Here is a 144,179-nt window from a genome sequence, read left to right on the forward strand (position 1 = left end):
CAGAATCACGGAACCATTAGGGTTGGCAAAGCCCTCCAAGTTACCTGCTCCAACCATCCCCTACCACCACCACCCCCCACTAACCCACGTCCCCGAGCACCACGCCCAGCCTTTCCTTGCACACCCCCAGGGACGGTGCCCCCACCACTCCCTGGGCAGCCCATCCCAGTGCCTGCCCGCTCTTTCTGAGGAGAAAAGAGCTTCTGGCACGCAGCCCCCGTCCCCCCCATGGCGGTGCCGGTGCCGGGCGGAGCTCCCCGCGGCGGGGCGGGCCCGGCCGGGCCGGGGCGTGTCGGGGCGTTCCCGGCCGCCGCTTCCGTCCTTGTCGGGGCCCGGCTGAGCCCGGCCCGGCCCGGCCCTGCGGGCAGCATGCTGAGCCCCCGGCAGCGCGGCGGGGACCTGGCCCGCTTCTACACCGTGACCGAGCCGCGGCGGCACCCCCGCGGCCACACCGTCTACAAGGTCACGGCGCGGGTGAGTCAGCCCCGGCCGCCACCGCCACCACCGCCACCCTTCCCCTCGTCCTCCTCCTCCTCCTCCTCCGGGTCCTGCTTCCCTCCTTCCCGTGCTGCCTCTGCCTTGGCCGTTCCTTCTTCTTCTTTTTTTTTTTAATTTTTAATTATTCAATCTGCGGTTGCGTGAGGGTTGCAGCGCTTGGCAGGGCTGCGGGCTGGGCGAGGTGTGGGGGGAGGCAGCAGGGGGGCTTCAGCAGCCCCACATGGCTCGTGGTGCCCCCAGACACGCCTTGGAGTCAATTCCCTTTCCTGTGCATTGCTTAAAAAGAAGCGACTCTTTCCTTCTTTCCTTCTTTTATTTTATTTTATTTTTCTCCCCAAGATCTCCTCGGAGAGGTGGCAGCCGAATGGCTCTGCCTCGCTGTCAGCTCCTGAGGAGAAATCAGCGAGCAGCCAACATGCACCCAGCGCACCCACGCTGGGCACAGGGACATCGGGACAGCCCCGTCCTGCGGGTGCCTGGTCTCTGCTCTTCAGCCCCATTTGGGTGGAAGAGGGTCTGGGGGAATGGGAGAGGCCTGGTGGGAGGAGGAGGAAAGCTGAAGCAAATAGCGGGGTGTTGGGAGAGCTGGCGGCGTGCTCCTTCTGCCAAAGGCGCCTTCTGTGCCTTTGGGGAAGCTTCTTGCCTGGCTTTCTCCTCCATTTCCCTACTTGAGCCAAAAAGGGAGGGGATGGTAGTGGATATGCAGAGATAGCGGCAGAAGAAGTGGGAGTTCAGGTCACAGGCTTGGTGGGATATGCTGAGAGCATCAGAAAGGCTTCACTTAAATGACCTGAGATCCTGTAGTTACTGCAGCCGCAGGCGTTCTGCCTGCAAGATCAGTGTATTCATGTGTATCCCTTCCCTCAACTCAGTTTTTCACTTTGTGAAATTAAAAATCAATTTGTTTTTACCCTTTTTTTTCCCGAACATTTACAAGCCCACCAAACACAAACATGGCACACATTGCAAACATTCTTTTTAGTCAAAAGAACTGTAGTTTGTGTGAAGAGCCGAAAAAGGGTTGTTTTTTTTCCCTGTGAGATTTTAATCTAAAAGGGAGGGATTAGACTGTTCAGCCCTTGCAGTTAGGGATGATGCAGTGGAGAGCCTCTGGATGAGGATTATGGGGATGGATAGCAAAGCAGATGTTGTGGGTGTCTGCTGTTGGCTGCCCACTCAGGATGATAGCATGGATGAGCTGTTCCCTGGGCAATTAGGGGAAATCTTGGGGTCGGTTACCCTGTCCTTACAGGAGACTTTGACTTCCCAGACACAAACTGGGAATATCATGCTGCTGTGACACGCAAATCTGGGGAATTCCTAGAGCATGTTGCCAGCAGTGTCCTGTCCCAGGTACTGAGCAAGCTAACTAGGAGAGGTGCCCTCCTAGGCTGACTAGCAGCAGCCGCCAGCGCTACACCCGTCTGCAAACTGGGCATGAGAGAAGACCCAGGAAGCCACAGAGCTGCCAGTCCAACCGACTGAGAGAGAAACGTGTTCAGACTTGGCTGGGCGATGAACTGGCTCGACGGTGGAGCTCTGAAGGTTGCAGTGACTGGGGCTGCATCTGGCAGGGAGGTGCTGGGCGCTGCTCCTGGGAAATGATGGCAGGATCCACGGGAACGGCACGGAGCTGGGCTGGGGCAGGTCAGACTGGGCATGAGGAAACATTTCTTCATCCTCAGGGTGGTCAGACACTGGGACAGGCTTCCTAGAGAGGTGGTTGATGCCCCACGCCTGTCAGTGTTTAAGAGGCAGTGGGACAACGCTCTCAGTAACATGCTTCAACTTTTGGGCAGCCTTGAGGTGGCTGGGCACTTGGACTTGATGTCCTTGAAGGACCCTTCCAACTGAGCAGTTCCAATTCCAATATTGAAAAGATTTTCCTGAGGTAAAGACGAGAGAAACAGTGCCTTCAGGTGTTTCTGCAGCAGGTCGCGATGGGCTGCGTGCGGGTTTTGTTTCTTTTTAATGTTGGTTTCTCTTAGTGCAACAGGGAGTAATAGGAATGAGCCGAGACTCCTGCTTATTTTACTCTAATGACTTTGTTCTTGTTGGCCAAAGATAGTTGAGATGCTCTGTGATATTTTGGTACCTGTGGAGCTGTTCAGGAGCAAGTTGTGGCATGCAACGTGAGGATTCGGCGTGTTAGAAACCAAACGGAAAGATTCACAAACAATTCAATGAACATACCTGCTGCCCTCCCCTTTCCCCCCCTCCTGGTCCTCCCTCCTGTTTCTGCTGCGATCTGGCTGCACGGTCGGTAGCACAGCACTACAGCTGCATTGGCTCAATGGATGCGCAGTGACTTTGGGGGGATCGCCAGGAAAAAAGTGAGGTGGATCTTCCCCTTGCACCGAATACCCTTTGGATGGAGACCTAGGGTACTCGGCATGTGCTGGTGGAGATTTCTGGTTCCTTTCGGGGGCATGCAGTTGAAGCCTTTGTGAAACTGCAGTAAGATGTAGGAGCTTTCTGTTCCAATGGGTTAATTATGAAAAAGAAAACTACTTGTGCCCATCACTTAGGATACACTAAACAGTCACCAATGCTACGGGGACAGAGAGGTTCCTTAGGGATCCTGGGCAGGAGGAGGATGCTACTAAGCTGTCGTTCTAATTGTGAGCTTCATTATTTCACAGGGTTTTATGACCAGCGTAGCTTAAGGTTCCTTGGTGTTTGTTCTCATCACCCGGGACCTTCAAGGGTGGTGAGGAGCAGAAAAGAGGGGCTGATACACGACCAGCTTGCCTACAGATGATGGCCATTTACTTTACAAAATGGCACTGGTTATGCTAACCACGTTACCAGGTGTTAGGAGCAGGGGATACTGGTCACGGCTACCCGTGCAGTCCCTTCTGAGTGCTAAGGTCTACCCTTACTGCAGATTTTTCTAAAAGCTTTCTGTTTAGGAGACTACTTTAATTAAAAAAAAAATAAAAATCAGTTCTTTAGTTTTTGCAAGGCATGTATTCTGTAGAAACTGCATGTGCAGAAGTATTTCTAGAGAATATGTATTTTATTTACTTGTAAGCAGTGAAATAATTGAATGCAGACAAGATTAAATGAAAATCAGCCTTTTTATATCCATTCCCAAAGGCTAAAGAGCAAAAAGAGAAGTCAGCAAGTCCTGGCACCAAGAGTATTGTTTGAATGATACCTGAAAATGTAGACTACTAATAGAAGTTCAGATAATTTGGAGGATTACAATTATTAATGATAATTAAAATTGTAATGAGTTACATTTGGCTGTCTGCAGGAGTAGGATAACCTGAAATACTCTGCTTGGTGGTGGGGTATGAGATCCATTCTTGTGAAAACAGAGATCCTACATCATAATGCAGTAGTTTTGTTCATTGGTAGGTATCCTAATGACATTTTTTAAATAGATGAAAGTTGCTTGCAGTAGAGATTTGCAGGAGCTGATCGCATTGATCCTTTTGGGAGGACTGAAAAAGTGCACTGAAAACCTGGGGGATAGTGAGATGTTTGCCAAACCTGTAGGTTGGGTGTAGGCTGGATTGGAGGGGAAGACCTCTTTTGGGGTTGACCTTCAGGAAAGGATATGAAGAACAAAGTAGGACAACACATAAATTATTACATACTGACTTAAAGTTGGCATGGCTGGTAGGTATAGAAGGCAATGTAACATTAGAACAAGTGTGAAACAGGGCCTCTGGGTTTTATTCCAGATTCTTACTAACTGGCTGGGTAATTACTCATCTCTCTGGGTCTCCTTCTGCCCATCTGGTAACTTACCTAGCTGCCAAAGCTGTTGTAAGGCTTTAACTAAAGGTGAACTGCAAAGCAGAACAGTTGGTGTGTGCCCTTTGGTTTTCTTTTGTGAGGTGTAGCCTTGCCTGTGCTGTCTTCTTTCTCCAGCTCTACAGGTCTGCTACATCGGATGCAGCAGCCCCTGGAAAAGAAGGGTCGAAGTATTTCACAAACTGTACACGTGAACTGGCTGGTAGGGAGGGAGGGAGCAACAGCCCCAAGGTTAACGTTCGGTAAAGTTGCCAAATGTGAGGTTACTCACAGATTTCCTCAGGGTGAGGAAAAGTTGAGGGAGGTTTTGACATTGTAGGCTGTGTTAGAAGAAGAGGACTTACTGTGCAGTGGGGGGGGGAGAAAAAAAATTAAAAGCGTGAAGGAAAAAGCCTTAGGTCTTTTGGGACCTTCTCTTTTCCATCTTGGCTCCTCTGAAATGTGTGGAAGCTTACAGTGGTCTGTGTACCAAGTTGGTTTTATGCAATCTGGGAGGCTTCAGCAAGGATTCTTGAAAAATGGAAGGGGGGGAGTGAGCAGGGCGTTGTTGTTGTTTAGCAAGGAGTAGGTGAAGCTTCACTGACCATCTGGGACCAGGAGCTGAGTGATGCTTGAGGTCCAGTGGGGTGGGATTTTAGCCTGTGGGGTGCGAGTCATGCAAACTCCTTGCACTTGCTTATCTGTGTCACCCATTCACCATCCTACTCATTTTGGGGGGTGCGAGTGTGTGGATAGTCTTAGTTTGGATCGAGAGTGCCCTATTTAGCCAACAGTAGGCTAATTATTTTGTTAAACAGCTTCGGTAGAATTATAGTGAAGGATGCACTGACTTACCCAAGGTAATTGCAGTTATGAATTAAAGATGTCTGGTTGTGATTGATTGTGTGGATATGCTCTTACTGCTGCTTATAAACCCAATACAGAACTTGGATTACAAAGGCTTTTGTGATCGATATTTATTTAAAGAAAAAAATATCTCAACAATATACTTCTTTTAATTTTTTTTTTTTATTGTACGTAGCTAAGCCTTGTTTTTGCTGCAATTTCCCTCCAGACAAAGTCATTTATAATTAATTAGGCAAAGAGTGTTTAAGTAGAAACAAACACACAAGGACGAGGCCGTCTCGTGCGCACGTTGATGGCAGTAAGTAAAGTGAAAATCCTGTCTTAATAAATTCAAAGCCTTACACCTCACAACGAGGCTGTGCATAACGTGTATTAAGCCAGGAATAGCCTTGATTAACTCTGCTTATTGGGAGTAATGTGACCCTAATGTGAATTAACAGGGAAAGGCTGGAGAGGTGCCGGGGGTGTGTGGCTTTGTTCTGTGGGATGCCTTCTCTGCCATTTTGCCTAGCACGTGCGTCTGTATTTCTGGTAACAGCAACTGTTTCTGCTGCTGGAGCTCCTTACCCTGCTGTATTTGGGTATCAAACTTCCCTGAAACTAAACGAAAACGCTTCTGAGTGCAAGGAGGAATATGCAACTGTTTGCCTTCTTGCCAGATTTTTTCTCCTCAGCAGCAAATCATTGCACGATTTAGTTTGGGATAGTAAATCCAAGCACTTAACGGGTTTTGTTTTGCCTTTCAGATTGTTTCAAGAAAAAATCCAGAGGATGTCCAGGAGGTAACAGTTTAAACTTGTGCAAATGTCTGTTTGTGTATTGCATTATGCCTTTTGAAGTGTCTTTGATACAATTTAGCAATTTCCATGTATTTTGTCATCCTAATTGAGCATACTTTTTTTTTTTTTTTTTTTGTATGTTTCCATCTGTCTTTTGCTTTCATAGTTGCAAACAGTAGTGAGTGTAACATGTTGCAATTCTGCCCTTGGTGATGAATCCGGACTTGAAACAAAGTCTTAGCGAGTAAAGTGTCTTTTGATGACAAACTGGCTTTGATAACTTTGCAAGCTCGTTTCTCGGGGCTGGAATTGGCAAATTGATGGCTATTTAACTCCTACCCATACAATTAGAGATCAGTCTGCAATCCAAGTCTTAGGTCTCAGCTGTAGGTATTATTCCTCTCTTTAACCAATATTTTACGGAAAAGCCTACATCATTACTGTCTATTAGTGAACAGGGAAATTGGAGGAGCATAGGAGCAGTTGAGAGAGGTCAGACTGCAAATCGTGTATTAGTCCTGCCTCTTTGAGGCTCCTTAAGTATTTTCCGATGATGTACTTTGATAAAACTTTAGAATTGCTTGCTCTTTGCCTCTTCCAAGAAGGCTCTGAATAAGGGTCTGCTGTATTCTCGTGCCTCTTTAAAGCCTCAAAAGACTGCTAGGAGCCATTTTTTTGAGACAAAAAATGCATCATGCTTTTCTTTCTTGGTTATTTTCAGATTAAAAATCCTTTTTTTTTTTTTTTTTTTTCTGGCTTGATTTCTTCTGGACTAATGACTTGACATTGTTCGTACTATATTATACTATGTACATGTGATATCTTCCTTCAAAAGCGCAACCTTTTGGCTTTTCAGACATTAAGTAACATATGCATATGTTGAATTTCTGGTGCAGTCTCGTACCTCAGTTGAGGAGAACCTGGATAGTTGATGAAAGAAGAGCCCATAAGTGAATTCAGTGCATCTCTGTATGGTCAAACATGAGTTACTGATTAGTGGCTTGGCAGAGGTGAGAATTGCCTACTACACCTAATACCCCCTTTGTTGCATCCTTCTTTGAAATCTTGAGGATCAGACAAGCATGAATGTTCATGCTTTTGCCACTATTTTTTTTAATCTATAGAAGATTAAAGTAGTTTATCCGAATCAGACATAATCATGGACCTAGTTTTAGACCTGCATTATTGTAGCTTGTAGCTTGATGTTCACCTTTTCCAGGGAGACTCCTGAATTGAGCCCACCCATGAACACACTCTGCCATTACCTTAATTTTCATTTGTGGGAAAAGCACTTTATAGCAGCTGTTGATGAGCCGTTCCTCAGAAAAAATATATTGTAAGTGTCTTTCAGCTAGTGTATTGCATGAATATATGTTAAACAGTTCTGAAAAAATAGCAGACCAGTATCCTTTAGTCCTTGCTTTAGCTTGTAGATGTAGGTTAGCCTTGCAGGATTCCACATACTCTAGTCATCAAGGAAACGTAAATGTGCCGTGAACTTGTTGATGAATGTCCTTTTTCCACACTTACTGCATTCAAATTAATTATTTTGCATGTGATAGCATGGTAGCTATGGTGTGATCCTGTTATAAGCAAACAACTGAACAGCAATACCCTTCTGAACAGCAATACCCTAGGCAGTAGTTTCTGTGAGGATGAATTATAATAAGAAAACAACATACATTGGGAGCTTTTCTGCTACGCTTGCTTCCTATGACAGCAAAAGAATTGTGGGCAGTCTCTGAGAGAAAAAGGGTATGCTCCTAATCTGCTCCCCAGAAAATAAATTGTCCTCAGTTTTCCAAAACTGCTCAATGAGAAATTCAACAGACAAACTTCTGTACGCGCACCAACCCTCTTGCTTTATGACCTGTCTCGTGCAAGCCCTTCCCCTAGCCGTACAGACCCACGTGGCTGTGCCTGCCTGCTCGTGCAGAAGCCAATTTCATGGCACTGCTGCGATGCTACTACACGCGTTGCGGATGTGCAGCTGTCCGTAAGGCTGTGTACTCTAACCTCAGCTCTACTCACCAGTTTTCTGTCACGTCTGTTAACTGCACTTCAGAAGACAGTCCTTTAATACACGATCTCTCCCGCTACAGTGAATTACAATTCAAGATACCCCCAACTGTTCTTGCTGGGACAGGAAGGAAGATAACCTTGTAAGGGCTTTCTTCTCAAAAGGACGAAGTTAACGTGAAGTTGTGTGTGGAGGAGTTAATAGATACCAAAAGGCTAGTGGCCTTCATTTCAATTTCCTTGCTTCTGGGCGTTGATGGTGGCAACATGGCATGCGAGGCAATTGTAGCTAGGGCAATCGTATTTTTTTTCCCCCTCCCCTATACTCATTCACAGAGGAGAAAGGTTGTTCATTGTGGAACACAGGAATTGGACGAGTTAAGAGAGATCTACTGGCTCTAGCTATGACAAGCACCTCACTGTGCTGCAATTCTAGCATATGTTTTATGATATACTTGCTGTGCTTTGTTGGGCCTCGAAGTATAATGTGTCCTTCCTCCAAATCTGACTTCTGATGAGTATGTTAGAGCGGGAGCTTTGCTATCTTTGCTCAGCTGCATGCATGCAAAGGCATGATCTCCGTGAGCTTGTGAAAGGTTTCAGGATGACCTTCACTCCTTTGCTTTGTAAGCTGCTTGTGGGTATGTTTTCTCCTCTTGGCTACTGGGAGATCGCTTGCAGCAGCAGACAAATAATACTTTTTAGTGGAACAGAATCTCACGCGCTTAGTTTTTGGCAGCTTTTCACATTGTCTCCAGGTACTGACAATACAGTAACTTGATGTTTCGCGACTTTGCTGTTTAAACCAATTTTATGTTCTATACGCACACTGTTTAAGAAGTACTAATCATCTACTTTCTGGATATTGGCATAGATGGAAGTACAGTATTAGAAAATTATTGTTTCTGAAATCAAAATCACTGGTTGGCCTTTTTGGGAGATTTTGGTCTTTCTTACCTTGCCTGTGGAACTCCATCAAACTCCATACTAGTTGTAACTAGTCCTAGGTGTGTGTGCGTGGTAGGTGGGGCTGAGTCAGGGCTGCTACTGTCTGCATAGCTGAGTTGGTAAGTTGGATGGGGTGTTGCCATATTAAAGCTCTCAATATCCTCTCTGACAGTCCTGTTACCTTATATCTGCATCCCTCTGTAGATAGGGCTTGCATCCATTGACAATTGGAAGGCCTCTGAGCAAAGTGCTAACAAAACCAACCAACCAAAAAAAAAATTAAAATGAAATCTTTTGCTTATCTCTAAGTCTGATTAAAAAAGTAGTTCTACAATTATGATCGCTCATGAGAATGCAACTGGTTAAATCATTCAGTGAAGCATTTGAAATATTTTGTATGGTATTTGGTTGTATTAATGTAGTTGAGACATTTGACTGATGAAATCAACTTTTGAATTTGTTACAATCCTTTCTTTTTTTCCCATTTCTACACTAATCAGTGTACATTAGTGTTGAATGTTGTTATGATGGCTTAGTGGGTCTAATCAACAATGAAACCAAGATATAAAATGCCTTTGTATTTTTTTTTTTTTTTTTTTTTTTTTTTTAATCCTGATAGCAAACCTGTTAGCAGTCAAGTGTAGATTTTGTTGCTCAGTTCTTTTCCTGGCCTGATTTTCTTGCCGGTTTCTTCTTTCTCAAATGGAAGGATACAAAGAAAGGGATGGAAGAAGGATAAGGTAGATACTTAACTGGGAGGAACCTGCCTGGGAGATAATTACTTCTTTCTGAAAAGGATAAATCAGGAAAATCTGGTGTAATGAATGCTCTCCTTGCGGTTCTGAAGTCAGAGATTTTGTCTAGATTACAAAAGGGAACGCATTCAATTTTTGATGAGAATTATTATTAATAAACAATTTTACACGGGGGCTTGCATTTGCACATGATCGGCAGTTTACATAGGCACATAATTACGAGCTATTTTTCAGTTCTAGGTGCTTCGTGCTCTGCCTGTGAGAATTCCTCTGAGGCTCCATGCAAATCCTTTACCTGTACTGATTTCCCTTTCCTCTTTTTCTCTTCTGCTGTTGTGTCTCTCCCCCGTACCTGCAGCTGCGCCAGGCACAGCATGCTGTTGAGTGCTGGATAGTGAAATGCTCCTACTCGGCTCTTTTCCCCCTCTCTTACTGGTTCCCTGTGTAGCTCTGGATTGCATTGTGGCTGAAACAATGCTGCTTTTGCCCTCTGAAATTCCTTCATTCAGCTTTTACTTGATATTTTGTCTGTACACTGTAGTCTTGTTAGTCCAAAGGAGGGTTGGGGATGGATAATGAACCAATGTAAATTTTTTTTATGGTTATTACACTTGGCAGTTCAGATCGCATATTTTTGTTGAACGTATAAACTATGAAGGTAGCAGTCTGATTTGCTTAAAAACATATTTGTGATGTGAACAATGAACATATGTGAGCATATTTGTCATGACCCTCACTAATACTCCCCCCTCTCTCTCTGCTTCAGATAGTCGTTTGGAAGAGATACAGTGACTTTAAGAAACTGCACAAAGATCTCTGGCAAATTCATAAAAACCTATTCAGACACACAGAACTCTTTCCACCTTTTGCCAAAGCCATAGTATTTGGTAAGCATGGTTTCCTCCTGAATTGCTGAAATTCGTTGACAACTCAATATCCATAAGTACATCCTGTTCTGAGGCTGCATGGAGAAATATTTTCGATGTGCTTTTTAGTGCTCAACTTTTTGCCTTGTTGTGAATGTCTTACCAGTAGGTATGCTGGTGTCACAGCTTGATGTTTTTATTAATTGTTTATCAGGATGTTCTTGCTGCTTCCAGGTTAGAAATGTAAGCTCAAACATTTATTGATGTATATGTTCGGTATCTGTAAAACATACATTCCCTGTTTTCAGGAACATATTGTCTGTATTAGCTTTGTGAACAATGCTTGAACAATGAACAAAGATTTTCATATATAAGCTGTCTACTTATCAATGAGTTATAGTAAAGTGCCAAGTAGTTGTTAAAGAAAATTTTTTATTTTAGGAATTTGATTATAATTATCAATTGTATCTAGCTACGCTTTTGGGATCAGTTTTACTTACAGCCATTAGTTGTTTCACAAAAAGCAGCATGTAAGATGCTTGTGACTCTACGTGAGAAGTATATGCCAAAAAATAATTAGCCAAAAAATCCTCTTATTTTATCCTGAAATATGTTGTCGTGAATAGATGCGGGTGGATTTTCAGCAAAGTGGTATGATTATATAAAAAACACCTCCTGAATATTCATAAAGCATAAAAGAAAATTAAAATTTAATATCACTTACATAACATTGTTTGCGTTTTGGACCTTATGTTAGTATTACTAGGTAAGTAATATCTTGAGCTATGCAGAGCTCTGAAGTACATTGAGAACAGTCCCTACAAATGTGAAATTGACATCTTCTCAAAAAGTCAGTGTGTGTTTTTGTTTGTTTGTTTTCAGTGTCCTTCCTTAGGTCATTTTTTTTGTTTTAAGCATGTGCCTTTCATTGATTTTTATGCCTTTTTTGTGTGTGTGTGTGTTATGAGTTGTGTGTTTAACATTCTTTTTATTCATCCAGTGTGCATTTTGCACTTTTCTTGGTGTTTTTCATGTTCCCCCCCCCCCCAGCATTTAATGTGTGTGTGTTGAGTGTTTGTTTTTCAATTTTTTTTGTATGCACCTAGTGTACTGCTTTCTTCCTGTGTACAATTTAACATTTTTGGCATCTGTCTAGCATGTCTTTCTGTGTATTTTTGCTTGTATAGCATTTCTCAGTTGGGTGCGCTCTTTTTTTTTTTTTCTTTTCTGATGTGTGTTTCTTGGCACTTTAACAGCTTTTTAAGCAGCCAGCATGCAAGTGTGGCATGTTTCCACGTTTTCCAAGGGCAGTGTTTTTAGGCGTGCATCTAGCACATGCTTTTGCATGCTTTTTCCATGTCACGAGTTATTGTGTTTCAGCATCCAGCATGCATTTGGCATTTTTGGCATGAATATAGTCCATGTTTTTTTCCAGTTTTCCAGATGTAGCATGTTTTGATGTGCATCTAGTGTGTTTTCTGTGTGTTTTTTTTAGATATGTAGTATTTTTTGCATGCATTTAACACATGCTTTTTTGCATTTTTTCTTAATTGTTAGTTCTTCTTGTATTGTGTGCTTTTTTATGCTTTTTCAGTAAATATCAAACAAACAAAAATACCCCACAAGCCTCTGTTACTTTGAGATAGTCAGGCCTGTCAGTTTGCAAAGCTCCCAAACTGAGGTTGTTTTGTCCCACCATTTTGTGTGACAGCACTGTGGTACTGCCCTCGTTATGGCACTGTAGTGGTGTTTCCTGGCAGCCCTCCTTTGCCTCAAGTGCTAGAGAAGCAGTGTGAAAATCCCCTTGAAGCAAAACCTCAGCCTGGAAAGCACACTATTTCCCTTAGTTTCAGGATTTCAAATTCTGCCAGACTTCTAGTTTTTGCTATGTAGTGGTACTGTGTTTTTGATGACTGCTGCATGTGGGCATGGCATTGAGATCTTTTAAAGAATATACTGACATAGTCATGAATTTAGCTTATAACCCAGGTCCAAGCTGCTCTAACAGCTTTGGGGGGTCCTTGGACTCAACCTGTTGTTTGAAATGGCTGAGTGAAACGTAAGGATGCTGAACTCTGGTGTAGACTTCATGGTTCTCTGTGCAGAGCTGTGTAAAATTCTTAAATTAAATTGCCTTCCATGTCACTTATGTTGTAACCAGCTATTATGAAGTTCTGCTTTTGCTCATTTATTCAGTTAGAAGTGCTATGTCAGAACTTGCACACTAATGGTTAAATAGAGACCGTATTATTTCATCTTAAGCTGATTTTAAGTCTGATGTACAAACTAGAGTGCTCATTGGACAAGTTATTTACAAGCCAATATTTATTTGCAAAGTGTAACTTATTTTCAGGTAGAAGATATGGTAGCTGGTCATATGGGGGAGAAAGAAAGGGGGACAAAAATAAGAAAATTGGGGTTCAAGAGAGTACATACTTCTAACGTCTTAATTTTAAATTGTCAGAAATGCAAACTTGTACACTGTTAGTGTATTACCTCTGTAAGTCAGGGAAAAATTGAGTGAAATCCCCTTTAAAAGATGTTCTTTTGGATGGGATGAACAAAAGTGACTGCAATGTATATTGTAAGAGAAGGAAATCTACAGAAAAGTTCAATGTAGTTACTGACGAAAAGTTCTTTGAAGTTAAATAACATACTAAACATCTTACTACATCTGAATGAAGAATACCAGAAAAAGAAAGTAATGTTTTTTAAAAAAAACAAAACAAAAAACAAAAAAGGTTTATACGTAGTGGAAAGGAACAAATGTCTGACTCTTCAATTTAAGAAGAGTTATTTTAAATTTAATTTGAGTAGATTATTTAAATCATCTTTATTTAAAGAATAAAATGTTCTTGTTGATTCTTACATCTCACTTCTACACATAACAGGTGCTGTCTTATTTCCATCTAAAGCATTTATCGTCAGTTCTAATACTTCTTGTGCTAGAGGAAAAATAGAAACTTAGATTCTGATTTTTTGACAAACTTGTTTTTAGTTTTGTTCAGTTAATGGTGGGCTGCAAGGTCTACCTCTGTTAGGATCTTGCTTTTTCAAGGTGCTTTAATGAAACATTTCTGCAGTGTTTCTTCCCTGTGGTGATGTTAAATTTGTTCCTGCTTTTAAACAAGTTACTTATTAGCATTACAAGTAGTTGCTGTCAACATAATTCTATTTTTTTAAGTGTATGTGCTTTAAATTATGTATAAATATCATTTTGTGGACAGTATACAAGCGAGCACTATTAGTTCTGACAGCTGAATTTGTACTAAAAGTGTGAAACCTGAGCAGAATCAGAAGTTGCAGCATTCAGAGTTTCAGGAGATGGCGTGGAGAACCGAGAAATATTTTGAAAACAAATATGTTGTGCTGCTCTATTTGGTACAAGCAAGGATGTGCCACATCTGCAGAACTGAGTTGTCTTGCATGTTTTACACCACAGTTTTTGAAGATTATAGTGTGCAAATGCACGTATTCTTGTGCTGTTATAATAGAGCTGCTTACATCAAAGCAGGAAGCTTGTTACGAGTGGGGAAAACCAAATAGATCTACTTTTTCTGCGCTTCTCTTGAACCTTTTCTACCCATCTTATGGAGGAGACATAATGACCTTGAGCATGGGAATCTCAAACAGATCTGGCTGCTGAAACTTCTAATTGTTATGCTATTATGATACATATTTGTGAGGAGGGATTACTCTCATTCCCCAATGCGCATCATAAGAATTTCTTCAGTATTTTCAAACTACTTTTTTTGTTGGCAACTTTAAGTATGTCCATATGTTGGCTGTATGTGGCATTTTACCAAAATACTGGTAAGTCCGTACTTAGTGTTTCTTGTATAACAACTGCACAGATGTGCTTGAATATTAAAATAAATAAATTACTCCTCTCCTTTCTGAATTTATTTGACAAAAAGAAGTAAAAAAAACACAAATGCTGGTAATGTTTGTTAGCAGTGAGCCAGAAAGATCATTTAGGTTATAGTAAACTCAAGTAATGACCTTTTTGGGCTTGAAAACACCAAATGAAGGAGGAGGGTATTTAAGAATGAGGTGTGGTGTGCAGTTGGAAGTCTTGTGAGAAACTGAAATGTGAACACAAGCTGTGCTAGGTGTTTTGTGTTTCAGATCTGCTCCAGAAACAATGGTGGATTCTCTTTCCAGGAATTTGCATTTGTTTTCTGTGTGTGGAAGAAATTCTGGATGGATCATTGCTGGAGCTGTAGCCTAATTGTGCTTAGTGTTTGTGGTATGCTGAGGCTGTGCTGAGATTTCCTAATGCTCTGTGAAGACGTGATCCCTCTAATGAAGTCTTCATTTGTCTGAGAGATGTGAATAGTGGAAGTAATGTTGATTTAGATGTAGGAGGACTTCATGGTTGAAATGCTCATCAAGTCAGATGGGTTTCTAAGTACCTTTGAAAATCTGGACAAGAAGGGGGAGATTAATCCAAATGTTGAGCAACAGAAGATTGCTTGGGGGTAGGAGAAAGGGGAGGGGAAGGAGTTAGGCAGGGGTGGCTGGGAATAAAACTGCCACAGATTACAATCCGTGAACAAACCAGTGCTGAGTAGTACTGTCCCTTCCTGTAGTTCTGTAACTGGTGGTCCTCTTAGTGGATCATGATGCTGATGAGCTGGAAAATGTGACAGTGAATAATATTTCAATAGCTCTGTCCAAACATTTAATTTTTTTCTTATTTGTGTAAGCTCAGTTTACTGTCAGAAAGTCAAATGTCTTGCTCATGTGGCTAGCATCAGCTCCATTTGGGAGGGAAGGTGGCTGCAAACATAATTATATTTCTGCAAAGTATGTGAAACAGAAGATGAGGAAGAAGAAAAATTTATTATTGCTTTCAATGAAGGAGTAGAAGGGAGAGAGGAGAGATCCCTGGGAAGCCAGGAACAATATCTTGTATACAACCTGTGCAAGGCATTCATTCTGTAAGTTTCTGACCTTGTTAGCTGCTTGTTTCTTTGTAATAGATTTTCTGTTGCCTTACATCAGTGCTGGTGTTATTTTGTAGTTGAATTTAACTGCTCTGTGTTGTGCTTTATTGAGGAAAGTTGTTTCTTCATGCTGTCTTGTTCTGCCTGCAATGAAGTGAAGGCCAAAAAGCGCCTGCAGTGTTGCTGTGAAGATACGTGAAGCAAAATGAGCAGTTTAATACAGCCAGATTTCGGTATTGCCACTGAGCGTGGTAGCATTGCCTCTTCCTCCTTTCTGCTTGCTTGTTGCCCACTCTTTTGTATGTCTGCTAAGGTTTGTACAGCTGAATGGCCAGGGTGAGCAAACCACGGAGCTGATCCAGCTGAAAATTAGCCCAGCAATGTCTTTCCTTTCCTTTCATGGAAAAATAACCCTAAAAAGCTTTGTTTGTGATCTTCTGAGTATGTATGTGTCTTTCTAGTTTTATTTTATTTTTTTCTGTTACCACATGGGCAGGAGCTATTTACTTGAAGATTTTCTGCTTTGATATTTTCTTCTGGGACAATTTTTTTTGCTTGCTCTGAGTATAAATGACTTTTTTGCTTCTGTATTCATTGTACCTTTTTGTCCTCTTCAAAGGTGAATGCCATGGTGCTGTTACAGGTGGTTCTTATTTTTCTGGTCATGCTGTTACAGCAATGCATTTTCTTAAACTTGTCTTCCCAGTCCTTTTTTTCCCCTCTTTATAGCTGTTTCAACTATCTGTTCTATTCTCCTCCAATTATTACGGTTAACCTCTGTCCTTTTCCTTTTGTAAACTTGTAACTGTTTCAACAACAAAGTGATGTTGATATGAAAAGCTAAAAGAAGTTGTGTGCAATTGTGAAGAATGTGGTTTTAAGGTAGCAATGCAAGGGTTCTTTCTCCTGAGAAGCAATTCTCTGAGGTGAGCTGTGGGATTGTTTTTTAAATACACATATAATTTCTAATTGGCATGTCTTGGGTGCTGGGTAAGGAAAAGGAAAGGACCATACATTGCAGTTAGTGCAGCCTCCCAGCCCTGATTACCTCCCGAATCCAGGGGGAGATGAGACCCTGTCTGCGTGGAGCTACTTCAGAGGGAAGTTTCAGTGCCTGGTGGCTTCACCGTCTCCCCTGCGACTTGTCTCCGTAAATGGGGCCTTGGGATTGATCATCTCCTTGGGGGCTCTTAGCAACACTTCTACTTTCTGCTCACGTCGTGCATTGTTCTTGAGAATCCGTGAAGAATGCTCAGCGCCTGACAGGATTTGGGCCGTAATCAAGGCTGACACTGACTGGCGTATTGTCAAATTGTGCACGTATCATTGCTTGTTAGATAACACTGGACATCCGTTAGTGTCTCTTGGCTAATCAAGAGTGTTGCCTCACATATTCTTACGATGAGAGGGTGAAAGATTCTTGTCGTAGCTGCCAGCTTTCATCATCTGAGTGGATTGCAGAAGATGGTACTCTAGGGACAATTGAGAATAGGAAGTTTGAAGATTTGCTATGTTCTCCTGAAGCGTTGGAATGACTTTCATAGACTCAGGGAATTGTCTCCAGAAGGTTGCTTTTGTCTCTTTAATTTATTTATTCGTTGTTGGTGGTGATTATTGCTAGTTATTTCTAAAGCTGTCAATCCATGTGTCTGTTTCAGGGCGATTTGATGAAACTGTGATTGAAGAAAGAAGGCAATGTGCTGAAGATCTGCTGCAGTTTTCTGCTAATATCCCTGCTCTCTATAATAGCAAACAGCTTGAAGAGTTTTTTAAGGTTTGTTAGTGTTTGTAGGAGTATTTGCTTCTTATTGATGTGAATAAAGTAGAGTGCTGATTCTGCTTTACTTTATAAGCTACAGAGTGACAACAAGCTGATCTGATGTGCTTTGTGAAGTGACTGGGAGTTTTCCATTCACTCTAGAAATCTAACTTAAAAAAAAAAAAAAGAGGCATATCACACCTATGAGTTGGGAAGTTTTGCAGGAACTTTGGGTGAAGGGATTTGGAATTTTTGCTTATTGAATGACGAGCAAAACCAGTGATGTTAAATACAGATGGTCTGGGGAAGTAATAAAAATATTGTTACTATTTCTGTGTTTTATGCAGTTGTTTATAGTTTCAAACTAAAGAAAGGAAGGCTGAGTAGACTCTTCTCTTGGCCTGTTAGGGACTGAGGTCCGTTACAACAAATTTGGTATATGGCTTGTCAAACATGCTGCTGATACAGAGATGTGAGAACCATTCGCCAGAATATGGTTTGGAGCAATAAGTTGATTGACTTCCTTTCCATTACATCTGAAGGAGTTTGTTTTCAATAGTTCCTTCAGACCTCTCTATTTTCAGCGTGCTCTGACATTCTGCAAACACGTAAGCATAAATTTACTTGTAAGCACCATAATAACTCCCTGAAATTAAGGAAGTGCTCATCTGTTTGAGACTGGGATGTGAGTGTATTGATGTGTTTAGTGTATTTAAATGGTAAATGTGAAAGCAATATTACAGAAAAGCATACAAATTCTCACTTGTTTTCATGATACAGTTATAGCAGAACCCTTTAAAATGCTTAAGATAACTTTCATTAAGCTTTGGCAGCAACAATGAATAGGAGACTGAAGTAGAATATTTTACTCTTCAGTTTGTTTGCATGTGTGCTTTTTTGGTTCTTGGGAAATATTTCTGTTTTGTGCTTTTTGGGCACTTTGTTCAGAGGTTGCCATCCTTTGCTTAACAAAAGTATTAGTTTTAGCCTTCCACTGGACCTTTTCTGGCTTTGTAAGGCAATAAACAAACCTAGAAAGGCATTCATTGTTACAGGAGAAAATCTACAAGGGAAATTATGCAAGTGTAATAACTTAAGCTCACGTGCTAGTTGATGATGTGTCATTTTCCTGTAAGAATGCCTTAGGTGTTGATCAGTTACCAGCCCAGCCAGGGTCCTTCAGCTCTGCTGAGGAGTGGTTTTGTTCCATTTCAGATTTCTGTGTGAGTAGCCATGGGGAGGTGGAGTTGGACAATGAAGTCTTAGAGACAGCTGAAGGGGATGCTGTGTGCATCTATGGGCTAGCTAACATGAGAATGTGCTGGGCTAGTTCAAGACTGATTAGAAATGCCTGCTTATAACTCTGCCTTGGAAATGGTGCAGTTCCTAATGAAATTGCATGGAAGGTATGTTACTGAGAAGTGAAGCAGAAACTAAACGAGCAATGACAACAACAACAAATATTCAGGTGTTTTTTTCTGAAATTAATTGTTCTTACTCTATTTACCTCTAAAGTCTTTTAGGCTAATACCACCCTTGTATGCTAGCTCTGGTCTTCTCGTCCTTGTTTGTCCTCTCTGGACAATAACTGAACTCACCATGCTGGGTGGGCCATTGATCTAATCCACCAACGATCCTGCACGAAGGACCTGTTGACTTGGGGAACACCATGGAAGGGCACAGACTCAGTCACAAGAGGGCAGGAGCATCACTGCTCACTCCATGAAAGCTCTGGGCTTTGCAGGCAGACATGCTGCAGCCTGTGTGGTTCAGGACTCTTGTTACTTGCCACAGAAGCTGCAGTAGGCTGACTGTTTTGATAGCTAAATAGTCAGTGGCAAGCAAACATGGCCTGAAAAAGAGCTCTTGTTTTGCTTTGGTTCTTTACAGGGAGTGCATTGTGAATTTCATGGCTTAAAATGTACGGGGTTTGGCTGGGAGGATTTGGTCAGGCTTAGTTTCACTCCTTGAAATCTGTGAGAAGTTATACCAGCTCTTTGTGTAGTTGTCAAATTGGGTAGAGTAGCACTGGGATTAAACCCCAGGCTAATTGTGCAGGTATGTATGGTTTAATTAAATGCTCCATTACTTTATAGTTAATGCATTTACCAATTAGGGAAGTTAATTTTGAGTATCGCCGCCATATAACGAGACGTTCCATAGAGCAGAGTAGCTCAATAATTCCTTTCCTTCTTTCTTTTCAGGGGGGAGAGGTTCATGATGGGTCTGAACTGATTGGTCCTGTTGAGCCTGCGTCCGACTCTCTGACTGACAACCTGTCTGACTGCAGCTCTGAAGGTTTGCTTTCTTCTGTCATGTAGCCTTACACCATAATCTGTTTTAAAGCAGCACATAAATGACAAATGCATGTCTGTAGGAGTACTGACATCTAATTTGTTTGCCTGTTATGACACAAATGCCAGAACTGGGATTAAAAAAAAAAAAAAAAAGAAGCTGAGCTCAGCAGAGCTCTGTCTGCCCTGCTAGAAGTTCGCTTCTAACAGGAAAATTTCTGGGAGTTTGTCTAGTCCATTTTGGAAGTTCTAGTGCTCTGTTGCTCAAAAAGAACTGCTTTTTGGTGCTAGTGGGAACTGAATGAGTCCAGAGGAGGGCCATGAGGCTGATCAGGGAGCTGGAGCACCTCTCCTATGAGGACAGTCTGAGGGAATTGGGGTTGTTCAGCCTGGAGAAAAGAGGGTTCTGGGGACACCTTACAGTGGCTGTCTAGGACCTGAAGGGGGTCTGCAGGAAAGCTGGGGAGGGACTCTTGGTCATGGAGTGGAGTGATAGGACAAGGAGTAATTGTTTTAAACTAAAAGTTGGGAGATTTAGGTTAGATATTTGGAAGAAATTCTTCACTTAGAGGGTGGTGAGGCATTGGCACTGGTTGCCCAGAGAAGCTGTGGATGTCCCATCCCTGGAAGGGTTCAAGGCCAGGTTGGATGGGGCTTTAGGCAACTTGATCTAGTAGGAGGCATCCCTGCGCATGGCAGGAGTTTGGAACTAGGTGATCTTTAAGGTCCCTTCCAACCCAAGCCTTTCTGTGATTCTAGGAATCCTTTTGATTAAATGTGTGTGCGCCTGCCTGCTTCCAAAAGGTTGAATAAACAGTCTGGTAGCGTTCATGACTAATCATGCCTCAAGTCTCTGGCTGTAAAAGTTTGCAGGGAATTTTAAAGTCATTATGAAATTGATCAATAAGTGCAAAGATGACAGTTTGAATTTGCCCAGAACATGAAAATTGGGTCTAAGATTTGCTAACTACTGCATTCATTAGAGAGGGTTCTCGTTCAGCCATTCATGCTCTGGATGTTGCTAGGCTTTCACTGCTTATAAGAATCCAGAAGAGATGTAGTACTGTATTTTAAAAAATTAAGTATATCTTCTGGATTGACATATGTTAATGGAGAATGCTAAAACCTACTGTAGGGCTTGGGGTGGTAAGCAAGTTGTTTAAGTCTCTTATAAAAGCTGCAAGCATTTTTTTTTCTCTTGCTGTAAAGAACTCCCTGTTCTTGAAAGTCTGAGACATTGTGTATTAGAACCAGTGTGGGCTATGTTCATTTGAAAACTTAAAATCCTTCCTTTAGATTGGTAGTGTTTTCTGGCTGTGTTAATAAGCCAATTTCATTTGTCTCTTTTTCTGAGATTGCATTTACTTAGCACATCGTAGAGATACACATGCTGGCTTGGATGCCAGATGTAATTTTAGTGGAACTTCACTCTTGCTAAAAAAAAGTGTAGCCATAAGGTAGGGTCAGTCAGCCCAAATAAACAGCATGTTAGGGCTTCCTTGCCTGCCTCTGGAGTCTGAGCTAGCCTGAGTGTCTCTGCATATAATCAACTGCAAGAACCATGCAAACTTTTAGATGTTTCTGTATGCCTGAATTATCTTTGGGGTCCTTATGAATTCTAAGAAGTTCTTTTGCAGCCTAATGGATTTTTCTTTGGAACTGTTTTACACTGAAGTATAAATATGCAATATTATACAAACACTTCTAAAGATTATTTGAGAGGGTTTTCTGGCTTAAGTACTACAGTTCTATCTTCTTTCTGGCATAGAGCTTGCTTTGGTAAAATTCTGCTTGAGTAACAAGAGCTGCTTGATTTTCCTAGTAGTGGTTTGGTTTTTTATTGCCAGAAGACTCCAGGCTGTGTGACTTGCCACTGGAATCTCTCAATGCCAATAATTATGCACTTAGTTATGTGATACTCTATGTGTGCAGGGAGTTTTGCCTTCTGTTTTGTAGCATATTCTCTTAGTTAATGAACTAATGCACCTGCAATACTTTGTTCTGTGAGGGAAAAGTATAGAGCTGTTTAATTACAGGAGGTTGTTATCATACGTACAGGTAACTAGTTTTAAAATGACACTATTCCTGTGAAACATCAGTCCGTTTTTGACAATGCACCCATTTTACCCTCTGTCTTATAAAAGAAAAACTGCTCTGAAAATGTTTAATGTGAATGTTTCTATTCTTTATTCAGAAGAGCCTCATTTGTAGCAGAAGAAAAACGCTTCCTTTAAATGGGAACACTTTTTCTTCTTTTCAATATTTTTATAAAGTAGAAAAATACTTTGACAGACATCCTCTGAATTGGCTGGAGTGCTTTAGGGGGTACTCACAACAGCTATGAGCGCAGGGCTTCCAGGTGCAGAATGTGACTTTGTGGAGTTTTCTAAAAACCCGTATGCCTTGCAATCCATATTTCCTTGCTTTCTAAACTAATTTTTGGCAAGGGGAGATAGAGAGAGAAAGTAACAGCTGTCATTAAGGCCTCTAGATGGCAGTGGCAATACTCGTCTCAGTCCTCTGCCCTCCTCAAGGCATCCTGCCTGCATCTAATTTTTCCAAGTCTGATTATCATTAACTGTGACTAGTTCTGTTAGTTTTTGTGGGCCTATGAGGGCGTCCATGTGGGCACTGTTCCTCCAGGCTGTTGTACTGAGGAGGGGCAGGTGTTTGCTTAGCAGAGGCTGGTGTTTGCTCACAAGGGTCTGTTGTGTTTTCTCACTTTTACCTGTTCTTTCCAGGCAAAGTTCACTCTGCAGAAGGCATGCACATTAATGGTAGAAGCAGCAAATTGATGGTAGAGGAAATATTTTTGTACCAAAATAAGCAATAAATATCTTGGTTCTAAAGCAGTTTTGTAGTTACTGCTTTTACAGGAATGTGCGCTCCTCAAGAGGCCAGATCACCCAGGCTTTCCACCAGTTTTGGGAAACTGCATTTACTCCCAATATACCTGCAAAATTGCATGAGGCAGAGACAAGTACAGGAGTTTATGCTGAATTTTAGCATCATGATACTCATCTAATCTTCCTGACAAACAGTTGTCTTCCTTTCTGTATACTTAGGATAATGTTCATACGTCAACTTCTTCTCCAAAATTTTTCTGTACCAGTTACCACGTTCTTTAGAGAAATTCCCTGGGAAGCTCTTCGTTTTCTTTTTTCTTTTCCTTTTGTTTTACCATGTTTTCTTTTCAGAAATGAGCAGATACGGTTCAGACTTTCCCTATTCCTCAGGCTGATTGGAAGCCCTGTGACTGTGCCTTGTGTGGTGCCAGACCTGGGCTTTAAACCCTGCCCCTAAGCAAAGTTTATTAGCTCAGGCTCTGTGCCATGCTCACTGTGTTCATACAGCTTCTGGTCAAGTTGGCTGTAGGAGCAGAACAAATGTGATTTTGTTTGGGCTGTAGGGAGGGGAACTTGGGTCTGCCTGAAATCTGCTGTGTAGATGTGTTCTGATTCATATAGCCCGGGTGGCCAGCACAGCCTCCCCACAAATGCCCAGCTTTCATGTTCATTCGCTCCATCTGCAGCCTTTGTCCATCAGGCAGCTCTGCTTGCACCTCTGTATTCCCTAGCTGGTGATTTGTCTTCACTGGAGAAAAACATTCAAATCCTCTAAATGTTATTTCATAAATTCAGAGTCCTCAGCATCCAAATTTGATATTGCTCTCCATAAATTGGGCAGGTGAACACCTAGTTATTCATACTCGAATTAATCTTGTCTTCCTCTGACCATTCTGTTGTGAGGTTGCCTTCTTTATTACAACTCCTGGGACTACATAGGCAGTTTTCTCTACATGGACACTTTGCTTTATGTTCCTCCCCTGAAAAGATCAGGAACATTATCTTCTGTGTACTTTCTCCCCTACTCTCAAGTAGTCTTGAGACTTCACTGAGTCTCTGAGTGTCATTGTGCCTTGATCTTCAGACAAAGTGAAAGACTGGTAACATGTTCTTCTTCCTGCCCTTTTTCCTCTCACTCAAGCTAAAGGAACGCTTAGCTTTAGAAAAACAAGGTTTCTACAGTGCTTGACAAAATGTGTGCTGTTATTGTACTCTTCTATAAATTGTAACTCCTTCCTCTAACTCTAGAGTTGCAAAATTAAAATAAAAGTTTGAGCTGTTTGCCTTTGAGTCAGCGCCTTGCTGCTACGCATTCTTCTTGAAGATGCCAGAATACTTTACCTCACTATGTGCTTAAACTTCTGACTCTATTGATAATAGAGAAGAAAACAAGACACCAGGTTTTAGTTCAGAATTTACTTTCACTGTGTGTACAAACAGCTAAATGCCTTGACCTTGTTGCCTGTTTTATTGCTTCAGTGTGTACGTGTGCCAAGGTGATAAAACAAACTGCTACTTGATATCCAGGTGGCACTGCCAAATTCATGGCTCACTCCATATGTCTCATGCAGAGTACTATTCTGAAATGACATTTTTTGAGACTGAAACCTGGCTTTTTTTTTTTGTCTTGGTGAGTAGGTGTAGGTCCCAGCTTTGAAGGCTCTTCTGTTATGTCTTGTTAGCTGTAAATCATCATAACAGCGAGAGGTAGGGATTAAAGTGCTACTGCTGTTGAAATTAGGTGAGTTGGAGTGCTGAGGTTTGAATTAGCCATCCTAAGCAAACACCTGTGTTCTGTTTTTAACCTCAGAGGCAACCAGGAATGGCAAGTCTAATACTGCTGTCAGTTTCAATAGTGTTACCAAATAGATATCCCTGATAGCCAGTCCAAGAGCAGTTTTACATTATGTACTTTTACCTGTAGTAGGGTCATATCCTTTCATTTTGATGGCAAGTGGACATCTAATCCCTTGAGCAAAAGGATATCAAACATTTTTGTCGTTCTTGTCCTTTTCAGTTCGGAAGGATTTAAGTGGGCTCGATGATGTGACGCTTACAAGCCAATCGGAATGTGGAGGTGAGATCTGGAAGTTGTTTCCATTACATTTGTGGAATTTAAATTATTAAAAAGTCGTGGTTATTTATGAATGAACACTCTGTGGATGATGATTCATACAGAGAGATGATGTACATGTAAAATATACGTGCAATTTATTCGCAAATATCCCTGCTAAGTTTCTGTAGGTTGAAATTACTTCCTGCAAGCTGACCTTCAGTATATTTGCTCTTAGCTTATGGCAAATGTAAAATAAAATCTGCTAGCTTACATTTCAATGAAAGAGGTGTAAACCAATTTGTTTTACCACATTAGCAATGAAAAAATAGTATACGTGGTATCCATGAATTTGAGTGCTGCATGATGCATAAACTGAGAGTAACTCTGTGTGAATTCAAGCTTCTAATTGAATAATTTTGGGATGCTTCATCTTACTGATTTAAAAGAGTATGTTGGGATATCTTGCAGCAGTAATCTGGCTCCCGCTGATTGACTTTTCTAATAGCACTCACACAGGGAGGTTTAGTTTTGTAATTTCCTGGAGCCCAGCAGTGAGCAGGCTTTGAAGGTTTAAGTTGGGTGTTAGATGTTTGTCTCTTCATTCCCAGTATTAAAATGAAGAAGAGTTGCTCTGCAGAGTTTGTGGATAACTTTAAAAAAACATGCTTCTTTGGGTATTTAAAAACCATTTTTAACACAGCTGTACATATGGAGAATTTCTGTGCTCAAAGTCTTAGAAATCTGGCTAAGTGAAAAGACAGCTAATATCTTTGGATGAGATAAAGAATTTTGGAGGTTCCTGTGTCATATAAGAAATGCAAAGTAATGAATGTCTTTCTGACCATGCTTTCAGGCTTCTCCAGTGACAGTGACCTGATCTCTCTGACAGTTGATGTAGACTCTCTTGCTGAGTTAGATGATGGAATGGCATCCAACCAAAGTTCTCCCAGTAGAGCTGTTGGCTCTTGCCTTACTTCTGAGCCCCCAGTACAAAGCACGGTGGCATCTGAGCAGGAGTGGACCAAACCCGAAGGAGAGAAGGAAAGCCATAGTCTGTTTCCTGGAAGCTTAAAACCCAAGTCTGGCAAACAAGATTACTTGGAGAAAGCAGGCGAGTTGATAAAGCTGGCCTTGAAGAAAGAGGAGGAGGAAGATTATGAATCTGCCTTCAGCTTTTATAGGAAGGGTGTTGATCTGCTTCTGGAAGGTGTACAAGGTATGGATCTTCCCATTAAATGCCCCTAACCAAAAGTAAGGCAACTTGATTATGGAATTTCCTTGGTGACATCTGCTTACTGTGTTGCAAAGAGGTGATATGAAATGCAGACCCATGTGTGCGTGGCTTTCATGCTGCTGTGCATCCAAGAGAGAAGTCTTTCTCTTTAAGACTAGATGCTAATTTAGGGTCTCATCTTCCATGTGCCGCATATCTCCTCTTCCAAAATTACAGCACAACCTCCGACTTGCAGGTAAGTAACAAAGTGCTCCACTTTTGCCTCTTTCCTTTTTATTACCTAGGCATTAATTAATACGTGGCACTTGCAGCACTGTTGAAACATTATTTAATTTACATGGTTAAGTGAGGATTAATTATCCCCATTTTACGCATGGGGAGAGGCTGACTCAGGTTAACTTTCCAATCACAACAGGATTAGAACTATTCTTGGCTTACAGTCTCCTGCTTCTTCCACTTAACTGTTCTCCTTTTTCTAGGTAAAAGATGCATAAAAACTTGCATGCCTACCCTGCTGGAGGAGAGCAGGAGTTTTTTCAAGACACTCTGGTGTGTCAATATGACTGCAAAACCTGTTGTTAACTGACCAATTGCAACACCTAGTAGATTTCTATGGCTACTTCTTGTACCTTGTCAGTCAGAAAACATTTTTTTTCCCTTCCCATCTATAGTTTTTGAGAATCTAGAGTGATAACCTCATATATTTGCATTTTGTCCATCAACAGCTTAAAACTATTAAGCACAGGAGAAGAATTGTTCTTTCCTGGAGTGAATTCAGGGTCTGTGTATTGTGCTTCTGTCCCACCCAGATGAAATGAGTGAGATTAGAATGGTGGCTTTGTTTAACAGCATACAGCACATAAACATTCTGCTGCTTCAGAGCTGAACGTAGATGCTAATGTACCAAAACACATGCAAGTAGAAGCCTTTGCTGCATCTCAGTATGATGCACAGCAGTGGTCCAGATCCTGTGAACGGTTCTAGGAATGGAAATTACCTACTGAGCTGCTTTAATGAAAAATACTCGATAGGTTACTGAGGTGTGGGCCAGGATTAGTGCATAGCCTTTGCTTAAAGTGTCTTTTTCCTTTTTGGCAAAAGTAAATCCGCCTCTGTCTTATGTCCCAGTGATGTCAGTCGAGCTGCTGCTTTGCTGCTTGTTGTGGCTTTTCAATAGCATTCTATTTTGCCTTGTCTGTGTTATCAAAATGTTTTCCATTTTTGATGTTGAACGTGCCAGCAGTCCTTCGCTGGAGAGCCTTAGCTACTCTTTCGTTACTAACGCCCTTTTTCTACAGACCCGTGTGCCATTCAGTTGTGGTCTTCTGAAGAATATTCTGTTTTGTCATAACCACTTCTGCCGTCCAGCTGTGATGCACGGCTGCCACGATGCAGTTTCAAACCTTTGGTTTGAACTGCAGCTTCAGAAGGCTTCATTAAACTGTTGCAAACTGTTAGGGCGCAAGTACGAGTCAGGCTATTGCACGTAGGCTGGGCTGTAGTAACTGTGCCCACGCACTTGAGTTGTGGCAGTGGTTAGATGCGTTGGCTTTGAATCCATGATAATCCTTAGAGCAATGTTGACGTTTAAGTTGTAAAAGTCTATACCTGCATGCATTGTAGGTAACTTGCTCAGCTGAGTGTAGTAACTCGATAAAATACAGCATTGCATCAGTACAGCACAGGGGAGAGAGTAACGGGAGTGAATTGCATTTCAGCGTGCATCTTATCCCTTGGGAACAGAAATGTGCCCAGGCTGGTTCCTAGTGGTATTCTCATCTTTCTCCTTTCTCTGTGTTACCCTGCACGGCTGTTGAAGTGGAAAGGAAACGAGTGGTCATCCTCTGCTGAGTGCTCACCCCAGGTTTGAGTAGATCCAGCTCATCCCGTGTGCTGTTCTCTTTGGAGCTCCTGCAAACTGACAGGGAAACCCTCATGTCTTTATAATGACAGGACTGATTCAAACGGTGTTCCTAAAAACACGTGCCTTCTAAGCACATAGGAAGACAGTTTAAAAAACAAACACAACAAAAAACAACCAGCCAAAAACCCCAGGAGTATTTATCTGTATCACACTTCTTAATTTGAGGGTGGTATGTTTAACATTAATATGTTCACTGGATGTTGCAATAAAAAAGCACCATACCCTTGTCATTTCAGCTACTTAAACACTTCTGGTTACGTATTTCACACGAATAATAACATAACATGCTTGTTTCAAAGATAAGGATGGTGCAGTTGTTTCCAAATGCCAATGGTTTTCTGCCATTGAATATTTTCAGCCTTCTTTAAATAAATTAGCCTTTGTGACTCCTGAAAGTGAAACACAACATTCATATATGCTTAGACACCGCTCTTTACCTTTCATGGTAGAGCCATTGCCAGAGTAGCCATTCTTTAGAATGGGCTGAAAGTGGCTTTTGCATGTAAAATGGCAATACATATTTTTGCCACGTGGTGGCACCAAGAAAATAGAAATTGACACGTAAAAAATTAGAACTTGGAAATGTAACTGATGTACCAGGGAGGAATAAAATAACACTTTGTCCATCCTCTGCCTGAAACTTCTCTGAGAATTACCTTGGAAGTGTAATGCCTCCATAGGCTGGCCGGGCATATCTGAAAGATAAGGATCTCTCTGTTGCCAGCCGCTCCTTTGGGCTTGGTACAAGAAGACCTACTTACTTCTTAAAGGCTGCCTTATCAAAACCATGTATGAGTAATTTATTGCTGCAAGTTCATAGACTTGTGTTGTTTAGTTTGGAGTAGCTGGCTTCCATAAGGGAAGCTGGGGCACACCTGAGTGGTATGAACCTGACGACTTCAGCTCTGAGTTGGTGCGCTAAATGCTGGACGAGGCAAGGTGTTGCCCAGGCTTACACCAAAGAAATGTTCATCTTGACTTCGTTTGCAGCTGTGCATGTGTACTCACAGCAGTACGATGCTGTTATGCTGTGCAAGTAGCGTTTATATTGTCTTCTGCTAGTCTCTTGTGGAGGTTTAGTACTAAACCTTTTAATGTCCTGTTTACAGTCCTGCCAAGAGGCTGGATGCACGTCACTTGGGGAATGTGCTCTGAGAGTCTGCTGTGTGACTTGGACTCTGGACATCTGCTCTACAAATGCCTTGGGCCTGGTTGTACTCTGTATATGCATTCAATGCTAATCGTGTTTAAAGAAGGAAAGCAAGTTCTTGGAATGGCAGCAGAGCCCTCAGCCTGCCACAGAACTACCTGTGCCTCTTGTACCTGCCCGTTTCATTTCTGCCACAGCTCCCTCACGTCCAGTGAGGGGGAATGGCTGCCATCGTTTCCTTTTTCCTGTAAATTCTGATGCCCCTTCTGTGTTTTCTGGCTGTCGCAGTGTGCAGGATTTTGGTGCTTTTGAAAAGCAGGTCTGTGAAGGCTATGTAAGTTGATTAAGCGATTCTCCAGAAGCTGAAACCTTCAGGAACTCTTTAATTCTAAAAAGATTCTTCATTCTTTTTAACTGTCCTAGAAGATAAATATAGTAATTGGTAGAAACTTTAGTTCACAACTCTAGCTGTTCCTTTGTTTGGTTAGCATGTCAGAGCACTTTGAGGTCAATGCATTGCTTCGGGCCTGGTGATGGAAAAAATGCACTAATCGATAGCAAGCCACCTCCTTCTAGGCTGGAAGTCAGCTGTGTTTTATGCAAAGTTAGTGCTTTCTCTGACTTTAATGTAGAACAGTTTATGTTAAGAAAAAATTGATTAGGAGGCTGAAATTATGGAAAGGGGTTTTTGTAGTAAAGGAGGGACTCCTGCTTGTGTAAACTGCTCTTCTTTCTCCAACCACTCTCAAGTTGTATCCATTAAGGAACTTGGCAGTCTGAGCCATGTGATAAAAACATATTTAATGCTACTGCATGTTGCTGCTTCATTTCAGCCACTTCAAGCTCATGATGAAGCACGAACACTTCAGACTGTGCACAGGAGCACTCTGACAATGTGGTCTGTCCCATTTGTATAGAAAAGTACAGAATCTGTTCCATGTGGATCAGAAAACGAATGTTAATTCCCAGTCTGTTACATGCAAGGCTCTGTGTTAGGTAGTAACACCTGAAGGCAGATGATCCCTTTACTCCCATAGATTTGGGGTGTTTGTATTCACATGTGTAGCAGTTGTGGCTGGGCACAGTGTATAATTATTTATTTTAGGGGCTGGTTCAGGTAGGCAATGTGGACCTTGTTGCACGACGTATGTGGTGCCTAAAATCAGCTTTGCAGCCACGAGTGTGTTTTGTGTTGGGTGTCTCTAGCTTCTAGATAAGCTGGTGGTGTCTTTGAAAGCAGGCTGTGGATGTTCATTTCACACTGCTCTGTGCTGTTTTAATGTTTATCCAGTAAACAGAGCTGAAACAAAAATTACACAAATTACTGAAACCTTGATACAATGACTTTGACTTTTAACCCAGAAATACATATACAATGAAATACTGGGAATACTTTGGACAACTAGATGATATTTCTGGATATACTGAAAACAAACCAACTTGTGTCTAATTACTGGGATTATGATGGGCTATCATTTGAGCCTGTGATGGAGCCAGGGATGCAAACAGGAGCATGCTTGAGAGAATGCCAAAGAGACACTGCTTTATGAAAAGGGGAAGAAGAGCCATGGCTGCTCCACGAGCGTGCTTCTGGCTTCCAGGCTGCAAGCACCTCTGCTCGTTTGTTGAATGGTACTTGGGGAGCCAAATTCTGTGAGAACACCGTCGCTGTGTGATATTCCTTTCCCCTGTCAAGGCCTTTGAGAGTAACGATCTCCATGCAGTTTTTGAGCTATGTGGTGGCTGTGCCAGGTCCGAGCAGTGTCTCTGGGGAAACAATAGACCTGGTTTCTAAGAGGCATCAGGGTGTGTTGGTTGGGCATCAGGCAAATTAAAATCAGGATCTTGGTGCTTGAGGGTTCAAGACCCTGTTGGAGAGATCAAGAACAGTCTGTTTCTACAAGACAAAGAGGCCTGGAGGTAATGACACATCAGGATAAATTGGGGTGTGAGCTGAAGTCTTCAGGGAAATGCTTAGAGTTGTGCCGGGCCCTGCACCTTGGGTTCTTGTCAGCATTACACAACTGGAATTCTCCCCCAGCTGATCATAGACCTCTGTGCTCGTATGGTCTATCATCACTGTCACCTTATTCCTTGTTGTAACTTCACACTTTCGTTGAACCAGTCAAGACAAAGACTTCCCCCTGCAGTTCCTTCCAGAGGAGCTGGAAACCATCTCTGTTTCCTGCTATTGGGCTGTGAGGGTGCTACAGGACCATTTGGATTCATACCCGTGACGTGTGTGCTTGACATCCCAGCTTCTGTTTTGGAAGGTCAGTTGTTTGTAGTAGGACGTGTCACCTGACAAGCAGCTAGATTAAGAAGGAATATTGAAAATATTGTGGTTTGCTTTTTAAAAAAATAAAAATCGAATGACACTATGCTTACAGTGATGCTGAAATCCTTGCAAATATGGGCCATGAGGTATTCACAACTGCCACGTGCTGGCTTCCAAGCCTGTTGCAGACCGTACAGAGCTTCAGAGCAGATCAGTGCTATAGGATCTGTAACTGTGGAGTGGATGTTGGATAAATCATCCTGAGTGAAATCATTCCACATGCAGAAATACCGGGGTTAGACACCTCATCGTGGCTAAGCAGTAAAATATGGCATCTGCTGGTAAAGTATGGTGAAGTCCAGTAATGTACTATTACAGCCAGGTTCAGCTGTGTAAAGGAATGCTCGAGGCAAAGGTCCATTCAAACTGCAGGACTTCTCAGCACAAAAAGCTGAAAAAGGTCTGGGGTTTTGTGACTTCTGCAGGCCTCAGAGCCTTACAGGACGTGTGCAGGGGAATCATGGCACGAACTGTAAGCCAATGTGTAGGACATGATAAAGAGACGACCTCAAATGCAATTGCTTAGCACTGCATTGTTAAAGAGCGAATAAATCCGTGAAAAGGTGGAATGTAAAAATCTGTTCTTTCTTCCCTCTTTTGGGGGGACAGCTAGCAGCGTTGGCTTGATGCTGAGCTGACCTTTCCAAGATTTCTGAGTCTGTCCTCATAGCAGCTCCTTGCCAGGTTGCTGCTTGTGCCCAGCCTCTTTGACAGACATCTCTCCCTGCCCACACAGCCTTTTATCTCGGCTGTTGTTAGCCAGCACTTAGCTGCAGCTATGTGCATTAATCTTTTTTTGACTCATGCTGTGTGGGGTTTTTTACCTCCCATCAGAAGACCTGGTAGGGTTGCCACGCTTCCTCCAGCACACAGTGTAGACAAAACAGACTGATCTAGGTTACAGTACTGCTTCTGTCCAGGTGGGAAAGCTGAAGTCTCTGACTGCAGAATTAAAAGTCTCTGGCCATGGAGGTGAATTAAGGCAATTTACTAACTGGAATTGAATAATCAGTTAGGTACATCTGAGGGCATGATGCTGCATGATAATCAGGCTCTATTTTTTTTTTTTCCCAAAGAGTTCTTGTATATTCAGCTTCTGTTTCTTCATATCTTCTTTTCCTCCTGTCCTCTTTTCCCTTCCAGTATCTTAAAATAGCCCATCTAGCTTCAGAGCTGTGCAGAAGGACTGGTATAAGTTTGATCTCTACAGGGCTCACTGCTGGCTCTTATGTTTTAGAGATTCAGGCTGTCAGTGATCTCTCAAGGATAGGTACTATTTCCCATAGTACTATATAAAAGCACACACAAATTACTTTTAATCCATATTAAAGTACTATTAGACTGCCAGGATTGATGAATCTTATAGTTGTGCATTCACCTGGCTTCTTCCCCTTCTTTCTGCAATACTTTATTCCTCAAACTGTGCTAACTTATGACTTGAAGGGGTAGGTGTCTGCATGCCCAGGCTTCCTCTGCTCTGAGGCAGAGAGTGTTTGTGATTGCTAATGCAAAGTTGGGCCAGGTCTTTTATTTAGGAAGGAAGAGCATAGAGAAGTTTGAAAATCTTTTCCTCTCCTCTGCGGTGCTGGCCTGTGTGCTTCCTTTCGCTGCTCTGACCGTCAGAGTGCTCTCCTATTTCGGTGCTCCTTGTGTGGGAGGACCGGCTGCTGCTGTCACCATTTTGTTTCCCCCTCCGTGCTAGGATGCCGTTCCTTGCCCTTCTGTCTTGCACCAGTCACAGTTTTGTGTTTTTTTTTTTTTTTTTTTTTCCTTATTCTCATGCACTTTTACAGAAAAGTCTTGAAGGGTATTCCTCGCATTGTGAAGTCTTACTTTGGTGAAATGCGTTACATTTGAAGTCTGAAAGTTTTAGCAGGTGGATGGGGAATGCATTTTATTTTTTTTCCAGTTAGTCACACATGCATGTGAAAAGCTACAATCTTGTGTGTTTAACGGGAGATTTTCTGGATAAACAGATGTTTGTTGATTAGCATTTCTGCAAAGTTACTCTTTTATGATGAGCGTTACCGACTCTTGGTTACTGATCACTCAAGCAGATTTCATCTGCACCATTATTCTATGTAATCTTAATGTTTGCACATATGCCAACATTTTCTTTCCAGAAGTGTATTTACCTAGACGTTTCCATCACTGGTCTGTAACCTTAGGTTTGCTACAGGGAATGGAAATGGTAACTTCACGGGGAGTGAAGATCTCTGTGTCTTGAGCAATGTGCATTAAAGGAGTCATACAAAATACAGACATAATAGTTATGAGCATGCCAGAAAATTGGAAGAAAGATTCTTGGTGTTCACACATTGTCAAGCAGATGTGCTTTAGCATTGTGAGGTTTTATTTTCAAGTTGCTTTTCTTCTTGATTGCCAGCGTACAGTACTGTCCAGAATTTTCAGAAAGCAAGAAAGAATAGCTCTGATAAGTAAGATGCATCCTAACCATCTCTACCAAAATGTTTGGGAAAATGAAGATAAAATCGCTTCAGTCTATTTTACCATAATGGGTTTAGTCTTGGTCTTATTATTATTTTTAATTTTTACAGTCTTTTTTTTTTTTCAGCAGCAGAATTTGGCCACCACCCCAAAGTAACTCACCATGAACATCATATATAGCATATTAGAAATTATGAGCCAGTGGGCTTATTTCATCATTCCAAATTGCCACCTGCAGCTAAAATCTCGAGCATCTTTTTTGATGCTGAAGTGACCCTCTACCCCAGCACCGGCCACGTTTCTCTTAAGTAACTACTTGAAAATTAAAGGTTACCTTGTCTCCTCTGAAAGTTTGGAGACTTGTTCCCAAGTCAGCAGCTCTTCCTGTTCCTGAAATAAATTTCGGGGTTTTAAACTGTGTCCAAAGTGGTCACAAATCTGTGCTGGATTATGAGTCGCATTGTCACTTACAGTGTGCCTGAGCTTTTGTTTGGCTAATATGGACAAAGGAGTCTGCTTCACATGATGTAAGAAGTGTTTGCCCTAAGAAGAACAGAGGTCCTCTTGAACCAATTAGGCAAAAATAACAGCTGGGCTACCCACTAATAAGGAAGGTGCTGCTAAACCTCTTTTCATTGTGAGAAGAAATAAATCTTTTAAGGCTTACTCCCTTGCATTTTTATAGAGAGCAATTCTTTGAAAAATCCAGCGATCCAGCTGGGTGATATGTGCAGGAAGACTGTGAAGAAGATAAAGAAACTTTTAAAAATAAAAAATGGTATTATAGCTATTAGATTTGGCAATTATAAATGTTTCATTGAAGATTTCACTATTTAGAGAAAGTTTTACTGTTTAAATTGTTAAGTACGTGGAGTTTGGGGTTAGCACAACAGGCAGTCTCCCACAAGTTCCTTGTAGCCTGTTCTGCAAGAGGACATTCCTTCCTGGAGCAAATCGCTTCTGATACCTTCTTAAACAAAGGCAGCCCGCGTATATTTTTAGTAAGTCTGAGAAAAAAGCAGCAAGATTTGGAATATGGAGGTAACAGAAGATTGGGACAGGTAATGCGAACTTTTTAGTCCTACCTCTTCTGTGGAAATGGGCAGCTCCTGGTCTAGCAGCTAGTTAGATTGGGAATGCGCTGGGGTTTTCCTGCTGGATCAGCTCTTTCTGAGAAAATCTGTAATGCTTGGTGGGGGATGATATGGAGGAGGTCAGACACGAAGGCAGGAATATCTAGAACTCCTGAGTGGGTATTATATACTGTGACTTACTGAATGTGTGATATTGTATACGTTAATGGCAAATGATGTGTAGGGCTGTTCTGTTTGCTACCATCCGGTAAGATAAGCATCTTCCCCAGGACTTAATTCCATCCTGGATCTGTGGAGAAGACTAGCTAATGACCAGAACAAGCTTGAGAGCACTTCTATGCATCTGCAATAGAAGTACCTGAGATTATTTGGGGGAAAAGGACAGGTTTCTCTGTGGTCCTTATCTCTCAGTTTTTTTTTTTTTTTTAAACTTTGAGTTTATGGGTTATAACCCCATTTCCACAGCTTTTTGCTATTAACACCTAAACATAAGTCACTTACCTTTATGCCAGAATCACAGAAGATCTGATACCCAAGTAAAGAGTGAGCTCAGCTGAACGCTTAACCAACACTTCAACATTAACCAGTCTTTCAAAGGTATATATTCTTCTGAGGAGCCATGAGGTATGGGCAAGAACACCGTCTGCAATGTTGCTGGTTTCCCAGCTGCAGCTGCTCTGTCCATATTCTGTGGAAATGGTGCTTCTCTGTATTTTGCATTCAAATCAACGGCTACGGGGAAAATAAGCCTGCAAGTCGCAGCTGAACTCAGTGGCACAATTATTCTGATATCTGTGGTTTTCCTCTATCAAACCCTCAAGATCATTTGAATGTTGTTAGGAGCGTCTGTTTTTGTAAATATATTGTAGCTGAGCTGTCCTTAGAAATAAAAATTAAAGAACAAATTTTAAATCATTGGCTGCTGTCCTAATGTCCTGGCTACTGTTAGTTTGGTCAGCGGGTGGCCTGGTCAGCCTTTCCAAAGCCAATTTTCATTTTAAGATATTTTTATTTCTTTGAAATAGGCAAAGCCTTTGGAAAATGAGGGAGCAGGCTGCTTGTGCTTGTGTAGATGAAGACTTATATGTGCGACAAAGTAGCTGTAGAGTTTTTATATTCTGTTTGCAGTAATAGTAAACAGAGCATCTAAAATAACCACTTGCACATTGCAACAAACACATCATCATTTGCTTAAAAAGAGTTATAATTACAGTTGACGAAGCATGGACACCATAAAAAATGCATTAGTTTGGCTTGACACATTAATTACCTGTTTTTGCAGATGTTTTTATATATTGTTGTGTGAACAGTTTACAAAATAATTACAGGAAAGTCATATGGAAAATAAACTAAGTGGGTGGTTTCTCGCCTTAATATTTTCATTCATGTGAATCTGTGTGAGGCACAGCTGCTCCGTAGCAAATGCAGAGGGAGAGAGAGGGGGAGCGATGAGGAATCTTGAGGGGTTTTTATTCTAAGGTCTCTATGATCAGCGTTGCTGCACTTTCATATCGTGCTTTAGCAGCGTAGTTTTTAAACATGTAAAATGACATTGCTGATTTAATCCCAGTGATCAGGAGGGGGTAAAAGCTTTGATCCTGATCAGATGAAACATAAATCTTCTAGTATCTAGGAAAATAAATGAAAAATCAATATTATTTTAAGCAGGATGATCTTTTATGAGCAGTTGTAAAGATTCATCAAAGGCTTTGACACAGTTTAAACATTTCCTGTTTGCTGCCATTTAAAGAAAAATGCCTTTCAAGTTATAAATTGTAATTAAAGAGAGATACCTCTTTAGGTTATTGTGGGATAACCGCAGAATGAAAATAGGAGCTCAGTCTGCTCACGCAATGTTGAAATCAAAAGGTCTTCCCTTGAAATACATTTACTCGTCCTTTTAAGAATACACATTCTGTGTAACTTTAAAAATTGCATCTCACAATAAAATACAATATTGCATTTATGAAAAAAATAAGCATAGTCTGTATCAGGTGTAACATCAAGTATAAGGATTTGTTCTAGCAATGATTTAATTTTAAACGAAGAGTTCTATGACTTGAAATTTGGCATACATGCTGAAGATTATTTTTAATTTAACGAGATTTTTATTATTGTTAATCACCTGGTGTTTAAGACTTCTAAAGTAACATTCATTATATATATTTTAGATTTATATTCTGTATTTCTTTACACTTTTTTTGTGAGGTATTAGCTGTTTAAATGGGGAACTGTACTGGAATCTAACTTTTTATTTTCTTAACATTTATTGGTTAAACTAATATTAAAACAAAAAATCTGAATTCTGTAAATCCAGTTCACCTACTCTCACTGAAACATCCACCTTGTTGCAGTATGCAGAGGTGGAACTGATAATGATCTTACTCCTGACCGAGGTACAAGAACTTGAGTGATTGTTGTGTTGTGAATCCGCACCCTCTTTTATGGCTGAAGATTTTAATGACCGAACAGTTTGTAAATTTTTTAACAAATTATTCAGGAAGGAAAACTAGAAGGAAAACTGAAATTAATGTCTTGTGAAAGTAGGGAGAACAAAGACAGCTCTAAGGGGACATCCTATCTTGTTTGCGTTAATTACTGTAAAATTACTGAAGCATTGAAAAAAGGCAATAAACATCCAAACTAAATACACATAACTAACAATTAAGCAGTAAGCCTGACTTTTATGATAGCCTTAGACATTAGCCTAGCAGTTTTCTACCAGTTTGCTTGAAGAAAATGCTGGCTGAAGAGTTTAATGTTGCTGTGCAGATGATTTTTCCCTGAGCAACAACCACTTTGTGTGTCTTAGAGAATGTGGGCGATTACCAGTGATTGCAAGAAAGCTTTATGGTGCCATAAGATTAAATGTAAAGATGAAAGCAAGAGTGTTAGTCATCTTTCAAGAAACTGCAACACGAGTTATTTAGAAAACAAACAAAGCCCTGTGCATCTATTTCCCTCTTGCTAAAGCCAAACCCAAGTTCTAACAATTAATTTTTTTTTTTTTTTTCTCAATAGTAGTAATACTGGTAGTCTGATCTAGGGGAATTTCACCAGATGTGTCCAGCAATTGTGGAGGCTGATGTAAGAGGTGCTGGACCCAATTAAAAAAAAAAATTAAAAAGTCTGCTCTCTCTTTAAGGTGAGAGGAATGTCTCAGAAATTGGTGCATAAGCTGAAAGTGCACTGAATTTGTGACTGTCCAGCTTCCTCCCAAACCAAGTGTAGTCTGAAGTATTTATGGAGAAAGGCTCTGTATCTCTGTCTAAGGAGGTAACAATCCCTTTTCTGTCCTGCTGGGAGATGGATAATAAGATTTACTTTTAATAAGATCGCTTTCAGCAGAACTTGGAGTAGATCAGAAGTCCCTTCTACTCTGCTATTGATAATCCGTGTGGCAGTTCTGTGGTAGTCGGTGATCATGGCATGAAAATGAGGGGGAGTCTTTATTTTAACAGGGTCAAAATGACTGACAAAGCAAGAGCAATGTGGAAAAGAGCCTTTGCCTTGCTCTAAGGATTGTTTAAAGCAAGAGCAATGATTCCACTTGGAGTACAGCGTTCATCTTTGTGGCCTCCAGTGTAAGAAGGAGATTGACCTTGTCCAGAGGAGGGCCATGAAGATGATCAGGGAGCTAGAGCTTGTCTCCTATGAAGGCAGGCTGAGCGAGTTGGGATTATTTAGCCTAGAGAAGAGCAGGCTCAAGGGAGAACTTGTAGTGGCCTTCCAGTACCTAAATGAGGCCTACGGGAAAGCTGGGGAGGGACTTCAGCAGGGAGTGGAGTGATAGGACAGGGTGTAATGGTTTTAAACTAAAAAATAAGGTAGGTTTAGATTAGATGTTTGGAAGAAGTTCTGTATTATGAAGGATCAGAGAGATTTCCTCCTGCCATGGCCTGCCGGAGATCAGTGGCAGCAGCTCACCTCTTATTTGGGTCCTACCTGCAGCGAGGCTGCGTGCCACTTTCTGAGGCTCACGCATGCATCCTCTGTAAGGATGTGGCTCACCACAGACAGATGGGCGCAGGCAGAGGACGTTGCCATTGCAGACACCTGCATAACCACAGATGATGTGACCAGATGGCTTTCTTTTCAGCTACTGCTGTTCAGGAGAAGACCCACTGGGCAGGTCTCACTGGTAGCTGGTCCCAGGCCCATGGTCCTTCTCTCAGGCATTTTTTTCCAGCTTGCTTGCTAGTCTTGTCTGAAGATTGGTTGTACAATGGATGTGCAGAGAGTAACAAACACACATATGTAGAAAATGGGGAGGAATAGAGTTCAGTAAGAAGGCAGGGCAGACAGTGATGGCCTCAGCCAGACGAGCTTGCTAACCAGCAGCCTGCTTACACAGGCAGCCAATGTAATTCCTATCTCCGCTTGTCATGCTTGTCCCCTCCACACCTGCCTTGTCCCTCACCTTTAGTCCTGACCCGTAACATCTCACAATGAGTCTTACACATTCCCAAAATCCCCCCCCATAAAACATTCCACGTTAAGTTCTGTGTACAAGCCTTTACACAGTAAGTTCGTCTTCAGTCCCTCTCAGACATCCCATAATAAGTTCACTCTTTTATAAGGCTAGTTCTTAATAGCCCACAATAATCCAGTTCCTTTCTTATCAGTCACCAAGTTTGTGGTTGAACTTCTTCAAGGTTACGCTCGGTGGTTCTGCAATGGCCCATTGATCGGTGTCTTGTGAGTTCTGGTCTTTGTTACGGTCTCTGTTATCTGCTGTTTGTTAGGGTTTGTGTGTTTGCATGTTTCATTTATTACCTCTCCTGTTTCTTGCCTTGTCTTTTATGTTGAGTAGCTGTTAGTCAGATATCCTTGCAGTTCCTTACCCTGTTTGAGGGTCAGTTGGTGAAAGGTGCTGATTTGCACCTTGGGGTTCAGGAGCCTGTCAGAACCAAGGCTGTGTTTTTGTAGGTCTTGGACAGCCTCAGTTATTTCCATTTTTTTTGGCAATTGACTTTTTTTTCCCATTAAAAATTGAGTCTCTTATAGCAGTATCCTGCTCTTGATGAGAATGCCTGAACATAAACTGTAAGATTTAGAGTGAACATAAGTTTTGTGCAGTACCATGGGATTTTTCCCTCATGCAAAAGTTTGAGTAGTTTAAACAACCCAATGGATGCTCAGCTATCTGGGAAGTGAAGTAGTTGGGGTAAGTGGTTCTTCCTTTGCGCCTGTGCCACCCCAAGCCAACAGCAAAGGAGCAGCTAGCATCAGAAAGTTGTGAGCAAGAGTTCTTCATGTCTCTTGTGTTGCCTTCTTGCTATTATAGCATTTGTCTTCCCTTTATACTTAAATGCCATATTAGATACATTGGGCAAAAACCCCCAGCCCAGCAAGTTTCTTTGTAAATTCCTTATGATGTTTTGTGTAATTGATTTTTTTTAGGGTACAACGTGGAGATCAGTGGTTTGTTTCAGTTCACTCGTATGTTACACTAGGAACATATTACTAGATCACATGAAAATGAGTTTTTTCTTTTTTTAAATTAACTTAGTCTGTTACAAGGTTTAAATTGTTATTTTTGTAGAACTCTGAGATCATAGTGCTTGCGTTCTGGGAGATGCATATTTGTAGTTTTGATTATGAATAACCTGAAGTAAATCAAAAAGGTAGAATCAAAGCAGTCATATGCTTTGATTACTTAGTACCTCTCTCTGTAGAAAAAATAACTTTTTTTTTTTTTTTCCATTGAGGTGAATCAAGTCCAACTCGTCGAGAAGCAGTGAAAAGGAAGACAGCAGAATACCTTATGCGTGCTGAAAAAATCTCCAGTCTCTACCATAAACCCTCTGAAGATACGTCTGTTTCTATGGTAGGCTTTAATTTCTTGTTTTATGAACCAGAATTTGGTATAATTGTTCTGTCTTTTAGCAAAGCACATTCAAGCTGGAGGTTCAAAAACTATTTGTAATATCTCTGTTTCAGGAGGCCTGAGAAGTATTTTGATGTTACGCTTCTGTTAAGTTGCCATTATTTTCTGGTTCTTGTTGGTTTCATTTCACAGCATTATGGTTCTTGACTTAATCTAGACCTGTTTCTTTTAGCACTCTTTCCTTCTAGCCCATAATTGATGATGTGAATACTTTAATTACGCTAAAGAAAATAAAGGTTTAAAAACAAACAAACAAACAAAAACCCCAACAACTCTAAACCATTTCTAGAATATAACGTTTATTTTTACTTTCTCATGGTAATATTGCTCACTCCTGGAGGGAGCAGAAGGGCTGTAAGTTTCTTTAGCCTGACACATAATGGTGTATCAGAACTGAGTTTAAGTTCATGGAGGTTGTGGGGGCAGGGATGAGAAATAAGTACTTAATTGGGCAAAGGTTCTTCCTGATTCCTTCAAATGTCTCCTGGTTGTGCTTCAGTGATCAGTAGCTTCTTTATTTGTGTGGGGTTTCAGGAGTAATTCCTACCGTCTTAAGCAGAAACACCCTTATCTGTACTCGTACTAAAGATAAACAAAGCTTGTTTCAAGACACCCTCAATAAATTTCTACTTTGCCCTTCCCCAACCAGTTCCATCAGGACTTATCTTTCTTACTTTAGATCTTTACTGCAGTCATGCTAAACTGTGTGCCATTGTTAGTTGACTGCCTTATTGTAGTAAATATAAAAGTTACCAACTTCCCATCTCTCTACATTTTTATCAATTAGGGACAAAAGGCCCAGAAAATCATTGCTCCTTAGGCTGCACAGATCCAAAAAGGCTTTAAGGAGACCACAGCTACTCAAGTGTGAAGCCTTATAAAATCCAACTGTCTAATAAATAAGTTAAAAAAGCAAAATCACTGATTTTGAAGGGTAGCTTTCTCTGTGTTGAGAGGCCACAAGGACTTTTTTTTTTTGAGGATGTACCAAATGAGATATATTTTGTGAGATTTGGAGTCTTGCTGCTGCTGTGAATTGTACTTTGAACAATTTAGTATTTTGGACTGATATGAACTCCTACCAGGTAGTCTTTCTTTGGGTCAAACACTCCTGAAAGTGGGGAAGAATCTATACTGTATGAAAACCTCAGTATGTTTGGAAACTGTAGAACAAGGAAAAAAAAAATCCAAAGCACAACCTATTTTTACCTTTTCATAAGTTAAAAAACTAATTGCAGTTGGAGAGGAGGAAGAAATAGGTTGCATTTCTGTATGTGGGCTTGAGAGGTACTTCTTTTCGTATGCTGTAGTGAATAAGCTAAATGCCTTCTTTGCAGATCCAAAGAAAAGCAGAATTAATTGGGATAAGACAAAAGAAGAAAAAAAAAGTGATGAGACTTTCTTCCATGTTGAAACTTCAAATTGACAAGTTAGGGCAAATCTGACTTTGCACATGCAAAATGTAACGACCGTCTTACTCTCCTTTTTACAATAAAAACCATGGGCCTTTGTTTCTGTCATGGGCCTTTGTTTTCCCTGTGGCTGTAGATGTATTTTAGTTTCATTTATTTGCTGCTCTTCATAACACAGAAACTTGAATTCTGGTGGTGGAGAACAGCTTGTCTCTGAGTTTATAGCTAAAAATTAATTGTAAGAAGGACTTACCTCCCAAAGTTTCTGTAAGGGTCATGATAGGAGCCACTAGGAACTGGCATGTTTTATGCTTTGGCTTTCAGGAAAGGAAAGTGTCTTAAGGAAAGTGAGGAATGTGACTCTTTCTGCAAGGTGTTTACAGATCAAACTGGAATTATTGCACCTTATTTGCTGCTTATCCTTTATAACCCCCAAGATAGTTTGTTTTGGTTTTAATGTGAATTATTCCATCCCTTGCAGGCAGTGATAAGTGCACTGATATGACCTGCATCTACAGGCAGTGTGATTCTTGGAAGATACTACGAGAAAAAGCAAATATTTGGTGTACATCTCCTAAAAAAAAAAATAAGTCTATAGTGTTAACTACTAGTGCTTGTGCTTCTTGCAACTTCACACCAGCTTGGTGTTTTTCTAACTGCCATTTGCATGCCTTTGGTCATGCTAGGGCAAGGCTGGTCTGTTACTGGTAGCACCTCCTGCTGTTCTAAGTCGTGTTGACTGGCACAACCTCTTGTTCAAATGCTGGTGCTTGGGCAGGGCACCTGTGCAGATGTACAAAGCCTTCTTTGCCCACTTGGATCTGAAAAGAGGTCTCTCATCACTTCGTCCTTGTTGGAGCGATATTGAAGTCTTTGAGAAGAACAACTGCGTTAGTACATACACGAAGACTTTATTAGAAGTGTGGCCAGTTTGAACTGTACCACTGGAAGAGGTTTGTAAGAAGATGATGGACAAATTGTATCCTGGCAGTGCCTGTGCTATGATGGGCAGAGTGTGATTTTGTTTTCGGAAGCGTGGTTCAGTGCTGGTAACTTCATGGGATGTGAGGGTGCTGAAACTGGCTGCACCTCGGAGGAAGAGGTCTGGCTAGTAAGCAAGAGTAAACATTTAAGCCAGTGTTGTTATTCATGACTATTCATATTCATGATTTGGAGCTAGATGATCTTTAAGGTCCCTTCCAACTCAAGCTGTTCTGTGATTCTGTGACCTGATGTTACAACGCAGAACCACTTTGTCACCCATGGCTGGTGTGGAAAGCTTTGTGTTTCCTATTGTGCCCTTACAAGGAACAATCGCAGTGATTGGCATCACCTAGGCTCACCTTGCTTTCTTAGACGTGACGTTTGACTTCTTTCTCATCAACCAGACCAGAGAAACATCCACCAAGGAAAGAGGTAAGCTTGCAAGTGTAGGTTAATTATTGCCTTGCACCTCTCAGCTTCTCATAACTCCCAAAAGCTTTGTGCACTGGTCATGTGCTTTACCATATGAGGCAATCTCAAAAGACTATGTATGAAGAACATACCCCAAGCCACCTATTTTCCATCTGAACACCAAGTGGCAGTGAAGCAAAAGGTGCTTCTCTCCAGGCCTTGTGCAGAAGGAAGCAAGGTATTCCGCCGTGGCCTGAAATACCAGGCTCTTGCTTCTTTGAAGATGAGATTTCACTAGAGGCAAAGGCCCGGCATTTCAGAACTGCAAAGAAAAAATTAACTTTGATGCCATGGAAACCAAACAAAGAACAATAATAGTTTGCTACTTTTCTTGCCTCAGCAAAAAGCCAACAGTGTAGCCCTCAAGGATAGCATCCTTAGCAACCACCCTGCTGCTGTCAAGTCTGAGTGGTGAAGGGAGAAACGTAAGAGGACGGGTTTGAAGAACTCTTGGCACTGTTAAATAAAAGGTTATGGGCAGAGGGCATAAGGATGGGTGGAAGATTTCTTAAGGCTGAGAAGCAGTACAGGAAACTGACGCAACCGTGTCTGACCATGAACTGGGAACTCACTTGATGAGGTTTTGTAAACATTGAGAAAAAGCCTTGCTGTGACCTGAAGGAGTGGGAGATGTGGAGGCAGCTTCTGGAGATTGTAAACAGGCACGCGGGCCTTATGGAAAAACAAGCTGCTGTGAAGGCTCTTCCTCCTCTGGCACAGCACTGCAGCCTGAAGGGCCTTCTTGATGACAAATACTCAAGAATGTTGCGTGATGGCTGCAGCAGGCCATTTTGCAGATTCTCAAGCTGTATTTTTCTCCTCTGCTCCCTGATGATTAGCAGCTCTGAGGGGAGCCACCTCCAAGCCTGAGTGAGAGAGAGTTTGCTGCAACAGCCTTTGGGTCACGTTGGGTTGACCATCAGAAAGCTTCAGCCTAGTGTAGCTGTCAGCTGCGAGGTCCAGCATGGAGCCTGTGCATAGCTTATGGGTCTGTTTCAACCTTGTTGGTATATCTTCCCTACTCTTTGAAATGATTTCTAGTTCCACTTATGCCCAACTTTTTATATTTGGAATTGTCTCTCTTTGCCCTGTTACAAAAGTTGTTGTTTTTTAATGTGTCAAATGTTTTCATTTTTCAAAGCGGTTTAGTTAAGAGAGTAACATGCAAGCCTGACGCCTAAACAGGAAAAGCAGTCTTCATCCTTCAGAGTTTTCATATGATATTGTATTTCCTAAAAGTCTCATTAAATGTGCATGAAAATTGCATAAAGTGTAAAGAAGATACACTGCTGTAGTTCTGTGAGATGCACGTTTAACGTAAAATGGAAATTCAGTCTTGAGGCTTTCCAGATCATGCTGCATTCCTACCAGCTGCTGATTCCAGATGTGTGCGACCCCAGCTGTGTCTCAGCTTCATGGAAGATACAGTCCCAGACTGGTGGTCACTGGGGACCTCCTGAAGCACACCATAACCCAGTCTCTGTTCAGATGCATGCAGAAATGCAACTTGTTTTTCACCTGGTAGAGTTGGGATGTTCTGCCAGCCCAGGAGAGCTGGAAGCTCTTACACACTCATCACGTGGAGCCTCGCACCTCAGGCCAGCAGTGTCTGCTTCAAAACAAAGAATCTCCTTGCTGAAGTCAAGGCTGTGGCCATGCCACAGGGGATAGTTACTGAAGGCATCAGGCACTGACCTCTGCGTGGTGAGAGGAGATCTCATTTTGATGCGCAGCTCAGAGCTGGGCTTTATACTGATGTTCATGAAAGTGCTCTTTTTTTATCCTGAAATTCTGTGCTGACTGCTGTCAAAGGTGGAGGGATCAGTGGTAGAATTGTTTCAAATGGTGTTTCTGGCACCAGGCTAGGGATAGTGCTTTTGCCTTCTCTGAGGTTGATGTGAGAGGCTCTTCCTCCTGTTTGCCTGGCTGGCGGTGCACTCCTCTCTCCCCCTGCTCTTGTATCTGTCCGCAGTGATGCCAAAGTTGAGGCAAGAGCTGTTGCTTTGCTTCATTGTGTAGCTTCCAAAAATAGAGCCTTTTGAAGGCAAGTGATGGCCACAAATTGCTGTGTCCTTGCAATGGCCAGCATCAAAACCAGCATCATCCTTTGCCATTTAAAATTAGTGCAGGCTTACCAAAAGGTGGCGTTGGGAAAAGGACTGTAGGAATTGGTGGCATAGATCCCGAGTCAGGTAACTCCAGGTGGCTTCTGCTGTGCAGCTCGGAGCGTAGTCTGGAAATAGTTTCAAAACGCACAGGGCTTTGTAGCAGGAGAGAAGATCCTGGAATACGTGAGCAGCATGCTGAGAGTTTGGGCAGGTTGCTGAAAGTGGGCTTCCTGTCCTTCTGCAGGTGTAAGTAGTCTGACACTTTCTTTAGAACAAAAGCGCCTTATTCCTAAAGGCAAATTAAGCCTTTGACTTTTGTTAGCCTCCTTCCTATATGTTTTCTTTATTCCTTTGGTTTTGACAAACAAGCTGTCCTTTAGTTATTTTTCTTATCGCTGTCTACATGCTGAGCTTGGGTTTTTCACTTGTTCAGAGGGGCAGACGGATTCATGTAACGCTTAATTACTGTAGGTCTGCAAATTGGGTATTTTGAGTTTGCTTCCAGCCTGCTTCAAGACACAATGTGATGCCTCTCCATCACTGGGGTCAGCTGTTAGACTTTGCAACAGCAAAACCAACGTATTCTAAAGAGCAAAAACTAACCCCAAACTGTTGGAGAAACTACTGGGAACCATGGAGATGTGGACGTGATTGTTAATTATTTCAAGGTGAGAAGGAACTCTAGAGTGCATACAAGAAGAAAAACACTGTGTGCATTATTTACTGACCATCATTGGTGACATTTTAGACAAAGACCCAAAATACATAGTGTTTTAATTCAGGGTCTACAGGCATGATGGGTGTGGAAGTCTGATTCTATAGCATAATTAGACAAGGATTAACTTCTGTAAAGATGTGTGAACTTAATTCATGGTTAAAATGTTATGCTTAAGAGAAAACTTTAGAAGCATGATTATTGAGGACTGTTAAAAAAAGTAAGAGCATGCAGATAGAAGGGAAAATCTTTTATAGTAGTCTAGAGGATTTGAGAATATTCTCTTTCATTAAACACGTTCCTTAGAATGCTTTTGAAATCTTGTCATGAATAAACTCTGAGTTAGCACAATTCTTTGTTTCAAAGCAAATATTTCGCTAATGCAGAAAAATTGCATACTTAAAATACAATCCAACAAAAGGACACCCCCCCCCACCCCATTGTCTAGTAGCTCACTGGTATGTGGGACCTAAATTAAGTCTGATGAAAACACTTGATGCAGAATTATTTTCCTCTTCATGCTAAAAGCTTTAGTGATTTGTAGAAACCGGGCTGTTTTCTCTTAACTGATGTCGGTACTCTTATTCAGCAGTGTCTATGTGACAAAAAATAAAAATAAATTTATAAGACCTGGTCAGATAGATTAAGATTAATACTAAACTCTTTTAAACATAGAGCCCAGCAGGTGAACAAAAAGAAAAGCACACTTTGCTCCATACTTTTTGAACGTGTTTTTCACCCTCTCTATTGAATTTCACAGGCGGTGCTAAAATAAGAGCTGATTTAGGGAAAGAATTTGGAAGGAGAGAAGATGGCCAACTGACAACTTGAAGGGGCCTGGCTTAGGGAGAACTTTGGGGAAGTGCTCTGGACTCTGAAGATAGTGCAGTGGAGATATTGGAGGGAAACCTTCAGTTTTTCTGCAAGTTTTGTATCATTTTGAGGATTTTTTTTACTTTTCCCCCCACGATTAAGCATTTTATCCACAATGTAGTTCCTTACCAGCAGTTTCCCTTTATGATATGTTTGTTAATGAGGTCTCAGGCTGCTGATAAATTAGATAAAAAAGAAAATGAGATAAACAGCTATTGATTTTTAGGAAAAGAAAAAAATAGAGTTTCACTTTCCTCTTCTTCCTTCTTTGTTCATAAGAAGGGGACTTGAGGAGGCCAGGTTCTGCTTAAAAAGAGTTTGGTGATCAACAGCGTTGCAAATGAAGTTACCTTATTTGTGAGGAAGGGATTCTGGTCTGTCATTCTGGTAGAAGCTGCGTGATGAATTTTTGGAGGAGGATCTAATGAATTCTCTCAGTTTGCACCTAGGAACTTCTGAAAATGTTTGTTAACATGCCAGAGGTAAATGTGATGCTTAGAAAGCTGATCGTTGTCCCAGAAGATATCCAGTTGAACTACTGTTCCCTCTGACATGCAAACTGAGTTTGCCCTGAGAAATTAGAAAACATAGCATGGACAAAGATTTATGCATATTAACGACTTCAACAGTTAGCTCCTGCCAATTCTCTTGCCATCGTGTTAATTTCTAGACTAATAGTATGTAGCTATCTACCTCTTTCTAAGGCAATTTCAGGAATCATTTTTGTTGTGCACCTTGCTATTAAGAGGATTTTATAAAGCTCACCAGAGAACAAGAGAATCCTGTTTATAATTCTGTATTTTATGTTCTTCAAACTTAAAAAGCCTCTAATTTGCTTTCTCCTCTTCAGTGATCTCTGAATTATTTTGTATCCAGAATACCTATGAGGCTTTGATTGATTATTGGGATGGGCTAAGAATTCAGCAATCGATTGCTAGGTTCCATTAAGCATAGAAAGTATAAAAACTCATTATTTTTTCTTTTTAAAAATTTTGTTTTCAATGTTATCTCAGTTTTATTTACTTGCAAGTTGTTTTTTTCCTCACTAAGGACAAACAGAAAACTTCTCCTTTCATCTTCACTCTCTCTGATTTATGATAAATTTAGTTTCCTTCGGCCTGGCATTTGCTTCAGCAGGCAGTCTTCCTTCAAGTACCACCCTGATTGATGTATAATCTTTGATATCTTCCATTAGCCTCCAGGATCACTAAGTTCAAGGCCCTCTTGGAACCTAAGGAGCCCTGCCGAGGAACTGAAGGCCTTCAGAGTCCTTGGGGTGATTGACAAGGTAATTCTTCAGTGTCTCTTCAAGAGTTCAGTCATAAATCGACTGCATGCTGACATTTTGTCTTTGAAGCTGTGGATCTTAAGGATATGAAACAAAAGGGGAAAATGACTCAAATGCATCTGCACTTTAAAATAACAAAAGTAGAAGAAAAAAGGCTTTTATCTAAGCAATTCATGTAAGGTCATGCAAAATATATTTGAGCTAAAGGATAAGGTACATGTTTGGTGGCATTCGATAGGATGAAGTCATGGTTACAATGCTGGGGTAAGGATGAGTGGATGTGTTTTCAGTTGAATAAACTGGTGGGTATTTGAAATACGGAAAGGTAAGAATTCTCACTTTTGAACTATCACTTGAAATGGGGCTGGAAGGATGACAACTGTTTGTTCTCCTTCTCTGAGAATTTGGAATTGAAATCCCTAGCCAAGACACAGATTCAGCAACGAAGCCATGATTCTTTTTGATTCATGCAAATAATCTCCCAAGATCCCAGGGTACTAGCCCTCTGTAAACAGTAAAGAACCATACAGATTTTTTTGCAAGCCTAATTAAGAGACCAGAAGAATTGCTGCATTGTTTTGATAATGCTGATTAGTTCTCACCTTACCAAATTCTTCTGAGGTGATGCATTATTCAGCAGCGTGGCAGTAGCTAATGGAGACTGTTAAGGCTCAGTTTCTTCTTCCTCTGCCAATTCCCTTGTGCCTTTTGATAGTTCCTCATGTAGTCCCTGGTTTGTGCATGGTGTACTGATGCTTGGTCCATTTATGCATTTGTAACTTGCATCAGAAAAATTAGATCTCCTAAGGTCTGCATTTCTCCTCATTAGACTGAACCTAGCTATTGGGACTGTTTTTTGTTTCTCTTTGCCTGTTTTGTTGCAATTATGTAGATAAGTCGATAACTTCTCTTCAGAGAGCTATATGCAGTAGGCATTGGGGTTGTTTTCGTAGCACACAAGGATTTCTCAGCCTTGACTTCATATTCGTTGTATCTTCTTTCCTCTGTTTTGAGTACAGAATTTAGCCTGTTTTGCTCTATATATGTGTCAAAGAGACTGGTTTGAAAAGAACTCCGATCTGCTTGATTAGTGGCCACCAACTAATTGGCCATGGTAGGCATGAACTTTGTGAATTAGTCTGACAAGGCGAGGCTGCAGAAGGTGTTGGAAATGAACTGAGAAAGACCTTTTCAGTACCTTCATTCTCATATAGATACAACGAGCAGCAACTGGAGAAGATGCTTGATTAGAGTCAAGGTTTTGGACTCCCTGGCATTATCAGATCTCCTACATCCCTCTCAGCACAGTTCTAATAAGTGTCTCAGGTGTGAGTTGAATGTACCCAGACCTGTGTGGCAGTGCTGGGAAGAACCGGGGTTCTGTCGTTGACAGAAATACAAGATCTTCGTGTTGGAGATGTGTGCAAGGAGTGGTGTGCGAGAACAGGGCTGTGTATACAGCTGGTATGCCTGTGTGTAAACAGTATTTTAGGGGTCCGAGTTAATGTGTAATTTCTGTGTGGAAAAAGCAGCAGTATTCCCTCAGGTGTCTTTGTGCTCTGCATACCTGCTTCCAGATTATCCTTATTACACACTTAGTCTTGTCTTTTATCTTACTTGTTTCTAAGCGTTCATCAAGTAGTGACGCAAATGAAAAGGTGCTGTAAGTACAAATGTTCTGTGTGTGAACATGAAGCACAGGTGCACACGCATATCCGTGTGACAGAGATGATGCCCCTGCCTCTGGTTTAAAACACCATCTCGGTTTCTTCTTCACCGTCACTTTTTTTGCCTCCATCTCTGCTTATATATATATACTGTGTAAAGCTCATGTCATGGAGAAATCCAAACTGGTGGGTAAGTTTCTGATGCCGGTATCTGTGATGGGCCCAAGGGTGTGGCCTGGAGTGTTTATTCTTGAAAATGGATTCTGATTTTCAGAGCCAGAGTTGAAGGTGTCGCGCTTTCTGCTTTTGGGCCCAGGTCTATAACTGACTCAGCATCACGCAGAGTTTGGCCTGGAAATAGTCTTCTCCTGTCCTAACCCTGAGGCATCTTTGGTTTCAGTAGAACGTGAGTGTGTGGATAGTAAGGAGCCACTGCCATTTTACTGCTGTCTTGCCTGGTCCTGTCCAAGACTGGCCCAAACACAGGGAACCGTAAGCGGTGGTGGCTGGTTCGCAGTCGTTCTCCCACTGCCACTTGAGGCCCAGGCTGGTGTCTGCCTCTGGCAGTGCTGACTTGAGAAAACCAGCTGTTAACCTTCACTCCATCAAATGCTGAAAGGTTCAGTGCCTTGCCTCGGAGTAATGTCAGTCTTCGTTCTTCTTTTGAAGCCACTTGAAGTATTTTGAATTGGTTTCCTGTTCACAGATAAAATGCTTGTTGTTACCTGAAAGGTTGGATTTTCCAAACTCTTTTAGACTAGGCAAAATTATTAGACATTTAATTTTAGTCTGGTTTATTGCTGATGAACCATCTTGGTTTCTCAATCTGCCTTTCCACCTTCCTTGTCACCTGAATATTTTTTTTTCCTAGGTTGGCCCTTTTCCTGCTGAAGCTGAGAGAATTAGAGATCTTAGCATTACTAAACTCTGAAAAGTGTTGTGAGAATTCATAGCAGAGCTCCCATATCAGTGCTTTGCCTCTCACCCTTTGCTTCTACTCTTGTACAAAGGCTGTGGTACAAATCCAACTGCTTTAATAGACCCAAGAGGCTGTACATCAGCGCTTGAGGAAACCAGGTTCCTTAAATGCTGCTGTGTTTGCTCACTTCATGGTGTCAGCGGTTAACTAGATGGTGTTTGCAGGTATTTTGTGTGTTTATTATGGGAAGGGTCTACCTGTGGATAGGTTTCTTAAAGTTAGAGGGTTAATTAATTCCGAATGTGGCTTTTGTCCTGCAGATGTTGTGGGCTTTAAGCTCTGTTGCTGGTTGGCAAGCATAGCTGTCATTAATATTAGCAGAGGTACCATGCTGAAAACAGGCTGATATCTAAATATTTTAGCTATCGTTAGCAGCAACCAAGAATGATCAATTATTTTATCAGTTCATGTGCCTTAAAGTAGAAAGCTTCCTTTTTTTTTTTTTTTTGAATACCAAAGATTTTTGCTTTCAAAATTTGTCTAATTAAAAAGCCAGGTTGCAGATTCTGTGCTGAGTTTCTGCCCTAGGCAAATCTTTCCTTTGAAGCTACAACTGGCCCCCGAAGAAACTACTTTGTTATGGTGCTGCTGGATACCTTAACAATGCTGTTTCAAGCCCAATTTCTTATTCTTTAGAACCTTCTGTTATTTAGATTCATTCAATTTAAAGATTCATCTTGAAAGCTGAGTACATTAAGTAATAACTATGCCTCTGTAACCAATGACTGTCTTTTATGTCTTTTCTGTCTCCTCCCCTGGACCCCCATCAAGCCACATTGTCTGTATTGGCACCGATGTGACTGTGATCAGTCTTCCACAGATGTCTGTACATTTGAGCTTGTTGTTCAATACACTGTTTGTTAAGCTCCATTATACAACCGAAACCTGGCAAAAATAAAATACTCTCATTGGGCCTTCGCTAGCATTATTTTGGGAGTTTCTGAGGGGGATTCTATAAGTAAATAACTTTTTTTTTCTTCTGAAGAGCTGGAAGCATTTCTGTTAGTCTTCACTATAGGTTTTTCTTCCTTTGCTATTATGCTATTGTGAGGAGTCATAACTAATGTTAATACACTAAGATTAACTGACCTTAGAAATACGCAGAACAACCAAATCAGTGTTATTAATGATTTAGGAAGTGTGGTTACTGCTTGTCTGCTCGACCAGTGAACATGCAAAAAGCAGAACTATAAAGAATCTGTGGAGTTCATATGCATGATCTGAAGACTCATAGTTGAATCAAACAGTTTATGGTTAGTTTTAATAGAGCTTAATCAGAGAGTAGGAGAAACGGACTCTTTTTAAGGCAGTGGGTGCTGTGCATGAATATTTTATATTGTGGTAGCTGTGTCCTTTTAGTGTTTAAAAATGTAAATGGTCAGCATTTTATTTTGAGGTGAGTTTAAAGAGTGGTGCAGTTGTGAAATGGAGTTGACCATAGCAGATGGTTTCTCTCACCTGGCTCTCACATGCACGTTGCCAAGCTTCTTTAGGTCGTCTTAGGGATTTGAATGAGAGGCTGTGTGTACATAAGAGGAGTGGGGGGGAAAGGAGCTGTAATAAACAGCATGATCGAGTGCAGATATTCAGTCTTTTTTCATTATTATGCTTAGAAAAAGAGAAACTGGCTGAAAAATGTTATAATGAATTCAACTGACTAGCAAGTTTTCTTCATCCAAACACCTCATAATGGAAAATAGCAATGGCAAAAATGGTTAAAAATTTGAAACTAGTAATAGTAACTATTAATACAAATAAAGAAACTTCCAGGGGCTTGTTTTAGGTTATGTTAACCCTTTAATTTCCTAAGTAAATTGCTAAATCCTACAAAACCAAACCAACTACAGAATTATCATCAAAAATGATTTCTTGATTTCTCACCACCCTTTTCCTATTGCTGGAGGATTACTCCTAAGCTACAGTAAGGCTTTTAAACCCCAAGTAAACAGGCTTGCTCAACTCTAAAGCTGAATGAATGAACAAATAAATAAATAATTGCAGGCTGAACTATATGTATCTTCTGATTTTCAGAAACAAATCATTTATAGAGGTATTTTCTTCTAAATTAAATAAGTTTGTCTTCTAAACTAAAATTAAAAAACTTTGTCTTCCTAAGTGTTACCAAGTTTGCTTGGTTCATAACAGGTGCCAGGCATTACTCTGATGCTGAGGGGCATTTCATATTGTAAACTGTATTCTCTGCTGTAACATGCCAGATATGTTCTTTAGCTTAATATTTCACCATTTGTCATTTCTTGACCAGGTTTTAGTTTGCCATAAGATAGTGAGCTTTCCTTTCTGTTACAACCAACTGAAAGTACTTAAAAACTTGAATTTGAATGTATGCTGCTTCCTGAGTATTTGCATTATTTAAAGCTGCACCATTTGTCTTTTAAGTACGCTATTATTGCAAGTCATAGAATATACAAACCCTAAGTTCCTTAGCATAATGGTTTGAAAGGAGGAATAATTGCAAACTGAAGATAATTCATATTGCACAGGTACAAGGATAAGCAATAATCACATTTTTCATACATATTAGCCAAATGTAATCTCTTTTTATAACGACAGAGGGAGACGAGCTCGAGTCCGGGTGGTGTAATCTGAAAACTGACAAGAATAAATCTGTGTTAAGTAGATCTTTTAATCCTGGTAACCTTGACAGCCAGCACAGCCGAAGAGAGCAGGGGGAATTGCACGCCTGCTTCTGCCTCATCACCACAAGTGTGCCCTGAGCATGGCAGTCAGCTGTGTGCCTGCCCCAGCTAAGGGGGCAGTTCCTCCCTTGTGAAGTCCCAAGTACTCGTTCTAGGATCAGGCCACCAACTTGTCTCATTCCTGGTGGTCTATCACTACCTGCAATAGGGATTTTCCTTCCAGCTGGTGCAAGGACAATACGGTGGGTGGTCATCTGATCCCTCTGAGTTTTTAGGATTTTTGTTAGAGAATCTACCTTAAGATGAGATTGAATTTGTTTAAGAAGTAAGGACCAGAATCAATAAATGACCCACTGACACTACACGATGAGTCTTCAGTGGAGAACAGCAATTCAATAACAAAACAGAGCTATTCTTTCAAAATCATCTCTCAGCCGTGGCACATCTTCAAAACCCTGAAGGTGTCTGGTACTGTAGTAAGGGATAGTAACTTACTGCAGTAAGTTCCATTTTATTTCATCAGGCACAAGCTATTCTTCAACCTGCATTAGTGAACCTACAGCCCCACTTTTGTAAGCGATTATGTTTTGAGGTGTTTATTTTGATCAGTGTTAATTGTTGCTCAGGTACACAGAGCAGCACAGCCATGTTCTGTGCCGTGTCCTGCAAGTGTGGAAAAACATCAGTGTTAGATACTGGCTGGGGTGGAAGGGGAAAAAACAGAAAAGAAAGGGGGACTGGGAAAGCAAATGACTGCAGTGTGTTCGAGCACTGCATTTATATGAAAGCCACCTGCAGGAGAGCGGCACATTTTGAGCCGTCCTCAGTTCTTGCAGTAGTGTCCCCTGCGACCTTGGTTGGGTGCTCGGTAGGGTGACTGATGGTTCACCACGCTCTTTTTTCCTGGTGACTTGCCTGTTGCCTGCCTCTGGGTTTGTGATTCCCCTTATGCTGACTTCTGCAGTATTCCTTCAGTCTCTTATCTCAGGGCTTTGATGCATATGTTCTGAAGGTGGCCACCGTGACTTTGGGTGGCAGCAGATGGTAAACCTTCAGGCTGCCACCGGCTATACTGGTGTTAAGTTGGAGACTTAACGTTTGATGAAGAATCAGTAGTGCATATGAAAGAGCTTTTACTGCAGAAATATCTTTTAATTAAAAAAAATTAGCATACTGAAACATTTGCTAATTTCTGTGCATTTAAAGGATCCTAAAATGAACTGTTTTCTTAAAGCTAGTCTGTCGTTATTTACCAGGCAGGTTTTATTTTATTTTTCTCCAATTAATTGTACCTACTGTATTGAATTGAATTTAATTTATTTTCCACTAAGCTGTTGGATGCACTGTAAATCAAATCTAAGAAGCTAATTTTTTTAAGTAGCTGCTGTCAGCATCAGAATTAACCCTTGACTTAACCTCCCCCCCCCCCAAAAAAAAAACAAACACAAAACAAACAAACAAAAAAAACACAAACAAAACCAAAAAAAACCCAAACCCCAAGTAGAAAATTGCATTTGGCATCGCAGAGGGATATTGCTATCTGCCAGTTGACTGAGATGCTGCCATGCAACATTGTTGTGTTCACCTGTGTTTTAGGTTGTGCCTGAGAGCTGATTGCTTGTACAAAATAGGGATAAGTGGTGAAGACTCTTATTCACACTGTATATTTGTGACAAGCCTTAACTGCCTGTCAGTATTTTTGGCCACTTTGATCTTGTCATCAGCACACAACAATAGGGAAAAATGAATAAGCAACAGTGGTGCTGCAGAAGCCAGTGTGATACGTAGACTGTTACCGTGTTTGTACATTAGTACGACAAATAGGATTTTGTTTTGTCTCCTTTTGTGTCACAGCCCAGTTGCTCAGTGCCCAGGAATGCCCTGCTGTGCGTTTTTCTACCTCCCCTCTGAGAGAGGATGCTGAATGTTGCAGTTGACAGCTCATTGTTTTGAGGTATTAAATATTACAAGTTACACAGTAGTCGTCACCAACAAAACAGGCTCCATCAGCTTATTGCAAGCCAGGAGCAGCCCGCTCTAACACAAGCATCTCTGTCTGATTTGCTCTGGGGAGGGATAGAGTTACGCAGCGGGGAACATTATGTGGAGTTCTGTTTTGTCCTGGTATGTAGCTCTGGTAGAGGTTTGTCACTTTGCATTTTAAAAAGGAACTTTAGGAAAAGAATTGAAAAACTTGCAAGTGCTTCCTTCTGCAGCGAGAGAGAGGTGTGAAGGTGCATAGACAGCAAAGACTTGTTTGGGTAGCCTGACTGTCCAGAACCTGGCTGGAAAGTGTGAGGTGAGGAGAATGAATTGGTGTTTGGGTCACTAGCAGAGTCACCGTTGTGCACTTCTGCACAACCTGGGTAACGTGTCCAAGAGCTGCTCACCTTCCTTTGCTCTGTTCGTGTGACAGAAATTCAAGCAAATATGTTTGTGACAGCCTCTTAGCTTCTTTCCTGGTCTTACCCCTTCCTGAAATGTTCTGATCAGGGATTTATTCAGCTGTGTATTCCTTTAATTATTTGTGTGAGTCTCGTTAGACCACCTTTTTGTAATATACATGCAGGCTGCCTCTCCTACAAATAGATTTTGGGTTTAGTGGACCCTTGCAAAGTCCACAGTCTGCCAGGGTCAAATAGCAGCGAAAAGTGCTTTTTGTGGTTCTTCCTGGCCTGCTTGAAATCCCCTGTGAAGGAAACAGTCTTGTGGAAAAGTAGGTATTGAATCAGCTAAGAAACAATTTTCCATTGAATGAACCGGAGCTGTGGCTTTTCGTCACTGGGGGAAAGTTACGATGCTCGACGGGGAAGCTGGTTAGTAGGGCTGGTTAGTCCACCTAGGTAGTTAACCTCAAAGGCACACAAATATTGTTTGTTATTACTGCCGTTATAAAACGGTAGCTGCTACTTTCATTTCGATGCAGTAACGCAACAACAGATGAAGGCAGCCCTAAAGGGACTCGTTGTCTGCTTTATTCCCGTTCGTGGTAGTCATTCTATATGTCATCGTGTAGGGCTTGGGCTCGGTAAGCTGCTCTGTTACACCATATGCTAATACCGTGCTGATAAGCAAGTGTGAAAAATGAAAGGGAGGAATACATTAATTGTATTTGTGCAATAAGGTATGCTATCAAAGGTAATTATTTCATGACAGTTTTAGTTATAGCAGTTGTTTTATCATGAAATAAAAGATGGCTGTAGGAGCCTTTTAGTGGAAAGACAATTGTATCAAATTAGTACCAAATTAGATTTTTGTCTTTATAAAGGTGAGCAAACCCATGAGCAGTTTTTAAATTGGTGTCTTCTACTCTACAAATGAACAAATCCTGTTTGAGGGTTAAAGAAGCTATTATTCCGTCCTTTATGCTGACAGCTTCATTACTGATTGGCCTACTGTTGGTATTAAAAAAATGTTTGGCTCCTTATGATCTTTGTGCATGCAACTATAATATTAATACAGACCACGGAACTGTTCATTAAGAAATGACTTTAAACGAGGTTGATGCTTGTAAATCTGGAGAGATACAGATGTTAAATGCTGTCATTCCTTTTCCTGTAGAGCCGTATGGCTAATAATTTCCAAGTGGCTAAAGCTCTTGTTAGCAAGAGTGCTGGTGTGTTAAGAATGGCCCTATAAATAACTTTAAGAACTGAAGTTGAAGGTGCTTCTTTTAAAGACTATTGTTAACTAAACATTATTGCCAAACAGATGGAAAGCATTCACCAGCCTGATGTTTTTAGGTCTAATTATATTATCGCCAGTCCTGGTACGGCTCAGTTGAAGAGGTGTATCCAGAGGCCAATTTATAATCATTTAGCCAACACCTGTTTGGGAGATATTGACAGTCAAAGGGCACATTTAAAAAAAAAATCACATATGTTCTTGTATTTATTGCCTCAATGTGAACAGTGTCTAGTTACAAACAAACTTGGGACAAGAAGAAAGTGACTGTAAACACATAATTGTTTTGAACCATTTTTATCTGTCTTCTTTTGGCACCTCTTGCAAAGTGGCTTTTATTTTTCCTCTTTTGGTTTTCTTTATTGTTTGTATATTTTCTTTATTGACATGCCTTTTTGGTTAAGCAAGGATAACAAAAGAAAATTCGTGGTTATCATTTATTCAGCTTGTTTCTACTGTTTTTGGAAGACCCAAGTAAGAGACCTGAAGAATTGTTTAGAGAAACTCAGTTTACGCCATTGGCATGGAAACTGCTTGTCGTTTCTTGCTCAAAAACCATCAGCAATTGCATCTTCTGGTAATATTTGTTCACTAGAAGGTAGAGAATGGCTTTTATAATAGTGGGTGCAACCCTACTTGAAGAGGAAGTCTTTGAGATGGAGAAATAGCTCTCGCTCTTATTTCTTTTGGTGAAATTTGGCAAGAGCAACGATGAGAAAAAACTCCGACTCGCTTCCTTTTGCTTGAGATGCTCAGAAGTGCAATGGGGAGAGAACAAGGACAGCATTTTGAATGTGGCCATCCCAAAGAGCAGTGCTCAGTGTAGTAACCCCAGTGCTGCATTTTCAATCCTTCAGGTGCTTGATTTTGCAGCCTAAATATTTTGTTATAACTGACTCTGACTGTTTGTACTCGGAGCTTATGAGGTCTGTTGTAAATAAACAGTGGGTGCAGATCTTGTTCTTGCTCCTCCAGGAGGATTGGTCTTGTGCTTGAGCTTGTTTTTGTGGCTGTCTTGCAGCTGGTGCTTTTCAAGCACATCTGTGTTCTTGGAGTTTACAAACAATCCTAAGCACAGTGATTTGAAGACAGAGATGCAGAGAGTTCCAGCTCCCTGAAGATGTAGTTTCCCAAATATATATACATATATAATTTTTGTTTGTTTTGTTTTCAGCACATAAACAAACAGAGCTTGCTAAGAGGCAAGACATTACTTAGTGCTCCTGTCATCACTGTGCTGTGCTTACAGTGCTTTCAGCGGAGGCAATGTGCTCCTGGCAGAGATGTTCTCTGCAGCTGTAGGTGTTTTCTTTTCTGCAGCGAACCTGTCCACTCTTTTCTCCCAAAATGAAGCCTTGTTTTTGCTGTCACCTTAATACTGCTTTACAGACCGGAAAGGAACTTCTTTGCAGCTGTTTCTGTTGTGGCTTCTAAATGTTGCAAAACAAAGGGCAGTCGGGGAATGAGACTGCAGTGGCTGTATATAGTTGGTAAAACATTTTCATGTGGCTTGGGTGTGTGCCTTGCCAGCTTTTAGATTAGCTTCCTGGAAAGAAGGTATGTAGCTCCACTCTCAAAAAAAAAAAAAAAAAAAAAAAAAAAGAAAAAGGCAAAGAAAACCTAAAACCTTTGGTAACCAGCTAGAAAGGAAAACCTTAGGTGGATAGAAAGCCTAATGGGGGAAAATACAGAAGGTAGGTACAGTGAGTTGGAAAATGGTAAATAAATTGGGATTTAAATGAAATAACGTAGGAAACTAATACTATGTGAAGGTTACTCTTTGTGCTTTATTTTCCTGTTACCATTGTATTTCTGTAATTTGGGTTCTGGTTATGAAGTACTCTTCTTGGTTTAGGATTCATTCTTTAAGTTAGCTGATTGGGAATCAGGTGACAGTCTGGTAGTTCCATAGAGATCTATATCCTCTATTTCCTCCATCGTATTATTTTCCTTTAAAAGAAAAAAACTTGTTAACAAATGTATGCTGCAGGGCTTTAATTATTATTATTATTTTTTAAATCACAACTTACATCACATCCTTTGCAAGGCTATTCAACATTAAGAATCATACATGTATATTGTTATCTTACTCACAAATTTTAAATGTTTTTCTGAATGCTTTTTCCTTAGGTTTTGCTTGTAATGGACACGAGAACACAGCAGACTTTTATACTGAAGGTGAGTAAAGTCTTATTACTTCTCTTAACAGTTTGGCCTCCTAATTTACACCACCACACAAAGATCACTGCATCTAATGTGCAGAGTTATCTCTGTGGTATATTACTATGTTAATGTGTAGATCCCTCTTAAGGGCACTGGAGTTCTTTTTCTCATTATCCAGTTGCTTTCCATTCTTTTCTTTGTGTAACTTCTCTAGTGCTCATATGTGCTGGTTTACTCACTTGAGTCGCTGCTGGTAATTGAAGGTGGTACCTCAGCAGGCTTTGAAGAATCACAGTTTCAATGTGGTCCTTAAAAAATCTCTAAAATCCCGCCAACTCGGAGCATATACATGCTGCTGATTAAAGAAGTTAAAATAAAAATTCTTCTTAGCCCCAGTACATCCAAATCTTCATCATGCCTGGGCTTCCCTTAGTTGAAGAATATGATATTGACCAAAGGAGATTCCAGATGAGATGGATGACTGTTCTTATCCAAAATTGCTATTCTATGGTTTACGTCAATTGGCTCTGAAAAATGACTGTAATGCTACGAAACTATTAACCTAATGAATCGTTAATTGTTTGTAATAATTTTTTTCACATTACTCTTTCTTGTTTCAGAAAATGCTCAGATCAAGATCCCAACATGCTTGGAGCATCTGTGATGCTGAGAATTAGTTTAGTCTGAGTCTTGTTACTGGGGCTATTGAAACGAATGACTGTTGATAGGAGGAAGGGCTAAAAAAAAACGATGTCCCAGACACGGAGCTATAATTTTTTGTTAATATTTTGCAACTTTGCTTAAGGTCTGGCTTACAACCCTGCCTTAACTTTGTGCATTTGGCCTCTGAAATGATTTGTCTTAAGTATCTGTAGGGTACAGAAAACCTGTTTATTCCTCAGAAAGGATTATTTGTGAATATTGTATCTTGGAACCTCGCTTTATCTGCTGACAGATAGGGTAACATTGAATTTCCCATTTAACTGCTTATGTTTATCAATATTGTAATAGGTCACGCTATTGACATAATTTTTTTTTCCTTTCTTTCTCGCCTCCCTTTCTCCCTCCCACATCAATTTTTTCACTTCTGGCAACTTCATCTCTGTGCTACCTCCCAGAAATCATTACCTCTCAAGGAGACTAATCCCTTCCTTTCCTTTTTGTTGTGGTTGTTGTTGTTGCTGCCTTTACTAAAGTACAATGGAAATGTGAGGATTACCTGTAAGTCTAGGGCATTCTTTTGTCTTTAGAACTTGAATTGAATTTTTTAATAGTGTCTTTTGGTCACACACAAAAATAAATTTTTTAAAAAAGGTCACAGGGAAATAACTGAGTGTCATCCTGATGACTTAGTTTGAGAGAGATTCTAATAAAAACATTGACCCATGTAATTGATTTTAATGGCAGCTTTGTGCCATCTTCTGTTCTCTGGAAATGCGCCAGATGCCATCAGCACAGCCTCGGGGGACCGAGGGGCATAGAGCAGCAGATGAGTGGTTTCTCTGAAGCCCAGAGTAACTCGGATAGATTAGTTTGGTTGATAAACACAGAGCACAGCAGGCTCCAAAGGCAACTGAGGGTACAACTGACCTTTTTGTTCTCTGTCAGGGTCTAAGGAAAAGTAGTGAGTACAGCAGGAGCAGAACGACCATCATCCCCCGCTGTGTGCCCAACATGGTGTGTCTGCACAAGTACATCATCTCCGAGGAGTCTGTCTTTCTCGTGTTACAGCATGCAGAAGGTTTGTCTCTTGTTTAAGTATATTGCTGAAGAGTCAAAGGTTTAGGTTTTTAATCAATGGTACATTTCAGTGTCAAATTAATCTCTTATATCTCTAATTAAAATATTTTTACTATGCCTAAGAGATGTCATGTAAGACACCCAGTACCCTCCCTCCTCCTTTTCCTCCTCATTTTGTGGTGGATTTGATTCCTGTTTCAAATAGCCTCAAATCTTGATGGGTTACTTAAATTGTAGTGATAATGAAAGCTTCCAACTGTTTATTTTCTACAGGAGAGTGAGTGCTTTGACTGCAATAAATATCTATAGTGTGTACAGTCATCTCTGAGAAACAAAGTCTTTGGCTAAGTCTTTTGTGAACTTTGGTTAGTAAAGCGTTTAGTATCTTATAGTTAAAATGACAAGTATTCCCACAAGAGTTTAATAGCTCTGCTTAAAAAAAAAAAAAAAGAGCATTTGCCTATTGGTTAATACCACGTAGTTATTCTGATCTGGGTTTTTAAGAAAATAGCTAGTGGCATCACATAGGAGTTCAAAGCAGAACCACAGAGTTGTGCCTTCAAACTATTTATGAAATTCCTGTTAAATGTTAAAACAGGGAACAGGTGGCAAAAAATAATTATGTCTTGATTTTTTCCTCTAACACCTGGATTTAAATATTCCCCAAATGTAATTACCCATATTTATTTAGAGTGAGTGCAGAATATAAATTTGGGGTTTGCTAATAGTTCTCTTTTTAGGAAATGTTAATAATTCAGTCGGAACGGATTATTGGCAGGAACTAAGCTAACTGATAGAGAAGATGATTTTATTACATTGAATATTATTTCTTTTATTCCTAATAACTTAGATTTTGCCTTTTTCATGAACAATTTATGTCATGTGAGGCCAGTTAACTTTAACTATACAACACAAATGATTTTTTTCTGCTGTGTGTGACATGGTGTTGCCATGGGCAGTGATGCATGAAGAAAGGCCTCACATTGCAGTGCTGTCTGATGGTGATCTCGAAGGGTTACAGTGCAGCTCTGTACAATGCTACTTTTCTTGAGGTGTGTTTAATTCAGGCAAATAAATTAGAAGCTATCACCTGAACTGTAATCTCCACTTAAACTGGTATGGTTTGTTTTGAGAAGTAATAGTTAAACAGAAAACAGCCCCTTGTCTGGTACCAACAGATCTTAAGGCTAACATGATCAAAGAATTGGAGACCAGATACAATAGAAATTACAAAATGGTCCTGATATTTCTACAATGTCTGAAGACCTGGAGTTTTTTGCTCTTCTCTTTGAGAAGAATGTCCCTTCTCAAGACAGATGGAAAACTGGGTACAGTAGTAGCAAAATGTGGTGATGTTGTGGTCAGATGGAGAGAACAGAAATTTTAAGAAAGGCTTAGTTTGACTGGTTGCATGATGCCCTTTGAGCCCTTCCATTTAAGAACAGAAACCTCAGCTTAATATTTGGGATGGATGGGGTGTTCTCTTTGAGAAGGAATGACTCTCTTCTAATCATCTTTGACGTGGTCACAAATCTAGTGAGAAGTGCTTGGCTTAAATCTCCTGCTCTTACCAACCCTGGCTATAAAAAATGTTTTGAATTCTGTCGGGAAGGATCTTAGATTTACCAAGTGCCTGGTAAATCAGGTTCGTATAACTTAGAGCCTTGTGCAAAACCCAATGACATTTTTTTGATCTGCCAGCAGCAGAGGTGGTGTCCTTGAAGCATTCTCATGTTGGCTGGCCAGTCAGCAAACACATCCTTGGAGACAACCACAGCTCAGGTTGCCTTTCTCCCAGCTGTGGGACAAACGCATGCAAGCAGGAGATGTGGGAGGGAGGTGGGTTATTCTGAGGTGGAGCTGGGAGAGGGGGCACAGATGAGATATGAGTACTTGCTGAAGGGGAGCTGAGGGTAGGGAATGTGGGAAGAACCAGGGAACTTTGCTGGGAGGATGGTGGGGAGGAGCTGGAGGGACCAGAAGGGATTTCGATGTGTGTGAGGGCTGTTGCTGGTGGTACGTGATGCATGGATTCGCTTGACTTGGATGCTTATGGGTTTAAGTTATAAACTGCAAAGAATTTCCCCTTGTTTTCAGAGGGTCTTTTAACGTTTTGTTACAGATATTACATATTTGCTAAGGAGCCTGCTATTTCCTGTTTACAGCAAAACTTAACCGTGTTATCAAGTTCAGCCCAAACTGTTGGGTTTTGCATGGAATTCTGAAAGCTTGACCCCAAACTTCTGCTCAGAATGAAAACTTTTTTTTTTTTTTTTTTTTTTTTTCCCCCCAGTAAGTCATGTTGCAGTTACATGCTCAGATTGGCGAGCGAGGTCTTGGGTGCTCTAACAGGCTTCTCTCCTGGCTGCAGTTGGAGGCTTCGAGGGTGTCTTAGAAGCATGAAAGTCCATAAAGTTATCTTGTAGCTTTGTTGGAAAGCACTTGCCAAATTCTAGTGTGGTAGAGAGCCAATCTGATGTTAATAAGGCCTCGCTTCTTCTTGGCACTAACAACTCCAGAAATTTTAGAAACAGATGCTTCAAAAATAGGCTGGGGGGCTTCCATGGGACATCAAAGTTTAAGTGGCTGTTAGAAGCTGTCAAATCTCTTTAAGCATAAATAAGCTGGAGTTCCTATCAATCTGGAGAGCACTCAAGAAACTTCACGCTGAAGAGGCTTGCTGCATGCAGGAATTAAAAGACAACAACGTGGTAGTGTTCTGGCTTGCAAAGCTGCAGATATGTTGTTAGGAAAGGAGGCAGTACTTGCTATAAAGACGAGAGAGGGGGAGATCAGAAAAGGTAGGAAAGGTGATTTGGTCCTTGGCAAGGGGCTTTTTCAGGAGGCTACTTTGAAATAAAAGCTTTTGCTTGAAGCACATTGTGAAGTGGGAGCTTTGCCTAAACTATTAAACTTCATAGCAGAGACTCACCAGCAGCAGTGGAAGCAGCCCTCTAGATAAAACTGGTGTTTGTAACTATTGTCACATTAGAGATTAGGTAGAGGTGAGCTTCCAGTTCCTATATATGCTGCAATCCCGCTGTGGCTGCCATTGGGATGCTGTGAAATATTATTATTGTATCATGATAATTCCTGCATGTCTGGTTCCCTTTTGGCCTAGAAACTGTGCAGACATAATTATATGTTGTCATTGTATATTAATACAATGAAGTTTAGCAGTAGCTGTCTTTATTGAAAAGAAGGACAGTGATTCTAAGAAAACCATAAGGCTGTTCTTTTTCCAGCAGGAATATTGATTCACATGAAGTGCATAACTTAGGATTGGTACTCCTGGCCATAAACAAATTTTTATGCAGTGATGTAAAGAGTTTGGCCAGGTTTTGGAGAATAATTCAAGCAGATGTCTTTCGGTAATCTGTTTTTCCTTCTTTATCCTATCACAACAATTTCGAAGCCCAGGTTGTTCACTTTGACTTAGTTTGGGCTTTCCTTAATACAGTGATTACCACGTTTTTAGCTGCATTCCACTTGTGCAGGAATTGGAAAAAGTCCTTCAGAGCAACCTCATGGGCCAAGCTAGCAAAAGCCAATGATTTGTTTTGGAATATGGCCACTTAGCCAGTCTGTAGGATGTGGAGCTGAAACGGTAAGTGACTGAGTAGTGAGTGAGGAAAAAATCCAACAGGTTATGACTTTATTTTTCATGTGAGCTAGAACAAAAACATGGTTAGGAGACTGAATTTGCTGATCTCTTAGGTTTCCTCTTACCTTATGATGTGTGCAGTATAGTCTCTGTATCTTCTTCTCTTTGATGTGCCTACTTCTAAGTCCTATTATTAGCAACAAAAAAAAAGTAGAAGTATTTGAAAGAATATATATATATATATATATATATATATATATACATATATAAAACTTACAAAATTCCTACCCAGCTTCATCACTTGACCACTTTATTTTTGAAATATCCTCCTGATTTTTCTTTTTGGAACAGTAATATTTTAGATTCTGCCTCTTGAAGGACAGATATAACCCCCAGAGTATTGGAAATACAATGAAGTAAGGCGCTCCTAAATATTTAATTTTACGTTAAATAACTAAAGAATGTGGAGCTTTGAGTTTTTGCTTTCTTTTTTTTGTGTGTGTGATGATAAAACCACAAGGAGTAAGCTAGACTGGTTGCAGAGCCAATTTGTGGTTAAAGAATTTTTTAAAATTAATTTCGTTAATACTGTACTTCTGAAATTGTACTAAATACTAATAAACTTTAGCTTAAAATCATAGCTTTTATGGTTATTTAGTATGTTAGACTATTTGACAGTGAGCGAAGCTTACTTGTTTAGATTGATTTCTGTAATTTTAGTTTTTATAGATTCCTGATACTATATTAGCATGGCTTGCTAATGGGTTTTCTTGATCTTACACAACACATGGGGAGAGGGGGAAAGATTATTAGTATGTCATTCATAAAGGCATAATTATATACCCAGATAGGAATATCACTCTTGTTTGACCCTGAATTGGACATTTTCAAAAAGGAATAAAATTGTTGTTTTTCACCATAAAACACAATTATCGAATAGCATTTATTTATGTAGCTCCACTTGACCAGGAGGCCAGTCTTGAAATATGTGTGTAAACATATTTGGACATAATCAATTTTTTTTTTTTGTATTTACTTGCATTTAACTCCAAATTAGAGTTGCAGCAAGTAGTTATTTTCACTGTGATTTCTCAGTCCAAGTGACTATTAATGAGCAACTTCTTTCTTAAAAAAGGTAAGATAATAACAGGCTTACTAATAGGAAAATGAGTCATTGTTGCAGTTCTGTTTTCACAGGTAGACAGTTGTGAATTTCTGAATCCTGTAGGGATAAAGTGAGATTTTCTGTCTTGTGGAAATTCTAGGTTTGCTGAAAGCATTTGAAATCAAACATTTCTAAAAACATAGTTTGAACCTCTTGACTTTTCCATTGAGTTTTCTGCAGGGTTTTAATGGACTGATCTCAATGTGTCTGCTTTCCTTCCCTAGTCCTTCTTGAGTCTATTCCTTTCTTAAGCTACGCTAAGACTTTGAGTAGAGGCCAAGATCTGGAGGAGATTGCATGAAATCTTGCATGAAGTCAGGTGGAGGAAGCAGAAAACCAGAGCTGTCCCAAAAGCAGCTTGACCTGTCTACAGGTGAAAATAAAAATTGTGCTGAGGAGAATTCTTGCACTTTTCATGCTGTCAGACAGTCCAGACCCTTCCTACCTTAAATAAAGGTTATGAAACATTTAGGTTGGTGAGAGCCCTTCAGATGTGACATGCAGGATCTTAGCTGGTATCCAGTAGTGACACAGAAAAAAAATGGGATGGTAGACTACAGAAACAAGGTATTGAGCTTTCTGGATTATTGGGTCTCCATTAAAAATTAATTTCCTTACTACTGAGGAAGGAATATCATGCTAGTATTAGCATTTAAAGCCATGCTTGGAAGTTGAGATGCTGTTGTGCCAGGCACTGAACAATGCTGCAGATATGTAACGTGGATCTTCGTGGGTCATCTTCTGGGAGCGCTCTTTGAAAGCTGAGATTTGTGTTTTCAGAAGAAATTTGTGAAGCGGTGCTATGATAATAAATGCTGGTGATATGAAGATGGAAATGTTTAGTATTTGCTTGCACTAGTAAGTATAATGCAGGTGGGATGGGCAGGTGTAATGTGCCTTATTAAATGCAGCAGGGGGGTGGTTATCAAATGAGATTTTATTGTTCAGTGTGAAAAGACCCTGAGTGATTCCTTGCCTAATTAATAAACTGGGCAAAGTCATTTTGCAAGCACTGTGTTCTCAAAATAATTTAATTGAAATTTTAAAGAAAATTAATTGTCATACAAATACTATTCCACCAGAATCTTGGGGTAAAATTCAACTGTTGTGTTGCTTCTTTTATGATGGATGGAAGTGTGGAAAAGAGAACGTCTTTCACACGTATGTAAAAATGTGTGTTTTCTGCGGCTTACTCTTTTTTCTCCTTTTTGGTGTTTTGTTTCCTGCCATTCCTTAGCAAAAGTGTGGATGCAGGTAAAAACATAAGCTTAGAGAAATAATTGCTGACTATGGGATAAACTCGTTTGGTAAAAATATAAGTAATTTAAGAACAGTAACTCAGAGTCTCTGGGAGCGCTGCTTCAGTTTGTTCCTGTTCCTCTTCCTGGCATCCTTCCTTGCCTTCTCTGGAAGGGAGCAAGGGTCATCTTGGCCCACGAGGTCCATTTGTAGCTCACAGGCAGAAAGCGGGTGAACCAATAGATCTTAAACTGTCATCTTTACCACTGGGCTCAAGCTGTTAGAGTTCCCTCTTGATATTTTTAATATACCTACTTTCAGTGAGATATATATATATTTTTTTCATTTCAAAAACAAGTCCTGTCTTAGCCAGGGGGATGGAGAGCAAGAAAACTCCACATTGTATTATTCAAATTCATTTTTAAAGTATCAAGGTTTTTCTGCCTTTGATAACTTATATATTTCCAGGTATTTCAAAAAATAAAACCTGTTTCTAGGCAATGAAAAATACTTTCTTCTTTTGTTGTACTTTTTGAAGGAATTTTGCCTGATAAGGAGAGTGCTTAAAAATAACTACTAAAGACTCTATTTTGGAAAAAAACATAATATAAAACTCTGTTTTACCCAAAGAAGTTTAAAAAAAAAAAAAAAAGGAAGAAAAAAAGGTGCCCTGTGGGCTGGATACTTATTCTTTTCTTCTACAAAGGTTTTGTTTGAGCTGTACTTCCCAGCATTTCTGTACAATCTTTTAAATTAAAATGTCTTGACTTTGCATTTTTCCTTAAGTTAGCGAAGGTGGCTTTCTTGCTTCTTAAAGTCAAATTCTTAGGCACGTGCAAGAGATACAGTCACTTCTTGATTTGTTTTGTGCAGCATATGATTGTCATCTGTAATCTTTCTTAAAAATATGTGGTATCGGAAATAGAGTCCTATTCTGTATTTTTAAATATTTAGTGATTACTTTTGGAACTGTAACTTTGTTTTCGAATTTTTGATATGGAGGAACTGGATTGCCAATGTAACTTAAAACATTCATAAATCATTTTGTAATGCAGCAAGGCATCAAGACCTTTCTTGAGGCCTGAAGTAAAAGGGAGAAAATCATCCGTATTTAACTAAAAAATAATTTCTTAAAAATATTTTTTTATCTTTTCAAAGAGGAAACAGATCCTTAAAATAACCTGCTAATATGTGGTGATTTTGTTCCCCTTACCAACCTTGCTGATCAGTAGCTTTTAGTCTGTCTTCCCTAATGCTGCTTATGAGCTGGGAGCTGTGATTCAGTACAGGCAGAGCTGGTTACGGGCACTAAACCATTTGATCTTTCCTAGTTGTTGCTTTCTTTTGAGACAGCAGATGGAGAGTAGTCACCACCATGCAACTTGAGACAGACTCTGAAATGAGACTTTACTGAAGTTGATTTTTTTTTTTTTTTAAAAAAAAAAAAAAAAGCTTAATCTCAGATGGAGCTATTTAAATATTTATGTATTAATACAAATCTGCTTGAAAAGCAAGTCGTGGTCCCTGTAATTATTTTCTACTGAGGTAGCAGATTGAACTTGCTCTATGGGTTTAAGGAGGTGGTATATTCTGTTGGTGTGAGTACTTTCCTGTATCATAATGAAACTGATTCTGTTTTGAGTGATATTAAGAGATTTCCCCATTCTCTTTCCTTGCAGGAGGAAAACTGTGGTCTTATGTCAGTAAGTTCTTAAACAGAAGCCCTGAAGAGAGCTTTGAAATCCCTGAACCCCAAACATGCAGCTCAACTAAAATTCACCTGGAGCGGCCAACGCCTAGTCCGAAAGAAATCAGTAGCAGCACTGATTCCAGAGAAAGCTACGGGGAGCACATGCTGAAGGTGATCCCGCTGAAGAGCAGCCTAACGCCGAGCTCTCAGGACGACAGCAGCAACCAGGAAGATGGCCAGGAGAGTTCCAAGTGGATGGACTCAGCATCCAGCTCAGAAGAAGAGTGCACCACTAGTTATTTAACGTTATGCAACGAATATGGGCAAGAAAAAATTGATTCTGGCTCTTTAAATGAGGAACCTATGGTTAAACTGGAGAATGAAGGTCTGAATAACAAAGAGAGAAGCTCCTCGCAGAAACGCACTGTTGTTGGCAGTGATAGCTTCAGCTCTCAGATTCCATCTCAGGAGCTGAAGCTTTTCATTGACGATGCTGAATCAGAAATAGCCAGTCCTACTAGGATATTGGATTCGCTAACTAAATCGAAGAACAGCCCCATGGAGCTCTTCAGAATAGACAGCAAAGATAGCGCTAGTGAGCTTCTGGGGCTTGATTTTGGAGAAAAATTGTATAACCTGAAATCAGAACCTTTGAAGCCGTTGTTTTCTGTTTCGGGTCATGACAGAAGCTTGGATGCCCTGGAGAGCAAAATGGGTGTGAAAGCTCATGACACCATAAGCAGGGGTTCAAACGACTCTGTGCCAGTTATCTCCTTTAAGGATGCTGCCTCTGATGATGTGAATAGTGTTGATGAAGGAAGGCCTGATCTTCTGATAAACTTACCTGGCATGTCTGATGAAACAGAGGAGGTGGCAGTGTCAAGGCCATCAAAGTTTACAAAAACTGATATGGACATCTTGGAAGTAAAATTATTAGAAACGCCCGATGTCTTACAATTAAATAATTCCGCAGAGCAATGCAAAACGTTTGATCAAGAGCAAGGTCATGTGGCACCAGAACTGGGTGATCCTTCCCATGAGGAAGTGAATGGACAAAGCGGTGTCACGCAGGGAGCTCTTGGGACCCTCTGTACTTCTGACCAAGAGGTAGGTAGTTCAGAAGATGGGGCTCTATTGCAAGGGCCTGCAGCCTGCTCCTTAAACGCGGCAAGCAAAGAAGAAAGTTTGTTTGTTTCCAACCTGCTCTCAGGTGCTCAAGATGTTAGCTCGGATGGAGATACGTTAAGAAATGAAGCAGTGTTGCTGTTTTCCGATCAAACTGAAGACTTTGGGAAAGAGGAAACAAACCTGGCTTTGTTACCAGCAGCTGAAAGTGAAAAGACGGCACCAAAGGGGGAAGACAAAATAGCAGTAGCAGGGGAGAAGGAAATACATCAAATTTTTCAGGACCTCGACGAAAGATTAGCGATAACCTCCAGGTTTTACATCCCAGAGGACTGCATTCAGAGATGGGCAGCTGAAATGGTTGTAGCCCTTGATGCTTTACATAGAGAAGGAATTGTGTGCCGCGATTTGAACCCAAACAACATCTTATTGAATGATAGAGGTCAGGAACTTTTGCAAATGCATTTCTTTTTATTCGCTGTTGCTTCCAATTAACTGAGTAGGCGTTTTATCTTGTAATTAGTATCTTCATTTCCTGTCTAGAGCTTCATTATCAGTGCAGCAAATTCACCCCCAGTAATAGCTTCTAGTACTTAATGATGCCATTATTCTTAATGATACTGTTTTTAGCTACAAAAGGAGTAATTACAGTTCACTTCTGCAGAAAATGGAAGGGAAAAATGTTTTGATTTCTCCTGTCGTTTTGTTTTTAGGACACATTCAGCTAACGTATTTTAGCAGGTGGAGGGAGGTTGAAGATTCCTGTGACAACGATGCCATAGAGAGAATGTACTGTGCCCCAGGTTAGAGCAATCACCTACAATGTTTCACTTGGAAAGTAGATAAGCAGCTTTCGTTTTCTCACGGAGCCTCTATAACACAGAGCTCAAGATCGTGCAATATCTGCTAGAATTTCTTTTCTTTTTACCGAATGTCTTAAAAAGCCAAGAGGGTTTGTAACTGCTTTATTGCTAACTGTGTTGTTGTTTGTTGGAGCATTTCCGTAAAGTGTAATTGCATCGAATGACTTGTTTAAGCACATGTAAGGAATGTTCTGTTTTCTTTCTGTTGTTTGTTGTGTGTGAGCACATCCTGATAACTGAAAAGAGCAAATATGGAAAAGGGCGGACCGAAAAGGCGACACTATGAACTTTAAAAACACAAAAGTTTATTCATGCAAAGAGTATGGGAGAAAAACACATAGCAGTTTGAAATATACAACCCTAATAGGCTCAGAGATGCCTCTGACATTTTTGATGAGCTGCAGAGGGCTTTGAAATAGTTTAGAGAGCTCTTTTCTTAGAACTGCTTTCATCAATCACGACGGTGATAAAATCAATATCTCTTGGGTTTTTATAGTGAGGATGGCACTTGAAACTGAGACCTCCCTCTTTTCCTCTTTCCAATTTATTTTCTGCTATTATAGTCATCTAATGGTTGTGACAGCCAAAAATCAGGTATTTTACTTGTAACTTCGTGTTTTAAAAGTTTCATAGCTGGGTTAAAGAAACTACTTTTAGAGTTGAAATAACTACAGGGAGGCTATTCGGATTTTTAGTTTGTCTTTTTGATTCTAAATTTGAAATGCCAATGTACTCTTTCTGCTGAGTGCACGGTCTGGTTCGGCTTTGCAAGTTGGCATGCAGGTAGTTCTCAAGCTCAAAGTCTGCGAATATGCTCGAAAAAAAAAAATAGCTGAAGATAAGAGTTATCAACAATAAAAGACAAAAGTTCTGAACTTAGTTGGGCATCAGGTGTTCATTCTGTGACTTGGTTCCCCCCGACTGAAATACAGTAAGGAACTGCTGCCTGTGAATACAGGTGGCAGGATCTCAACAAAAATTTGAATTCCAGCCTCTTGAGATTAATAGTAAATAAAATCTTTGCTATCCAGGTGCAAGTTAAAAGGGAAATGGCAGGTATTACAGAGAAACAGAAAACAAATGCTTTATTATCAAAGCAAAACCAGCACCTTTGTTCTACTCTCACCCCACTTTATTTCAAGAACAGGAAAACTGGGGAATCCCTGCTTTTTGAGCCTCACAGCACTTCTTGTGGTTGTGGAACAGAAGCGTGCCCTGGTTGCCAATGTGTGCTCTGTTGTGATAGAGGGAGGCATTTTCCTGCCTCCCTACCCCAGCCTCGTGCAGAGCTCTCCCCAGTTGAGCAGCAGTAAGGATGGAAGCGCAGCCTTTTCCCACCCTGTCACCATTAATGAGCTGTGAAAGTCAAAGCTTAATTTTTCTGTGTTTTAATGAGGATCCAAAGAGAAGCTTTTTTCTTTTTTTGCCCCCTAAGCCCCAGCCAGCCAACTCCTGCAGTAATTAAGTGTTTAGGGAGCAGTTGAAATAATATTTAGAGCTCCCCATATGCAAGAATAAAGTTCTCTGCACCATCGTTATTCCACCTCACAGCACAGGTGTGGCAACCATCGGGGTTTTTCTTGGCTAGGTTGCCCTCTCCTCTCTGCCCTACCCCAAACTGGAGTTTGCTTTGTGTGTCTGTAACTGGTGAGCCGCAGGGTGATTTGCAAGTGCAAATATTAGGTAGATGCAAGGCAGCTGAACTGATACTGCTCTGAGTCTTACCTTTCGTATTTCTTGATCTTAGCATTATTTGTTCAGAGTGTACTCAGATTTTAGTGTAGCTATTTCATGATAATTTTTGCATAGGAGAGTAGTGCTTGCAATAACTCAGCAATGCAAAATATATTTTGGAGCCATTTTTGTTCTGTGTAAAGGTTTACTGTGCGTACCTTAAATAATGTGGATAGCTGAGGCCAAAGTAGCTTTCTTAGGGTTGCTACTGCTGCAAAGTCTTGCCTTAAAACATTTGATCAGTATTAATAAAAAATAATCCCATTGGAGGGCTTTCTTCAGGAACACTCCAATGTTAGAGGAAATCAGGCCTTACTTGGATGGTCATTTTTTCCTTTGAGAAGTGTGCGATGTCCCTGGAGCCTGTGTCTGTCTCCTCTTTATCATGATAGTCACTCCTCAAGCAGCTTCCTGGCTAACCATTTTGAAATGGTAGTTGTTTCGATTCACGATGCTAAGGTAAATTGGCAAGTGTTTTTTTTTTTTTTTTTAATTCTTTTTTAGTTGCTCTTTAGAATTGATCAGAAATGTTTCTTGCAGCTTGCTTTTTTCCTGCTGAAGGCTGCAATTTTGTAGAGATGAACTAGTGATCTTCATGAAATTTGATCAGGTCTTAGGATTTATTTATCTGTTTTATAACACAACACAGCGACTAAATGAAGTGACTCAAAGTGAGTCTTTTTCTTGTTTTGAATGCTCCTGGTGTGTCCGGTGTTGCGGGCTGTGTTGCCGTACCTCTGGGTACTTGACCTCTCCTTTTCACTTCTGGAGGATGCAGTGAAACTTGGCTTGGCAAATTTTGTCTGCATGTGTTTAGCTTGGTGTGAGCTTTCATCTGAGCTCAGGACAGAGCAGGTTTTGGATGTGGTAAGTTTATGTGTAACACGCTTTCAATGTTTTTGTTATTTTAACGCTCCCATTAAAAGTATGCAAGAAAGGGAAGATGTCTTTGCCAAAGTACCGTCTGTTAGGGTCTGGTGTGGCAGTCTGAGAACAGGTGATAAGTTTTCTCGAGATCCAATTTCTGCACTGGTTTTTGAGGAGCAAATTTAATAGGTTAAAAAAAAAAAAGGAGAGAATGAATGTGAAAGTTAAATAGATTGCAGGATATATCCAATTTAAAATAGGTAGGAAATTGTATTGCAGAGTTATGTGAAAGATATAAAAATGTACTTGAAACCATTTTATCTTTTTAATTGGGAAGGTTTTAGATGTTACTCTTTTACATGACAAGTTATACAGTGTGCTTAGCGGTGAAGTGCCTGAGGGTGTGTTTGAATTTTAAGTTGCTTTATTGGTTGGAAGAAAATACGGGATCTAAATTCTACAATTCGTACATCAGAATCTAATTTCTGGAGGGGCTGGGAGTAGTAACGTGTTGATGTTGGAGCTCTTTAGACTCGGGAGGGTAGAAGTCCAGCTGCGTGCTGGGGTTTGCTTACAGGACCCTAGGAGTTTGTGTCTGAGGTTTTCATACCCAGTGGTGTAACTCTGTATTAAAGCAAAGGAAGGTGGTGTTGATACAGAAGCAGCGATCAGATCCTTTCCGTGGTGGATATCGAGGGCTTGCTGAGCTCCTGCTATCCTATGGAAAACGGAGAGTTGTTATCTGCGTGCATATAAGAGGGATTATGCGATAAATGTACAAAACAACAGAACAAACCCAACCATTACGGATGGAGAAGTGTCAGAAGGACGGGGGACGGGATAGTTCACATAGCTGCGTGCTGTTTCCTGCTGACAGTGTACTTCATTCTCTTTGAAATAGCAATCGTCATTTTATATCGGGCGTAAATTAAAAGCAGGAATAAATCTTCGGCGAGAAGCTGCACTTGTGCACCGGTGACGGCAGGTGGCATTGTACCATTAATGGATGTTGCTCTGGCTCTCGCTGCCTCTGATCTGCCTTGCTTCGCAGAAGGGCTGGAGCTGAAGACGAGGTTTATTTGCAAGGATTTGCATACAAGGCTTGTACTTACAAGCTCGGAGTCGTAGCGAGTTGTAGTGCTGTTGAATCTTGGTAAAGCGGGCTAAGTCTTTTTACTCCCGCATATTTCTACTTAAAAAAACCAAGTTGATGCTGAAGCAGCTACTGGAACAACAAAGCTGCAGATGCTTGAAAGTAGAGCCCGCGCTATACTTTGATTAATGGCCAAACTAAATCTTTGCTGTTCACCTATGATAAGTCAAATGTTGTTTCTCTAAACCACCAGGGAAATGGCGGATTATAAATCATCCCCTATAAACTCAACACCACTTCAAGTAGAACTGGGGGGGGGTTGGCCAAGAATAACCTATTTGCTTTTAAAGAAGGAATTAAGCACTTGTCACTGGGACTTTCTGCCGCGTTAATACAGTTAAGGTGACTAATGTGAGGCTCACGTGTTTTGTTGTGCTTTCTTTGGTTTTTACTTTTCTAGGTAGTAATTTTGTTTTCTGGGCGTTTTAAAGTGTGCGAAGCAGCTGATGTCCGAATACAAAGTTATTAGCAGATCAGACGGGAATGATTCACTTCTGTTTAAATAGCCCTTTGCTCCCGGTGCCCCCTGAGAACTCTTATCACATATTTGTCCAAAAAACCCCACAAAAAAACTAACAAAAAAAAAAAATCCCTCACATTATCCACCTGCCCAGTGGCTGATAGTATCAGCAGCCTATCTCTTTATCTCTTGGTTAATGTGCCTTGGTATTCTGAAGGGGGGAAAATTCCAGTAACAGATTCAATTTACACGGACAGAAACTTGAGCAAATGCCAACCTAGCAGGGGGGCCATTATTCTGCACTATAAATAAGTTTAAAAAAGAAACAAACGCGCACACAAACCTGTGAATCAACATGTTTTGGTCTAATTGAGGGAAAAGCAAGATAGATGAATTTTGAAATGCAAATGATCGCCTTCTGTTATTTAAGTATCAGTTTTGCCATCTTTGTGATCCTAAATGCAAAATGTTGTTACCTTTTAAGCAGAGTAACAATTATTTTCCGTTCTTGATAGTGTGGGTTTTAAAATAAAATGGGTAACTTTTTTTCTTTTTTAGAAAGCCTCTCCAAAGTATGCTTAATACTTGTCAGAAAGACAAAATTGTCTAAAGCCACAGGCTAGTCGGGTCTGTTTCCCACTAAAACAGCTTAAGTTGATGATTTACACATAAAGAGAAATTTTTTAGGTACTTTTTCAAGCTAACCTGTAAAGCAGGATGTCGTAGAAGTGGCTGGCTGGTCTAACGTAACATGTAAATACGGTGTGTGAATGAGGTGCTTTATTTACACTCCCTAAGCTCTCTTTCCAGCACCGGGGATAAGTTCTGTTGCACCCCTGTGGAGTTATCAGAGGATGCGATTTCAGAGCTGTGCTCTGGTCGGAGTCTTTTTTTTTTTTTTTTTTTTTTTTTTTCTTTCTTGTCCACATCGTGAGTTTTCTCCACGCTGCATTTACTAAAAACTGGAGACTTGCTTGTTGAGATCGTGAAGCCAAAGTGAGCTTAGCTTCATAGGAAATAGAAGTAGGAAACTGGCCATCAGTAATGCATCACATTACTCTCATGCTTTCAGAAGCTGTGTGCTATAATCAAGCTTTACTGACATAAACTAGCCTTCACAGAAGCCTGCACATAAATACATGTTTCGTTTGGTTTTATCTAACCTGATGCTAATTGTACACAGTGCAAAACCTAACTAAAATGAAGGCTTTCTAGGTAAACGATTTTGCCCCCAAACAAACTGAATTGTTTCAGTCTGCAGCCTGATATTCGTGCTCCGAAATGAAGATGCAACTTCTGCTTGTAGACAATTGAAAATACAGATGTGAAGTGCAGCTGATAACCTAAAGCATGTGGCATTAAAATAAAAATTGCTGGATGCTATTATTAGCCTGTGTGCTATAATTTTTATTTTCTGCACGAGACAAAAATGGTCTGCCTCTGTTTACCAAATAGATATTTGATGCTGGAAAACCTGCATATTATGTGCGGGTGTGTTTCAGTAGAAATTTGCAGGCACTCATTAAATTCTGCTATTCCGTATTATAGTCATTTAATTTGGAGTAGATTGTTTAAGAAGCAAAATAACGGTGGCGGATTAAAGTGCCATTGACCCCGAGAGGTGTCGAGGGGTGGGTTGGTCGCATGGCTATGGTGTGAGACTGGACTTTCTCGGTTTTATTTCTGACTGTCATAGAGCTTTTTGTGTGACATTAATGTTTCAGGGCGATCCTAAAAATGAGAGGAGAAACAGGGCTTTTGAGTGGGCAAAAGTGTAGAAGGACAGGCTAGCTTGATTTTAAGAGCACTGGCAATAAGAAAGGGGACCGAACATTGAGATGAAACTACACGGCTGGTGTGAATAACGAGAAAAGGTCTGAAGCCGCAGAAAAAGTAGCGATTATTGTGAAGCTGGGAGTCACAACCGTACAACCGTTTGGAGGTGTACAGCTCTCCAAAGGCACCTGAGTGTCCCGCAGAAAACACTAACAGCTGACTGCTCCCGAAATAGCAGGATGGCATAAGCCTGGAGTAGGTAATTAAAAGCAGAGGTTTGGAGGGAGCAGCAGGTATTTTCTGCAAATATCGTGGTGTGCCTGGGCACTCAGGCATGGTGCGAGTACGCTGTGTGTTTTAGGCGAAGCACCTGATCTTGTGGTTTTTGCAGGCTCTCTACCTAGAGTAAGCAGCGAGGAGTGGTGAAGCTGCACAAGAATCTGGTGATTTAGTCTGGCTGGTGTAAAAGGCAGTTAATAACTCTGCGAGAAACTAATTCACCTGTTTCTGGTTCCTTTTCTTCCCCCCCCCCCTTTTTTTTTTTTTTTTTTTTAAATAATGCAGCTAAAACTTGTAGATAGTATAGAAGATGCCTTTTGAAAACCAACAGAGATAGCTGAAGGGTTAAATGGTGTTTGCTTTCTTTTGATAACAGAGCAGTAAAAGGTTTCTTTGTCTCTATCGTCACCTGATTATTTTAGAGGAAGTTTTAATTCCATCTTGCGTTGCTAAAAGGAAGAAAAAAAACGTAGTTGCCTCTAATTTTTTTCTGTTAGTGACATGAGGAAATTTCTTCCAAAGAGGAACATAGCAGCTCGTATGTTATTGAGTACCTTTAAGATGAGACTTCCTATTTTCATACTTCATTTGATCTTAGCAGATGTTCATTGGACTTGCCTCACTACTTTATTGTTTAAAGACCATGATAAACTTTTTATACTTAACTGTAGCTGGTTCAATACTGTGTTTTATAAATTGCTAAAGCATTTTAGGCAAAGCATTATGAGTGGATTGCTTGTGTGATGTATTATGTAGTGACTGTATCTTCTATCCTGGCTGACTGAATCTGCATAGAGTAAATTAGCTTGGACTCATTTTACTTGGTTCTCTGCAAATGCTTCTTTACATTTATAGATATTAAAATAAGATAAAATAGTAAGCTTTTAAAATTAAATGAGTGTAAGGTAAATAGAATTTCCGAAGCGACACTAATGTTTTTTTGTGCAATGCTGTTTATCTTAATGGCAGCAGAAGGAGAAAACGTGTCTGATGCTTTCAGGATGTTGGACAAGTCCATTTCCTCCTTAATGGTTTCAGACACCTGATGGCAGTTCAGATGGGTGTCCTTGTTTTCAGATCAGTGCAGAGACGATGCTTGAAGCTGTGCTGTTTCTGCTAGAAAGGCAGAGTGAGGGAGAGGGATGCCTCCAGTTTTGAAATTCTTATCAATCCTCTCAGAGTCCAGTGCTCCTTTCTTAATTCCAGGAAAGCCATCTCAGTGCGAAGCCCACCCCGATTCTCACGTGTTCAGAAGCAGTACTTCCACACTGAGCCTATTTTCTTGTGAAATGCTTTCAGCTGTTTTTCCTAATTCAGAGGGATTTTTTGGATGCTACAATTTATCCTACAAAGTTTGGTTGATTTTTTTCTTTCTGATCATTTGCAAGTGACCTGGCCTCAGTGGCACAGTGAATTTCCAAATCCACCTGACTAGCTTTGAGCCTGGCTTCTTTTATTTTATCTAGTATGGGCTCGTCAGGAGCCTGGGAAGAAACCATACCTGGGAGAAAATGCTTGAGGTGTGGTAGTGAAAGCCTTTGAAGCCCTTCAGTATGAAAGGGTTTATTTCAGCTTAAGGTCCTGTAGGAGGAATGAGTAAATCAGTCTTGGTATTAACAACATCATCAAGGATGTGTGTTCAAAAGAGGTGAAGTTCTGCTTTTCTTCTTTAGGACTGGCACTTCTGTTTAAAAATACAGCAGGTTGTCAGCTACAGACCCGTATCAGGAAGTAAGGTGTTGCTGTGTGTAATGCAAATATTGAGATAAGTATGGAAACCATAAAGAAATGGCCTTTCGGTTGAGACCAGCTGCTCAGAAGGACAGTGCTGGGAAGAGAAGCTGTTTACCTGTGCCATCTGTCTCTCTCTGAATCTGATAGCATTTTACACATCCCCTTCCCTTCAGTTACCCCAACTGCTGCTTTTGATAGTGTTTCTGTGCTGGAATTTGGTTTTGCGATTCACCTGCGCCAGTTGGTGCTAGCTGTGGTGTGGGCATGCACCAGGAAAGAAAAAGAAAGAAGCTTTTCCTTATAATGAAGTTACAGAAAAGTTGGAAGAGCTACTGATTTTTTTTCACCCTATTTTTTCTTTCTCCAGCTTAAAAGTTTTTTTTTAAATGTATTTGTAAATAAGAATATTTTTTTCTGCAAATTTTATATTGCCAGTCCTGGAAACCTCAACACCACGCACGTGTGCGCGCGTGTTTGTGTTTGTACAAACATGGATAAGGTCCTTGATTTCAAGGTTCACGAAGTAAAGAACTGGCACAAATATCCCCATGTTATTCACTTAGGCTTATGGGTCGCTACCATTTATTGTCTAAATTACTTTGCTGATGGATTGAGATGAAAATGTTTTCTTAGTGAAGGCAGATATTGTAGTTCAGATTTATGGCAATATTAAAGCTTTAAAAAAAGCATATGCCCTGCGTGGTATATTACATTAGCTAGCTACTCTGTATCACTTGAAAGCACTTCATAATCTATAGTTTCTAAATTTTCCCATGATGTGTAGTCGAGATAAAATGCAGTAATATTGATGTGATATCCTGAACTTATTATGATCGGTGTGCTGCATCAGAAGTAATGTGACTTGTTCGAAGTAAGGGAATGTAAACAACACATGTTTATCAATAGTATTCACATGGATTTTTTTATTTTTATGTTTTAAGGAAAGCATTAGTGTTAGCCCAAAGTAAAGAAACTGTGGGACCTAGGGAAAGCAGCAGGACAGCAGGCAGTGGATAATGGGAAGAAAAGTGGAGCTTATATTTTGTTTTTGTAAAAAAGGATGTTTAGATCTTCTCCTCAGCTGAATTCTCCATTTTCTCCTCTGTCTGATAAGTTGTCTAAACTAACACGATTTCTGCTCTGTGCACGAGAACCCAGACAAGACAGAGCCTTTCCATACGGAGAGGACTCTGCACGGCTCAACTCTTCTCATTTTATCCCACCTGTGTTGTTTTGGTCATGCACAACAGTGGTGGAAGGGTTCAGTGCTCTTCTTGTAGGAGTCCTGCAGTGACGTTTGTTTTGGCTTGGTGTATCCTCCAAGTTCTCTTACAGTTAAAAATATGAGCTTGGATTTTGGAGACGCAGACTCTAGTTTCTTGGCTCTTGTTCTGTGTACATTTTCTTCATCTGTGAAGTAGGGTTACATCAACTTCTTGTAATGAACAGTTTGTGATTCAAGGCAGCATAAGTTTGATGTTTCAAAGAACTGGATCAGCACTAGTGATTGCCAACATGAAAGGAAATAAGACGAAAAATCAGAAATGAATTTTCTGTAATATTTTTTTCTGTGATCAGAATGACATTTTTTTCTTGTGGATGTTTTTTTGTGTTGGGCTGTTACTTAAGAAGCCCATCCCTATTAAATGACTACAAGGAAGTTACTGAAAGTATAGGAATTGAGATTGTAGTAGTCAGTCCTAATAAACTGTTGGCTTTAGTGTCCTTATCCTGGAATAATTCTGGATTTGAATTTAAAATAAAAACCTTCATTTGTTTAGAAGAAAGCAGTCTAAGTCTAGGATTAAAGGCACCAAGGAAGGAAAACTCCCCTCTAAAGATGCCTAAAGTTTTTGTCTTTAGATTTTATTTTTTTTTATTCGTATTTTCCTGTGTCTGAATGTACATCACTGTGATTTCCTAGCACTAAGTGTTGCAGTCAGACTGGAAAGGCATTTCTGTTCAATAGGTTTTACTGAGAGATGCTGTGGAAACTTTTTGCCAGCTGTTTCATCTGGAAAGGCCTGAGGTTTTTTTAGAGGACATTTATCAAGAAGGTCTCTCTTTCTAAAATAAAGCAAAATTAAATCGTAAGAATGGATTTTGATTTTTACACAAGTTGTCTCAAGTTACCTTGAGATGATCTACATCCCTGTGATCTTAAAACGTTTTAAAGATGCAAGTAATCATCCCAGTATGGTTCCTCATGCTGGTGCCGTTAGATCTTTGTAAAAGTTTCTCTATACTGATAGAAATAGTAGTCTGTAAGGAGTGGAATGAATTCTAATGTGTGGCACCCTTACAATGATGGATTGGGCATTCAAATGCCATTAACTGAAGAGAAATAAAAAAAAAAAGGAAAAATAAATTTTCAATGTATATCCCACACACTGAATGTGATACGAATGTTTTACCTAAAGCAACAATGTCAGAGCCATCCTCCCGTGCTCTTGCAACAGCAACCTCTGCCCAGTCCTTTAAGGTGCTGAGCACCTTCCCCAAGGGGGCAGCCCTCTGCAAGCCCCCCGTGCTCTCTGGGGGAGGTCTGGGGCTGGTGTGCTCCTCTCCCTGACACTGGAGTCTGACTCATCTCTGCTTCTCCTTGGCCATGCGCATGCGAGGCTCCATAAAATGATGAGCAAGATTTTTCTAATGTGCCACAATGCTTTTCACAGCAACAGCGATGTGACTATATGCTAATTGTTGTCCTCTGCTGGGAATCTGGTGTGTCTTTTGCCACCAAAGCTATTTTAGTGCAGCTTCTGCATTTTTGACAGTCAAAATGAAGACTTCATCTTCATTGCAATCTGTTTTTCTGCCTGATTTAGAGCAGACTGTGCAATGTGTTTGTATTCAGTAATTTTTGTAGTTTAAAGCCTGAGTCAGTGAAGGCCAAGTTTGCTGCATGCATCGTGCTGCTGAACACATGAATGTGGATGGGCAATGGCTTTTACAAGTCCTCACCTCTCCGCTGTCTCTTGTGCATGGACAGCAATAAGGTGGCACTGGATTCTTGCTGGGTGCTGGGGAAAACAAATTTTTGCGCTTAGGTAGTTAAGGTGAGTTTGGGCTGAGCTGGAGCAGCAGAGTGGCTAGCTGTAACTAAGCTTCTTGAAGCAGATTTAGCATCTCCATCTAGTTCCCAAGAGATAAGGAAGGCTATTGGGAAAAGCCTACCATGATGATCTCAGCAAAGAGTGATGGTTATCCTTGAGATGAATCCTGCCCTCCAAGACAAAATTAAAGCATGCAGTGGGCTATTATAACCTCTCTTGTGCTGCTTTTGTGGATGCCTCAGGTCAAACTTGCCCGTCCAGCTCTTCTTACCAGGGTAAATTCCCTAAATATGTTCTGCTTTGCCATCTGTCACTGTCCTCTTTTAGTCCAGTGTAGCAGAATCCTCACTATATTTCCTACAAGTCTTGCAAATGCCTGTGTGTGCAAGGAAAAAGCAAATTATGCATGAAATGTATAGTGCTGCTGTGTTTGAACAATGCAATCTGTAGGTGGCTAAAGGGCTAGCTAAATTGCAGGCATAATGAAAGCTCTGTGGTATTTAGTATATGTTCTGTCAGCATTAAACAGTCACCTTGTAAATATATGTTAATTTTGAAGGTGTAACTGACCTTTTTAATATTAATTGAAATGTCTCGTGTTTAGAGGTTGGAGCTATCCTAGAAGAGACAGAAGCCTGTGACTGGTGGAGCCTGGGTGCCATTCTTTTTGAACTCCTCACTGGGAAGGTAGGGCTGGGGTCAAGTTGCTTTATAAAACTGACGTGATGACCAGCAGCTTCTCAAAAGTGGTGTGCCCAGTTGTGATTTCCTTGCTTGTTGAACCTGAATGTGCTTTGCAGACCTGAGTTGCCTAGTTCTGCCAGGTCTTCACAGGACCAGAGGTGGTAAACATGCTCAAGCTTCAGCAGAATAACTTAATAAAGCTGTATCGAGCTCAGGGCTGTAAAGAATAACCAAAACCATGCTGCCCTCTGAACCACAGTAAAATCAAAATTCTCGAACATTCCTTGCAAACGTTTTTTTTTTTTTTTTTTCCCTAACAGACATCTTAGTTTCAGGGATATTCTTTGCTACAGTACAGAAGCCAAGTGTCACAGTGACACACGAACTCAAGCTTGAGCAGACTCTCTTGGTGAAGTGCTTGCATTATGAGGTATCAGGCGGATGTGATGATGCACCATGATCTAGTGTGAAAGCAGGAAGCTGGAAGATGTCACCAGCCCTTGGGAATACCATTTTCAGTATTCCAAGGTTGGCCAAATCAAACCAGTGATTGACTTCTCATGCAGTTCTGCATGAGGAAAAGTGAAGTTCACCAAACCCCAAAACTTTTAAAGCTTGAGCAGTGGAGCAAGAACACTGTGGTGTAAATGTTCTGTAAGCATGTCTCCAGGGGGACTTAGTATCTATAGGCACTCCTTCCAGAATCAGTACTTCAGAGTAGGAAGCACTGAATTTTTGGCTATTTGTCTTAATTCACATGTATGCTAGAAGATAACCCAGTACTACATTTTCTGAATCAATAAATGTATCTGACTTTTTTCTTTTTTTTTTTTTTTTTCCCCCAGACTCTGGTTGAGTGCCATCCATCAGGAATTAACACTCACACTTCTCTGAGTATACCAGACCATGTGTCAAAGGAGGCCAGATCACTGATTCAGCAGGTAATTGAGGGGAAAATTCATTTTCAGTGGGTATGCAAGCAATCTGGACAAATACTTGCATACTTGAGCTGTTCTGGTGAAGTAAATGTAAGAACAGAAGGCTGCTGAAAGGAATGTGGATGAGTCTTTTGTCAGCACTGATGATTTTTGTCCCGCTGTCTTGTTGCTTCTGGAAACTTTGACTTCTGTCTGTGTAGAAAACCAGAGTGCTTTGCCATTTCTTTGAAGAACGTGTTTGGTCAGTGCTGAGTGCTTTGGAAACACCTGTCAGTGATACTTGGCCATTTTTGGAATCCTGTCCTAACTTAATGGAAACATTTGTGATGAACTAAATTAAACCAAAAAATATTGAAGCCAGTTCAGCAAGATAGCTCTAAGTACCATGAAACCTGTAACATGCTAATTAGAAATGCTGACCTTGTTGTGGTTGAAAATCTGTTGCTGTCCTCCAGGAAACCTTCTGGATGATGTTTATTGAGAAAAGTACTTCCAAATGTGAATAGTATATTATCTTATAACAAGATATCTGGTAGGTTTGACAAAAGGCCAAGTGGGATACTTTTTAAAATATAGACAACCTTCCAGACTGATTTACTGTGTAATTTCAAACTGTTAGGTGCTAGTTTCAGTTTACTGTTAGGTAGTAATGAGAAAATAAACTTGTGTGCACAGGGTCTTGAATTTCAGAACAGTGTCTTCCTTCTTCTAGTTACTTTGACCTAACTGTGGAAGTGGAGCCTGGATCTGACTCACTCCACTTGAGCAGAATAAGTAATATGTATGAACTATGGAGTTCAGCTTTGAATGAAGAGTATCTGGCTAGTGCATACATCAGCAATGACATCACTTAGATATAGGCCTGAACGGAGCAGAATGGAAAAAGTAGTTTTTGAAGAAAACAAAGGAAGGACGTTTTGAAAGTGCAGCAAGTCAAAAAACAACCAAACAAACAAAAAACAACCCAGTGACAGGTTGATTTATGCCATTACTGTGAAGCGATTAATGGAAGTGCAAGCAAAACATTGGACCTCCAATTTGATTAGGTGGCATGCAGTGAAGGCACTTTCACGTGCATCTGTGTGTTTCTGGCAAGGGCAGGGAGGGAAGTGACTACAGAAAAATCGCATTTTTATATAATCTGCATTTATATTTTTAGATGGTAGCAAATTGTTGCCCTCACTCACAGGTGCTACATGACTTAAATGGATAAGGAAAAGCAAAACCATGCTTGATGAAGGGAATTCCTCCCATCTAGAAGAGTAGAAGGGGAGGCAAATGAAGTCATTCAGTCCACTTTTCCCTGCCGTTGCAGGATTGTTCTTTGCTGTGGCCTAACATATTGCCAAATATGCCAAAGAGGGTCTCTTTTGCCACTTGCAACCTAAGGGGCAAATATATCCCTGCCACTTGCAGATGTATTACACGGCCATGTTCAGAGAACAGTCATCCCAGTGCCCGTTCAGTTAAGCCTTCTAGTCCAGGCCGGTGACTTGTCAGGTGGAGGTTCAGCTCTATGAGCCAGTAAATCACATTTTTGTTGTGTGACTATCCAAGGAAGCTGCCATTCATTGTTGAGGAAGCCTTGTCAGGAAAAGGAAGAAAGCTCTCTTGGCATGGATAGCAATTTGTCATTGCGACTTTCCTTCCCCCCACTGCCAAGGGTAAACAGGTCAAAGCATCACAGAATAACTCTGGGTTCAGTGTTCAGCTACACAGAAAACTGCCAGACATCTCCTGCTGTGGCTTCCAGTGCAGGTGACTTCATTGTTAACACCTCCTTCATTTAGCCATTTTTCTAAGAAAACAGAGATCTTTGTATTTCTGGCACTCCTCTGAAAGAGAGGGCTGTTATTTTTTTGTGTTGGTATGTTATTTTGCACCCAAGATTTATTTATTTTTTTCAGGCACATTCAGGCTTTACTACCAAGAAAATATGCAGTATGACTTTTAAATAGGTATCTCTTGCAGTTTGTGATGCATCTGCTTTCCAAGATTAAAGTTCTCCTGAAAAGACAGACCGCAGAAAGTGTCTGTGCTTACTTTCCCCCTGCTGGTGCTTTTTATAGCAAAGGCAGAGGGACACTGCCTGCATCTGTTTCTGCTGCCTTGTGGAAGATCTCAGAGCAGCACTATTCCCTGCCACTGAGCTACCTTTATTATGTGGCATTATGATTGCAAATAGCAGAGCTATCTTAGAGTGTGTAAATTCATATGTTTATGGATGTAGGCTCACTTAGATGTTGAGTGCATTGAGATATGAATACACATTGTTCCAAGTGACAACTGGGAGAAGTTATCCCATTAGCTGTTGCAGAAAGAGCAAGAAAGAAACCCTGCCTTTGTACTGGGTGTAATTGAATAGAGTATAAACAATTCTCTAAAACTGCAAAATATTTTTGTGTGTCTTTATTAGTCTCTTTGGAGTGTTACCTCTGCATTCCCTTTTATACGGATTGGTATCTTTAAACAGCTGTAAATATTGTGATTTCCTTTTCACATGAATTCAGCATGTGATGTACAAATAAAAAGCAAGAGAGGTGCTGAATCTTAGGAAATTTCCATGAAGCCATTACACTTTTTTTTTTTTCCTCCCTACTGGAGTTTTGATTTCTCAGTTTTAATCCATTTGTTGAACTCTTTAAAAACTTTTTTAGGAAATAGAGAACGGGCTGTAATATCCTGGTATTTTAGGACCAACTCACAACTTATGAAATGGAAAGTTACAGACCCATGTCCCTGATGTAGCCTTAATGCAGTGGTGTGAGCAAAAGTTAACATGAAGCAAATGCAGTGTCCAGAGCTCCACACATGTAGTCTCTGGCTGCTGTTCTCTTTTTAAAAACGAGGTTGTGCTTAAAACGAAGTCCCAATGTGCAGTGCTTCAGGGTATTGCCTGCTGTGATCAGTAGTCTCTGAAGACTGCATCACTGAGACTCAAGGAAAGGAGAGTCTTCCATTTACTGGATTTTAGGAATTTCAAGTATGCTTCACACTCTTAAAAGTAACTCTCAGAGCAGGAAAACGGTAGGATGTCCCTTACCTTAGACCTTTATGGAACTTTTAAGCAGTTGTTTTTGTTCTTACTCACTGAAACATATATATTTCTTTTTATATCAAGCTTTTGCAGTTTAATCCTGCGGAGCGTCTTGGTGCTGGCGTTGCTGGTGTTGAAGACATCAAATCTCATCCATTTTTTGCCCTCATAGAATGGGCAGACCTGGTGAGATGAGAGATGCGTGTGCCCTCTGAACAAACTCAGGTCAAGTGGACAGGCTTCTCTGGCACAGAAGTACCCTGACTTGCTTCCTTCGGATGTCCCAGCTCACTTGGACATGAGGACTGAAGGATGCCGGACCAATCATGCCAAAAGCGAACACTTTTTAACAGGAATCACTGATTGTACAGGGTGCTAGCTTATTTTTATGGCAACTGGCTGCTACGTGTGTGTAAATCTTTTCACCAAAGGGTGATTTGTGATGAAACTGCTGGGTAGCATGTTTAGTACTGCCAGCTTGTCAACTAAGTAGAAACAGGAATGCCCTCCTGGTGCTTTGTCTGCTGATGGAAGTGTCTGTAGAGTGTGCCAGTTGAAAATATCTTTTATACTGTCAGTAGACCATTTCGCTATGCTAAGTGCAGCTGTGGCGGGGCAGGGGGAGGAAGGAACAGATAATTTATTAATGGTATTTGCTGAATAAAATACTAAAATGCTTTATGCAAAACTTGACACATTAAAAATAATATATCCATTAAAAATTAAGAAAGCTGTTGCATAATACCGTGGAATGTGTCTTGAAAATGGCATATCACTTCAAACTGTGGGAAGAGCATATAAAAGGCAAATAATCCTGTCAAATGTTGTACTTTGTTGGCTGGCAGTGTCTGTTTAAAACTCTTGACTCCGTTATGTTTGACGAGCTACATGTTAAAGTCACTACAGAAAGGGAGATCTTTTCCTCAGTCAGATAACTGCTGCTTTTGCAATCTAATAGGGAGCAAGAAAACATAATGCTAAATAAATATATGGATTAAAAAAGGAGAAAATCTTCTCTCGTCATTGCAGCCACCACTCATCACTTAATGAACTTCGCTTCCTCTAAGTGTCCTATTTTTAACTGTTTCTTCAGGAAAAAGCCTTTCTGCTCGTGCTCTTCTGCTTGAGGAAGCTTCCGAACTCTTCTGTTTGTTTGTTAATAGTCTTAATAAATCAAAGAGAGCCTTCACCCACTCTGCTGCTTGAACAGGAAGAAGCCTGGGATTTGCTCATGCCAAATGACTAAGTGACATCTCTTAGCAAACCCTAGTGGGTAAGACTTGGGAGCGAGCCAATGAGCTGACCTGTTTGTTTGTTAGGAAGGTCTGGAGAACGGGAAAAGACGACAAGACACGCAGAATATTTTGCTGTACGCTGCTGTTGCTGCTAAGCAGCCAGGCTTGTGCGGGTTCCTGATGTACAAACGCTGTGCACTGTGATGCTTGTATGGATTATCAATCTGCTCTTTCCTAAATTTCCTAAATGCTCCCTTTGCTGTCTTTTTTTTTTTTTTTTTTTTTTTTTTGTACTCTCTAACTTCTTCTTTCCAGCTTTATCTGGAGAACAAAGGCCAAACTCCTTTGGGAAAATGAGGTGACAGCAATGATTATTGAACTTACAACTCCAAAAAAAAAAAAAAAAAAGGTATTCCTCCATTTGTATTTTAGCAGTGTATTTTATGGGCACTCCCCAAAGTGCATCTGCACAGTCTCCATCTGTTAGACACCAGGTCGGTGTATTCAAATAAAGTGGAAAAGGAAAATGCTTCACTTAAACAAAGGAAATCTGGAAACTTTTTTTTTTCCTTTTAAAATTATTCCACTCCCCTCTTTTTTTTTTTTTTCTTTTTGTTTCTTCCCTTTCTTGTGATCACCAGGCCAGCAGAGGGGCTGTAACAACACTGCAGGTTGTAACCAGGTCACTAGTATCACTGCCTACGGAGTGCTGTCCAAGATTACATCACTCTCAGAAACTGCGTTTCAACCTACCACCCTCTGGCTTCATAACAGGAACTCCCTCAGGTGAGCCACAGGAACAGCTTCCTGCGCCGAGCGGGTAGGAAATCTCTACTGCGGACACCAAGCTGATACAGAGCTTCCTTCCAGCACTGCCCCGGCTGTGACTCGGGAGAGGGCTCGTTGCTCAAGGGACGCCTCCCTTCCCTCTGCCACCTGACTCCATCCCTGGGGCTCTCTCGCTGCTAGCATCACCTGATGGTGTTGTCGCTTGTGTTCATCTGTCCCACTGCATTTGCCTGGCGGTAACTGTAAAAATAAAATAAAATGTTAATGTTACCTCAAAATGTTTTCTTGTTCAGGTTGAGCCCACGGGTTGGTTTCGAGTAAAGGCAGTACAACCTAGGACAGAAGGACAAGCAGCAGCAGGAGAACGCTATACCAGCAGAAACCAGTGACTCGAACTGCTTTGATTTGGTTAATGACATGGAAATATTTCTTTTTCAAGTGCAACAGTATGTAGAGAGGAAATCTTAGATCACAGAGATCAGAAGAAACAGGACATTTGGCAAGACATCTTGCCATAAATACACCTTTGCTATACCACTGCTTTTTCATAACCTTACCACTGCTTCCAAAAAGGGATTTGCTAAGGAAAGCAGAGTCTGGAGTTAACTGCACGTAAGATAATCTTGTTTCTATCCTTTTTTTTTCTTCTTTAACCTGCATGATATGTTACATTGACATTTACACGTATTCCTGTATTTCCTCTGTAATTCTTCCTTTGTACAATGCTTTTTGGCTTGGAAAATATTCTGGATTATCTTCTTTCTGGTGCCTCCTATGGAGCCCCGTGGTGCACTTTTCTGTTTTGCTGACCGTTGAGTAGTGCAATGTCCATTACACCTTCAGTGGCACCTAATGGCTGATAGCAAAACAAAGCTGCCATTTTGTTCACAGGAGTTATCGAGTCTATGTAAAACACAGCCTATAAGATTATAGGTTTTCGTAATCTCCTCTGAGTGTTTAGGTAAAGCAGGTAACATGCTTGGGATGTCTCAAAGTGATAGTTCATTGCACGCTGTTGAGCTACTCTTAATGTTTTTGTTGTCCTCTAAAATGCAGAGAAGAAATATCTGAAGGCTTTCTGACCTTCTCTTCTTTCTCCTTCTCTGACCACTTTTTTTTTTTTTTTTTTTTCCTTGTCCTCTCTATCTCCAGCCTCCTATTCACTGACCTTCTTTGACCTCCCATGACCATTGTTTCTTCAACCTTTTCCTCTCCCCTCCACTCCTGTCTTCATTTTGAGGTCTTGTCCATGCTCTTCAACAATCTCTGGCCAGTTGTGACCTTCTTTGACCCTCCTTGACTTCCTCTGCTTTTCTTGGCTCTTCTCTGACCTTTTCTTCCTTTGTCTTCATGGATTGCTTCCTTCTAACCTTCTCTTCTCCTCTTTGTCCTTCACTGGTCGTCTCCTCTCTGCTCTTTTTCCCTGTGTTGTGCGACCTTCTCTTTACTGACCTTTGACACCCACAATCATTTTTTCTTTGACCTCTTCTCTCTTCTCCTCTGCTCCCATTTTAAAAAAAATCTCTCTCTGCTCTGCTTATCTCTGTTCTTCCCTCGTTTTCTCTTCTCTTCTTTGAGAAGAGTCTCTGGCCTGTTCTGACATCCTCTGAGTGCTCACGACCGCCTCTCTGACCCTCTTTACCTTCTCTCCACCTTTTGAGCTTCTTCAGCAATCTTTGAGCTCCTCCCGCTCTTCTCTGACCCCATTTGTATTGAGCAGAGTTGCGGTGAGGCACCCTCAGGAGGGAATTGCCTCTCATGAAATACAAGGGGCACAACTTTGTTTGCTTTTAATGGCTGTGTTCACAGCTGCCGTGCTCGTTGCCCAGCTCCTATATCTCCTGCGAAAATCACCTCTCAGACAGCAGTTATTGTCATGCTGACTCCCCGCACCCCTCAGGATGCTGAGTTGGCAGGGTTGCCTGCTCTGGAACATTTCCTCGGCTCTCCTCTCCGTTTCTAAACCTGCTCGTTGGTGCGTCCCCGCGGCGAAGGGCACTGGGATGAAGAAGGCTGGGGAGGTCAGCCTTCTCTAAACAAAGCGCTCAGCATAACAACGCACGGGGAGGTGCGAAGTAAACCTCTGTGGGCTTTTCTTTCTTTTTTTTTTTTTTTTTTTTTTTTTTTTTTGAGCGCGCTGTCATTTGTTTTCTCAAGGACACCAAGTAGGAAGCCAGAGAAACAGAAACTTCCTCTCTGGTGAGATTTATGGCAGCGATTTAAGCAATAAAAATGGAAAAGTGCACTTGTTGATTTCTTCGTGTCCGTGCTTTCTGCGTGTGCTTCATTGTGGGGGGCTGAATGCAGCCACTCCTGGGCCTCTGCTCAGCCACAGCCCAGCACCCTGAGGCCTGTGACTTCTGTCAGATACACGCAGGGGCCTTGTGGGGCCCAGCTGCAGAAGAGAGGTTTGGCGAGGGGCAGCAGAGCCAGCTCCTGGGGGCGAATGGGGCTTGCTAAAAGGTGCTGATCCATCTCGTGTGGCATCCCTAACCCAAAGTGTGAGGTGTCCCCAAGGAACCCCAAAATTTTTTTGGGGGAAGCAGTGGATGCAGTGAAATCCCCTATACTGCAGAGTGGAAGCTAATCCAGGCTAAGCAGAGGGGATGCTCCAGACTCCTGGCAGCAGGTGATGGCTTAATGCACTGCCTCAACAGGATCTCGCTGCCTCCTGGCCGACCAGCAGCTCTCCTCCAAAGGCAGCTCTGTCCCCATCTTCTTGGCCCAGGGACCCAGCAGGAGGGATTAGAGCTGCTGCTGGAGGGCTGCGGTGGCACCAGGATGGGCAGGAGGGCCGGGGATGTGCGCACTGCTGGGCAGCGGGGAGCTAGCATCCTCTTGGGAAGGCTGTAGGCGGTCGCCTTGATGCTTCGCTGCCAAGATCCTAAGTTTGGCAAGTCTGGGAAAAGTCCTTCTGGGGGCAATAAAGTAGACAAGCCAACTGGCAAGCGGTGGAGAGGGATGAAGATGGGCCAGCTAGGGAAGGAGCAGATGTTGCAGGGGTCAGCAGTCCTCAGCAAAGCCTTGCTAGCCTTGTTCTGTGCCCGGGAGACGGAGACGTTTTGCCATAGCATGGTCTCGCCACAGGAGCTGGGTGGTGATAAAGGACAGAGCCGTGAACTGAAATAGGTGCTGTTTGGCTGGACAAAAGGGGAGTGGATCTGGTGGCCGTGATGCCGACAGCTCCTCCTGTGCCTGGTTTTCTTCTACCACCTGCTCGGTTGCATCTCCTCCACCACTGAACTCCTCCGCGCCTTATTCTACCAGTTTCTCACACCCCTGTCCCTCAGCTGAGCCATTTCTCCCTGAGGTATTTTCTAGATTTTCCCAGCTCCCTCAGCCCATGTCCTGGGTTGCATCCCTCAGCCCTGGCCGCAGGTTTTCTCACCCTTTCTGTGCCTCTGCTTCTGAAATGCCATCCCAAACTGCCGGGACCTGGAAGTGGATTATTAGATGCAGCTGTTATCCCCACGTAACAATGAAACCAAAGAGAGGACTGCTCCCACAGTGTGAAAGCACCGTGGTTGTAAAAGGGTTAGGAAATTGCTTACTGCAGCAGCGTGTGAGTGATGAGTTTTACGGTGCCCGGCGTGGTGGTGGGACAGCAGAGAAGAAACCTCCATGAGAGGGGATGGTGCTGCACGGTGATTTAGGGCTCGCTGCTGGCTGGCGGTGCTCCATGCACGGTCCTGCCTGAGCACTGTGCTCTGACATTTGCCAGCTCATAATCTTTCTTTACGAACCAGGCATGGAGAAGAGCTACTTCAGCGTTGTGGACCATGAGCCAAGAGGCATATATCCTTTCTCTGGACTTTTTTTAACCTCTCTCTCTGCTGCTCTGCCTCCTTCCTTTCCAGCCCCAGCCCTGAGGGGAACCCAGACCTCAGGGAAGTCCTCCAAGCCCAGGCCCTGTTTCCTCAGGGTGTCCTGCAAGCCAAGTGAAGTGAAAGGTGAGCTCCATGAGCGTGGCCTGGGTGGCTCTGGCTCCTCACAGGTGCTCTGTGGCACCAAGGAAAGTCCGGAGGGGATCGGCCCTACATGGTAATGGGTTGCACAGTGTGAAATCCCAGCCCCCTTCACATGGCTGGGAGACTTTGCGGTGCTCAGGAGTTTACCCTTGAATTAGAGAGGCCAATTTCATGAAAACAGGTATAAAGAGCAGATTTGCTTTCCTACTTCAGACATGCACACCTCATTTTGGCCTCAGTGCTAGAGAAATAAACTAGTGCTTTATGTGAAGGCCTGAGGGTGTGGTTAACGTGGTCACCTCGCTGCTGCCCCAGGCCAGGCTGAACTCTGGAGCTCTTCTCCCTCAGACCTGGTGGTGCCCCGGGTTGTGGTGGGAGCCTGGACGGGTTGCCCACCCTGTAAGAGATGGGGGTGCTCTGTGGGGTGCTGCAGGTGTGGGGTCGGGCAGCGTCTGCCCCATGCCTTGAGGCCGAGAAGCCTGTGACAAGCAGCGCTGCGCCTTCCCCTTGGCGTGACCGGAGAGCTGAGGGCAGAGAAAGGCAGGTGTCTGGTTTCCTCCCTATTTCTTTTCATCCATAACCCCTTGTCTTTGCACCCTGGGCTCCCACAGCATTGGGAACATGCAGGCTTGCTGCACCCCCCATTCCCCAAAACGTGTTGGCTTGGTGAGCCCCCAAACAATAGGTTTTTGTCTACATCATCACCAGCGAGACTGTCAGGAGAGGCCCCCCTCTCCCCCTCCCGCTCTTCTCCTTTTGTCTCCTTCAGTCGCCGGGGTCGGGATCCGCCGCCAAACGCAGACGGCGGCTGCTTTTCCAGGCCCCAGATGCCAACGCGTGGCAGCATCTGGCCGCTTGGCAGGCGCGGGGCAGCTGTGCCGTGCCGTGCCGTGCCGTGCCAGCCACGGTGCTGCTTCTCTGGGCACATGGGTCCCACTGGGGAAGATGGGTGACACCCGCGAAGGGACGGGGATTATCGGGCACCGCAGCCGCCGTCGGAAGCGGCGCCGTCTCCCGACCCTGTTTTTTTTTGTCCTGTTTGGCGGCGTCTCGTGTAACCTTACCTCCTTGTGCTGAGAGCATTTCGGGTGCCTTAAGGCATGGAGCTCCTTGAAAGAGAAATACAAATCACTAGAAATGTAGAGATAAAACCCTCTCCTTGGAGGCCATGTGTTTGGCATGGGAAACGCATGATAACAGCTTGCTTTAGAAAGGTGACATTTCCACTGAAGGCTGAATAATAAAAAATGCATTCTAAAAGCCGAGCTTTCCCCTGTCTTCTGATATATTAGACTTTTGTGATGAAGACAGCTTCTGGGACTGGGGAATCTGCTGCTTCCTTGAAACACATGCGTGGGATCTCTCCCCAGCCCTAATGGGTGTCGCACGTGGCTCGGGCTGCATTAATGTGGCAAGCTCTATTAAAGGGATCGTCGGTAGCCGCTTGCGAGTTGTGAATCAAAGCTGCTTTTCCCCAACTTTGTTTTAGCTCCGGCTCGCACATCTAGACAGACTTGCCTAGGGTTAGGTCTCTTTTAATATGAAGCTGCGTAGAAAAGATTCAGAAACGCTTTCTTCATTTTCCACTTTTTAATTCAGAACTTGCTGGTGAAGGACTCTGGAGGGATGGGGAAGGAGGAAGCAGCGAGGCAGCGTACGGAGCCCTCCGAGGGTGGTGCTGAGCCTGTGCTGTGGTGTTCGGGAGGGGAACGGCTTCGCTGGCAGGCAGCTGCTCGGCTCCTGACACCGTGCAGTATTTGCTGCAGACAGGCGTAAATGCCGAGACTGCGTTGACAAATGCCTCGTCAGTGCGAGGTAGTTAAACCTGCTTGTTTAATCAGTTGTGCGCTGTTACGGCTGGGGTTTCCAAACAAGTAAGCTGCTGCTTCAGAATATGGTGCATACAAAGGCTGCGCATCTCAGAGCTGCTTCACGTGGGATGTTCAGGATGCCCTTTTTATTCAGAGCCTCTTAGAAATACAGTACCCTATCTTTTATTATAGGTAATCCATTTCTTTTTCTTTCTTTCTTTCTTTCTTTCTTTCTTTCTTTCTTTCTTTCTTTCTTTCTTTCTTTCTTTCTTTCTTTCTTTCTTTCTTTCTTTCTTTCTTTTTCTTTCTTTCTTTTTCTTCCTTCCTTCCTTCCTTCCTTCCTTCCTTCCTTCCTTCCTTCCTTCCTTCCTTCCTTCCTTCCTTCCTTCCTTCCTTCCTTCCTTCCTTCCTTCCTTCTTTCTCTCTCTCTCTCTTGCTGTCTTGCTCTCTCTTTCTTCCTTTCTCTTTCTCTGTTTCCCCTTCTTTTTCTTTCCTTCTTCTCTTCTTCCTTCCTTTCTCCCTTTTTCTCTAGAAAAGGAATAATTCATTGTTTTTGAAATAAAAGACCTGGAAACTTGTTTTACAATGTGGAGATAGGCCACCAGTGCTGGCACGGCCCCTTTTGTGGTCCCACACCTCGTCCTGCAGCACGTGCGCGGAGGCACGTGAGGTTGTGTGTTTTGGGATGGCCTTTCTGGCACAGGGATGTGGAACCCGTGCTACTGATCGCCTCCTGCCCATAGCTCGATGTGGCTTTTTGACCTCCCTCCCCTTCCACAATAATATCCGCCTTCATACCAGCATACTACCTTGTCACATTGTTGGCCTCATCTCTGGAAAAATAGTACCTAAAATTAAAGATTTTCTTCCGTTTTGGAATTTTTGAAGTGACCTCTGTCACTTAAACAGGGAGAGAGTGGTGCAAGTCAGGGCTCCTTTCGGAGTGTCAATGGGAAACGAAATGGAGATGCCTTTGGAGACTTTCTGCAGACCCTCTTTATGCTGTAGTACCTCTGTAGCCCTTTCAAAATGCTTCTGGTATGTGGATAATTTTTTAATCAAAAGGTTCATTGCTGAGGGCTGATCAAAAGAGAACACCTCGCTGAAATGTGAGCCTGTTGTTTAGTCAGACAAAAACTTAAAACTGAAATGTCAAGTCAGTATTTAGAGAGAGACTTGTGCGGTGTACATTTGTGAAAAATCCTGTGTACCTGCTGCAGGGACAGCAGATAGTATAAATACGTACCCTTATGAGTGTGCTCCAGCTTTGTCTATTGCCCCGGACAGACAGACAGACTCATCTGAAGCTTTTGGGGACTGGACAGCTTCAGTGGTACTTCCAAACGAATGGCCTCCTCTCTCACTATGTGTATGCTTCTTGTGTGATTTTTTTTTTTTCATTTATTAAGTAATTCATTTCATGTTGCCTTTTTTAACATAATTGATATGACTCTCAGTTATTTTTCAGTTTTCTTTTTCCAAGGGGATTTGGTTCTGACTTGCCTTCTGGCTTCCAAAAGGATGGTTGGCTGTAGAAATGGTGGCTTTCGTTCAATTCAAATGTTTTAAAAGCTTGTACCCTTCTTTTTAGCACAACCCCATATCTTGTATGTTGAGGCCCAAGAGCTGCACAAGTTTGTAAGTCTAATGAAGATATTTCCAGATATATAAGAAATACTTTTAAAAATCACCTCAGCATAATGAGGAACTTTGCAAGTAACACAAATTCTCTCGGCTTGGGGCACAAGGCAGCCTTCAGCTAGAGGTCTTTTTAGGCGGAAACTTTCCTTCTCTCCTTTATCTTCCATCCTTATCATGGGAGTAGCAGCCCATCTTTACATACAATTAATAAAATAGCTTAATTAACTCGTCCAATTAAACAATCTCTGAGTGGATGACTGCCACAAGGACCAACAGACAAGTTAGCCCTTTGGGGGGGGGGGCCGAAGAAAGGTAACGGCGGAGATCTGACGCAGGGGGCTGCATCTGGAGCCCTCCTCCAGAGCAGAGGCAGCACAGAAGGGGCCTGGGAGCAGGTCAGGTTTCTTCTGGTTTCCACCTTCCTGCCCTGCTGTTTCTGATGTATCTGGTGTCACTGCCGTTCTTTTAAAGAGGACTTTGGGCTGCAGACTAGGCTAATCCTTCTTCTGATGTAAAAAAGAAAGGTCCCTATACCAACCAAGCACGAAGTGTAACTCCTGGAGAGGGACACCAGGCCTCAAGGCTGGTGGAGCCAGAAAGAAGCCTGCTCTGTGTTCAGAGAGCTGTGTTTTGCTGAGTGAGGTGTATGTAATTTATATCCACCACGGCTTTCTCACTTGCTCATCTTGTTTCCCAGTGAGGAAAAACAGGGGATGAGAAACCCCAAAGTGCTGGTGTTCAGGTGTCTGCATGGTGGAAGTCCATGCAGCAGATCTGCCCTGAGCAGTGGGTGACCGTAGCCACATACCAGACCCCACAGCACCTGCATGCCAAGGACACCCCGGGGAGGCCACCAGGCCCACCACCACTCCCTCCTCACCGGGAGGCCTGCGAGGGTCTCCAGCAGGGGACCGTGACCGGGGAGCGAGCGTTTTCCCCTTTCATATGAAGCAAGATGTACTGCTCCTGTGTGCCTGTTTGCACAACGCTTATTTGTTATGGCCCTTAATCAGGGCTGGAGCAAATACACCTAAGGAAAACACAATGTGTAACAATGGATTTTTTAGTAATTAAATTTGTAACTCGTCCTCTGAAGTCTTGATTAAACAGCATTAAATGTCACAGTGCTGTGTGAAGTATCCATTACCAACAAAAATCAAAACAGGTATAAAAACCACTAAAGGCATTTTGCCTGGAGTGGTCAAATTTCAGTGCAAACACAAAGGGTCAACTTGTGGCACTTGGCTTCTGTATTCTGCTCGTAAGCATCTCGGCATATTTGCTTTGCTCTGTCTGTCGTTTTCCTCCTCTGTTCCCCTCTCCATACATCAGTGTCGGGGAGTTCAGACATCACAAGGGCCGGTGGTTTTTTTTATTATTATTGTAGTGCCTAATGTGGAATTTAGCATGAGCAACACTCCTTCCTGTCGGTACTTGGAAACTCTTTTGTGTTACGTCCGTCCTTTCTCTGAAGTAATCGCCCAACTATTCCTAGCAATAAAATATTCCTCTCTAGCCCCATCAGATATGTTAGAAAGATTAGTGGAAGATCTGAAGGCCCAGTACAGCTAAGTTAAACAAAACTTCCACGGGCTTTAATGTACTCCTTTTATTTTACTGCAGATACTGCCTGAGGACATAGTATAGGAAAAAGACACCCAGATACTGCCTGATAGAAGCAAGCAATGCACTTTATAGCAAGGCGACACGTCTGAATGATGTTAGGGCATATGAACGACCTGCCAAGGGAGACGAACACAGGGAATAGGAGCTGTGCATATCTATATCTTTCTATTTTTTTTTTTTTTAATTAACTTTAAAAACACTACACTGCAGATTTGTCCAAAAATGTATTACAGTGCTGGCAATTGGACCTGTATCTCCTGTCAGCTGGAAAGGCAGTGAAGCTCTTGCATTGCCACAGCTGAGGAGCTGAGAAGAGAAACCATTTTCAGTAAAGCAGCTTAAAAACCTTACGTGGCACCGGTGCCTAAGATGCACTTTGGGGTAGGGAAGGTTTTTCTAAAATATTTAATATCTACTTGACTAAAATGGGAGAATTTGTTTCCCTTGCTTCCTGCTGAGGGACCAGTTGAAGCAGAACTACAACTCCTGCTGAGTGTTCAGAAGGCCTCAAAGCAGAGAGAACCAGCTCCTTGGTGACATCAGGCTCCGAGGATGAAACTTCTTGTCCTTTGGCCTTTCTTTGGTCTTTTCTCAGCAGGACGGAGCCCAAAACTCCGGTTTGGGCTTGGGAAGTGGAGGCTGCCCCCGAGGAGGCGATGGCTCTGCCTTGGGCACCTCCTCTGGTGGTGGGCCGGGTGCCCTGCTTGCTGCCCTGACCCAGGCTGCCAGCTCCTGCAGCTTTGTCTCAAAAAAAAAAAAAAAAAAAAAAAAAAAGTTTACTTCAGTTTGAGGGTATTTTTGAGCGCTACTTTTTTTTTGTTTTGTTTTTGTTTGACAGCCATGACAGCCTCTCCTCATTATTATGGAAAATATAGGGTTGGTGGTAATTACTATCTGAGTATGAATGGGAGCAGAAGTGGGCATAGCCTGCTCTGGCCTTTCTTTGACAAGGTATAACTTTCTTCTGAATTTCTGTGTTAATTAATGCTTATTTAAAAACCACTTTAATTGGCAGTAAACACCTCAACTTTTTGTATTCATTAAAATGCAGCCATTGATGTGTGATGGATTTTTTAAAGCTTAATTAACTTTCTTTCTGTATATATAACCTATAATAATGACAAATACTGGAAACTGCTTTTTTTTCTTTCTTTTTTTTTTTTTTTTTTTTTTTTTTTTTTATTCCCCCCCACATTTTTGGACCTCCCCCTGATATTGCCATCACTTGAAGAAAGGCCATAAAATGTGCCCTGGCTTGGCTGGGTCTGTGAGGAGTGGGGACAATAACGCAGCCCCTCTGGGAGCTCCTGTCCCACGCCAGCCACTGGAGCCCAAGCCTGCGGCTGCCCCTTGCACCCGAGCAGAAGCAGGGCTCCTTCTCCTGCACCTTCTCTGCCTGCTGCCATCACCTTTAATAAAATTGCAGCGTGAAACTTTTTCTCACTTTGGGCTACGAAATTAGACTCCCAAATTACTTTTGCGTGTAGGATGTTGGTACTTTCTGAAGCACTGATCCTTCGTATACACCAGAATTTGCAAACAAGCATAGCGCAGTACAGGGATTCATGCAAAGCATGCAGTTTGCTTGGTTCAGCTGTTGCACACAGATCATTTCTTGGGTTTCCTCTGCAATTCCTGGTATATTCTTACACAAGGTGGGTAAATCAGAAGGTTGGAAAGGGGGAGGCTGGTTTGGGAAGGCACCTGTACTGAGTTCATTTGAACTGCATGAAACCATTCAATTTCCAGAAGTGCTGAAACCTAATTGCCACTCTGTGCTGATGGACATCAGTCTTTATAGCCACAGCTTAGCATTCAGCGAAGCCCCTTCTTTTTGGAGGTATGTCTCAGTGCAGTATTCCTTTGGGGACAACCAGACTTGTCCACCAACTTTTCACATAGCTCCCTGGTTGGCTGTGGTCAGATCAAGACTCCTTATTCCTTATGCTCTCACTCCCATCTAGCTCGAATTTGCTCCATCCAGCAGGCAGGGATCAGGCCTGTGGCTGCCTGCATTGGGAGCTACGAAGCTTGCTGTGCCTTGGCTGCTGGGTAGGTCTTTTCTACAGCTCAGGAGGAGGATAAACAAGAAATGCATCCATTAAAAGCCTGGTTTCTCTCACCAGCTCAAGGTAAGTCCATCAGGGTGACAATATTTAAGTATCTTAAAATATCTGTTCATCTGGTTAAATGTGGATGGCATGCGGGATCTGAACGTTAATGCTAACTTTCTTCCTGGGCTGATTTCAAGGCTATCATTAAAATAAAATGCTGCTGCCTGTTAATTTGACCATGTCAATAAATAAAAATGTCCATAACAAGTGTATGAGGCTAATTAGGATTTTATGGCTGTGTTGTTCTGGTTGATAGTTGTGCTGCCGGCTTGCTGGGTCTTTATGTTTCAGTGATGTACACCTCATTGATGCATAACATGTAACACCTGTTGATGCGTTAAATGTTCAGTCCTGGCAATTGGCCCTCACATCATTTCTGGGTACGAGAGCTCTGTGTAGCAGACTGCAGGTCTCATAATTAGGCTTCCCTCGTTTAGAAGAGCTTTTCTTAAATGACAACATAAAAGCTTCTGAGGACCTGATGAAGTTTCCTGGAAGTTTGTGAAAAAGGCCAGCCCTATTTGCTGTTGCAAAGGGGTCAGTTTATAGCCGTGGGCTGGCTTGGTCCTTGCGGAAGTTCCCTGCAGTGGGATGCTGAAGGCTCAAAGCACGGCTGCTCTTCCTCTCTCAGCACATCCCAACAAGCGCACAGCGCCAGCAGTGCTACCATTTCCTTAGGTTGTGGTGCCATATGCAAAAACAGGAATTCTGAAATAAAACCAGTATTCACTGGATCGAGGACCTGTCCTTCACTCCTTTTCAGTACCAGGCCTGTCTGAGAATCACATCTGTGTAATAAAAAGCTGTGAAATAATTTTCTTGAAGGTAGAGTTTCCTGCAAAGTCCAATTAGTTTCAGTCTCTGCATTGAAATGTAAAGATTATGCCTGTTTTACCTTTGTTTAGTTGAACTGCTTTCAGCAGATCTACTTGAATTATTGTTCTTAAAATCCTGTTAGTGTCTTAGTTTTAACAGGATTTTTGGCTGTGGCTTGCACAAGCCCATTTAACACCATGCTTAACTAGAAACATTATCTTTTGCCTGGGGTGCTGGCTCCCAGACTAAGCTCCACAGAGGCTTGTGTGTGGTGTGGCAGAGGCTAGGAGAGGCTAGGAGAATCAGCCCGTGCTAATGAAGGGGGTGGTGGTAATCACCTCCAGGTGATGGCAATTTTGGCCACATGCCTTGGGGTTTCTGTTCCATGGGAGTGAACGCAACCTTCTGCTACATGTTGTGAGGACTTTAGACGTATATCATTAGAAATATATTTCTAGAGATATATTATATGTATATACATTCTATACAAACTGTAAAGAGATTCTATGCAAATATCTGCTACACTGACAGGACAATATTACCCATCAGAAACAAAAAGCAGGTAAGGAGTCCTGATTCAATAAATGAACACAAGAAATACAGATATATGCACATATATATGTATATAGATATAAGGCAGCATTTTTTTCTCCCCCACCTGAGCTCTGTCATTCTGTACCATTTCAGAATTTGATAAAGAATCACAGAATCACAGAATTTCTTGGTTGGAAGAGACCTCAAGATCATCGAGTCCAACCTCTACCTAATGCTAGCAGTCCCCACTAAACCATATCCCTAAGCTCTACATCTAAACGTCTTTTGAAGACTTCCAGGGATGGTGACTCCACCACTTCCCTGGGCAGCCTGTTCCAGTGCCTCACAACCCTTTCAGTGAAGAAGTTCTTCCTAACATCTAACCTAAAACTCCCCTGGCTCAACTTAAGCCCATTCCCCCTCATCCTGTCACCAGGCACGTGGGAGAACAGGCCAACCCCCACCTCGCTACAGCCTCCCTTGAGGTACCTAAAAAGAGCGATAAGGTCGCCCCTAAGCCTCCTCTTCTCCAGGCTGAACAAGCCCAGCTCCCTCAGCCGCTCCTCGTAGGACTTGTTCTCCAGGCCCCTCACCAGCTTCGTCGCCCTTCTCTGCACCCGCTCAAGCACCTCCATGTCCTTCTTGTAGCGAGGGGCCCAAAACTGAACACAGTACTCGAGGTGCGGCCTCACCAGAGCCGAGTACAGGGGGACGATCACCTCCCTAGCCCTGCTGGTCACGCTGTTCCTGATACAAGCCAGGATGCCGTTGGCCTTCTTGGCCACCTGAGCACACTGCTGGCTCATATTCAGCCGACTATCCACCATCACTCCCAGGTCCTTCTCTGCCTGGCAGCTCTCCAACCAATATATATATATATATATATATATATATATATATATATATATATATATATATATATTTTTTTTTTCCTTCAGAAAGCTGTATGGTTCCCAAATGAAAATAAAGCTTGTACAAAATATGCTACCACTATTTTTCTATAAGATACTCAGTGGTGGAAATGTGTAGGACAGCAAGGACTAAAACAAAGAGGGAGGAAGACCTGAAGAATGACTTTCAACAAAAGGTAGGTGTATTCTGATGAGGAATTCAGATTTTGCTTTTCATTGCTTGCTTTTTGGCAAAAGTTCTCTCCTAAAGGAAAGACCACATTTTTTGACTAAAAAACATCTCATTTGGTTTTGCCTGTGGTTTGCTTGTTACCAAGATGTCAATGGCTCAACTTCAGAGGTAAGTTACGTTGACTGCCATGGTGCCCCAACTAGCAAGCAGGCAACCCAGCCCAAACACCAAGTTTTACAGTCCAAAATTTGAACCCCGTATCACCTTCTCTGCAAATTGATTTGTGAATGTATGATGAGAAGAGCTGCTGGATGGAACAGGTCAGAACTATTCAGTAACCTGACCTGGAAATCTTTGGGAGCTTCTTTTTTTCCAGACTTCAAAAGGTTTCCAGTCAGTTTCTGACTGTGGAATTCAAGCACTGGGATTTAAAGATGTAGTTTATGAAAACACCTTGAAGATTTCCATAAACAATTTCTTTCTCTGCTAAATTTGTCTATCACGTTGTTTTATTTTGTTGCTTGATATGTAAAATATTTTCATTTGTTCAGTGCCATCTCTCTAATTAGACACCCAAATCATATATTGGCACTTCAATAATTTTTTTATGTATTTTTTTTTTTTTCCTATGTAATGGGTGTTTTCAATTTGAAAATTTCAGCTTTCTATATACATATAAGCTTACTTTGCTGTTTTCAAAACATCAATTCTGAAAGAGCAAATGTTATAAGACAACACACGTGGTGTCCATTTCGAGGATCTGTCTTGTATTTCTTGCTTCCAGAGAGCATGGACCAAAGGATTTTTCATGATCTATACCTTAAACTTTTCCCTCCCTCAGTACCTTCCTGCTATTAATTCCCTTAAAATATCTGTATTTGGTTTTAGTGGTTGCCTACCGACAGACATGGAACAGAGCTACGTACACTTGGTGCCTCTTCCAGATATATCAGTAATCTTGACACTCTGGAGTTTGGCAAAGCGGATGTTGTACACTTTTTGTCAGAAAATGTATTAGCAAATCAAAGCATTTTGCACACAGCTAAAAATGTCACTTTTTTTTTTTTTTTTTTTTCCCCATAACAAACTCTCCTTAAAAAATCCTCATCCCCATGCTAGGAAAAGTGGAAAATTAGAGGAGAGAAAGTCAGCAGCAAAAAACTGTTGGATTTTTTACCAAATAACTTTTACCAAAATGAAATTTTTCTATAAAAATTGATTTTGTTTAACAAGCTATTTTGATTTGATTATTGTTTTTATTTTTCAATGGCAAGTTATTTACTGTTTTCTTTTCTCCTCATTGTGTGGCCCTGGGCCTTATTAAATGTGTTCTATTCAAACCCTGCTCTGAAGACAGAAATATTAATTTCCACATGGGCTTTTCTATAGAACTCATTGCTATGGTAACTGAATGTTTCATAAACATTAATGAACTTATTTTCACTGCATTGCAGTGAGGCATTGGGTGGTGGTATTATCCCCATTTCATGATGAAGAACTGAGGCAGAAAGAGATTAAGTACAAAAGTATTCACTAATTTTAAGTTCCCAATCTGAGATGCATGCTCTGATTTTTCAGAGGACTTTAGCTTGTTATCTGTTCAAAGCACAGCTCCCATTGCTGTCAGCTGCAGCTGTGAGTTCAAATTTCTTTGTGCTTTCTTTAGTGGGATAGAGACTGCTTTAATCCCGTTCATACACGGCCTTTTTAATTTCTTTCCTCCACGATAATCAGAAAGAACTGAAACTTATTAGGTAGTGGCCACATCCCCTTTCTACATGTTAACTGAAATGACAATACTTTACATAATATTATCCAAATACCAATTCATAGCTTTGGTGTTATAGCTAAAATAAGAAACAAACTTATTTTAACTTCTCAAAGATTAAAAAAAAAAAATAATTGCTTTTTGTATAGTTTATTTTTAACATTAACAAAAGAGAGAAAAAATCCTGGGAGTCAGTTGTTTTGAGCTTAATCTGGAGGCTAGTGATGGAGCTACAAAGAGTTAAATTGGTGTTTGGAATCTCAGATCTTCATCCAGAGTAATTCATTAAAAAAAATAAATTCTACTATCCCTGAAAGCAAGGATACCACTTGTTTGTGGGATTTACAAACAGGTGAATCAAATGTTTCAAACACACCTGGGTTTTGGCAAAGTTCAGGTACACAGTCCTTGACCTGAAGACATCCCCTTATAGGAAGGGGTTTAAAAGGATAGTATTATGCTTTTAGACAGCGGGGCTTTATAGTGGCTTTGGGTATCTTGAAGATCCAGCCTTCAATTTGCATCAGAATATGTCATGTGGACCCATGGCTACTTATCTAAATCTAATTTTGCAGTCTCCTGTCCCATTCTTTCCTTCAGGCCTGCAAGTATAAACAAAATGCAAAGTTTACTCTCAGATCTTCCCTGAGAGGTTTACTTCTGCAGCAAACTTTCGTAGGTGTTTTTCTGAGGCAGTGGTTTATAAGCAAGCACTGACCCCATCTTAGCCACAGAGGTGCAAACAGGCTGCTGTAATACCATGTTGTTGAATTTTTCTTCCAATGCGGAATGAAAGAGAGCTTGCCCTTTTCCTCAAATCTCTCCCTGATCGAGAGATGAGTGAGCTGGTAACTACAATATCCAACAGCTTCACCAAGTCGAGAATGCGATGTCTGTGTAATAACGCTCAATTTTGCACACTTCAAATCCATTAGTAGCAATTACCTTACCTGAGGTGTTTTGAGTTAGTTTTAGCACAGCATTCTTGCAGTTGGTAGATAATGAGCATAATAATGTATACAGCATTTTCAAGTCTCTGTTTTTAGCTACAATAATGCCATTAGGATTCTATTTAGCAAATGTGTGCTTCATGTAAAAAGTTAAGACTTTTTTGTTCATGTTTTTCCCCCCACCTCTTTCCTTTGCACCTCACGTCCCAGTCTATGCAGCGCTGGTTTTCCTGCAAAAGCAGGGAAGTGTTTTGGCCACCGTGTGTGTGCAGAAGCAGTGGGGCCTAGTGCATCGATACAAAAAACAGGGCGCAGGAGAGCAAGGCTTTGCCCTGCTGCAGCCTGCTGGGCACCCCAGGCAAGCCACATGTCTGTGTTCTGCTTTGTCCTTCTTGCCCATGAAATGGGGACGCTGACGTGCCTGCAACACCCTGTGGCAGCTGCCCTGCTGGTGGACTGTGTGGTGGCAAGAGGTGTAGGCTGAAGCACCTTTCCCTAGGGGTGTGGCTTGGTCCTCCACGCTGGGGGTCCTTAGGTTGTCTCCCTTAGGGGAGAACAACCATGGATGTTCTCCCCTGCCACACTGGGCTCTTTCCCTCTTTAGAAAAAGGATTTATAGCCTACACAGGGAATTACAGCTGGGAGGAGCACAACCTGGGCTGGGGGATGTCTGGGGTGGATAGTAATGTAAAGGGGGCTGCAATGCAGAATGTCCCAGGCTTGCCTGTTTCCCGATGTAAATGGGGACACTCAGCTCTGGTTTGGGTGGGATAACCCTGCCCTTGCTATGGGCTGAGGAGCTACCCCAGAACACCTCCATATCCCTCTACATCAGGTAAGTCCCACTGTCCATGTAGGGATGTAATTATTTTTCAGGAGAGCTTTGGGTTGGGAGAACCTGAATACTGCTGCATAGCCGGGGTTTCATTCCCTCCACCCAAGGAATAGGAAAAAAAGAGTTCTGATTTTGGCTGTCATCCGAACCAGAGATGCTCCCAAGCTGTCCCCTTCCCCCTGTAGTTTTCTAAGATACAATATTTCTTTGGTTTTGTCTTTCCATAGAATTCCACACCAGAGAGCAAGAAAATTGCTGGGGAAATATAATTGATGCCTTTGTAGATGTCACTGATTAGGTCTCCAGCACAGATCATATCAGCACATTTAAAATCACTCTAAAATGTTACTGTTCTCCTTTTGTATTAAACTGATTTTTATTTTTATTTTTATTTTTTTTATTTTTACTTATGTTTTAATGAGCCATGCAAACTTCAGAAGCAAAAGAGTATTTGGGCAGCCACACAAAATATTTCGGGAAACCAACCTTTATTTGCAGTTGATGTGTTTAGAAACAGACGAGGTAAGAGCTTGGAGAGCCTTTGCTCTTTTAAAGGGGAACTTGTGAACAGGTCTCTGGCAGAAGTGCACCTTCTCTCCAGCTCTTTTGAGAAAGCCAGTTCATCCTGGCTTATGTGAGAGATATATTTCTCACTCTTCAGTAGCTGGGGGGCTGTGGGGTAGTGTGATGAAGGGGAGCAGAGCTCTGCTGCCATCCCATTTCCCTGCCTGCAGAGCTGCCTGCAGGCAGTCAGGCCATGACTGTTCCTAGGGCTGAGTTTTTTGCTCACCACCTCCTGTCCCCTTCACTGCAAGCATGACTGTCACCTCCATCCGTCTGCTGCCCCGGATGTCTGCTGAGTTGACAGCCGAGCCCAAAAGCTGACCCCATCCGCAGCCTGCAAACCAAAGGGGAGCTGGCGGAGGCAGATATCACCTCTCAGTCACAACGTGCCCGGGCTGCTCCGGGGGCAGCGCAGCAAAGTGCTGGCCCTGATCTCCTTGCGTTGCCATCACCTACCCTGAAATTAGTAACAGCGCATCCAAGGTTAGCGGCAAATTCAGAAACCCAAGCCACGGAGGAGGAGGGTGAATAAAGGACGGTGGCTGCGTACAGTATGAGTGGTTGCCTTAGACAATGCATGACCTCTGAATTAGAAAGACTGGGATTAGCAAAGTGCTTTTTGCGTTATTGGGCCCATTTACAAAAAACGTTAGTCCTAATTGTACGGTACCACAGAGCCTTAACTCGAGCACATATTGGTTTTGTAACCTGATCCCCATATAAATTGTAGTCGGTGAGAGCAGAACAATTAGTGCCTTAATCTACTGGAACTGCACAGTATCTTTAAATCTGAATTTTCCTGATCGTTATGGGTATTACAAGAGTCAATTAATTTATATTTCACACAGAAATGTAATTAAATCCCACGACAACATAACTGTGAAGCGGATGGGGGGGGACGAGGAGCACGGAGGGAAAGGCTTTTCCTTGTGGAGCTGCCATCAAACTTCGCGGCGCGTCGTTAATGGAAATGAAATGTGTCCTGTTTTGCTTTATGAAGTACAAAGTCTGCTGTGTGTGTGGGGGTGTTTTCTAATTTCGTATTGAGCAGCAGAGAGGTCACAAAAAAGAGTTTGCTGCTGTGTACTTTCAACTCAGTCTGCAAGAAAATCATATAGTGCTTGCTAACCAGTGTAAGCACTTGGAAAAGATGAAGGCCTTGATGTTGCGGAGAGCCCAGCGCCGGTAGTTGGTCACCTAAGGGAATCCACTTATGACTCTATTACCCAGTAAATTAGCAGAGTGGTTCAGTCAGGTATATTTATCATGAAGAGAACTGAAGATAATTAATACACTGCATTGAATGCAAATTGCACCCACAGCACTTATCTCATTTTCAATTAGCACAAATGTTACAGCACTGCAGGCTTGTTATGGTTTTACCATGGGCTGGGTAATTAATTTCTGTGAGCTACATATCAGACACCTGATAATGCCGTTTATTAATAAATGTCACCCCAGGTATCTGTTAGGAGAGGTAAATAAATTAAATGTTCAGTTGTCTGCCCTGTGCAAATCTATTCTTACACCTCATTGCATCTTTTCACTTGTTTGTTTATCAACGAGAATGACTATGGAGATTACAACGGCAAACAAAGGAATATGAGGAACAATAATCTGTGCCGAAAAGCGGCGTTACTCCCAGAGGCAGCCCAGCCGCCGATGGCAGCAGCAGTGCCATCGCCGTGCTTCTGCCCGCCCGGTGGCTGCTGAGGTAACCCTCCTGTCAGGGGTACGCTGTCCAGCATGGGAGGGAAGCCGAAGCGCCCCCAAATCCTCCATTTTCAAGGAATTTGACAGGCACATGTCAGTATGTACTGCTGTCTGTGAGCTGTCCACCAGAGCAATTTAACTGCCCCTGCCAGAGACAACATTTTAGGCCGTAATGGCTGACTTCCACACAGCCCCCCACGCTACTTATGTTCATCGGCTCCTGAGGTAATTTTCTGTATGCGCTTTTCCTTTTCCTCACAAAACTTGAGAAAAGGAGTGAGGGCGTGGGTCAACCTGCCAGCTTGTACCCACAAACTGGGGGACGCAGCCATGCAGTGTGCTGCCACCCCCAGGCTGTGCCATGGCCCTGGTGGAGGTGATGGCCCCACCATTTGCCTCAGGGCCAGGGGTGGCATGGCATGGGCTGTGCAAGGTGCTTCTGGGGGCTGTCCTTGCCTCGTGGACAAAATAGTATTGATAATAGTGAGAATGAAGCAGCCAAGTGTTCTCTGATCTTTTCCATGCTTTGGAAAATGAGGGAAGTGTGAGGTGGAGTGTTTTTGTCAGGCTGGCAGAGGGTAAAGCTGGGTAAGGTCCTGCTGCAGGAATATGGTAAGGTCAGGAAATGCCAGTTCCCCCAAACCCAGTATTTTTTTCTTGTGAGTGGGTAGATCAAATCTGGCAAATTTTATGACCAACTGTTGCTTTTAAGTTTCAACATCAGCCTCATCAGCTTTGTGTAGAAAGGTTTTTTCCCCTCATTTGATTTTGAAATTTCAGCAAGTCACACTAATAAAAATAGTTGAAAATGCTCAAAATAACCTGAGCTGAAAAAAAAAACAACCAACCAACCGAGTAAAAATCCCCTACTAAACATTAGTAAGGCTGTTAGGGTTGGAAAATGTACATGGTTGGACCAAACCTGTTGTGCCTCCCAGCTTCTCTGCCAGCTTCTTTTGCTTGGTCTGTTCAAAGAGTATCTTGCTGCTTCAGTGTTCACAGCAGAGACCTGTACCACTGGAGATGGTGGTGGCTTTGGTGATCCCTCTCCCCAAGGAGGGTCACAAACAGGTACCACTACTCAGCTTAAGCAAGCTTTACTTAACCTGTTTTAGACCATGCAGAGCTGGTTAAATTAAAAAATCCCCACTGCATGGGTGCAATTCTGCTGATAGAATGATGCCTTATTGTAGTAATTTCGTATTGCAAATACAGAATCAAGGCAAGTAGAGCTGTACAGTGTAAATACTTGCATTCTGATGTACATTAAGGAGTTGTACTAGTTTGAATACACTGGAAAAATAAATATCTCTAACTGATCTTCATATTAACAGAAATCTGAGCATAAACTAATCTTCAGTCTTTCCCAAGGATAAACAATAATTACAGCAACAACAACAACAACATAAAGATGAAATACAGCACTCAATTCCATAGATATAGGCATATTTAGTAATAGCTCCGTTATCAGTGACTTCTAAGTTAGCTATGGGAAAGGAAGCCTCTAGCAAGTGACTCTTGCCACAATAGTTTAATCAGTATGAATTTCAGCAAACACTGCTCTTAGGCAAAGTGTTTTCATCCTTTATGCAGATCTTCATTACATTTCATAGTTTTTATATGGTAAATAATTTCCATGTGCTTCCTGGTAGCGTGACCTCCCGTCTTACCATCGTCGGCTGTGATCTTTTCAAATTGCAGGACTCAGAGGCATGATTGCAGGACTCAGAAGATGAGATTTAAAACAATGCTTCTTTAAAAATACTGCAGCACTTGAAAAAATCAATTTAAAAAAGTCTTATTTGAATTAAGGTTCATACTCCAGAGAAGAATATGTAGTTTTAAAGGCCATGTGACCTGCAAACATCCTCTAAAACCATGTTTACTATGCTGAGAAAAATGTATAAACTCACAGTTTAAACAATTATAATAATATTAATGCTGAGGAGCTGGCAAGGTATAGAATTCCTGCAAATTCCTTATTCGAAGAGGAACAACGTATTCAATAAAAATAGATACAATGAGCTCGCTTTAGTAATTGGGTGCAACACATTTGGTTTCTTTCCGGACAGATTCAAGTTAACTCCCAGGCATGACAGTGTGGACCCCTGCCCCTGTGTGCCCTGCACGTCAGCTCCTTGTGGGCAGCCACCTTGCCCCAGGAGGCAGAGCACAACTTGTGCCAGGGCGACGCCAACTCAATCACACCATGCTGGCCAGGATTTGGCTCTGCTGGCGAGACTGGTGCTATCTGCGGAGCAAGGATCTAAGGGGAACAAGCATCGTTGAAAAGTTGTAGAAGAAGGGAGCCTGTACGATTTGTCAAGGCTTTCAGATGGGATTCCCTCTTTCATCTTCCTCCCAAGAGAGAAGTAGATACAATGGTGCACCTTGTTTTTGTGTTTCTGCTGTTATTGTTTATGCAAGTCTGAGAAACATGCCTTATGATAGAGGGGAAATTTGGTGAAGATTTGCGTTCCCTGAAGATGTTCAATCCACAGGCTGAAGGCTCTGGACAGATGTGTTTCATTCTTTCTGCAGAGACATCATAGGGCTAGTGGAGCGAATCTGTCAAATGGTTCCTTCGCTGCAGCTTTACACAGCTTGTTAGATGTGACGAGGATGATAAGAATGAAGACCATGAACTCAATTAGGAATTCCATGGGAAGCTGGTACCAGGCCCAATGCCAGGTTTGATATGCCTTTGTCACTGGAGAGATGCATTGCAGCAGTAAATGAAGTTTTCTAAGCATGAATGCTGCATGCTTGCATATTTCAAGTGACTATAGTCCAGCTGAGAAGTGACACGGCCATGAATAACAGAGACAAGGTCATCACCTGCCAGGATGGGAGAGAGTCTCCTAGCCAATGGAAGAGAATAGAAGTGTTGCTTGCAGAGGTTGCTATAGGAAAACTTAGCATCAGTAGCAAATCCAAGAGCACTCCTAAATTATGAAACAAACACCCCGATTGTGGAAATGCAACCTCATGCCAGGCATACTGCACCCAAGTGACACGCTCTTAAAGATGCTCTCCTGTCTCCCATCTGTCTTGCCTCTGTCTTGCTTGGATTTAACCAGCTGCTTTTCCTTCACTGCCATGTTGGTGGTAGCAGTGTGTTTATATACACCGAGACGCAGATACAGCCGTATTTCACCTGCCTGCTTCTGGCAATTCAATCCATGTCAAGTCACCTAGCAGCTCTGCAGACACAGGGAAGAGCTGTAAAGAATGCAGATGAGAAGTCCACAGGAGAGAGGAGTATAGTGCTGAAGATAACGCTTTTTCAGTAGTTACGGGGTGTGTCTCAGCAGGAAGGACTCAAAATAATTTTAGTACATTACCCTGGACTTCTGCCACCCGTCAGACAAGACAGCAATATCTCATGGTTAGTGCTGAAGTCAAGGAGGATGAGGATGGATGGATGCCCTCTCCCTGCTGACAGGAGGGCCTCATCCATCAATGCCACTTGAATAGCTCCACTTCCACATCCTGGCTTGAATCCAGACTGTGCTGGATCTAGAAGATTCACTTCTAGCAAATTTAGCCCAAGCTGCCCTTTGGCTAGTAGCTGTAGGAGCTTTCCTGGGAGCTGGAAAGCCTGTTGGGTGTTAGTAGGGAAGAACTCATGTCTGTGCTGTGGATTTCCTCAAGGCTGGGTGACAGTCAATTCCCAACGTGCTGGTAAATCTCAGTTGGTGTCCCCAGTTCCCTTCTTGCAAGACTTCAGCCTTCTGGGTTGGATTCTGGAGCAATCAACATGAAGATAAGTTTGGCCAGATGTAAAAGACAGCCCTTGCTTTTTCGTGGGATAAGGAGAAGGGAATGGGAAGCCTTTACAGAAGATAGAACTTGGTCTTTGGATAACGTAGTGCAGCTGGGTTGACTTCCAGGTGTGAGGAAGGGCTGGGTCCCTCCTCTTGGTTAAGTTGTAGGAAAGGAGTATGGGAGGTGATGGCAGTCATCAGAAAGGGCGAGCAGCTTTGCTGGAGGAATTGAGACCATGCTGGAGAAACAGGCTGGTGTGTCCACCAAGCTCCTTGCAGCCAGCCTCCCCTCTCCTCTGCTCCTGGGAAGGGAGAGACAGAAGGCCCCTGGCAAGCCTTGCTGTTCTTGCTCTTTTTCCATGCTTCCTGAGGTGCTGTGGAGCACGAAGGGGGCATTGCATCCATTCATCAGCAAACTCTCTTCTGCAATGAATGTAAACCAGGTGTCCATTCTGATGCTTGCAGCACATGTAGGTATTGGTGCTGGTGGTGGCAGCGCATGGGGGTGGTTCTGGCCCCAGGGTGGTGCCGGTAACTGCATGGCTGCCCTGTCCTCAGCCAGGGCAGAGGTGAGCCGTGCTGGCTAGCACCATGTCACCAACGTCAGGGAGACCCGCTTCTCCATCATGCTTTGCCCCAGCTGGCAGCTCGCTTGGCTGTTTCCAGCTGTGCTTGGTGCTGCGGAGGCTGGGGGAGCCCAGAGCCATCTCATGCCTCTATGGGCCAGCATGTGCTGAACTGCTTTGGGAAGGGAATTTCAGAAGAGAGGGAGTCTGTTAGCTGCCTCCACTTATCTCCCTGTTATTATTTATTGTCCACGTGTGAGCTTCCTTTTGGCTCCTTGCTTATTTCTGGCTGTTGATACTATAACAGAAGTCCGGGGTGAGGTTACCACGTACCACTGGACTGGGACACACACTTGGAACTTAAGGAAAATGACCACGAATAACCTGAATACGCAACAACTTTTCCCTCCCTGCCTTGTGGGTTGGTGTCAAAGCCTTTAAGTGGTTATGTTCCAGTAGTTATTCTGTAGCTATGTGTTTATATTCTTACAAATATGGATTTGCATTTACCTGTGTTTCAAGATGATTATTGGGTACCAAGCAACTGATTGCACTTGCAGCCAATCATGTGCCATTAACAGTGAAAAATGGCAGGCATTGTTGTTTCAAATCTCGTTTGGTTTGGCAGGGGTACAATAGTAAAAAATAACAGCTAAAACAATTGCTTGAATATACAGGGTTTTTTCATCCTCAGGCATCTTTCTCAGTACAGTTTTGCTTAATCTCTGTACACTGACTAGCGTATTCCTATTGCCATTTGAGAAAATTTAATAGTCTATTCACTGCTTTCCTTGAAGGGGTGGATTTTAGAAAAACAAATGCACAAACACATAATTTTTATATTTAAAGGAAGTCAGTCAAAGTTGAGATACTAATATTTGACCCACAATTTGAGGAATTATTTGCAAAGTTCAGTGAGCTACTTAGTTTTCCAAATTACAGCAGTGATTGTGTTTATTTTACTGAAACAAAAATTCCAGGGAAATATTGTTTACCCTGCTACAAACAGGTCAGATTTCGTAATAAGCCCCCATGTAATGAAGGTAAACTAATATTAGTAGGCAGAGGAGAGGGTCAAATGTTTAATCTGAAACTGAGTTCTTGGTTTAAATATTCAGTTTTATGTCAAATGAAATGAATCATGAATTTGTGCTGCTTTTAGCGAATTGTTTCAATTTGTAGAAAAAGGTAGAAAAATGCCAAAAAAGCCTCATGTTTCATTTCAACATTTCTAAAAGCTCCAAGATGCTCTACAGTGAAATGCATTGATTCTCCATCTTAAGAAATCGTTTAATTTTCAAAATGACTTCAATTTGTTATTTAAAATAAAAAAAATGAAACAGGTAAAATATAAATTAAAATATATAGTTTTGGAGTGAATGAAGTGTTTCAATGAAATGTAATTCTATTTTATTTTTATTTTTTCAAATAAAAACTTCTGGAAACTTGTTTCAGGTCAGAACAACTAATAATTACATGTTATTTTTTTCTTTTATTTAGTTTTGATTCTTTTGGCTGCCTGTAGCCATTCGAGCAAGTCTTGTAGGAAGAAACGTCGACTTCAAGTTTGCCAGTCACTAGAAGCAGGTAAAGTGCTCTGGTTGTTGGAATCATGTATGAGAGTCAGTGGGACGGTGGGGACTTCACTGCCTCGGGGGCTAGGAATGCTGCAGTTTAATCCTGTGGCTGTGAAAGTCAACGGAAGAATTCCTGGGTAGGATCGAGCCTGTTGTAACTAATCCTGCGAATCAGAAGTCTGCATTTCCAGGCACTTTACTAGTCTTATTGCTAATGAATTTATGGTGTAAGAAAATTACCTTGACCCTGTAGTACACGCACTTCTTTGCTACCGTTAACATCATTAAGGTCCTTGCAATGCTGCTCAGTCCTGTAGATATCATGCTTCACCACTCAGCTGTTACCGAAGGACTTGTTTTTTTGGTAATCTTTGCTCTAACAAGGAAGTGAAGGTTGTTGTGTGTGAAGAAGAGGATGGGGGTAGGGAGGATTTTAATCAGCAAGTGATCTGAGAATAAAGAAAGGTTACCTGTTTGTTTGTCAACAGGATGAAGTAAATAAGAGTTAAAAAAATCTGAGACACCAGTCAAAGGCAATCAAATATGTATTTAATTAAAGCAAACATAAAAATTAAAGTTACATGTTGAATCAATAAACAGCACTTTTTTCTACATGCATTTTGAACAAGACAGATCAGAATCTTGCATGATGAAGACATAATGTGTCATAATAATTAGGAACACAGACAAAAGAACAGCTAATCAACATGCAAATTTATGCAGTTCTGGCGATTCAGATGAGGCAGATTTCTACCTCTTTTTTTGCTTGATTCATCTTCATTGCTAATCATCTGAAGGCTGCCAAATGTTCACTGACACTAATGTATTATAGGTCAAGAGAGGCAGGTCTTCACCTATTACCCCCACAAACAATATGCTTTCCTTCCCTGTTTCCTCTTCAGGATTTTCAGCAATTACTGCCAGATGCAATCAGACTCCTTGAATAGGAGCAACTGGGGCTTGTTTGTGGCTTGGATTCATTAGAATCAGGAGGATGAAGAAAGGAATAAATTACTTAATTGCACAAAAAAGTTGCAGCCAAAGTGATGGTGAGAGAAGCTGATTGTGTAGTTGCGTATTAGGCCACTCTTGGAATGGAGGATCTTAGAATAGCTGGTAGTTTGGCCTTCCTGATTCAGACAGATTTGGGTGTCCTCCAAAACAGATGGCTCCACACACCATCTATTCTTCTCTTTGTCAGGTTTTACCATTTATTTGATCTTGTTCATCTATGATGCTGGTTGTATTAGATGTAACACAAATATGCATTCAGATCATATCCATTTAGTCTTGCATCCCAACTTTTATTCTTTTAGCCCTGTTTGATGAGATGATCAAGTTGAACAAAGCCCTTGTTGTCCTATTCTTGCACAACATCTATACATAAAACACCAGGAACCGTGACTAAAGCCTCGCGCAGACAAATAATGCTCCTGTGTCACAGGTTTTAAAGGTTTATTTCTCCCTGTTTTACCAAGCAGCCCCCAGCTCAGACAACCGATAACCAGACACAACAAATAGTTAATTTTTATTTGATCCTGTAGAAACAAACATTTGCATATGCCCAAGCAAAACTGCCCGCCTCCCATCCTTATGCTGAGACCCCTGTTCAGATATTCTCTTCAGGTTCCAGGCCATGTGTTATGCTTGTGGGTGGTCTTAAGATCTTAAAGAAAAGCTTTGCTCTGTGAAGTCATGCAGCACTGTATGTAATTAAGTGGCTTTTTTTGTTGTTGTTTGTTTCCCCAAACCCCTCTATCTCTCCCAATTTCGTTGTTGTGAATGATCAACACTTTGTGGAAGAGTCGCCTGTCAGGTAACGGTTAAAATTAACTTATTAAAAATGAGATGTGGGGATAGGGATTCACTCTGCGGTGCCCCACTGAGCGCAGCGCTGCTCCACAGTACCGTGCACTTGCCGGGGTTGGAGCAGTCGCTCGTATTTTCTGATCGCTGGATCTGATGTGCATGGTGCTGTGCGCGTGTTTATAGCAGAGCCTGGGCAGCTGCTCCAGGTCTTTCAGCTGGGAGAGGTGGGGTGTTCCTCGTTTGCCTGGTGATTGTGGGGTCTGGGTTCAGCAATGGCCAGGTCTGTATGTAATGTGACGTGATGCTGGGTTGCAATGAACTTTTAGGGTCTGTATTTGTTTCTGTTCTGGCCCAATGTCTTCTGCAGCCTGACAGATGCCCAGCTATGTTGCTTTACTCTGATGGTGTTTAGGTCTAGAGTGGACAACACAGACTTCTTGGGCACCTTTGAGGTTTAATTTGGAATTTGTAAAGGGTGCTAACAATTTTTTTAAAGTACAATGGAACACTCATGGGTCTGGCAGCACATTCACAACCCCAGAGGGAGAGCTTAAGCTCTTGTTTTCCACCGTCAGAGCTGCAACCCCCTGACCACCCCATCTTTCAGAGACACGTGAGATGAGGACACATGCTGGGACCCACCTCTTGCCAAGGCTGGCATCTAACAGCCATGTGCATTCTCCTCTTTGGGGCAGCCATCCCAAGGATTCAGTTTCACTTGCCTCCAGCAAAGTTTTTTCAGAGGCCGTGTGTTGATATGGGTTTGTGAAAACAGTGAACCCTTCAGAAGGCAACTTTGCTTTTGGGATTGAACCAGATGGAGAAGGTTGGCCATAACCTCCATGCACAGCCTCCTGTGGCTGCCTCCTCCTCCTCAGCCTTTCCCTCAGATCCTCTGTGGGGCACAAGCCTCCCTTTGGCCTTGGCTCTGAGGTTTCCCCACTCCTCTCTCCAGGTGGTAGAAAAAGTGCATTGCACCCCAGCCCCGTGTGCTATTTTTTGTTCCCTAAAGCCTGATTTTTATTCAGGGTGTTTCATAGGGCACCAGTGAATGCATTTTATTGCAAGTCTTGGAGACTTAATTTTACTGCTGTGTCACTAGGGGGAGATTTTGAAGGCACAAGTGCATTTAAGTGCTTACCTGTCCTCTGAAAGTCAGCAGGAGTTGTGCATCTAAAGGGCCTTTGTGTCAGAGGGAAATATTCACCGTGAAGTGGAGAGAGCCCACGTACCTGGTGCAAGTGATAAGGAAAGCCAGTGGGTGAGGCTGCACTGAAGTCTGTTATTTTTGTTTATTGTCCTCAGATCCTTCATTTGTCACAGGCCAGGGCATGGTTTGATACAAAGCACTGTGATACCTCATCTCCTCGGTCAAAATCCTCTGAGATTGTTTTGTGATAAGAAGACTGAGAAAATCCACACAAGGAACTTCTCTTTGTGCAGATAATACCTGGCTGCTTTTCTCTCTAAAGTTATAGAGGCTCAAGAGCTGATGGTGTCTTACAAAGGCTCTCTCTATCTCAGGGTCCCCTCAGAAAGGCAGGGAGGACCTTTGCTTTGACAAGCTTTGAAGTCTGTGTAATCTCTTGCAGAATGGCCTTTGCTTTCACAGCTCCTCATGTTGCACCATGTCCTGATTTCTACACTTGTGCATGTCACTGAAACGTTGTCTGAGGAGTCTCTGGGTGAGCAGTGCTCCGTCTGAGGGCTGCTCACTTCAGCTATTTGCTGGTTTCTATTCTGCTGTGAAGCTATCTCAGAATATTACTGATATTCCTGGGTGACTAAACTGTTCTGAGCGGAAATATGAGGCAAGGTGAGTGATGCAAACGAATCCTCCAGTATGCCTGAAGTACAGGAGCACTGGCAAAGCTTTGAGCAAGTAAAAGGCTGTTTGTGGAAGTGTTAGTGAAAGGGCTATGGACACAGCTGGAGCAAAAAGTCCTCTGCAGTGTGCATATTTGCAAGTGATGCTTTAATTAGGTCTAAGCAGCCACCCTTGTCACCTGTGGCTGTAAGCATCTGCATTTGTTATGAGCGCTGTTCTTTAAATGCTGATGTTTCCTATCAGAGGAAGGCATGGGACTTGGAAAATGTTTGTGTGTGGATCAAGCCTGTCTTTGGGCAGACCACCATACTTCACGTGTGTGTAAAATGGAGGTTAAAAAGGTTGCTGTCCCTTTGTGGCAGGAGGGGCATACGTCACCTTGCTGGTCTCCAAAGGCTCTTGAGGAACTTCTGCTGATCGGTGAACTCATTCGTCCTGATGGTCTATTACCTCCTTTGTTTTGACATATTTTCACTCTCCTCTTAATGTTTCCTGTTTTCATGAATCTTCCCCTTCTGCTGTATTTTCCTGTGAGTGTTTTTTGTCTCCCAGATGTTGTGTGGCGGGCTATTTCAGTAACTCTTTGCGTACTACAAACTTGAAAAAAAAATGGAAGTGGAAAAAACCCATGCTGGAATGATACTGTATTTTCCATGCACATGTCACACGTTGGCTGATAGGTTATAAATTGATCTAAAATGCTGCAGTACAAAGTACTTAATTAGTGGATCCGTTCAGTATATGAGCTGGTATCTGTTATTTCAAAAAGCAAGAGGCTCTTTTAAAATAGCAGTGACTTGCTAGCTATGAAGAACTTGATATTTGTTTAGTGCTTGAACCTGTTAGAGCACAGATTTGTTTAATATAGGCAGGCTAGGACTATGGCCTTCGGTGGAAAAAACATGATCCACTTATTAAAAGGCCAAAATATATGGATGTGGGGCAGGATATTTGAAGATGTACCCAGTAGCCCTTATTCTGACTTCCTGATATTTGGCATATCTGAAAGTTAGGCTATTTATTTAGGTGTCAAAGAGCACAGTTCTGCACTTAAAGATGCCAGCCTGCATTGTAGAGCTCAGCAAAGCCAAATTACTTCACCTACCAAAGTAATTCTGCCTGTATCCACGCAGAGTTATCAGGGGTAGGCTCTTTTCTTGTGTGGTGTAGTTTATATGCAATATACCCTTGTAGTAGTATATAGTGATTGCTGTGGGAGCTGAAATGAGATGATCTTAGTTCTGGGTGTCTGTATTGCTTATCTGTGACAGCTGCTTGATGAAAACTTTGCAATAGTAAATACAAATAAACCTGGGCCCCAGGCTCCAAAGGTTTAAAATGTCAAGCAAAAATTCACACTGGAAATGGATAAATAATGTAAAAAAGCAGGCCGTTTGGAACAGACAGTGACTGTTTTCATTACAGCTCTGTCAGGAATCTTCACCTCAGTTTTCCATGTGAATGTGTGCTAAGTGAATGTCCTTGAAATGTTTCTTCCCCCACTTCACTTGCCTCATGGGTGTGTGTCGCTAGCTAAAACTGTTCTAGAGTTTACATGTACAGTTGGCAAGATATTCTCCAGATCCTAATTCTTGGTATAACCATTTAACCAGTGAATTAACCCCTGGAAAATGTCTGTGGTGCATACTCAACTGTTTCAAAAAAATCTGTATGGCCACAGCATTTGCCGAGTCCAGTAGTGGGGATGTCTGCCCGGTCAAAGTGGCAGAATCAAATTCCTCGTTGGCATCCGGCCTGCCTACAGTCTGAGAAATCCTGTCCTTACCTTTTGGTGAATTCAGATTTTGTTCTGTTCAGTAAGAGCTCTGATGAGGTTTCTTTAGTTCTGTTACTTTTCAGTGCACCTCCTCATATTTTGAGAAACTGCCTCTGGCCTAAGCTATATGTTCCTTCAGCAGCTTTATAATGCCCTCACTGGCAGTTGAAGACTGGCATAAAGGACCCCCAAGAAAGTCTTTGCACAAGGCAGGATCCCAGAATTTCGTCCTATTCCCTTTCTTCTCAGGTTCCTACCTGAGTGCTCCAGGATGCTGGAGATCAGATGAATTCAGTCTATAAATGGAATTAAATTCTTTAAAGCCATAACAGACCTGTAACTGCAGCTTCACGCGTGCTGCTGACCAATGGTGGCATAAGCTCCTTTCCCCATGGATAACCCCATGGAGCAGGAGCTGCAGGCTAGAGTGAGACCTCCGAGTTGTGACACGCTACTAACTCACGGCATGTGGGATGCTTCAGAGCAGCAGGTAGTGTGGCGAGTGTAGAAGTCAGTGAGGGGATTGGCAAAAAGGGTGGTCTCTTGACTTAAAACCACAGCTGATGTGTTTTTGGAGGAGAGTCTCACTGACGACAGTTTTCCTAAGCCTCATGTTACTTTTCTATTTTGAAAATGCCACCTGACATTGCCAAGTGGTTGGGGTGCTATCACGCAGTCACCTGGTTCCCTTGCCAGATGGGCTTGTCAGCAGATGAGTTAGGGAGCCTGGGAGTTTGGACCCTTGATGGCAGTAAAATCTTCTTCGCATTTATAACGTGTTTTCTATGCCCTCTTAAAAGACAATGGTACCTGGGATTTCTTTCAGATCCAGATGGAAAGCTTTTGTTAAAGGGAGTGGTAATGAGGCTTAGTAAGATTTGTTTTTTTGTTAAGAAAAGATCATCTGGCGCTTGCTTTTGGTGCTGGTTGCTCATGAAGGTTTCTAATTCAGGGTCTTAATTTTTGTAAAGCGTGAATTACAAGAAGTCAGAAGAATGATGCGAAGAGCATTTAATAATGCACATTCACAAAGAAGTGGTGTAACTACATTAATTAGGCAAGTCTTGCGTAAAGATGCAATGTAATTATATATTTGAGACAGTTAATTAGGGAGCTACTTGGAAATTTCAGTGAATATTAAGGTAATTATACATAAATACTATAACCATTAAGACTGCACCCATAATGAAAGCAATAACTAATTACATAAATAACAGCATACTTATGTTTTTACATTACCAATACCTAACAATACTTCCTCTCTTTCCCTGCTCTCTTTGCCATGCAAATGACAAAACTTCCATTTTTAATTCAGATATTCTTGCAAATTGTCGGGGAGACAATGGACTTTCCTCTTGTTCTCTTTCTCTAGAGAAGGCCAGACAACTGGAGTTATGCACACCTAGCAGGAAGACAGTCAAGAATACTGCAGATATCTGCAAGCTACATATGGCATTTTTGGTGGCTGCCCTTGGATCTCACGCAAGCACAGGTCTGACAAGCTTAGTAAATAAGTGATATAACTGTAAAGATGATGATTTAGACTTTTTAGGCAGCTTTGAGTGACTCATTAGTGAGGGTTAGGTGGCTGTAGAAATTGGGCTCTACATTTCATCATGTTAGGCCTATGAACAAATGCCTGATCCTTGTCAAATACTTCTTTCCATTTACTTCTGTCAGGGGTTAGGGTATCTGCTTTTACCTTCATCTTCTAAACCAAGTATCTTCCGATGATGAATGGATGTGGCAATATTTCACGTGCCATGCACATTGCTATCCTTACCTTCCGCTACCACAACAAGATTGAAATTCAGGCTCTCTAAACCCATAAGAACAGCTTCTAAACTAAAAACTTTGTATGAGAAGCAGCCCTACTGACTCAGCTGAAATAAATTGTTGAATCCAAATACGCTTATTGAATTGATAGTTTCTAGCAACTGAGGATCTAAAAGTGCCTCAAAAGCTCTAACAGAGCTCAGTATGTCTCTAATAGGTCTCAAAATGAGTCTGATTTTGTGAACTATCTTGATGGAGACTTTATAGGTGGGGAAGCGGAGTCATGAAGTGATAAGTGACTTGTCCAATGTCATAAAGAACATCAAGGGTCCCACTATAAGTCTCTCAGCTGTGTTTTAGTCACAAAATCATCCCTTCTTCTGCAAGAGGGACTTGGCACATGGTTTGAGGTCTAGCAATGTTACTCTTTTCTCTCTTTGTTAATCTTCTCTGAGTAATTAAATTGACCTGGTGAGGCAGTGGAGTTCAGAAAGGAACGTTATTTTCAGCAATTTGTCCATATTATTATGTTTCCATCAAACATCACGAGTTGCTGTCTGAAAGGGCCCACAGCAGCATGTGCTCTGTGCATGTCTGTAATATTGAAGTCACCATTCTGCAGAACAAGGTCATCATTAGAGCTGGGCTGGCACCTGGGAGTTCTGCAAGCTTGCTAAGGAAACAATGAAGGCAATTCTATCTCCTTCCAAAAATTCTGTTTCCATGAAGATACCTATGTTAAAGTATAATTCTGGGGCAAGGCCAAGGATAAGTTAAGACAACATATGAAAGTTTTCTATCTTCTCTCTGCAGACTCCAGAGCAAGTAGCTCTGTACAAATGTTCCATATTTTCTCAGCCCAACAACAATGACCAACGAAGCTGCATGCCATAAACTGTAAACCAGTTAGAGGCTGGTGGGTCCTTTCAAATTATTATTTAGATAACGGCATAATTTTGAGGTGGCTAATCCTTTATAGTTATAAATAATCCTACTCCTATGGGTTTACACTGTGGCTCATGTCCCAAGGCAGATGAGGTCTCAAATCTTTTTGTTTGTGTTTTGTACTCTAGTAATTCCAGTAACTTTCCAAACTTTTCATTTGTAGTTGAGTGAGACTGGGGGGAGGTGACCTTTGTTGTCATTATAATGCACAGACACTGAACTTTGCATAGATCTGTTGGAAAAAAGATTAATTAGCAAATATTGTAGTAGATAGGTTACCAAGGATAAATTATGTCAGATTCCTGTGGTATCTTTCTCTGAGTTTGTGACCAAGAGAAATATGGCAGCTCTAATTTGTCAACACTTCTGTAAGACACTTAATGCAGTGCTACATGGAAGAAAATAATTTGGTCGGGAGAACATGAATTTTAAAAGAAATGTAAAGAAAAGGCTGAAGGAGGATTTCTGAGAACTGAGTTGAAAGAACTGTCAAGGTACAAGAACAGTAACTAGCGGAGTTTATTAACGATCAGTCTTATGACCTATCTTAACATTTTTATTTGTGGCCACAACAAAAGTGTGCAAATAAAAAGTTTGTTAGTGACAGAAAGCCGAGAGGCCTTGGCAATTCAGAGGAGGACTGACCCTGACAGCAGGAGAAGTGGAAAACGGATAAAATTAAGTACTAATAAAGCACAAGGTCATGCAGATGTTTTTTTGCTCTGAGCAGGAGGCTTATCAGCTGGAAGTAAAAGAGAAGTGTTTTGCTGAATCTCACAATGACTGACAACTGCTGAAGCTCTGCAACAGCAGGGAAGGGAAATATTCTCTGAGATGTTCCCCTGGATGTTGCATCAGGGGAAGCATATCCAGGAAACATGTGGGATTCCTGACTACTTTTGTACAAGGCACTGGGGAGATCCTCATGAAGTTCAACAAGGAGAAGTGCAGAGCCCTGCACCTGGGGAGGAACAACCCCAGGCATCAGTACATGCTGGGGGCCACCCAGCTGGAAAGTAGCTTGACAGAAAAGGACCTGGAGGTCTTGGTGGACACAGAGTTGAATGCAAGCCAGCAAAGTGCCCTTGCTGCCAAAAAAAAAAAAATAGCTAATAATATCCAGACTGCATTAAGCAAAGCATTGCTAGCAGGCTGATAGGTGATCCTTCTTCTCTGCTCAGCACTGGTGAGACCACAGCTGAAGCACTGCATCCAGTTGTGTGCCTCCCAGCACAAGAGAGATGTGGTGCTACTGGAGAGTCCAAACAAGGGCCACTAAAGGAGTCAGGGACTGGAGCACCTCTCCTGTGCGGGCAGGCTGAGATAGCTGGGACTGTTTAGCCTAGAGAAAAAAAGGTTTTGCAGGGTTATATCTACCCAAAGGAAGGCTGCAAAGAGGATGGAGGCAGGTTCTTTTCCGTGGTGCCCAGTGCCAGGACAAGAGGCCATGGGCACAGAGCAGAGCACAGTAGGTGTCCTCAGCACCAGGCAGCCCTCCTGTGCTGTGTGGTGATGGAAGCACTGGCACAGGCTGCCCAGAGGCTGTGAAACCTCCTCCTCAGAGATGTTCAACATCCAGCTGGACACAGCCCTGGTCAGCCTGCTCTGGGTGTCCCTGTGTTAGCCTCCAGAGGTCTTTGCCAGCCTCACCCAGCCTGCGATGCTGTGAAATCCTGAAACAGGCAGAGTCCAGGAAAAGCGTTACTGAACTGAGATAGGGAACAAGAAATAAAGGACTGTGTATTTGGTTTAGCAAACCTAAAACTGAGTAGGGGTATATTGATCCCTATAAATATATCATCAGGGTAAATGGTGAGAGAGAACTGATTAAAGCAGAAGTATACTGAATGCCATAGGAACAGCTGATAGGAACCAATTCTGAACAAATGTTCTTTGGAAACTAGATAAAGATTTCTAATAACATGAAGTTTTGGAGCAGCTTTCCAATAGGAGTCACAGGGGCAAGAAAACTACCTGGTTTCAAGAAGAAACTTGAGAAATTTATCAATGAGATTGTGATGTTGTGATATCAATGAGATGTGATGTGTCAGACATAGCAGGGGATGACCTGGGAGGACTCTTCTAGTCGTATTTCCTATGTAAAACTATTCAATAGAGCTCCTGGCCTCCAGAGTATTTTTCTATAAAAAGACTTCAATAGTGAGCAAGGGAAAATGGCCTTTGCTTTGGATTCTTTGTTTGCCCTTGTCTATACCAGAGACATAGATCCGATCAAAGTGCCAATGAATCTTGTGGTAGGTTGGATGCAGATCTCTATTATCCGTATGACAATACCTCTCAGAGGTCCTGCTCATTACTGGGGCCCAGCTACTTTCCATGACCTGACTTTTGTGATCCCAGTTCCTCTCTCAGCTAAATCCATCTGAAGCTGTGTTTCCTTGATAGCCCCTTTAATATTTTATAGGTTTCTTACAGTTCCTGTATTCTTGTAATCTTCTGAGGTCCTTCACAGCAAGCCAAACAATCTTCTGCCGCTCACAGTGCCACCAGCTAGCCAAAGCCATGCAGTAGATCGCTAATTCTCAGAGCCAAGATCAATAGCAAATCATCCTTCACTGTCCTGAAAAGATCTGACAACTCGGTCTAGTTGTAACAACCGAAGGGACTGTTAATAATGGGTGATGACTGACCAGAAGCGTGGTATTCATGCGTACAGCTGGTTGATTGACAGCCCCAGCAGGTTAGAGGTTACCCATGGAATACAGCCTTGATGGCCTAGGATAAAATGTTCCTCCTGACCCTTCTGTAAGCTAGTGATATACAGCACTGGCTAACATATCATTAGCTTGCAACACCACGATGATGGGATTAGGACCCAGAGGGTTTTATCTCTACCTTATTAATGGCAATTAGAAGCTGCGTGACAGTTTTAAAACTTGTTGATGTAAAGAAAGTTTGTACCTGTCTTATAGTAGCACAGTAAATAATTGTCTGGTTGCTTTGCTTTTCGTAATCTGTCCGTGCAGCTGTATATTATCATTATTTTGCTGCAAATACAGCTTTTCGATTTATCAACAAAAGAGCAGGTAAGGCTCTATGTAAATAATAATGAAGGACACTTCCAGGTTGGATTTTTTCCCATTCAGACTGCTGAGCATGAAAGAAGGAGAGGATTTTCAAAACTAATGACAGTATCTGTTAGAGGTGTTTTTCAAAGCCTAATTATCCAAAAAAAAAAAAAAAAAAAAAAAAAAGGAAGTTTTAAACTCAGTTTTCATTACTGCAAACTTCCCCTGGCTAATTCACAAGGTAGGTGTTAAAAATTCTCTCTGCTCCCCTTTATATGGAAGTGGATAGTTATTCCCTGGTTAGGGACTCCTGGAGGTATACTGGTTTCAGGGCAAGAAGTTTCATACCTCTATTCCTTCTCAATATTCAAGGAAATATGGCTACTGACAGAGTAACGCTGTGAGTGCTGTGAACCAGTACTAGCTCTTTTACATGTGGCTTCTGTTAGACTCTCAAGCTGCATTGGAAAGAAATGATCAAGCTCAAACGTGCACACTATCTGGAAAGTCTCCTCTCCCTCAAACATTTAGCGTCTGCTCGTGCAGTCCTGTGTATCCTGATTATCTAACTCTTTGGTTTTGGCCTCTCACTTTCAGGGGAATGTTTCTGAATCACCTTTCTCACTCCCGTTTTGCTGCCCAAACATGCCTTGGGTGCTGTTTCACAAGAACTTGCTGTTACATTGTGGGGGGACCTTGTATCCTGTAGGCTCGGGATGCTCAGTCAGGCTTTGTGTCAGGGCTCCCTAGAGCTGCTGGAAGGCAATTCTCGACTCTGCAGGGTGACAGAGTGGAGCAGAAGTCATCTTGGAAGCCCTCAGAGATGCTTGTCCCACCTTGCTACCTCCCCAGTGAGCCAGGGAGCAGGTCATGGGTCTACCTCGCTCTGTATTAAGTAGATTTGCTGGCGCTTTGCCCCAGGGCTACGGAGGCTGAAGACCCTTTATTTGGTAAGACTTGGGCCTGCTTTGTTGTTTCTGATAAAGGAAAGGGTCCTTAGCTCTTCCCCATCTCAGAGGGGTGGGCAGCTGCAGCAGACTGTGCCGGGCTGGCTGCAGGACTCCCGCTGGGCACTTTCTCCTCCCCAGGAGCCATGGGACTGGGGGATGGCGCCTGTCATTTTAGCCCCTTGCCACTCCAAGGCAGAAATTGCCTTGCACCGGTAGTTTATACAGCCCCAAGCACAATGTCAGCATTAAACGTTAATTAATAATAGTGGCTTATATTGCTAATCACATAATTATAAATTATGTGTGCTGGTTATGCCTGCCATCACATATTACTTTGTAGTTACATAGCTATACACATAGTGTAGCTGGGCTTTTGTAAATCAGCTTGTAGTTGTTCAGTGATACAAAGGCTATGCCAGCATATAAATCCGATGTAAACTGCTAATCATTTTTAAATGAAGACAAAGCAATCTGAGTTTTTAATCCATAATGCAAGAGAATTACAGTGCATGTGCCTGAAATTTCGGAAGAGAACTTGCTTTGCAGACATTTCAATTGTAAGCAAAATTCTGACGTTACGCGCATTACATGGTATTTTACTGAAATCGCACTCAGTGGCAGATTTGCATAAATGAATGTATTGTATTTTTTATAACTGTGAAAGCTTTAATTACCTAAACTCTAATTAGGCTTGCATTTTTCAGAAAACACAAGATATTAGCTTATTTTGTAGTTGGCTCAACTTTAATGTTTTCACACATTTGTAACTCATACGCAACAATATACTATAAAAACACAGGGAAAACACAGAGATTAAGGCATCCCTCGAACTTGTGAAGCTGATTGGTTGTTTCTTTTCTTGGTGTGTGCAAGCCTTGATGCGTTGACATTTTCTTGAATGGTGTCCTGGGGACAAAAATCACACCTGATGTAAATTTGCCACAACTAAATTTGGCAGCATTGCATCAAGGGTGAATCTACATGAGTATATTTTAATAACTTCTAGGAATAAAGGTGTTGTGTGAAAGGGGATTGTTGATGGTATCCTTTTCTAGTGGAGCTTGTTTGGTATTTTTGGAATTCTTGCGTAGTTGCACAGATACTTTTCAGACAGTGAGGTAATGGTACTGAGTGGGTACTTGGCCCATTGGGGTTCCAACAAAGACTGAGGCACACAACACAGGTTTTGAGGTATGATCCCTGCTTGGTATCTAGTGAGTCATTGCGGGGCCTTTCATACAATGAGAAAAATAAAACAGTGAAGTAAAACTACCATTAATCATTACTCCCCCATTTGCCAGACCTTCAAAATAAGAAGTACTAACGCAACTTGTGTTAATTCTCTTGAATTTTCTCATTTGCTTCTGTGTTAAAATTCCTGTTCTGTCTGTGTTGGGTTGTCTATATTGTGCCCTTCTCTCTGACACAAACCCGGTGACAACTCTTTGTGCAGTTGTCACTGTGAAGTGAGTCTGCTGCAACGTGCTCAAACAAGAGCTACTTTTACAGGCAATTCAGCAACCTGTGCTGGAGCAGAGCATCCTGCCCAGCATTTACTGAGGGCATGCTGCTAAGAGCTTTAAATATAGGTCCACATGCTGTTGATGTTCTCGTTGTGGAGTGTAGCCTTCCAGATGCTCAGGACTTCTGCTTTTTCTAAGGAGAGGAAGGTGAGGATGCCTCCTCTTGAAGTACTGGGTTGAAAGAAATTATATAATTTTTCCAGTTTTGTTTGAAGCGCTGCTTGCAATGTTTCTGTTGACTGGAGGCAAACAACACTGCAGCCCTGGCTGGGTCTGAACTGAAATAAAAATAGTAATAATATTTCACCAATCTTGTTTCTGAGGGTTTGTATTATATTTTGTCAGGAGGAATTAAAAAAAAAAAAAAAAAAAAGAAAGCAAAGGAACGTCAAATGCATTTCCATATTTTCTCCTCCCTTACTGTTTATAATTCTTGCATGACTTACACAGTCAAAATTACATGGCTTGCAGCAGAATTGGAGGAATTCTAAAAATGAAATATTTGAAAGCAAAGTAAGACATAGAAACAATTAGCATCTACAGGTTACATTTCTTATTTTCATCTCTAACCTCAAGGTCTCTCCCCCTTATAATGCTGACTGTGCCTTTCTTTTAATTAAGCATAGTGCTCTGGGAGGCATTCTGCTGTTCAGTGCAGGACTGGGAATGTATTACAGTTTGTGGGATGTTATTGTATTTCTGCTAAGTAGCACCAGCTGGAGTGATGACAGCACATTTTTTAAAACCTCTTTCTGCTTTTCTTACACATTGCAATACTGTCCTAAATATGTTATTTTTGGTCTGAGCAGATACCCAGGGCTGCAAGTTACCAAGCTTCTGTACCAGGGTGGACCTGTGAGCGGATTCAGTGATATGTCAGCTCTGCTAAGAGCTAACTCCTCGTAAGGGGCTGTGACTGTAGGCTCAGATACATGAGAGGTGTTGTGTTGCCCACAGTGAAATGAGCAGTGTGGAGTTAGGTACATAGATTTGTTATGAAACCCACATGGACTTTGGAAGCTGGCTGGTGGAAGACCATTGTAGGGTGTTTCCCCCCAGGTATAGACTCTTTAATCAGCACTATTACTGCCTCTCTCTTCGTGGGATTTCCAGCCTCAAAATCTCTCCTGAAGCTTGGTGTCTGCCTTTTCTCTCAAAAACCAATGGAGAAGAAGGCAGCAGTGCTTTTATCTGGTACTTTATTGGGTAGCATATTCAACCAAGACATCCAACTTCACTTTCCTTTTCTCCTACCTTAATTCCTGCATCTCTTTTCTGACAGGATTGTGCATCAAACTACCAGCTAGTCTTGGTCAGGGTGATGGAAGAGGACGTTCTTCATGTTTCCTGAAGCAAATTTTGTCATAAGGTTCAAGGTTAATGGGGACAGGAAAAGGATGTAAGAATAGTCCAACTCTGTAGCACAGTGGTTAGCTGTGCTCATTTGGGAAAGGGAGGTTGTGTGGCAAAGACTGTGAAGCATTTGATGGAAATCAAGTGCTGCCATTACTGCTAGGCATGCCTTCCTCCTCTAGCCATGGTGCATGGGGAACAGAGAACAATGGTGTTTTTGTATGGAGCCTCTTTCAGTAGATGCGTTCCAAAAGTACCTGCAAGACCAGGCTGTTCTTCTGAGATAGATGGAGGTGTGTGGATGCCTGCTGGGGTGTAAACACTTCATCACCACTGAGCGATTGAGCCCTTTAAAGACGGCATTTTCCAAGCACGCACAGAAGCAAAATTGTACAAACTGGGGAATATGCAATGCATCTGACTGATGTGCCAAAAGACTCCTGGGTGTTCTGAGGATTATATCTTTTCCACACAGGCTGGGTTATAGCTGCCCAAGCCCCGCTGTGGATCTGGTCCAGAACCTCTTTGCACTGGAGTCTTCCACCAGGAAAATGCAGATGGTGTCCTTGTCTGTCCAAGGAGTTCAGATATTCTGCCCCATTACTGGGTAAACATCTAGCATGAAAAGGACAAAGAAAATTTAATGGTGTCCCTTGCAGCCTGCGAGCTGCTCCAAGAGGTAGGGAAATACCATTCCAACTTAACGTGGGATGTTTTGAGAGGCAGAGAGGTAAGAGGCCAATATTCCAAAATTGCTGGTAATTCATGGGGAGGAAAATTTGTGATTTTCCAAAGTTGGTTCTGGGTGCTCCTGAGAAGCCAGTAGGAGCTGCTGATTCCCAGGCTTCCTGAGACCAGCCTGGAGGAGCAGCGCTTGAGTCTCCTGGAAATGGAAGCGTCTGGGATTACTGCGAGAAAAATTTTGGCGGACTACCCTATGTCACGCAGTAGGCTTGTGCCGAAGCCAGGGCCCAGCATCCTTTCTCCAAGTTCTTGTAACAATAAGAACAACCTCCTCACCAATTGCCTTACAAAAGGTTTGAACATCAGGTTACCCAGAGACATGAGCAGATAGCAGAGCAGTGATGTACAAATGAAAGTCCTACACTTTGACCTCCAACCACATGAAGCCCCATTACAATAAATATCCAACAACACATCCCTTTCCACACCACACGGATGCTGCCTTAGGTACAAAGGTACTAAAATGACTGTTCCATGTAATAAAACATGGTGGGAGAAATTATGAAGTATAAAGTGAGGTTATTGCCTTCACTGCTAATTAAAGTTTACTGTATCTTCTTGCAGCTTTGTTTAATGGGCTCCAACATATCATGGGGTGTTTCTTTAAAGAATTAAAAGAAAGCTCTTTTTAAGGTCACTCACTTGACCTCAATTCATTGTGTTGTGAATGCGGTATTGTAGTAGCACATATTGTGTGGGGTACAACACCATGTGCTGCTCCAAGACTCCCGTGGTAGCTGAGCACAAAGGGCTGCGTTAACGATGGTGTGTCAGCCTGAGCTTTGAATTTCGTTGCTTGAGTGCTAGTTTTCATTACCGACGTACAATATATGGCGTTAACCATTTCAGCGCCAAGCTGTGTGCCAGGGACGCACCGCTGCTTGCGCTTGGAAATGGTCATTTCTGAAGTGCCAATGATCTGAGGTACAATTATTAGTTTATTACTTAATGGCATCAATTAGGGCAAGCATTGTCATCTTGCACACAATGATCTCAGCACCACAGTGTGATATAACTGTTACAGTGAGCATCATAGCCTGAGACTTCTGCCATGTAGGGAATAAAAAGCTTTCAGTTTTTTTTTTTTTTTTTTTCTTTTTGCCATAAATTCTGTGTTCTGAGATTTTCACTTTTTTTCGTGCCTTCATTTTGTCCTTGGACATATTCTGCAAAGCTCTTTGAGTACTATTTCTTTATGTAACATTTCCTCCTACAAAATTTTTCTTTGTAGTAACTCATGTGGCCCTGTCCTCTTGGTATTTTGAATATCTAAATCCTTGATTATTTTCAGTTTTCTCTTACGCCCTTTTCCCAATATGCTAGCTGAGTCTAGGTCTGTGTTTGGATCGTGCATCTCAAGCTGCAGCTGCTGTGGATCCTCTTGTTTGGTGGAACTCTGTTACTTTGGTATCTTGGCTCTTCATCTGGCTCGGGTTGCTTCCTCCTCAATACATGTTCCACTCATGAGGCGGGTGATCCAAAGCCCATTGAAGTAAATGGAAAAATTGCTGTTGATTAAATTATTTCACATCTGCACTCCCTGGCTCTACCAGCTTCTTCCATTGTCCACACATCCTGATTCACAAATGTTTTAAATGACAGCTTTAGGAACGTGAAAGCCTTTGGGGCAATGGCCTAAAGACACAGCAGAGGGTAAAATCTGTGAACATTATAGTGCTCTAGCTGTAGTACTCCCATTAATCACTACTGAGCATCTAACTGAAAAGCCTTCCCAGGCAGGCAGGGAAAGCTGGTATTTCACACAATCAGACACACAGGCAGCCCCCGGCCCGCGGTGTAGTTCATCAGGAGAATTATTTGCTTCAAATGCAAACTGAACATGGACTTTGTTTTGCCAGAGGTTTGCTTTGCTGTTTCCATTTCCCTGTTCCTTGTGAATGGAGGGCAGTAACACTGCCACTTGCCCAAGAACCTGATTAAGGGTATTGCAGAAATGGGCAGACTGGGATCAACTGGATATGCGATAAGCTCCTGCTCTCGGGGCATGTCAGAGCACAGGGGTGTGGAGAGGCGATGCTGAAGCAGCTCTGTCACCCTCCTGAGCACCTGCAGGGACTGTAAGTGATGGGGCCCAATCCTGCCACTAACAAATGTGTCTTGCTGTGGGACCTACGTGTGTCATCCAGCTGCATCCTGATGGCAGGTCTGGATGAAACCCAGAGTGCTTCATCCCCCTTTCATACCCAAATCCTGTTGTTCACTGGGGGAAAATCTGGGAGGAAGCCAGATATGGCTCCAGCCCATGGTCTGCTCTGAGGATCAGAGACCCATGGTGATGGGGTGTGCCTGCCCTTCAGTTAAGTGCTGCTTCTTTAAAGGGACTCCACGGGGAGATCCTTTGTAGGATGGATCACATTTTATACCTGGGTTTCAATGCACTCTCCCAAGCAGTTAAAATGGCAGAGATGGGTATCGGTAAACCTGATTTCGGATGTCAATTGTGGAAATTCAGGCACATTTTCAAAAAGAAGGGGCTGCTTACAGACAAAATCAGTTTTGGAAGCAGACAGGATGCAATGTACACTTATGGCAACTGTGGGTGTACGTTTGGTAAAAGGCACATGTTTATGTGCTCAACAACTCAGATATCAGCCCCAAAGTTTTCTCCTTTTTTTTTTTTTTTTTTCCTTCTTTTTTTTAATCCTTCTCTTTTCTATGCCTATGCCCACCGTCTCTCTGAGCTGGAGCATCATCCCAGGCACAAAGATTGTGAGGTACTTACACACAGCCAAGCACAGATGTGGGGGTAGAAATTCAGCACTGTGAGTGCACCTCGCCTTCGGAGGAAGTTTACAAACATTTAGATGCAGTTCAAAAGCATTTACAAATCTTTTGAGGTTTGCCATCTTCCATTAGGACATGGATTCAGCTTTACCAATGGAACAGATGCTGGTTGTATGCCCGAATTATATAACTTTGTAGCGAACCTTTCTGTTCATCACTAAAAGAATAGCAACGTCATTACTGTTATAAATATAGTTACCAAGGAAACCAGTTTATCATAATTGACGATTTATCCTTGTTTCATTCTTTATCGCTGTTTCTTTCCGTTCAGTATCCCGCTGCACCTGAGCTTGCTTCTTTATTTATTTATTTCCAGTTAAAAGGTACGGTAAAATGCTGTCGGGCTAGCTAACTTGGTAATCTGCATTTTAATAGAGATGGATCTATCTTGCCTGCAAAGCTTAATTCTAGATTTTCCCTCTTCTCTGTCTCTAGCTTTTGGGACCAGCAGAGGAGTCTGTCAGTTTGTTTTATTGCTCCCGTACTATTGAAAAGTGACTTGAATTTATAGTTTTTCCGAGTTTGTATGCTGCCACTAAAAATGTAATGAAGGAAAGAGGAAGCAATTCTTGGATGGAATTCTTGCTGGAATCAGCTCCCTGAAATGTTTAAAATACTCAAGGAAAAGACGGCATTGTATCCTGTGGCAGAGGAAGGAAAGGATTTGGCTTTCTTTGCCAGGACCTTGAAGCATTTTTTTGGACAGTGATCGTCTGGGGTTGATTTTGTTGGGTGTCTTTGGTCCTGGTTTCCCACCTGTGTGGCAGATGTAAGGCCTGCCATTGTGCGTTGGGCTGTTGAGATCCATCAGATTGCTCACCCAGACCGAGTGAAACACCCTCGTATGAGTGATGATGGGAACAGTCCCTTTCCTTGAATTCCCCTGCATTGTCATTTTAAGATAGGTGAAAGCTTTAGCTTTAACTGAATGTCACATCAATTTTATTATGTCTGTAGGCGTCTTTGTTTTTAAAATTCATGACAAGTTCCTTGCAGTACATTTTTACTGCATTACAGCCACCTGTTCTACCTTGGTGGGTGGCTGTAAATCTGGGGCTGTCCTTTTGCGTGCGTGTACATGAATGATTGTTTCTTTATACGGCATATTAGGAGCTTCCAAAATGTATTCATAGCTTGAACCATCCTGCAGAGACACATGGCCATTTTGTGAATCAGCTTTCCTCTTCTGCCACTGCAGAAGTGTCACCTGGGGTCCCAAAGCAAAATCTTCTTGTCCTTCCCATGGGGTACCTTTTCTACCTAGGCCCAACATGTGGAATTTACCCATTTGTGGCCTCACTAAGTCCCTTTGTACCGAGTGCTGCCATGAAGAACAGTTTGCTCCTAGATCAGCTTCAAATAAATCATTCAGACTGATTGATGTGAATTTGTTGTGCCTTTGCATTTATTTGTTGATATCTGACCTACCTCAGGAATGTCAATTCTAGGCACTGTGTGTGAGGAAGACATGCAGACGCCTCCCTAGCGTCCCTGTGGTGCTGCAGGGGACCCTGCTTCACTCCGGGGCTCAGTGGTGCCATTTGGCCTCTGGGCTGAGGCACTGAAGATCTGTGTTCACTTCTCCTCACTGAGGACCCAGGAAGACCTGCGGTCACTTTGTGGCCCCAGATCTGCCTTGGAGCAATCTCGTCACCTTCACGTGCCTCAGTTTCCCATTTTTAAAATGAAGATCGTGATGTTTGCTATCTCCTTTTTTTCCTCCTGCCTCTTCAGTTGCTGCCCTTCCTGTTGGTGTTACACCTGAGAAACCCCGTAAAGCTGTTCATCTCAATATTGAAACTTTTTAATGCCTGTGAAAGTGCCAGAGGCCTAGAGACGGATCCATTTGTTTTATGGGATGAATTACAAACAAACTATCTCAATACATTATTAGAACCCCAGGACGATCTCAAGTAGAGGTTTACTGGCTTGCTTTGTTTGAAGCCAGTGGAAGCTCCTGGGGGCAGAGTCTTCTCTCTCTGTGTATGTGCTTGTAAGTGCTGTGAAATGCTCTCATTATGCAGGGGCTGTCCAGTTCCTTGTACAATATTACAGCCCAAATCTGTGGGCTGCATAGAAGGCTCATGATGATAGAAGGCAGTCTCAAGAGTCAATGCTGCAGGCTAGTCTTTTATTAATCTCCTGCAAAATGAGGTCCCACAGCAGCAAATCACACGGCGCTGACACATTTAGTGCTTGTCTTCCCTAGTTCACATAAGGGGAAGAGCTCTGCGTCCCCATTTCTGAGAGAATGAGGTGCAGCATGCGCTGCATCTAAGGAAGAGGTTGGGTTTGCCAAGAGCACCAGATGAGACATTGATGAAATCCTGGGAGCGCCTGTGTACTTCTGGTGGTGTGGATTGTAAATCACAGTAAGGGATGTCGATGCTTTAATTATGTGTATGTGATGGTCTATGTGTTTGTGCTTGTGGGTTTTTTATAAGTACGGTAAATGGAGGAGAGAATCTGGCCTGGCTCTGAGGCTGCTGCTGCTACTGGCGAGGCAGGAGAACATTTTGGCAAAGCAGCATATTTATTTTTTTTAAACCTCCCTCCCCAGCCCCTCCTGCCGTACTATATTTTTCTCTCTCTTTTTTTTTTTTTTTTTTTTTTAGGATTTTTTTTTTTAGGATTTTTTTTTTTTTGTGTGTGTGTGTGTGTTCCTTATCTGAGGTGCTGCTGGGACTGGCCGTGTGCTCCAGCTTACTGAGCTCTTTCCCATTTATCTGGTGTGGTTCCCAACCTATGATTTAGCAGTGGTGTGTGCAACAGAAAGAGAAAAACAATGTTTGATCTGCTAAAACGTACCTTAAGAGCAAACACATACACATTGATGAAGGTATCAGCTGGGTTCTGCCTACAGTTATGTCAAACAAAGTATGCTAGGAAGTGCCAACTTTCCTTTTGTGCTGTGACACCAAGCGCTGCCAAAAGATATTAAAAAGCTTGCGTGAACTAGGTGATGGCAGCTGTAACTATCTAAGTTATTGCCTGGCAGCTGTAATGCTTCTTCAGTGCTGCTGGCTGCTTTTTATATTTGGTTCCCCATTTGTTTGCCCTTATTCTAGCAACCGATACCACCAAAGCAGGCAATCAGTGTGTTACAGCACATGGCCACTTGCTACTGCAAAATAGGCAGCTTAGTAGTGGCAATTGAGAGACTCTCATGCAGCAGCTGATATAAGTCATATTTCTTTTGGAAGAGAACCAACCCAGCGTTGTTTTTTTTTTTTTTTTTTTTTTTTTTGTGTGTGTGTGTGTGTGTGTCTGTATGTGTCAGTGTGAATCCAAGAAACCTTAGATGAGTCAATGGCAAAAGGCAAACACACACACACGCACGTACACACACGCTGCATGCACACTCTCCCCCACTCCTCAAAATGCAGCTTTCCGTGTTCTTTCCGTGTTGGCTCTAAATGTGCTAGAACAATATAGCCAGCTCCCAGCCCCTGCCAATCCTACATCTGCTCTCTAAAACCTCCAGCAAATAAGAATTACTGTGGGGTTGTTTAACCAACGCTTACAATATACACACTTTTCATTTTTCCGCCGCTTCTATCTGTACACTGGTGGCAAAGGTTTGAGAGATAATGGAGAATGATACCCATTGGGCACTTGCTTTTGCAGTGCTGCGAGGTGGGCAGTAGCCACCCAGATCTCTCTGCTGGCATGTTTTGGGGCAATATAAAATATTTTTCATTGCCATGGGCTTTGGGGAAATTGTCTGCACCACGGGGGTGGCTTTCTGCTGGTTTTGGGGTGTTTTTTTTTCTTTTTTCTTTTCTGTGAGGGGAAGGCTGTATATATATATTTTTTTCTGTTTCCTCTTTTCAGTCATCTTTTAAAGAATTTCGACAGTTCATTAATGTCATATTTCTGGGAGATATGTTTCTTCATTTCTCCTTTCTCTTCCTCATTTCTGACCCAACCTATTTTTGAAAGTACTCTAACATGGTAATATTTTTGTAGTGTGATCAGCCTCAGGTTTCCCCAGCATGGAAAACAGACCGAAGTAGTAGCTGCATCTTGCGGAGCACAGGGCAGAAGATCTCAGTTGAGCTTTTGGATTTTTTTTTTTCCTTTACCGTTTAGGCTCAGCTGTTACAGAGACCTGAGACAATTGCATGTTGTCTCACAGTAATAAGACACCATAATAATTCTTTCCACCAAAGAGTCCCAAAGCATTCATGAGTGTTTAATTACCTATTCCATTTCACAGATGAGGATACTGAAATGCAGAGCAGTTAAGTGATGTGACAAAGGACACCTAGGTATTTGATAATGTAACTTGAAAAAGAAACAGCACGTTATTAATCTGTTTCCCAACACAGTGCGTGGACTGTGCTTTACCATCAATGTGGCTAAAGAAATTTGGATGGCTTTGGAGCCTTGCCTCCAAATTTATTGCTTAACTTTTTTTTTTTTTTTATTTTTCCTAGTGTGTTATGAGTTTTAAAACCCAAATTACTTTGTTTACTTTGTGCATTTTTCAAGAAGACAAGTGCCTCACTATTATTTCAGAGCACTTAAGAGGATAAGATTTACAGAAAGTTCTGTGAATGGCAGTGTGCTGGTCAGAATGGAGGCAAGTTTGAATTTACCCCTAGAAAGCTCACATCTGGCATTGCAGATTATGTCGGTCCTCTGGTGAGTACCACGGTACTAAGAAAGGCCTGTGACGGCCCTCTCAAGTGTCAATGAATTTCCCTCTGTAAGGAGAGATTTCTGGATAGCTGGAATTTCCTCCGTTTGTGGTAGAAGCCACATTTCTCTGCACTATTGAAGAAAACCAAGCGAGAGGGGTTTTGTTTTGGGATTTTAGATGAATGACGCTGCTTCAAAGTTCTCTTGCACCAGGTGGAAACCTGCACGTGCACAGCAACTTCACGTGGAAAGGCTGGCATAGCTTGATGGGACAAAATGCCTGTGGGGGCTGCCAAGCTGCCCTGTGCTGGTTGGCCTGCTACCTGTTGCTCTTCCAGAGGATTTTCACTTCTAAGATAAACCGACCTGTTCTCTAGTTGCCCCAGCACTTGCCTGCTGGGTAGAAAGTGATGCTCATGAGTCAGAGATGCTCATGAACAACAGAGGCTGCAAAGCAAGAGGGGAACAAGCCCCTGTCCTGCAGATTGCAGCGAGCATCACTCCTCATATCCCACACCTGCCAGAGGGGCTGAGAGTGCCCACCTGCAGGCTCCCAGACCCCTACAGCTGGCAGAGACATTGCTGACCTCTGGGTGTATCTGGCTGCCTGCAAAAACAACCTTCACCACCCCGTTATCCCTCTCAACTTAGAGATCTGGGGCACCTGTGATGCATTTAGAGTTGGTCGGCCACAATCAGTGGCCCATTAATTGAATCTTGTCTGGAATGGTTTTAAAGTAATATCCCACCATCTAAATTAGTCACCTAAAAACTGACAAATGGGGGTGTTTGGTAGGGAGCTATTAATTCTTTCTTTCTTTCTTTCTTTCTTTCCCTTTTTTTTTTTTTTTCTTCCTGTTTTATTTTTGACATGGTTGCTTTCTGGAAGGTCAATCCATGCAACAATCCATATAAAATTTTCATCATTATTTTCCATTAATAAATGCAAAACAGCTTACTTGGAACCTCTTGTATCTTCATTTATTTTCTCAAATAACAAAATAAAATATACAAATGCTTGCTTCTAAGACTCTCATACCATTTTCAGCCCCTGAAGTATTCTTACATATTTTTTTTTTTTTCCAGAGGGTGATTTGAGCTGCCCCTTCCCTCAAGAAATGCGTGCATGCGTGCGTGCGTGTGTGTAATGGAAATGCTGACAGACCCTTAACTATAACAGCACGAAAGGCGCCACTAAAATAACAGTGGAACAGATGCTGTCACCACTGCCCCTGGTGGGGAAAGAAGATGAAACAGAAGGGCATTAGAGTTGGTAGATGGCAAATTAATCCTATTGTACTAGCAGCTGCAACCACCGAGATGCTAGCATTCGTGCTTAGACACTTCCAGTACACCAAGCTCTAGTAGGGGTGGTTGGAAAGGATGAGGCAACGAAAGGTCACTGGAGCTGTTTTCATCCGAAGAGTAATAATTAAAATGTTGGTGTATGTTCTCTACTATGACTGGGCTCTTTTTGCCGTGGCAACCAAATTGGGGCTCTTTGTGGTATTTTGACTCTTGCAGTATTTCTCAAATGCTAAAGCATAATCCTAATGTCATTTTTTTTTTTTTTTTTTTTTTCCCCTAGGCTTTCAATACTGAAACTCTGATTTTAGAACATGGGTAATGACAGCTCAGATCTCTTTCTTATGCTTATATTAGCAAGCAAAAAAATCACTGTTATTTTAAAACAGTGAGTAAGGAAGTTATAATTATAATTCCTAAGACAATCTGGGTGATTTTGTGGGGGTGTTGTAGAGATTGAAACTCAGAAGGACCTGTGGCCTGAAATGGTTGGGTTAAAAAAGGAATCTTGTTTCCAATGAAGGCTGAATGGATGGTGCAAAGCAGAATTTTAGGGGCTCAATTTATCCCTACAAGATTTTTTTTTTTTTTTTGGTGAAAACTTGTTGAAGAGAGCTGTGCAAACAATAGCTTGTGTAAGCCAAAGCTGGCATCCAGCAATTCTTAATGTCTGAATGAAAGTGATTTTTTTTTTTGCTTGCTTTTTTTTTCTTCCACAGTACATGTTGCCAAGAAAACAAGGAGTAGTTGCTTTAAGCATTTACAAATGGTAATGCACCAACAGCTGGTCTCAATCCAACTGAGCTATTGTAGGGGTATTAAAAAGACAGGCCAGAGTTTGAGATCTACTGCCAACCTCCCTTGCAGAGTTAGGGAACATTTTACTTGGAAAAAAAAGGTCTTCTCTTCCTGCAGAGATCCACGGCTGTATTCTCCTGCAGAGCCTGAGCCCTGCCTGGCAGAGTAGGCAAAAATACATCGGTAGGCCAAATGTTTCATTGACATGAAAGTGTAGAATCCAATAGGTCCTCAGCTAGATTATTTATCTCAGTCTAATATTACAGTCTTCATCTGTGTTTTTTTTTTTTTCTTTTTTTAATGTTTTGTTTGTTAGATGAATAGTTGTGACATGTGACTGTATTTCTATGAATATTCTTGTTTTCCTAGAAAAATCTTTACAACTAAGTGAATATAATACAAATATTAATGAAGTTAAAGTAATTCTTCCAAATTGAAGTATTGTTTTGAAGCAGGGGATGGGGAGGGGGGTGCCATCTGAAAGGCTTTTCTGCTTTCTGCAGGTAGTGCTTATGGTCTCCCCCGTCCAGCAGAAACCGTAAAATATTCTGGGGGGCTTTTAGGTTTGTAGGTAATGATAACACTAAAAAATATTTCAGTTCTAATATAATTACAGATGAGCTGTGTTTAGAGCAAATCTCCTAGAGAGAGCAATAGAAATTACTATTTTTCATTCTAAAAGCCTTTGTTATTAGCAGTACATTTTATATATGCTGCCTTTTCTGAATGGAAATGCAGCGTTTGGCTTTTCCCTGAAAGATAAATGGCCCTATTTGTTGATGTGCCACACTTGAGCTGGACATTTATGTGAAATAAAAAGGGCCAAATTAATTGTGAAAACAAACAAACAAAAAAACCCCACCAACAACCAGGCAGATGTGAAAAACGTACCTTTTTCTTCCTTGCTACAGATATCTGTATTTCCAGGGTGTTCATAGATAGTGACACAGTGCCAATTGGTTTAGGTTTGTGTGTGTATGTACATATGTGTTTTTTTTTTTTCCTTAATCATATGGCTTGGTTCTGTTCTCCAGATCTTGTCCGTGAGCTGCTATCTGAAATAAAAATGTTTGTATCTGTTTCCTCATTAATTGTCCCATTGTAATACAACCTGCTGCAGCTAAATGACAAAACAGATGCAACGATGAAAATTAAAAGTGATGGATACTTATCTTTGGCTATAAAAGCTGCTAACAATTTAGAGAGCTAGAGTGGCTTTTGGAGCTAGGATGTGGCGAATGAGAGAAACAATAACAGGGCTAAAGAGTTTGCTGTTTGTGAACCAGATAACTGCGAGGAAGCTGCGTTGCTGTCTAGCACCTGCTTTCTGTGGTTTGCCTTTTCTATCACGCAAGATCAAGTGAGGTATCGTTCTAATGTCTGGTAAGCCTTGTGTGCCATGGTCGAGACTGGATGTAACCCAATGCCAACAAAACTGCTGGAAACATGACCTTGCTTTTGTATGGTGTTTTGAACTTGAAAATAGGCCTCTTTCTTCTTGTTGTTTTTGTGTTTTTCTTCCTTCACCACACACGCTGGCATGGCTTGTGAGCTGTTCTCTGTAAAATGAGTTCCTTTTCTCTAATGACAGCAGACCTGCTCTGACAGGAAACACGGTTTTGACATATAATGGTAAATCTTCCTTATGTTCTTTGCCAAACTATCTTTTTAAATTATTTATTTAAGAAGAAAAAAAAAAAAAGTTTAGTGGGGATTGTGCCCCTGGAGGGTGCAAAAAATACAAGGCTTGAAGTCTTACAGTGGAAATACTTAGGGTAGCTCCTCCCTGTGCATTTGGGATCTCATGGCTGCTTGCAGTGGGAAGTGTTCTCTCACCCACCCCAGTTGCTCTCTTCCTGCAGCTGAGATCCGAGCCTGTTCTCTGCTGTGATGTATCCACAGTCTCTGTGATTTGGCTGAATGCTTCCACAATGCCAACATACACCTCCCAAATGCTACTGCCAACCAAAACCTTCAGGTGTTTACACAGATTGTCCAGATAAATCTATCTTAAAAATGTGACAATACCTATGCCTGTACTTCCAACCTATCTTGTGCACAGTCCCAGATTGGTTCTGTATGAATATTTTTGAAATGCCCTGGTTTTGTGTGAGAAAGGTGTATGGGTACCTCCCAGCCAGCCTTCTTGGAGAGAGCTGGGAAGGGGTCTCTGGTATGTGGGGCTTGGGTTAAGTGAGGAAGCAGAGTGAAAGAGGGGTGCTGGGAGTGCAGCTGCAGAGGCTTTTGGGGTGTGGGTTGAAGCATGAAGCACATGGAACAGGACTGCAGGACACAGCTTCCTCCTGTCAGCATGCCCTGGACTCTTCTCGCAGCAAGGTGCTGTCTGTAGCTGTACAAACCCTGTGGCACTTTTGACAGATGTCAGGTGTGGTTTGGGCTCAGTCATTGTAGCTAAGAGCAATTGGAGCTGAATGGATGCTCCTTGTATGCTGTACCCAAACCATTCAAACCTCATATTCAAACCATTCTGTAGTGCTGTTGCAAACAACAGGGAGGTCCATACACTGTCCACTCCAGAAGCAGAGGCACATCAGCAAGAAGGGAAGTAGTGTTGTTTCTTTTCTTAAATTTTATTTCTTTCTTATGAGACCGTCTGCCCTAACAGGAGATTAAAGGTGCCGTGGCAATGCAAGTCCTCCTGCTCATTACTCGTGCTCTGTTTCAGATAGTTTAGCTCAGTGCATTGTTTTTTATCTACTATGAACTCAAGTTTCTCTTGAAAAAGGCAATGATCCAGAGAAAGAAGAAAGATTTTGATTTCTCCATAGTCTTTTATCATGATTTATGTTTGCTGCCTTTAATGCTCTTTAAGTTTGAGAATAGAACAAGTAATGCCCTGCAGTGCAAACCAGTCAAATAGAGGAAGGGCAAAGTAGATTAGGGCATTTCTAACAGGCTTAGAAATCTTTTTTCTGTAGGTCATTAGTTGGAATCCACCCTGGGGAATCTAAGGTGGTGAGTGTTTACCTGTCAGGAAGGGAGAAGTGATATCAGATACTGAGCAAGGAAGTCAGGGAATGGTGTGTGTGGGAAATGATAAATAGGGGAGGGCAACAGGTGATGGAGGATGTGACATAAAGCAGGAGGGTCCTTCTTTCATTTCCCCATCTGTCGCTAGGTAGCTCACACTGTTTAGATTCATTTCAGATCAGTTCCTAAGTTGCTTATTCCTCCTTCTATCACGTGTGGTCTGCTTGAAACATGCTGATGTTCTGGCTACAAAACTTAAAAAAACTGAGCATCCTTCTGGTGTGTGCCAAGTGTCCCTGTGAATGAGGACTGGAACAGGCACTTGTGGTGACCTTAACTACTGCCTGTGGCCCTGCAATCTGGGGGTATGTTCAGGCTTGGCTCCAATACCTCTCTGGGTCAAGTGTCTGCTCCTACCCTTAGCAGCATTGCCTTCACTCAGATGTAGTCAATGAGGGGAAAACAAAAACCCCTGTGCAGAATGAAGCCTGTCCCATTTTAGCTATTGGTGGGTAGAAGTGTCCCTGTGGGAACTGGCTCAGATCCTGCTCACTGAATGGATGGCTCTTTGCTTCACGTGACTTCCCTACACATAGCAGAAGTGTTTCATAGTGTCCACCATAGTGCATTACCACAGTTCAGTTCACTTGTACCCTTGGTGGAAGAGGATTGGCTCAGGGAATACCTGAGAGAACTGGACATTCATAAGTTCATGGGCTGTGATGGGATGTGCACACAACTGCTGAGGAGCTGGCAGGTGTGATTGCAAGGTCACTCACAATAACAAAGAGGAAAGCAAATGTCAACCCCTAACTTCAAAAAGGGACTGAAGAAGGACCGAAGAGGACCTGGGGAACTACAGGCTGGTCTACCTCACCTCAGACCCTGGGAAGGAGAAGAAAATCATCATGAGTAGGTAGCATGGATTCAACAAGAGGAAGTCATGCTTGACCAAACTGATAAGCTTGTACAATGAAATCCTCAGCCTGAGGGATGAGCAGGGAGCAGTGGATATTGTCTTCCTTGCCTTCAGTAAGGCCTTTACACTGTCTCCTGTAAGATCCTCATAGAAAAGCTGTTGAAGTGTGGGCTGGATGAGCAGATAGCGAGGTGGATCAAAAACTGGCTGAATGACTAGGCCTGGGGGTAGTGGTCAGCAGTGCTAAATCTAGTTGGAGGCCAGTAATGAGTGAAGTAACCCAGGAGTCAATGCTGGGTCCAGTCCTGCTTAACATCTTCATTACCACATCATCCAGATTGTTAGAGTGCACCCTCAGTAACTTTGGGGTAGGTTTGCAGATGACATGAAACTGGGGAGAGTGGCTGACTCACCAGGGGCCATGCAGCCATCCAGAGGGACCTCAACAGGCTGGAGAGGTGGGCTGACAGAAATCTCATTAAATTCAACAAGGAGAAGTGCAGAGCAATGCAGGAACAACCCTGGGCACCAGTATATGCTGGGGGCCACCCAGCTGGGAAGTAGCTTGGCAGAAAAGGACCTGGAGATCCTGGTGGATGCCAAGTGGAACATGAGCCAGCAACGTGCCCTTGCTGCTAAGAAGGCTGATGACGTTCCTGGCTACATTAGGCAAAATATCACCAGCAGGTCAAGAGAGGTGATCCTTCCCCTCCACTCAGTGTTGGTGTGGCTGCACCTGGAGTACTGTGTCCAGTTCTGGGCTCCCCAGTACAAGAGGGACATGGAGCTACTGGGAAAAGTCCAATGGAGAGCAATCAGGATGATCAAGGGACTGGAGCACCTATCCTATGAAGAGAAGCTGAGAGCTGGGACTGTTCAGCCTAGAGAAGAGAAGGCCTGGGGGGTAAATCTTAAAGTATATCTATTTCTGTCTATATCTGCCTGCATGGAGGGTGCAAAGAGGTTGGAGGCAGGTTCTTTTCAGTGTTGCCCAGCACCAGGACAAGAGCCACTGGCACAAGG

At 42.0% G+C, this 144,179-nt stretch overlaps 1 protein-coding gene across 2 annotated transcripts; it reads left to right on the plus strand.

The window, feature by feature from the left end:
• Positions 1–337: 337 nt before the first annotated feature.
• RPS6KC1 (ribosomal protein S6 kinase C1) lies at positions 338–88,096 on the plus strand. 2 transcript variants are annotated; one of them, XM_032185850.1, is made up of 17 exons: positions 444–474; positions 5,856–5,891; positions 6,785–6,898; positions 10,377–10,497; positions 17,084–17,199; positions 19,389–19,482; positions 24,342–24,401; positions 25,234–25,596; positions 40,280–40,398; positions 48,217–48,309; positions 59,427–59,474; positions 61,068–61,200; positions 68,887–70,464; positions 70,736–70,825; positions 82,549–82,631; positions 83,474–83,569; positions 86,688–88,096. In XM_032185850.1, exons 3-17 carry the CDS (start codon positions 6,860–6,862, stop codon positions 86,796–86,798), a joined length of 3,144 nt encoding a protein of 1,047 aa, XP_032041741.1. In that variant the 5' UTR covers positions 444–474; positions 5,856–5,891; positions 6,785–6,859; the 3' UTR covers positions 86,799–88,096. The 2 variants fall into 2 exon arrangements, with proteins under 2 accessions (XP_032041740.1, XP_032041741.1); XM_032185849.1 differs by lacking the exon at positions 6,785–6,898 and having other exon boundaries at positions 338–474.
• The last annotated feature ends 56,083 nt before the right edge of the window (positions 88,097–144,179 follow it).

Source organism: Aythya fuligula, chromosome 3 (genome assembly GCF_009819795.1).
Source record: "Aythya fuligula isolate bAytFul2 chromosome 3, bAytFul2.pri, whole genome shotgun sequence".
Lineage (NCBI taxonomy): Eukaryota > Metazoa > Chordata > Aves > Anseriformes > Anatidae > Aythya > Aythya fuligula.

Excerpts from the sequence above, each read along its gene's own strand:
- RPS6KC1 (XM_032185849.1), top strand. The coding sequence starts at position 370 with ATGCTGAGCCCCCGGCAGCGCGGCGGGGACCTGGCCCGCTTCTACACC. Across the intron at positions 19,483-24,341 it reads GTCTGACTGCAGCTCTGAAG|TTCGGAAGGATTTAAGTGGG; the intron begins GTTTGCTTTCTT and ends TGTCCTTTTCAG. Across the intron at positions 70,826-82,548 it reads GAGAATGTACTGTGCCCCAG|AGGTTGGAGCTATCCTAGAA; the intron begins GTTAGAGCAATC and ends TCTCGTGTTTAG.